Source organism: Bubalus kerabau, chromosome 7, assembly GCF_029407905.1.
Source record: "Bubalus kerabau isolate K-KA32 ecotype Philippines breed swamp buffalo chromosome 7, PCC_UOA_SB_1v2, whole genome shotgun sequence".
NCBI lineage: Eukaryota > Metazoa > Chordata > Mammalia > Artiodactyla > Bovidae > Bubalus > Bubalus kerabau.
In genome coordinates this window covers 20,686,861-20,831,039 of record NC_073630.1, presented here as the reverse complement: position 1 = coordinate 20,831,039, position 144,179 = coordinate 20,686,861, and the positions used below count along the sequence as shown (strand labels likewise).

Below are 144,179 nucleotides of genomic sequence, written 5' to 3'. Positions count from 1 at the left end.
TTGATTCCAGTTTGTGTTTCTTCCAGTCCAGTGTTTCTCATGATGTACTCTGCATATAAGTTAAATAAACAGGGTGACAATATACAGCCTTGATGAACTCCTAGTATCTCTAAAAATTTCTAACTTCTATAAGCTGTAGTAAAATATGCTAACTTTACAACATTCCTTAAATTTTTAACTTCTAACTGTTTTAATTATTTCTAAGCCCTAAATTCAGTAAACTCCTTTGCCATAAACATTCTCCTCACAAATAGGCTTCAGATAGCAATCCCTCCCATGGTCTCAAGCTACGGCCTATGTGCTCATCCTGGAACACTCTTTTATAAAAGTCCTTGAACAAATGTCAATGATTAACTTTATGAATTATTTTCTGAGCACACCTGCAGAAGGCTTTGTGCCTTCTCCTGCTCCTCTCAAGAACAATAAGCACCTTAATATTCCTTTTCAGTCAACTCAGCCGAGGAGAGGAAAAGACAAGTAAGAATTACAAGGCCTAACTCCTTAATCCCGGGTCCGTGCCTGCGGAATGAGGAGAGGGGGCTGGGGGTTGTGCCTCCATTTTGTCAGTGATGCCTAACGCAGCTCCCAACAAAATAGGAAAAGGAGTACGTCAAGGCTATACATTGACACCCTGCTCACTTAACTTATATGCAGAGTGCATCATGAGAAACGCTGGGCTGGAAGAAGCACAAGCTGGAATCAAGATTGCCAGAAGAAATATCAATAACCTCAGATATGCAGATGACACCACCCTTATGGCAGAAAGTGAAGAAGAACTAAAGAGCCTCTTGATGAAAGTGAAAGAGGAGAGTGAAAAAGTTGGCTTAAAGCTCAACATTCAGAAAACGAAGATCATGGCATCTGGTCCCATCACTTCATGGCAAATAGATGGGGAAACAGTGGAAAATTTATTTTGGGGGGCTCCAAAATCACTGCAGATGATGACTGCAGCCATGAAATTAAAAGACACTTGTTCCTTGGAAGAAAAGTTATGACCAACCTAGACAGCATATTAAAAAGCAGAGACATTACTTTGCTGACAAAGGTCCATCTAGTCAAGGCTATGGTTTTTCTAGTAGTCATGTATGGATGTGAGAGTTGGACTATGAAGAAAGGTGAGTGCCAAAGAATTGATGCTTTTTAACTGTGGTGTTGGAGAAGACTCAAGAGTCCTTTGGACTCCAAGGAGATCCAACCAGTCCATCCTAAAGGAAATCATTCCTGAATATTCATTGGAAGCGCTGATGCTGAAGCTGAAACTCCAATACTTTGGCCACCTGATGTGAAGAACTGACTCATTGGAAAAGACCCTGATGCTGGGAATGATTGAAGGCAGGAAGGGAAGGGGACAACAGAGGATGGGATGGTTGGATGGCATCACCAAGTCAATGGACATGAGTTTGAGTAAACTCTGGGAGTTGGTGATGGACAGGGATGCCTGGCATGCTGCAGTCCATGGGGTTGCAAAGAGTTGGACACGACTGAGCAACTGAACTGAACTGAATACTACATTGTCTAGATGAGCCACAATTTATCCATTCACCTGCTGAAGAACATCTTGGTTGCTTCCAAGTTTTGGCAACTATGAGTAAAGCTGTTATAAATCTTTGTGGGCATTAGTTTTCAACCTTTGGGTAAATATCAAGGAACAGGATTGCTGGATAGTATAGTAAGAAAATATTTAGTTTTATAGGAAATCAACAAACTGTCTTCCAAAGTGGCTGTACCATTACACAGTCCTACCAACAATGAATGAGAATTCCTGTTGCATTTGGTGATTTTGGATTTTGGCCATTCTAATAAGTGAGTAGTAGTATCTTACAACTGAGCGACTTCACTTTCACTTTTCACTTTCATGCATTGGAGAAGGAAATGGCAACCCACTCCAGTGTTCTTGCCTGGAGAATCCCAGGGACGGGGGAGCCTGGTGGGCTGCCATCTGTGGGGTTGCACAGAGTCGGACACGACTGAAGTGACGCAGCAGCAGCAGCAGCAGCAGCAGTATCTTATTGTTTTAATTTACAATTCCCAAATGACATATGATGTTGAATACCTTTTTATATGCTTAGTTGCAACATGGTGTGACTTTAATGACCAATTTGTTCAGATCTTTGCCCATTTTTCAGTTGAGTTTTTAGTTTTCTTATTAAGAGTTCTTTGTATATTTTGGGAAATGGTCCTTTATCAGATACGCCTTGCCAATATTATCTGTCTGTAGCTTGTCCTATTCTCTTGACAGTGTACTTCAGAGAGCAGAATTTTTTTATATTAATGATGTCCAGCTTATTAATTGTTCTTTTTATAGATCATGCCTTTGTATTTTAAAAGTAATCACAATAACCAAGGTCATCTAGATTTTCTCCTATGTTATCTTCTAGGGTTTTTATAGTTTTGCATTTTACATTCAGGTCTATGATCCATTACAGGTTTTAATTTTTGTGAAGTTTGCTTCTAGTTTCATTTTTTTTTATTTTTTGGCATGTGAATGGCCAGTTGTTCCAGTTACCATTTTTTTTTACCAAAAGACTACATTTTACCAAAAAGACTACATTTTCTCCATTGCATTTTCTTAGATATGTTGTCAAAGATCATTGACTGTATTTATGTGGGTCTGTGTCTGGGCTCTCTATTCTGTTCCACTGATCTATTTGTCTATTCTTTTGCCAATAACCACACTGTCTTGATTATTACCGCTTTATAGTAGATCTTGAGGTTGGGTAGTGTCAGTCCTCCAACTTTCCTCTTTTCCTTCAATACTGAGTTGACTATTCTGGGTCTTTTGCCTCTTCATATAAACTTTAGAGTCAGTTTGTCAAGAGCACAAAAATAACTGCTGACACTTTCTAACACCACACACACACACACAACTCAAAATGAATTAAATTTCTAAATGTAAGACCAGAAACTATACAATTCCTGGAGGAAAACATAGGCAAAACACCTCTGACATAACTCACAGCAAGATCCCTATGACCCACCTCCTAGAGTAATGGAAATAAAAGCAAAAATAAACAAATGGGACCTAATTAAACTTAAAAGACTTTGAAAAATGATGGAAACTATAAGCAAGGTGAAAAGACAGCCTTTAGAATGGGAGAAAATAATAGCAAATGAAACAACTGACAAAGAATTAATCTCCAAAATATACAAGCAGCTCATGCAGCTCAATACCAGAAAAGTAAATGACCCAATCAAAAAATGGGCCAAAGAATTAAACAGACAGTTCTCCAAAGAAGACATACAAACACATGAAAAAATGCTCAGCATCACTTATTATCAGAGAAATGCAAATCAAAACCACAATGAGGTACGCTGGTTCAGAATGGCTGCCATCAAAAAGTATACAAACAAGAAAAGCTGCAGAGGGTGTGGAGCAAAGGGAACCCTCTTACGCTGTTGGTGGGAATGCAAACTAGTACAGCCACTATGGAAAACAGTGTGGAGATTCCTTAAAAAACTGGAAATAGAACTGCCATAAGACCCAGCAATCCCACTGCTGGGCATACACACTGAGGAAACCAGACTGAGAGAGATAGGTGTACCTAAATGTTCGTTGCAGCACTGTTTACAGTAGCTACAACATGGAACCAACCTAGATGTCTATCAGCAGACAAATGGATAAGAAAGTTGTACATATATACAATGAAATATTATTCAGCTATAAAAAAGAATGCATTTGAGTCAGTTCTAATGAGATGGATGAAACTGGAGCCTATTGTACAGAGTGAAGTCAGAAAGAAAAACACCAAAACAGTATATTAACACACATATATGGAATTTAGAAAGATGGTAACAATGACCCTATATGCAAGACAGGAAAAGAGACACAGATGTAAAGAACAAACTTTTGGACTCTGATGGAGAAGGCGAGGGTAGAGTGATTTGAGAGAATAGCACTGAAACATGTACATTATCATATGTGAAAGAGATGACCAGTCCAAGTTCGATACATGAAACAGGGCACTCAAAGCTGTTGCACTGGGACAACTCAGAGGGATGGGATGGGGAGGGAAGTGTGAGGGGGGTTTGGGACAGGGGGACACATATATACCCATGGCTGATTCATGTCAATGTATGGCAAAACCCACCACAATTCTGTAAAGTAATTAGCCTCCAATTAAAATTAATTAAAAAAATAATAACTTGCTGAGATTTTTATTGGAATTGTGTTGAATCTATAAATCAAGAGAGGGAGAAATGGCTTCTTGACAGTACCAAGTCTTCCTATCTGTGATCATGGAATAAATATCTCTCCATTATTTCATTCTTGCTCCTTCAGATTTTTGCAGTTTTTCTTTACAGATCTTATACATACCCTACTAAACTTAAACCCAAGTATTTCATTTTCCCCATACTAATGTAAATTGTGTTGTTTTTAATCTCCAATTCCACTTGTTCATTGCTGGTATATAGGAAAGTCTGGTATATACGAAAGCAATGGACTCTTGTGTACCACCTATATCCTTCAACTTTGCTATAGTCATTAGTTAGTTCCACAAGTTTTTTGAGAATTCTTACAAATTAGGTCACGAAGAGTCCGATACAACCTAGTGACTGAAAAAGAACAACAGATTTTCTATACAGTCATATCATCTGTGAACAAAGACCACTTTATTTCTTCCTTGCCAATCACTGTATCTTTTATTGTCTTGGCTTACTGCATTAACTAGGATTTCCAGTGTAATATTGAGAAGGAGTGGTCAGAAAGGATATCCTTGCCTGGTGCCTGATTTTATTAGGAAAGCTTCTACTTTCTCATCATTAAGTATGTTGTTAGCTGTAGATTTGTTGTAGATATTCTTTATCAAGTTGAGAATGTTCCCCTCTACTCCTAGAGTTGTCATCATGAATAGGTGTTGGATTTTGTCAAATGCTTTTCTGCATCTATTACTATGATCACAGGAGTTTTCTTCTTTAGCCTGTTAATGACTGTGGATCACAATAAACTGTGGAAAATTCTTCAAGAGATGGGAATACCAGACCACCTGACCTGCCTCTTGAGAAACCTGTATGCAGGTCAGGAAGCAACAGTTAGAGCTGGACATGGAACAACAGACTGTTTCCAAATAGGAAAAGGAGTACATCAAGGCTGTATATTGTCACCCTGCTCATTTAACTTATATGCAGAGTGCATCATGAGAAACGCTGGACTGGAAGAAGCACAAGCTGGAATCGAGATTGCTGGGAGAAATATCAATAACCTCAGATATGCAGATAACACCACCCTTATGGCGGAAAGTGAAGAACTAAAGAGCCTCTTGATGAAAGTGAAAGAGGAGAGTGAAAAAGTTGGCTTAAAACTCAACATTCAGGAAACTAAGATCATGGCATCCGGTCCCATCACTTCATGGCAAACAGATGGGGAAACAGTGGCTGACTATTTTTGGGGGCTCCAAAATTACTGCAGATGGTGACTTGCAGCCATGAAATTAAAAAATGCTTACTCCTTGGAAGGAAAGTTATGACCACCCTAGACAGCCTATTACGGAGAAGGCAATGGCACCCCACTCCAGTACTCTTGCCTGGAAAATCCATGGACGGAGGAGCCTGGTAGGCTGCAGTCCATGGGGTCGCTAAGAGTCGGACACGACTGAGCAACTTCACTTTCACTTTTCATTTTCCTGCATTGGAGAAGGAAATGACAACCTACTCCAGTGTTCTTGCCTGGAGAATCCCAGGGATGGGGAAGCCTGGTGGGCTGCCATCTATGGGGTCGCACAGAGTCGGACATGACTGAAGTGACTTAGCAGCAGACAGCCTATTAAAAAGTGGAGACATTACTTTGTCAACAAAGGTCCATCTAGTCAAGGCTACAGTTTTTCCAGTAGGCATGTATGAATGTGCGAGTTGGACTGTGAAGAAAGCTGAGTGCCAAAGAATTGATGCTTTTGAACTGTGGTGTTGGAGAAGACTCCTGAGAGTCCCTTGGACTGCAAGGAGATCCAGCCAGTCCATCCTAAAGGAAATCAGTCCTGGGTGTTCACTGGAAGGTCTGATGTTGAAGCTGAAACTCCAATACTTTGGCCACCTGATGCAAAGAGCTGACTCATTTGAAAAGACCCTGATGCTGGGAAAGATTGAGGGCGGGAGGAGAAGGGGATGACAGAGGATGAGATGGTTGGATGGCATTACCGACTCAATGGACATGAGTTTGGGTAAACTCCGGGAGTTGGTGATGGACAGGGAGGGCTGGCGTGCTGCAGTTTATAGGGTCGCAGAGTCGGACACGACTGAGTGACTGAACTGAACTGTTAATGAAATGAATTACATTAGTTGATTTTCAAATGTTGAACAAAGCTGCGTACCTGACATAAATCCCAGTTGGTTGTGCCATTTAAGTTTTTTATTAATTACTGGATTCAATATGATAATATTTTGCTAAGGATTTTTACATGTAGGTTCATGAGAGATATTGGTCTCTAGTTTTCTTTTCTTGTAATGACTATGTTTGGTTTGGGTATTAAGGTAATGTCGGCTTCACAGAGTGAATTAGTAAGTATCTATCTTCCTTTGTGTGTGTCCCTCTCTGGAAAAGACTATAGACAATTGGTATACTTTCTTTTTTAAATAGTTGGTAGAATTCACCAGTGAACCCCTCTGATCCTGGTGCTGTTTGGGAAGGTTATTAATTATTGATTTGATTTAAGATATAGGCCTATCCAAATGTTCTATTTCTTCTTGTGCGAGTTTTGGACAGATTGCCTTTCAAGGAATTGCGCATTTAATCTAGGTTATAAAATTTGTGGGCATAGAGTTATTCATAGTATTATTTATTATCTTTTGCATGTCCATGGAGATTTATCATGATGTCCCTTTTTCGTTTCTGAAATTGGTAATTTGTGTGCCTCCCTTTCATTCTTTTTATAAATTTAATGTTTTGACTGTGCCATGCAGCTTGCAGGATCTTAGTTCTTCAACCAGGGATTGAACCTGGAATCATGGCAGTGAAAAGTACTGAGTTGTAACCACTGGACTGCCAGGGAACTCCCCTCTACTCTAAATTTTACTATTTCTTTTCTTCTGCTTACTTTGGATTTAAAGTGATCTTTTTACTTTCCTAAGATAGAAGGTTAAATGATTAATTTTAGATCTTTTTTCTTTTCCAGTACCTGCATTCAATGTCATACATTTTCCCATAAGCACTGCTTTCATTATATTCCACAAATTTTAAGTTGTGTTTTCACTTTCATTAAGTTCAAAATATTTTTTAATTCCTCTTAAGAGTTCTTTGACCCATGTGTTATTTAGAAGTGTATGGTTTAATCTCATGTATTTGTAGATTTTCTAGCTATCTTTAATTCCACTGCGGTCAGAGACAATACTTTGCAAGATTTTTACTCTTTTAAACTTATTAAGATGTGTTTTATGGCCCAGAAGGTAGTTTATCTCAGTGAATGTCCCATGTGATAGTGAAAAGAAAATGTAGTCTGCTGTTGTTGAATGAAATAGTCCACTGATGTCAATTATCTCCAGGTGATTGATGGTGCTGTTGAGTTCAACCATGTCCTTACTGATTTTCTGCCTGCTGGATCTATCCATTTCTGATAGAGAGGTGTTGAAGCCTCCAACTGTACTAGTGGATTTATGTATTTCTCCTTAAAGTTCTATCAGTTTTTGCCTCATGTACTATGAAGCTCTGTTGTTAGACACATACACATTAAGGATTGTTATGCCTTCTTGGATAACTGACCTCTTGATCATGCAAACACTTCTCTTTATACCTCATACTTACTGCTTTGAATCTGCCATCTGAAATTAATGTAGCTATTCTAACTTTATTTCGAGTAGTATTAGCTTATCTTTCCCCATTCTTTTACTTTTAATTTATATGTATCTCTCTATTTAAAGTGGGTTTTTTGGGGAATTCTCTGGCAGTCCAATGGTTAAGACTCCATGCTTTCACTGCTGAGGGCCTAGGTTCAATTCTTACTCAGGGAACTAAGATCCCACACTTTGTGCAGCATAGCCAAAACAAATTTTTTTAATTTAAAAAACTAAAGCAGATTTTTTAAAATAAAACATATATTTGATACTTGTTTTTAGATTCACACTGACAATTTCTTTTAATTGGTGCATTTAGACCATGGACATTTTAAATGATTATTAATACAGTCAGATTACTATCTATTGTATTTGTTACTGTTTTCCATTAACATTGGTTGCCCTTCTTTGTTACTATTTTTGTCTTCTCTTCCTTTTTGGTGTCAACCCAATACATGATTCCATTTTCCCTTCTTTCTTAGTATATCAATTGTACTTTTAAAAAAAATTAGTGTTTGCCCTAGAATTTTCAATATATTACAACCAATCCAAGTTCACTTTCAAATAGCACTATACTGCTTCACTGGCAGTACTAACACTTACAAAATCAATATAATCCTAATTCCTCTCTCTAATCCCTTGTGTCATTGCCGTCATCCATTTCAATTATGCATACTTCATAATCATGAAGTCGTTTTTCTATTATTTTTGAATAATACTGTTTTGAATATTTTTATTTTGAATAAAACTTTGTTATATGCTACGTTCTCTGCTAAATCAATAAAGAAAAATAAAAGTTTTTATTTTACTATCACTTATTCATTCCCTATTGCCCTTCTTTTATTTGGATGAGTTTCTGACCTGACTCACTTTCCTTCTCTCTGAAGAATTTCTTTTAACATTTCTTCCAAGGCATGTCTTCTGGCAACAAATTTCATCAATGTTTATGTAAGAAAGTCTTTATCTCTCATTCACTTCTAAAGGATAAAGTTACAGAACACAGAATTCTAGATTGGAAGGTTTTTTTCTCCTCAACACATATGTTTCATTCCACTACATTTTTGCTTAGATGATTTCTGAGGGGAAACTGGATGTAATTTTTACCTTTGCTCCTCTTTTCATAAGATGTTTTCTTTCCTTCTGGCTTCTTTCAAGATTTTTTTCCTTTGATCTTCTGTAGTTTGAATATATTATGCCTAAGTGTATTTTTGTTTGGTTGATTTTGTTTTGTGTTTTGGCATTAGGCTCCCTGGTGTTCCCTGAGCTTCTTTCATCTGTGGTTCAGTATTTAACATTGACTTGAGGAAATTCTCAAGTCTTGAGTTTACCAGAAGCCATCCTGATTCACAATCTAGAAGTTGTCTCTATATAAATAAAAGTTAAAGCCACGGTAAAGATAAGTGGGTGACGTGAAACATTTTGGATATACTTGTGAGAGCACCAACCCTTAAGGTATATACTGAGAAGGAGCCATTAAAATGCCGTTTAAAAAAAAATGAGCAGCGAGAAGAGAGTGGTCTGTCCAATAAAGCCATTTTAATAAAATCCAGCATCCCTAACAGAGTTTAAGAGTAAACTAGCAAATAATCCATCCTCTCTCTCTCTACACTCTGCTCCACTCTAAAAACACATCAACTGCATCCATGTCCCAGAGATTTTTCACTGCCCCCTTCTCCTCCTTGCATAGTTCTCTCCCCATGTTCTATGAACCACCACCATAAATCCTACTCGCCCTTCAGCAGCAGCTGGAATAGGAGCCTGGCTTAAACTGAAGAATGGTGCCCACCACCCAGTTCTACAAGGCCTGCGTTATTAGCCACAGCAATCACTGACCCGCAGTACACACTTAGAGGAATTCCGGGAAAAGATCAAGAAAGAGGCACTCTGTGCTCTGGCAAAATAGGCGAAATAGGCCGTTAGATAGAAATACTTCAAGAGAAACATTTTTAGAACCTAGATTCTCACATCCTCCTATATTTAGAAAAAAAACACAAAAATCATTTAGATATGTTCCTCAGGACTAGCAATAATCCTTCAGGAGATGAATGCTTGATTACAACCCTGCACCCCAAAATCACACGTGTACTAGCCTTCCCCCACCTTTTCAGAATAGTTCTTCAGGGATATCTGAGAGGCTGTCTCCAGGCCACAGTCCTCAGTAAGACGCAGAAGAAACTCAACTCACAGGTCTTCCTTTGTGCTTTTTTTTTTTCCCCCAAGTTGACACTGGGACTTTCCCCAATAAGCCCTTTATCCTCCTTCTCAAAGCTCAGCTGATGGAGACTCTCCCGCGGAGCTGTCTTTCACTGATCTTGAGCCCTCAAGACGTGCCCACAAGCTGTGTAGAAGGTGCAGTCCTCTTACGGTTTCTCACGTACTTCCAGTGAAAGTCCTGGTTCCTCGCCCTCCACATATCTCCTTTATAAGCTTTATCTACGCTGCCTGGGCTACAGTTACACGGGGAAACCCTCATCTATCTGACAGATACTTCACAGACTGTTACGTTGCTCACTGAGCGGCCGCCGCCGCCGCTTTCCAGCCTACTGCAAACTCCAACTTCTCGCGAGACCACCTGGTAGCAACTAGAGCTCCGGCCTTGCCAGGCCTCAAGCCCCACCCGCCACGCTCCAGCCCCCGCAACCCCCGCCTTCACGCTCGCCCCGGCGCAGGCGGACGCATGCCCCGCCCACATCCCCGACCCTGCACGGCTGTTTCCAGTTATCTGCTTCACGCTGACTGCGGTCTGAGGAAATGGCGAACCAGGTATAATCAGCTGTTACGCTGGCTGAGTCCAAGAAAGAGAGGGAGAGGGGGAAAGCATGGAGCGGAACCTGGCCGCTGGCTTGAGAGGAGTCGGGGGCGCGTGGGGCTTGGCCCGGAGCCTGACTCTGGCTGATGGAGCTGAAACGCGGCCGTGGGGAGCTAGCAGCTCAGCAGGGAGGGAGTGAGGAACTTTGATTCGGCTCCTTTCGTGGCCGGGTTCTGCTGCTTCGCGGGCAGACGAAGCGGGATGGGGCTGGGGAGAACCGTAGAGTGCGGGCGGGGTGGGATCGGTATCCTGGTATTTGGGAGGTGGTTTAAGAGTCCCCACGCTTTGCGTACATAAAGTTACATCACTTGCTGTGGATCATACTTTGAGGTAGCAAAGCTGCAGCTAGAGCCCGTGCTCCTAACCCCTAGGTTGTGTTTCACCATAGTAGTTCATAATTGAGCTATTTTTCTGCCTCCAAGGACTGTACTTTGGAAGGCTTCGTAAAGTTTTGGAGCACCTGGGCACCAGAGCTTTATACACACCCTACTTGAATCCTTTTGTAACACCTATGCAAGATAGTACCCCATTTTAGATTAAAAAAACTTGAGAGTTACAGATTAGTCGCGATTAGTGGTCACACTAAGGATGGTGAGCCGGGGTTGCACCCTGTGCAACATACTATTAAAAGTTCCTGAAATACACATTAGCCAGTAAAGGCAGAAATATGCGAGTAACAGGATTAATCTAAACGTCGCTGTTTGTTTTAATGCTTTACAAAGTTAACAAATTTTCTTGAAAGATTTGAACTTGAATAGAAATGATAAAGTCTAAACGACCTTTAAGATTTAACAAGTTGGCAGCTGTTTTTCCTGTGATAGTTCAGATGTTGAAGTAGGGCAGTTGCCTGCGGATTTAGTGAGGCTTTGTTTTGTTTAGAATTGTTATTGAAAGGAAAATGTTAAAAACTTTCAGATATGCTTTAAAAGTGGGGAGGAGGGATTTAAAGCTTAGATTGTGAATGAATTATTTATTCTCGTTGCTTTAGATCTTTAGAATATGTGATTTCATTGTTAGTATTTTGAATTTTACCTTTGGAGTTTGGGATTTATGGTACATTGAGGTGAAAAAAGTTTCTAATGCAGTGTATAAATTTTTTATCAGCACTTAATATCTACATTTTAATTTTAAAAGTGATTATTTCCAGCCTCATAAGTTTATGCAAGCCAGTCATCCCTCTGCATAGGTCAGCTCTTCTTTTCCTCCACTCTGTTCTCTTGCTACTAATGGCTACTAACTTACTTCTGCGAAGCTGCAATGGCAACCCACTCCAGTACTCTTGCCTGGAAAATCCCATGGGCGGAGGAGCCTGGTAGGCTGCAGTCCATGGGGTCGCGAAGAGTCCGACACGACTTGAGCGACTTCACTTTCACTTTTCACTTTCATGCATTGGAGAAGGAAATGGCAACCCACTCCAATGTTCTTGCCTGGAGAATCCCAGGGACAGGGGAGCCTAATGGGCTGCCGTCTATGGGGTCGCACAGAGTCGGACACGACTGAAGCGACTTAGCAGCAGCAACACCTTGTCAAGGACTGTATTAGGGGCTTCATTTTCATATCCACAGCTCACAATCATTCTATATGTAGATATTTTATCTCTATGTAACTGTTCCTCATCTTTCATCCTAGTTAAAAGTGACACTTCCCCAAACCCACCAACCAAAGTTACACTGTTTCACTCTTTCTCCACATTTTGCAATCTGTAGCACTTTGTGCCTCTCCCTTTAAATCACACATTTTGTAATTATTGGCTTTTAAGTCTACTATAATCTCAGCACGACCTTTATTCCATAAACATGTTTCATAATCATTCTGTGAGCTAATCAAAACCTTCCTCATTACACTTGATTCTCTCTGGTAAAGGAGAAGTATACCAACTGGAATCTCTAAAGTGCACTATACTATAGAAATACAATATGAGTCATGTATATAATTTTAACTTTTCTAGTAGCCACATTAAAATGGCATTGTTGGATTAAAATTTAACCCAATATATTCAAAATACCATCTCAACATGTAATCAGCATTTTTTAAATAGTGAGTCTTCAAAACCTGGGATTATTTTACAGGTACAGCTTATCTCAGTTCAAACTGGCCATTTTTCAAGTGCTCAAAAGCTACATGTGGCAGGTGGCTACTGTTTTGCATAGCACAATTGAAAGGGATAGGTGTGGTTTTTTTTTTTTAGATCCCCCATTCTGATTCTCTTCCTTATACCACTTCCCGCTGTGCAGTTTTACAGCAAACCAGTGTTACTTACACCAGCCTGAGCAAAAAAATTTCATTGGACACATCTTAAGCATTCAGAGCCCTTGGGCCCTATACCAGACTACTGAATCAGATTCTCTTGGAACCTGTATTCTTAACCTTCTCCTGCCCTTGCGTTGTAGAAGGTCATTAAATATTTGATGAATGAAGCTTTTTTTTGGTCATGCAGCTTGCAGGGATCTGAGTTTTCCCCTCCTTCGCTCCCCCAACAGGGACCCAGGCCCCAGCAGTGAAAGTGCTGAGTCCTAACCACTGACTGCCAGGGAATTCCTGAATGAAACTTCCATATGTGATCATCTCAATGAAAATTTTTTAATGAGTACTATTTATATAAACACATGCCAGGAGATTCTCAATATCACTTGGAGTTGTGTCATTGTGAATCGGTGATATACTGTCTAAGATTAGCATTCATCATCATCTAAATTAACTAAGTAGCTCTGATTAGTTCAGGAGGATAAGCATCTTGCTCTGTTTTCCCCCATTGCAGGTTATCAAGTGCAAGGCTGCAGTTGCCTGGGAGGCTGGGAAGCCTCTTTCTATAGAGGAGGTAGAGGTGGCACCCCCAAAGGCTCATGAAGTTCGAATTAAGGTAATGAAACATCTAAGGCACTGGAAGGGAAGGCCTACAATTAGGTCTCTAGATAGATGAGTCCTCTGAGGTCTACAGAGGAGAAATCCCCAAGGACAGCGTCAAGGAGAAGGGACTGAGAGTCATCCAGCCTTGGAATCCTGGCTCTCAGTCCATCCCTCTCACTTTTGCAGTGCTCCTCCTCTTTTTAGCTTTGGTGTTGCACTGAACAGCCTTCTCCATGGATCAGTGGATGAGTGCAGTTGATCTTCTGTAGCCTGGGTTTAGGGTGACTTTATAGGATGTTCCCCTTTCTGCTGATCCCATAACTTAGGATGTATTCTTAAGATTCTTTGGATTATTGGAAGAAACTTCAAATAAGATTTGGGAACAGGTTCCTAACTGACTGGATCAACAAGCAAGTGAAGCAGGCTTGCTTAGAGAGCTTTAAAATGTACTGACCTTTGCAGACAAGTCCAAGGTTCAGGGGATTCATTATTCCAGCACCTCTTAATCTCTGCTGTGGCAAAGAAAGTGAAGTTACCCCTGGAGAGAGGCATATCGCACAAGGCAGCCAGCTGGATACTCTGGCATTCTACTCTGTACTTGTGATGTAAAATCAGTGCTTTAAAGTAATGACCATTGAGTAAAATGAACCTTCTAGAAAAAAATAACCATTTTTTTGCTGTGAATTGGAGTATACTTCCCCCATCCCACTCCAGTTCTCATGCTTCCAGGGATCACATTTAACAAGTCGAGAAGCCAGGGCCAAATAATTTTTTCAGATTCTTTTAACCCAGGCTCAGGAATCTGAAATCTTTGCAGAAATCAACCTGATTGTGATTTTTCTGCTAAAGAAAAAGTTGATCCTGGATGTGCTAATATGAGCTGTACAGGGCTACCAGTCTTCCCTGGGAAACTGCTAACAAACAGCTAAGAATGTTACATTGTAATCAGGTTTAAATGTGAGAAGCAGAAAAACGGATACTCCCAAGACTTTTCCTTTCTGTGCTTTTGGCAGTGTGAAAAGAAAAGAGATACTTGAAAGCCAGAAAAATTGGGATAAAGGGCTTATTTAAGCAGAAATTCTGTGTGGCTGCTCAAGAGGGAGTTGGTTCCAATAAAAGCTCTTGAGTTTTGCCACAGACCAAGCAAGCTGGCATATGTCTTTTTAGAAATCTCATTCCCCAACAGTCAGGAGGAGGCCAGCAGTGAGATGGGCTCTACCTGCTTTTGCACACAGGTGGTGTTCCTCTCCACACCCGCAGAAAGCACCGTGCTCATAACATGCCTTGGTTTACCTTCTCCTGCTAACATGTATCAAAAAGGAAAATAGATAACACTATGTTTCATTGCCTATAAAGGTACCATTAATTTTATGTACCACTAAGAAAATGCTGCCAATTCCAGTTGTTAAGGTGCCATCAGTGATGAGCACATGCTGATTTTAGAGAGGTTAAAATATGAAAGAAGTGTATCTTCTAACCAATAAAATATGCTGTTAAGTAAAAATATCTCTCCTTTGACCTATGTGTCACTCTGAATTGCATGTGCATACACTCAGACGCTATTTAATATCCTGTTAGATTATTGCCACTGCAGTTTGCCACACTGACGCCTATACACTGAGTGGGGCTGATCCTGAAGGGAATTATCCAGTGATCTTGGGACACGAAGGTGCTGGAATTGTGGAGAGTGTTGGTGAAGGAGTTACTAAGCTGAAGGCAGGTAAGGAGGATATTTGAACCACTTATTTTACAATTTTGGCTTATTTTTATATGAAATTATATTTCTGATACACTATACATTGTTTATTTTTGAATAAGTTACCGCCTAAGTAAGTTGTCAAGATTGATTTTATTCCTCATCTGGAAAACACAAATATTTGAGAGCTTTTTCTTTTCTGATTATGAGACTGGTACTTATCTGACATGGTTTTTGCCCAATTAAGCAAGAATTTTTGAAGATGCATCAAGTCAGTATAGTGAAGCACATGACTTCCTTGTTCTCCACTTACTGTTTTGAAAGTTTCATTTAGATAAAAATTTGAAGCTTGTTTTTGTTTTTGTTTTTTTTGCATAGTCAGGCAGTGTCTGATGTTATGTAGGTAAAGTTCTAGGCCTTAAAGTTGTTAACCTGCAAAGCTGTGTGAGTTGACAAGAATGGGAATTTGTAGGGGCTGAAGTATTTGTTTAGAATCAGGTGCTACCAATTCAGGACAGTGTCCTTGCGTTTGTTTTCCAGGTGATACTGTCATCCCACTTTACATCCCCCAATGTGGAGAATGCAAATTTTGTCTGAATCCTAAAACAAACCTTTGCCAGAAGATAAGGTTAGTGTCTTTTTATTTTATTCTTAAAACAAGAGGTAATATTAATCATGATAAGTAATTATGTGGCAATTTATACAGAGCATTCTACGTGCATTATTTCATTCTGTCTTCTTGGCAACCTGTCATTATCACTGGTATCACTGTATTTTCATAGATGAGAAAATTTAGACTTGGAAATTAAGTGGTATGCTAGGCATCATCAGCTGTTGGGAGAGATAATGTAATTTTCTGAACCCATTCTCTTTCCATAATACTAGGGTAAATTTGCCAAAATAGGTAGTAAGGAGGGACATGGTTATGAAATTGAATGAAGGCATTTTTATGAGCCATTTTATTGTCCATGAAACCAAAGTAATAAAACTTAGCTCATAAGGTTTGGGGAAGCCTCCAAGAGATAACATAACCCTTTGACAAAGAAAGGGTGATTATTTATTGTAGCAAGGTAACACACTTAAAGAACTTCTTTGAGGCATTTAAGATCTTGTGTCTGTTTTCCCCCTTTTGCACCTTTTTTGTCACTGAAGTAGAACATACATATAATGAAGTAATTAAAGTGTACAAATACTAAGTGTACAGCTCAATGAATTTTTATGCTTATACACACCTAATAGTTATAACCTTCACTCAGATCAAGATAGAAAACCCTTCCAGCTGCCCACAAAGTTCTTCATGTCCCTTACAGGTCAACACCTACCTCCCTCAAAGGTAACCACTATTGTTATTTTTCACTGTAAAACTTCATATAAACAGAATTATGCAGAATGTGCTCTTTTGCCTGGTTTATTTCATTCATAATGTCTGTTGAAGTGGCCGTGCTGCTATATGCCTCTGATTCTCTTTTGTTTCATTCCAAATATCTCTGTTTACCCTTTCTCCCATGGACATTCACATTGCTCCCCACTTTGACCCTGCTATGGTTAGTGCCACTTGGAGTGTCCATGTGTGTCTCTTGATGGATATCTTGATGGACATCTATGCAACTTTCTCTTGGGTATTTCCCTAGGATTGAAGTTGCTGAGTCATGGGATATACTCCCACCCGGCAATATTTGGGAGATCTGTTAGTTTTTGCATTGTTTTCTAACGCCATTGACAAAATTAGTTTCTTTTTTTGGAAGACAAAATTGCATTTATTTTATCACATGAACACAGTTACAAAACTAGAACCAAAAAAATATAACTATAGTCATTTTGAAAGGGAATTCCAAACACTATCTGAAAGACTTCTGACATACCAAGTAGAATAATGGTTGTAGGCTTTTTTGTGGCTGGCTGTAAGCTTTTAGAAGGACAGGTTCTTTCAAGCTTAAAATATATCCCATATCACCTTTTGTTCATGAGCCTCTTCTGAAAACAGAGCAGTTTCTGACATTGAGAGCTATGCAAATTTAACTTGCTCTCATAAAGATATAAAGGTTATTGGGGTAGAGCTTTGTCATCTGTTTGTTTCTGGTCATATTTATGTTTCTCTCAAAGGAAATGTTCTTGAATCCACAGGCAGTTGACTTTTTATTCATCTGTATATATTTTATTCATATATATTCCAAAGGTTTATCCAAGAGTGTACATCAAGTTCTAGTGTTTGTTTTTATTAAAAGTAACCTTTTTATTAAGCACTGTGCCAGGCACAATGCTAATGCTTACATAACCTCTCATTTGATTTTTTAGTAATCTCTAAGAAAGATGGTTTCTCTGATTTTCTAATGACAGAATGAAGGCACAGGGGTTAATTCACTTGACAAGGGCCACGTGGGATTTGAACACAAGTGTGTGTGACCTTCTCGAACTAACACCAAAAAAAGATATCCTTTTCATTATAGGGGACTGGAATGCAAAAGTAGGGAGTCAAGAAATACCTGGATTAACAGGCAAATTTGACCTTGGAGTACAGAATGAAACAGTCAGCAAAAATAAGACTGGGAGCTGACTGTGGCACAGACCATGAACTCCTTATTGCCAAATTCAGGCTTAAATTGAAGAAAGTATGGAAAACCACTAGACCATTCAGATATGACCTAAATCAAATCCCTAACGATTATACAGGGGAAGTGAGAAATAGATTTAAGGGATTAGATCTGATAGGGTGCCTGAAGAACTATAGACGGAGGTTCCTGACGCTGTACAGGAGACAGGGATCAAGACCATCCCCAAGGAAAAGAAATGCAGAAAGGCAAAATGTTGTCTGAGGAGGCCTTACAAATAGCTGTGAATAAAAGAGAAGTGAAAGGCAAAGAGAAAAGGAAAGATATACCCATTCGAATGCAGAGTTCCAAGGAATAGCAAGGAGAGATAAGAAAGCCTTCCTTAGTGATTGGTGCAAAGAAATACAGGAAAACAATAGAATGGGAAAGACTACTGAGCGACTTCACTTTTACTTTTCACTTTCATGCATTGGAGAAGGAAATGGCAACCCACTCCAGTGTTCTTGCCTGGATAATCCCAGGGATAGGGGAGCCTGGTGGCTGCCGTCTATGGGGTCGCACAGAGTTGGACACGACTGAAGCAACTTAGCAGCAGCAGCAGAGATTTCTTCAAGAAAATAGGAGATACCAAGGAAACATTTCATGCAAAGATGGGCTCAGTAAAGGACAGAAATGGTAAGGACCTAACAGAAGCAGAAGATATTAAAAAGAGGTGGCAAGAATACACAGAAGAACTATACAAAACAGATCTTCATGACTCAGATAATCATGATGGTGTGATCACTCACCTAGAGCCAGACATCCTAGAATGCAAACTCAAGTGGGCCTTAGGAAGCATCACTATGAACAAAGCTAGTGGAGATGATGGAATTCCAGTTGAGCTGTTTCAAATCCTAAAAGATGATGGTGTGAAAGTGCTACGCTGAATATGCCAGCAAATTTGGAAAACTCAGCAGTGGCCACAGGACTAGAAAAGGTGAGTTTTCATTCCAATCCCAAAGAAAGGCAATGCCAAAGAATGCTCAAATGACCGCACAATTGCACTCATCTTACACGCTAGTAAAGTAATGCTCAAAATCCTCCAAGCCAGGCTTCAACAGTCTGTGAACCATGAACTTCCAGATGTTCAAGCTGGATTTAGAAAAGGCAGAGGAACCAGAGATCAAATTGCCAACATCCGCTAGATCATCAGGAAAGCAAGAGAGTTCCAGAAAAACATCTATTTCTGCTTTATTGACTATGCCAAAGCCTTTGAGTATGTGGACCACAACAAACTGTCGAAAATTCTTCAAGAGATGGGAATACCAGACCACCTGACCTGTCTCTTGAGAAATCTGTATGCAGGTGAGGAAGCAACAATTAGAACTGGACATGGAACAACAGACTGGTTCCAAATAGGAAAAGGAGTACGTCAAGGCTGTATGTTGTCACCCTGCTTATTTAACTTAGATGCAGAGTACATCATGAGAAACACTGGGCTGGAGGAAGCACAGCTGGAATCAAGATTGCCGGGAAAAATATCAATAGCCTCAGATATGCAGATGATACCACCCTTATGGCAGAAAATGAAGAGGAACTTAAAGAGCCTGTTGATGAAAGTGAAAGAGGAGAGTGAAAAAGTTGGCTTAAAACTCAACATTCAGAAAACTAAGATCATGGCATCTGGTCCCATCACTTCATGGCAAATAGATGGGGAAACAGAGACTATTTTGGGGGCTCCAAAATCACTGCAGATGGTGACTGCAGCCATGAGATTAAAAGACGCTTGCTCCTTGGAAGAAAAGTTATGACCAACCTAGACAGCATATTAAGAAGCAGAGACATTACTTTGCCAAAAAAGGTCCATCTAGTCAAGGCTATGGTTTTTCCAGTAATAATGTATGGACATGAGAGTTGGGCTATAAAGAAAGGTGAGCACCGAAGAATTGATGCTTTTGAACTGTGGTGTTGGAGAAGACTCTTGAAGAGTCCCTTGGACTGCAAGGAGATCCAACCAGTCCATCCTAAAGGAGATCAGTCCTGAGTGTTCATTGGAAGTACTGATGTTGAAGCGGAAACTCCAATACTTTGGCCACCTGATGCGAAGAACTGACTCATTTGAAAAGACCCTGATGCTGGGAAAGATTGAAAGCAGAAGGAGAAGGGGACGACAGAGGATGAGATGGTTGGATGGCATCACCTACTCAATGGACATGAGTTTGAGTAATCTCCGGGAGTTGTCGATGGCCAGGGAAGCCTGGCATGTTGCAGTCCATGGAGTCTCAAAGAGTTGGACATGACTGAGCGACTGAACTGATTGACTGTGTCTGTCTTTAGGGCCCATATTCCTAAGCAAGATGTTACATCAACCATTTAGAATATCAAAAGTAATTTTGAAACCGTTGCAAGAGAGAAGATAACTTGAATCCATGGGGACTATTACACTTTGAAATAGGCCTCCTAAGAAATCTGAATTAACCAATTTGGACATCTGCTTTTATGTGCTGATCTGGATCGGTTCAGTTCAGTCGGTCAGTCCTGTCTGATTCTTTGCGACCCCATGATCCGCAGCATGCCAGGCCTCCCTGTCCTTCACCAACTCCCTGAGTCCACCCAAACCCATGTCCATTGTGTTGGTGATGCAATCCAACCATCTCATCCTCCATCATTCCGTTCTCCTCCTGCCCTCAATCTTTCCCAGCATCAGGGTCTTTTCCAATGAGTCAGCTCCTCGCATCAGGTGGCCAAAGTATTGGAGCTTCAGTGTCAACATCAGTCCTTCCAATGAACACCCAAGACTGATTTCCTTTAGGATGGACTGGTTGGATCTCCTTGCAGTCCAAGGGACTCTCAAGAGTCTTCTCCAAGACCAGATTTCAAAAGCATCAATTCTTCTGTGCTCAGCTTTCTTTATAGTCCAACTCTCACATCCATACATGACCACTGGAAAAACCATAGCCTTGACTAGACGGACCTTTGTTAGCAAAGTAGCGTCTCTGCTTTTTAATATGTTGTCTAGGTTAGTCATAACTTTCCTTCCAAGGAGTAAGTGTCTTTTTAATTTCATGGCTGCAATCACCATCTGCAGTGATTTTGGAGCTCAGAAAAATAAAGTCAGCCACTGTTTCTACTGTTTCCCCATCTATTTAGTTGCTTGTAATCTCTGCTGTGTGGATGCTGTTTTGGCTTAATGCTTTTTGAAGTTATATTTGCTCACAGTTTCATGATGGAATTTTTTTTTCTTTTTTAAAAAATTAATGTATTTTAATTGGAGACTGATTACTTTACAGTATTGTAGTGGTTTTTGCCATACATCAACATGAATCAGCCTCAGGCGCACAAGTGTTCCCCATTCAGAACCTCTCTTCCACCTCCCTCCCCATCCCATCCCCCAGGGTCATCCCAGGGCACCAGCCCTGAACACAATGTCTCATGCGTAGAACCTGGACTAGCGATCCGCTTCACATGTGATAATATACACGTTTCAGCACTACCCTCTGAAATCATCCCACCCTCACCTTCTCTCACAGAGTCCAAAAGACTGTTCTTTACATCTGTGTGTCTTTTGCTGTCTCACATATAGGTCACATGATGGAATTTTAAAATCATTTTATGTGATCCATAAGTTGTACCTGTTAAAATTATTTCAGTACTCTTGACAGGTAATCTAGAGGGATATTGAATGTTGGAAAAGATTCGTAAGATTATAATTCTTTTAAAAGTTTTCCTAATCAGGAATTGGTGAAAGGTGCTAAATTGATTAATGAATACATTAGAAATTAGAGTTTTGGTCTTAGCACAGTCTTCTAACTATTTACTGGTCATCATTTTAAAACATTGATTTCTTTTTCTTTAGAGTCACTCAAGGAAAAGGATTAATGCCAGATGGCACTAGCAGATTTACTTGTAAAGGAAAGACAATTTTACATTACATGGGAACCAGCACATTTTCTGAATACACAGTTGTGGCTGACATTTCTGTTGCTAAAATCGATCCTTTAGCACCTTTGGACAAAGTTTGCCTTCTGGGTTGTGGCATTTCAACTGGCTATGGTGCTGCTTTGAATGCTGCCAAGGTAAGTGTTGGCCTGGGTTTTAGCTTCCACCTTCTAACTTCGTACAGCAAAGCTTTGCTGAAGTAGTGAACTTGGCCCAACCTGTAAGAAAACTAATGATTTTGCTGACTCTTACAGAATGAGTACCTTATAGGCTGTATTTAATGTTAGGTGGAGCCTGGCTCTACTTGTGCTGTCTTTGGCCTGGGAGGAGTTGGATTGGCAGTTATCATGGGCTGTAAGGTGGCTGGTGCAACCCGGATCATTGGTGTGGACATCAATAAGGATAAATTCGCAAGAGCCAAGGAGTTCGGGGCCTCTGAGTGTATTAACCCCCAGGACTTCAGTAAACCGATCCAGGAAGTGCTCATTGAGATGACTGACGGGGGAGTTGACTATTCCTTTGAGTGTATTGGTAATGTGAAAGTCATGGTGAGTATTCCTGGTTTCATTCCATGTGCTTGTGTGTGTGTGTAACTGCCTTTTTAAATGTAATTTCCTTTATTAAGATAAAATATTGTTTTGTTTTGCAAAGGAGAAATCTTAAATTCTCGGATAAGAATGGTTGCTGAAAGAAGGGAAAAATAACTATTGAACTATACAAGGGAAAAATGAAGGAAAATGTTATTTTGCCTTTCAGTCTCTGCTATATCTTAAAGTGCGTTTCATTAAATGAAAAGGCAAAACGATGCAGTTATAGAGAACATGGGCTATGGAATTAGATACATATCCACATAGTGACTCAGTAACCTTGAGCAACTACTTCTCTAAATCTGTTTCAAGTGTAAAATGCAGATAGTAATTAGGTATAGGTATTATAGGTATGTACTTGACAGAGTAGACACTCAGCAGAAGTATTACTGTTACTTCTCTGCTGCTGCCTTTATTAAGGTCTTTAGAATTTCATGCTAAGACTTCCTTTTTAAAGTAGACAACAAATAAAAGCTTTAAATTCTTTCAATTTGTGTTAATATTTAGCCAAATTAGCAAATTCTTTTAAAAGTACCTGTTAAAATTGTTCAATAAAATTAAACAACTTAATAAATACTTGGATCATTTTGTTGCCACTTTTCTAAAAAAGTTCTCTGTACCACTTCCCTGTCCCCTAGAAGTTTCTGGAGAAGTAGATATTCTTAGCAAAATGCACTGACTTCTGTGGTTTGTCTGCAGAGAGCAGCACTGGAGGCCTGCCACAAAGGCTGGGGCATCAGTGTGGTAGTGGGAGTAGCTGCCTCTGGTGAAGAAATCGCCACTCGTCCGTTCCAGCTAGTCACGGGCCGCACGTGGAAAGGCACTGCCTTTGGAGGTAATTTGATGGATGAGGACATTTTCTTCTGTTATTTCCTTTAGCAGAATTGTAATCCCAATGAGTACTAACCCTGGGGACTGGGGAGGTGCTCAGCTTCTTCTGAAACACAAGGCTACTTTTTATACCCTGAAAAAAAATACTAATATTCCATTAATGAAATAGCTGGGGCTAGGTCAGAAGCTGGATACAGGATAAACCAGGCCAGCCACCTTGTGTCATCTGGTAGACTTATATAGGTTACTGGCATTTTTTTACTCATTTTCCAAGAGAGTGCAGTGATCCCTGGATGTGATCATGTTTCTCTCTAAACAGTACTGATTTCAGCAGTAACCAGTCTGAGTAAAACTTTAAGTTAGACAGAGCCTTATAACAAAATGGAAAAGCTGCCAGACTGATCGTTTTTCCCTTGAGTGTTCCTAAAAGTATGTGGTTACCTGAGATTGCCAACTACCAGGAGAATGCTAAGTAATAGTTTCTCTTTCTTAGGGTCGCTCAGCTAGGGAAGAGAAAAGACATCAAAACATGTTTATATATCCCAACTATTGTGAATGAAGGAAACCTTAAGTTTTTAATAGATTTTTTTAAAATATATCCTTACAATTCTAAGGAAAAAGTATTACATAGCATGAGTTTCAAATGAAATGAACTGCGTCTAACAAAGTGTCTCATTCCCTGCCTCACATCATGCCACGTTTTTTTTTTCAAGGCCAGAAAATTGGGAAAGTATGAAAAATGAGGGGTTTGGCCTAAGTTTTCCTTCTTTATACTACATAATCTGTCAAGGAAAAGGTGAAGCCAACTAAACCCTCTTTTCCAAGGCCTGGACGCTAGTATGCCCCACTTGAGAGCATTAGAACAGGCCTGTGGAACCACAGCCGCAGCGCATTTGAGAACGTTCTAAAAACGTCTGGGAGACTGAGCCAGGGGGGTTGGAAGTCACTTCTAACTGAAGCCTCACCAAAACACATGCTTGTTGAGAAATAAGCTGGAGCCTTGGGGCCCCATGGGTGTTGCTAACACATGACTCACAATGTAAATAGAAGTTTTGGTGTAGGGAATAGCGGTAGCTGTACTTGTCTGTTACCAGGAGATTTAAATGAGGGGGGGGGGGAAAGGCACCAGTTTGGCATGAAAAGGTAATCTGTCGAGGATGTAAGGAGGGAGATTTGGAAAAGGGTCAGAAAGATCCCTTGGAGAAGGAAATGGCAACCCACTCCAGTATTCTTGCCTGGAGAACCCCATGAACAGAGGAGGCTGGTTGGGCAGCAGTCCATGGGTTCGCAGAGTTGGACACAACTGAAGCGACTTAGCACACACACAAAAGAAGCTTGAAATATAGTCCAAAGGAAACCTAGTTTGAAAAGGGGGAAGGCTTATTTGTACATTTACTGCTTCTTTTAATAATACAAGTGAAAAATGGAAGGATCTGACTTTGTTTAAAATCTTAACGTATAAGTAAAGGTCTTCTACTTTGCTTTTCAGTTGACAGTTTTTTATTCTGAGATGTTATCTTTGTTGTTGAAATTAAAAGCACAGAATTAAAGTCATGTATCACATCAATTTTGTTCTTCCTTGAATTTCATTATTATAGAAATGTTGCTGTTGTGGATTTAAATAATCTTGTTCTGAGACTTCTAGAGTTCTGTCCTTTATAGTTTTAAAATCTCCATTAAGGTTTAATGAGATTTTAGTAACTCTTAACAGAAAAAAGAAAAGTGCTCAAAAGGCATCTGTTTTTTTCTTAACTAAAGATGTATATTAAATTCTTCCTCCTCTCTAGGCTGATTTTGAAGTTTTTCAATTCTCTTTAATTCATGAAAAAATTCATTCTCTTAGATGTCTTTGTCACCTAAGTAATAAGCATACTAGAGAGATTTGTTGGAAAAAGTAATGAATAGATGTATGATTTCCTTTAGGATGGAAGAGTGTAGAAAGTGTCCCAAAGTTGGTGTCTGAATATATGTCCAAAAAGATAAAAGTTGATGAGTTTGTGACTCACAGTCTGCCTTTTGACCAAATTAATGAAGCCTTTGATCTGATGCATGCCGGAAAGAGGTAAGCTTTCTCTTTAGCTGTGTAGTATAGACTGTGGTAATGATTTGGGGCTTACAGAGGAAGAAGTATCTTTTAAAAAAAGTGTTTTAGTGGTGTTAAAGGATTCTGAACCTTTGTTGATTGTTTTCTTCTCTTACAGCATCCGAACGGTTGTAAAGCTTTAAGTTCAAAAGAGGAGAATTCGTCCATCCTTGTGACTAAGTCTTGGGGTCTGATTGGAGCAGCCACACAAGCAGAAAGGAGCTCTTTCAAGTTCACAGATTCTTAGATCTTCATTAACCTACTCTAAGCAATAATGTTTAGTGTGTAAATTCCTACAAGTCTAATTAAGGATAAGGCTAATACTGTCATAAATCTGTTTTCTGGTCTCTTCTTCACATAAATAATTGCTAGCTTATTAAATAATATTTCTAACATAATAAAAGGAATGCCTGTGTATGTGTGGGAGTTGTCACCTGTTTTATGCTGAATTCATTCTCATGATTTCTCTCCCTGTCATCTTCATTCTTTAAAGGAAAGACGGAGAAGGCAAGGCAGTGGTGAGTGTATGTCGCTGTCTTCACTGTCATTGGTAACTTTCTTGTAACTTTTAAGGATCTCAGACCCATTATTAAAGAACAGATTTCACCAGTCAACCGAAATCTGCTTCGGTGAGATTATCTTTTTTTTTTTGGCTGCACTGGGTCTTCGTTACTGCACCAGCTTTCTCTAGTTGTGGTGCATGGGCTTCTCATTGTTGCAGAGCACAGGCTCTAGGGTGCTTGGGCTCAGGAGTTGCAACACGTGGGCTCTATAGAGCGTGCGAGCTTATTTGCCCCAAGGCATGTTGAATCTTCCCGGACCAGGGATAGAACCCATGTCCCCTGCATTGACAGGTGGATTCTTAACCACTGGACCACCAGGGGCATTGAAGATTATCTTCTTGAGGGCAGGTACCATGCACTGATCAAACTTAGATTCCCAGTTCCTGGTATGGCATCTGGCCCATATGGAGCACTAGAATTTGTCACTGAAACTACCTTTTAAGTAGGTAGTTTTGTGTTGTTGATCCCTCTGTGAACTTATTTCAAGTATATGGAAAACACTTACTTACTGAATATCCAAACTGAAGCACTTATTTTGTCAAATCCTAACATTTTACTCTTCCAGACCACATTGCCTTTCCTCTCCTGTGGTATAGTCAGCACCCAGGATCGTGTTTATCACTCTCACCCAGGTTACCATACTTTTACTATACATATCTGTACACCCACCAGTCTTCATGTTGTCATACATGTTAAACCAGATGCTATCTTATTCTGCGGCTTTTCCACTCATTACTGTGTGATTAATCCCTGTTGTATATGATGCTCCCATTCACTGAGTACTGTATAGTCAGCACCCAGGATCGTGTTTATCACTCTCACCCAGGTTGCCATACTTTTACTATACATATCTGTACACCTGCCAGTCTTCATGTTGTCATACATGTTAAACCAGATGCTATCTTATTCTGCGGCTTTTCCACTCATTACTGTGTGATTAATCCCTGTTGTATATGATGCTCCCATTCACCGAGTACTGTATAGTCAGCACCCAGGATCGTGTTTATCACTCTCACCCAGGTTGCCATACTTTTACTATACATATCTGTACACCTGCCAGTCTTCATGTTGTCATACATGTTAAACCAGATGCTATCTTATTCTGCGGCTTTTCCACTCATTACTGTGTGATTAATCCTTGTTGTATATGATGCTCCCATTCACTGAGTACTGTATAGTCAGCACCCAGGATCGTGTTTATCACTCTCACCCAGGTTGCCATACTTTTACTATACATATCTGTACACCTGCCAGTCTTCATGTTGTCATACATGTTAAACCAGATGCTATCTTATTCTGCGGCTTTTCCACTCATTACTGTGTGATTAATCCCTGTTGTATATGATGCTCCCATTCACTGAGTACTGTGCAGTAGTAGTCGCCTATATGAACTACCATCATTCATCTGCCTCCAACTGTGGCATAGAGTTGTTTCCCAAATTGTTTCTCTGTTGCTGACAGCACCGGTGGAACATCCTTGTACATCATGCTCAGTGTCAGTCACGTAAGATGTATATCACAGGATAACATTTTAAACCTTACTAGAAATGGTCAAATTGTTCTTCAATTTCAGTTCAGTTCAGTCGCTCAGTCGTGTCCGACTCTTTGCGACCCCATGAATCACAGCACGCCAGGCCTCCCTGTCCATCACCAACTCCCAGAGTTCACTCAAACTCACGTCCATCAGGTCAGTGGTGCCATCCAGCCATCTCATCCTCTGTCGTCCCCTTCTCCTCCTGCCCCCAATCCCTCCCAGCATCAGAGTCTTTTCCAATGAGTCAACTCTTCGCATGAGGTGGAGTATTGGAGTTTCAGCTTTAGCATCAGTCCTTCCAAAGAACACCCAGGACTGATCTCCTTCAGAATGGACTGGTTGATCTCCTTGCAGTCCAAGGGACTCTCAAGAGTCTTCTCCAACACCACAGTTCAAAAGCATCAATTCTTCGGTGCTCAGCTTTCTTCAGAGTCCAACTCACATCCATGCATGACCACTGGAAAAACCATAGCCTTGACTAGACGGACCTTTGTTGGCAAAGTAATGTCTCTGCTTTTGAATATGCTGTCTAGCTTGGTCATAACTTTCCTTCCAAGGAGTAAGCGTCTTTTAATTTCATGGCTGCAGTCACCATCTGTAGTGATTTTGGAGCCCCCAAAATAAAGTCTGACACTGCATTGTTTCCCCATCTATTTGCCATGAAGTGATGGGACCAGATGCCATGATCTTAGTTTTCTGAATGTTGAGCTTTAAGCCAACTTTTTCACTCTCCTCTTTCATCAAGAGCTCTTTAGTTCCTCTTCACTTTCTGCCATAACGGTGGTGTCATCTGCATATCTGAGGTTATTAATATTTCTCCCAGCAATCTTGATTCCAGCTTGTGCTTCTTCCAGCCCAGTGTTTCTCATGATGTACTCTGCATCTAAGTTAAATAAGCAGAGTGACAATATACAGCCTTGACGTACTCCTTTTCCTATTTGGAACCAGTCTGTTGTTCCATGTCCAGTTCTAACTGTTACTTCCTGACCTGCATATAGGTTTCTCAAGAGGCAGGTCAGGTGGTCTGGTATTCCCATCTCTTTCAGAATTTTCCACAGTTTATTGTGATCCACACACTCAAAGGCTTTGGCATAGTCAATAAAGCAGAAATAGATGTTTTTCTGGAACTCTCTTGCTTTTTCGATGTTGGCAATTTGATCTCTGGTTCCTCTGCCTTTTCTAAAACCAGCTTGAACATCTGGAAGTTCACGGTTCACGTATTGCTGAAGCCTGGCTTGGAGAGTTTTGAGCTTTACTAGCATCTGAGATGAGTGTAATTGTGTTCTTCAAAGTGGTTGTCAGTTTTTACAAATCTCATGGGTATGAAATGACTTCAATTTGCATTTCCCTTAATTACTGAAGTCTTTCATTCTTTTGGTCATTTGTATTTTTTTTCTTCTGAGCTTCATTAGGTCCTGAAACCAGGTACCGTGGGTTTTTACTGGGTTTGAGTTCCAGCTATGTAGGTTCAAGTCCCGAGTGAGGTTTTGGTGGGGTTCGAGTCCCAAGCAGGGTTTTGGTTGGGTTCGAGTCCCAGCACATGGGTTCAAGTCCCAATCTGAGGTAAATGGTTTCAGTACCTTTATTCATCAACTCTCAGAAAAGACAAGATTATGTGGTCAAAGTGAAAAAAGAAATCTAAGTGTACTGACAACATTCTTCTCCCCTCCCCTCTAACCTGAAGATTCTCTGCTCCTTGCCTGCCAGGCTTGGGAATACAGAGTGGAGGTGCCAGACTGCAGAAACCCAGGCAGAGGATGGATCCATTTCTGTAGAAGGCACACAAAAGAAAGCCCAGGAAAGGAGGGGGCTGGAAGGAAGTAAAGGCATCAAGCATGAGAAGATAATTGCCTTTCTCTGACTTAGATTACATTCCACTAAAAGTTATTACAGACAATGGCTATATTTCCCTGTGCTGTACAAAATATCTGAAATCGTGCAACTCTGACTGGGACTTGACTCCACAGTCATTTAGGTGAGATCACACACCCACCTGGTCTCAGGACTTAACGCAGCTCACGTTCTTTTTAAGACTTCTTTATTCTAGATGCCAATCCTTTGCAAGTTTTGTATTTTTAATATATTCTATATTTTAAAATTTTTATTTTAGTATGGTCAAACCTATCAGTGTTTTCCTGGTGCTGTTGTTAAGTAGCATTTAGGCTTCTTTACCCTGAGCAGAATAAAGCAGCAAACCAAAATGGTGCATAGTCTTAACATCCCAGTAATCCATTAACACAAAAATAAATACATGAGGGCAATACATGCAAGAGTTAGAACATTCAAATAGAGAAAATTACATGGGAAAGAAAAGTTAAACTTCCCCCTCTCCCCCAAAATTGGTGACCACCGATAAGTTTATGTATCTTCCCAGAAGTTTCTATGAATGAAATAACATGTATACATATAATTTATACAAATGAATACTAATTAACACTATTCTGTGCCTTTTTATTTTTTCCACATATATCTTAAGACTGTTTTCATATCAGGACATTGATATACATATCTTTGGTTGCATTGAAAGCATGTGATTTTTGTTTTAATTATTCTTCTCATTGATGTGGCTTAATTGCTCCCAAAATGAAAATAGAAAATGGCAGTTATGGTCAGGACTTCTTTTTGGGTCTTTGGTGCATTTGAAGGACAAAGCACTATAGCTTCTCTCATTTTATCCAGAGGGCTAGAGACTCAGTAGGGACCCAAAGGGCTCTAACCTATTGTCCTGCATAAACTGGAAGAAGACGAAATTAAAACTAGCGTCTACCCCAGCTCTAAGAAATGTACTTTCATCTGGTTTGTTTTAGCTCAGCCTTCCAGGAACAAAGTATATTTTACTGCCTTAAGCAATTGCCGTAACAAAGAACATATGAGGGTAATAATGGAGAAGAGCTAATAATTCTTTTAAAAGATTCTTCCACTCATTCATGTATAACATGAGTTATACATGAATGAGAATGGCAAACATTTTACGTTCACCAATATGAGAAAGTAAAGCAATTTTAAGATAGTAAAATAATGGAACCGCAATTCTTGTAGCTGGTCAATTAGGAAGTTTACTTTTCATTTCTGTCACAGTGAAGTGTACAGTCTTGAGCCAGCTAATTCAGTTTAACAGGCATGAGCATTTCCTGGATGAAAGCACAATTGCCTCTTTGAAGAAACCAGTATCACCATGAAGACTCTTGGATCATGGGACTATAGGTTTAAAGTATTTCTTGTTAAGATCCTTTCAATACATCCTCTTGGATGGCATCTAGGCTGTTATGTATATTGTGGAACAAAATAGTTTTTGGAAGAACATAGACAACACAGGGCTAAAAAACATTCACTAAGTGCATGTAAGCAGATCTGTCCTGGCTGTTCAAAATCAGAACTCTGCCACCTTAAAAGTATTATTGGGAATTTTTTTAAGTTTAAATTGCTTTATTACCACAAATGGCTAATCTCTCCACTGTATATTTTATGAAAGCTAGTGAAAAACAATTTTTAAGGATCTAAAATTTTACAATACTACCAACTTTTAACAGCTTTTTGTTTCTCACTGAAAATGTTCATATACTTGGCATTTTTCAAATGTTACCAGCTTTTCCATTTTCAGCATGTTGGGCTATCTTGCTTTCTATTTAACTCACCTAGGGATGTTCACTGTGAAAAATAGGCTGTAAAATATATAGGCATATCTGACTTGGAACAAGTTTTTATTACGTGCACAGGGTACTAATATAAAGTAGAATGTGTGGAATGATGAGGTTTTTGAGGTGAGGGGACAAAGTTGCATTATATCCAAACTTTGTTACAGTGGAGCCAGTTAATGTGTGTACAACTTAAAAATGGCTACACATAATGCTACTTCTATTTCTTTCATTTCAAAGCAAAAGTAAATGTAGCTGGTGATTCTCAAAGGTTTTGCTGACCTGGGGAAAAGGGAGCATATTTTACATGTGCAGAATGCTTCACAACATCTTCTGCTTGGCTGCCAGTCTCCCAAGTAGGCTGATGATCAAAGCCTTCGAGTAACTAACAGTTCTTTGGCCCTAGAGATACTGTGTGACTCAGGAAAAACGACCTACTCAACCAATTTTGTTTCAATTAACGTGCAAGATCAGACTCTTTGTCAGCAAATACCCTTTAGAAAAAATACACCACAAACCATATTTGGAAAACATTTAAGTATATTTAAACAGTTACTCAGATAATAAGTGCATAGAACTATAACAAGAAAATCATATCTTTAAAGAAACAATTTATGAAGTGAACTGGCACAGTGAACCAGTACATACAAAGTCCTCCATTACACAGATTTCTTTTGGTGGAACTTTATAAGAACAAAGCAGATGGGATGGGCTTTTTACTTGGGGGTGGGCGGGGTGGGGAGATGGGCTTTTTACTGATTTTTACTGCACACAGATTTTTATCAAGCCAGACATCATAACAGAATTCACTGAGATGAGCTAATAGGCACATGCTCCCTTCAGGAAAGGAGTGCTGATTCACCACAGAACTACCCTGACTCTAGACAGGGGCTGAAATAGTCCTGATGACCAAGAATCAGATCTAGATGAAACAGTGGAAATTTGCTTTCAAATACCTGTTGCTTTTTTTTTTTGCAAATCTACATCTTAATACTAACAGTTCTTATCCTTGTCTATTTTGTTTCCTCAGAACCACCCAGGGCTCAGATGTACTGGTAAAGTTTGAAAAAAATTCTAAATTTTCTGTTGACCTCTGACCCAAGTACTGAAATAAAGTGAATTTGATTTAGTCACGTTATATATAGAATAAAACAGTTGCTAAGCTCTGTGTCATTGCACAAATAGGATACCCCCTTAAAGAGATGGAAATCTGTCCAAGCCATGCAACTAGTTTAAAAAATTAGAGAACTCAGCCCTGGTGTCCTGCTTGTTGATCTTGTGAGCTTCTGACACCACGATGCAGATGTGCCCACACGTGTGTGGGAGTAAACACTGCCACGTGTTTGTTGTTGGAAGTGGGATGAGGAGGCTGCAGTACTAGTAGAAGGGCCAAGCACCCAGGAGTCAAGAACAGTTAGAAAAGCTCTGCAACAGGAAAAAGGCTGACATGCACAAGAGAGATTATTTAAAATACTCTGAACTCTTAACATAAGTGGTAAGTGAAAATCTTTCCAGGAAGGCCTTCTTGAGTGCTCCACATAAACTGATTTTTAGCACATTGTTTTGGCAATATTGACACATATTTTAATATAATAGAATTACCATATACAGACAGCTCTGCTGTTGCTCACTTAAGTCCCCAGAATGAAAAGCAGCAGGTAACAGGTCGCCAAGGCCGCCTTACTCCCGCCTTTCCTTTGTAAGATAACCAAATGCAAGACTTTTTTTTTTTTTAACACTTGGCACCAAAAGGAAAAAGACGTAAGGAGAAGGCTGCCTACCTTCTGAGTTGAGACTAAGTGCGGCCACAGAATTTCAGTAAATGGAGCCTGTGCTGCTTTTCTTTAGATGTTCATTTTTCTAAATAAAGCAAAACATGTTAATAACTTCTAGAATATCAGCATAATGCAGCCTGTATTGTAAAACCATATCCTTAAACCATGTCCAGATGTTTTTTCCCAGTCTATTAGAAAATGGGCTATACATCCACATTACAAGCGGTACAATTTGCTCCTCTGGTAGCTAGAGAACACACACCATCAGATGTAGACAAAATCGTAGATCACACTATCTCAATCAATTCCAGTGTTTCCAACTCTGAGACCACTAAAATATCTCCACCATCTCTAGAGCATGTTTTGCCCTCAAGATTCACTGCATTTATTATTAAAAAATAGCTCATGGGTTTATGGGCTTCCCAGGTGGCTCAGTGGTAAAGAATCTGTCTGCCAAGCAGGAGATGCAGGTTCGATCCCTGGATCAGGAAGATCCCTGGATCAGGAAATGGCTACCCATTCCAATATCTTGCCTGGGAAAGCCCATGGGCAGAGGAGCCTGAGGAGCCTGGCGAGCTGCAGTCCATGGGGTTGCCAAAGAGTTAGACACAACTTAGCAACAAGCAGCACACACATGATTTATGAAATTTAGAATACAGCAGAATCAAAATGAATTACTTCAATTAACTTTTAAACCAGTACCCTCCTAGTGAGATATGTTCCAAGAATAGGAGCAACCACAAATTTTGCACTTAGGTTTATTGTTGGTAGTGATTCTGGTGTTGTAATTCTGAAATTATTTTACATGTCATGTAGAATCAAGCAAATAAGTAAATATTAGAGTTGTTCAGAACCAAAATTCTCACTATGGGAGAAGGAAAATACAAATACGAAACAGGGAAGGGTGAGGAAGACTAGTGTTAAATTTGAAATCAAAGTATCAGAATGAATTCATGATTTATTTTTTAATTAATTTTTTAATTGGAGGATAATTACTTTACAATATTGTGATGGGTTTTGCCATACATCAACATGAATTTATAAAAAATGCAGTTCCTGGCTCTGTTCCCTGAAAGGGCCAAGGAGCAATTAACACCCCAGCAGTACCCAGATCTTGATTTCCAAATGCCACTCCTCATGAAGAGAAACCAGGGCTCCTTGGAGAAGCAGCCAGTTCCCAGTCTGGGGCAGGAAAAGTATAAGACAAACTGAGAAGATATGGCGAAAAGCAAGGACATGCCCAAAGACTGATAGGCATAGAGCAAAATGACCCACAAATAAGCTTAAAGGTGCTTCCACTGGCCAAACATGGAACATTTAGAGTGAGCAACACTTTTAGAAACAATCAGTAAGCTAATGCTGATACTCAAAAAGTGGGCAGAGTTGGGGGGAGCCTACTTCTTCAAGTGTCAGTTTCATAAGAGATCAAAAAATGGTGGAAAAGGTTGTTCTACAGTTAAAAAAAAAAAAAAAAAACCTACAGATGACAACTGAATGCCATGGGTATGGACTCTGCATTTAACACTCTGGAGAAAGCTGACTCAGGTGTGTGAATGTGTACTATACAGACAACTGAATATTCAGTTCCTTGGGTGTGACAATGATCGTGTAGGAAATGTCCTTACGTTTTAAAAGAGATGCTGCGACAGCAGCAGATAAAGTACGATGCCATTCCTCTCCAAAGAAAAATGCTTCTTATATCAAGAGACGAGGCACAGAAACAACTGCTGAATGCAGGAAAGGGTATATGGGTATTTCGCTGCACTATCAACTTTCTGTAAATTCGAAAAATCTTCAAAATTAAAAGCTGGAAGTTAGAAAAACGCGGGGTCGGGGAAGGGGGCAGAAATAGCTTACAGACACAATTTGGGGGCTTCAGCAAAGTGGAACATCCGTCTCTCAAATTTAATCAAACTCCGTGAAAAGCCAGAGCGAAAACAGGACAAACTGAGAAGTCAAGCTAAGATGGCAAATTCCTAAACATCTTCTTCCTATCAATTTAGACATGAGGGTGACAAGTAATATAAAACTGTTGGTGAATGGGTTCTAATTCACCTTTACACATTTTGTCACCAAAAGCCATAAACTGAAGATAAAATACAAACATGTTTCCCTTCTAAATTATAATTAAAAGGGGGCTGAACAACTGGTAGGGGAAAAAAAATATTTTAAAAGATAATACAGAAAAGAAAAAGTTAACACACTGACATTTTGAGAAGTTGGCAGAATGATAAAACTACCCTAGATGTTTATTCATCTAAATCTAGTAAACATTTGTAATTAGACATATACAATTAGACTAGAGTCCCATGCTGTTTTTACATCTCCCAAACCGAGAAAAGCATCATCACCAGTGTGGTGTTTTAACAACAAAAACCCATCCCACCAAGATTTTTTTCCTTGAGCTTGTTTTCTCAAAGTAGACACCGACTAAGCCCACACCACGAACTCCATGATCAGTACATAAAACGCTGCACTACCGGTGTGGCAATCTTCGTCTTAAACAACTCTCAGAAACATGGTTACATCTCAAATACTACTGGTAGACTGCTGAACTAAACACAGGACTGGAATTTTTATACAGTCATTCAACATTAAAGAGTATTTTTACTCAAATCGTCATGAGTTTTTTAAATGGTGAAATCAGCCACTCCATTCCCACCACTTCTTTCTAAAATCCCAAACAAAATGCAGCAAAGTTAATGACCACGTGGCAGAATAATCAAACTTTTTAATCTCCCTTTACATATTATATTAACATTTATATTGCAAGGCATTCCATTCACAAATATTACAGTTTGATAAAAAACTTCACACACATACCCCCAAAAGTCTATACCAGATTCAGCCACATTACTAAATCATCAAAATAATAAAAAGTAATGAAAACATTATCGTGATTCCTTTAAAGCAAAAAAGGTCTGAGGCACTCTGGGAAAGATGTTCTCTTACAAGTGTGACATGTCAGTGGAATCCAATTATCTTCGCATACAGTTTCCAGATACCCGGTAATCAAGTATTCTCCAATGACAATGACTTTGATCTGTCTTCATGGATACTCTCCCATTTGGGACTGAACTACTGAAAGGAGCACAGATGCTGGGCAGCGGAGGTCATTTCTAATGAGGTTCCCGACTGTGTAAAGGAGAAGTGTGATTTCAGCACACCCAAGACAGCGCATCCCTACTCCTAGGGAACTGTCCAACCTCCAGAGACGTCCTTCCGCCCCACCACCAGCTTGACCAGACGTTAGCACTTCCAGACTCTGCTCCCTGCTGGAGAGGCTTCAGAACTGTCTCTTCCCCAACTTCCACAGGGCAGCCTCCAGCCTTCTCTGAGTATCTCTCCAAGGTTATGCCCTTGAAGTAGGACAGAGAGGGGAAGGGAGCATTTTTCCTCCCATCATGACCAAACAGAGGTCTGAAATAGCAATGTATTACAAAAACGTCATTCTCTGCAACAGCCAGCTTCCGTTTGGAGCACAGCTGTTTCTGCCATAACCTCGACTTTTAAAAACCTGATAACCTTTGTCCAAAGTGGATTTTGCCCCATACATTCACTCACACAGAGCCCACAATGGAGGGTCTCACTGACCGAGTGCTTTCTTATGCACAATTATAAGCGTCAATAATTAGCAGGGCAAGGAAGGAAGCCAATTTCCAGCTGGGAATTCAATCACTGCAAACGATGGGTCCGTTTATGACAGCACAGAACCCCATCAGGGCAGAATCAGTACAAACTCCAGGTCACAGAGTATTCAGTAATTACATACATGGAATTTAAAATGTATACGTATATACTTCCACACATACATAATAATAAAAAAAATCGGGAGCAACGTATGTCGCAGAAGTCTCAAGGATTCTCTTCTCCAGCACTCACCTGGAAAGCAGCTGGCGGTGCTGGCCCAGCGGTGGCAGTGACAGAAGCAACTAGAAGCAGGTTTAAGTAAAAGTGCTCAAAGGGCAAGGAAGAAAACCAGGGGTGCAGAGATTTGTGTGTAAGGCGGGGGGAAGAGGGGAGTTGAGAAATGCTTCCTTTATTCTTCTTGACCTTTTCAGACCCAAGACAAGTTCTTGAGGACACATGTCAGATGTTGTAGTCCTTCCTTATCGATAGTCAAAACAAAACAAGTAATAAAAAAATTTCCTCTTCCATTCTGTACTCTCAATAAAATGCGGAGTACAGCCAGAAAGTATAACTGAGATGCGCCGTCTTGGGGGAAATTAAAACTGGGACATGAAGTGAGGCTGCGCGCTATCAAGCCGCCGGGTCAGGATCTCACAGCCAGTGTCCGTGACCAGCAGGGTGTGCTCGAACTGGGCAGACCGCTTCCCGTCTCTTGTCACCGCCGTCCAGCCATCTGGCCAGGTTTCATCCTGCCATCCGCCTTAAACGAACAAACACCATCTCTTAATTCTACCACTCAGTCCTTTTTCTAAGTACACTCTAGGGAAGTGTACTTGCCCGTGCCCCTCTATCCTTGGGTAGCTCAGAAAACTAATCTTACAATTTATTATTAAGATGCCTGTGTACACGTCATCTGTTTAAGCTAAAGCCTTTCCAACTTCATTTTGGTCTTTAGTTCAATGAAGCAATAATAATGTTTAAATTTTACAACCTCACGTTTTGTATACTTCTCAACTACTGAATGAAGATGCTGTTTCCAAAATAAAGGCACTCAGCTTCCTTTTTGTAAATGTACTGATTACCACTCATCCCAGGACTGCATTAAAGAATTTAGCTCTCTCCTGATATAACTTTGGCATCTGACTAAACCATAGCCAGTGTATATTGTGAAGAAAATAAGATAACTTTTTATACTTTTATGATAACATTTAATTCCTGTGTAACTTTTAAATGGCAGGCACATAAATGGTGAGAACAGATTTTACTGTGAAATTTTTGTAGGCCACACCCCTGTAACCAGAAAGAGGGCAAAGAGAAAGAAACAGGAGTTTGGCAAGAGAATTTAAAAATTATGATGAGGCAGAATGGGTTAGAAAGGAAATAACAGTGAAAGAAGCTGGGAGACGAAGGAAAATGAGAGAAAGAGAAAATGGGCGTGAGATGTAGGGCAGGGAAGACAGCAGCGGAATTACAAGATTCTACAATTCCAGACACTACTAAAAAAGCATACAGAGATGTTCCTGTCTCCAAATTAGATGTTAAAAAATAACAGTAATATTCTTTATTTTGAATACTCTTTACCAAACATTAGATCTTACTGCCTCAGACAAATCCCAGAGTATAAAGTAGTGAGGTAACCTACTTCTACAACATTAAATCCCGGTCTAAGAAGAAAATATGAGGCAGCATAAAGAAAGTTAACTCATGCTTTGTCAACCATCTAACGATGAGTGAATAGATAGTTCTCAATGTAATGAATGATCTTTTCACAAATGGATTTAAGACATTAATACTTCTTTAATTTTACTGTTACCTACTGAAACAGATTCTTTACTAAATGTCAAGTCAAATATATTTGACTACTGTTCTGAGAAAATTCCTCTTCGAATTAGACACTTTCCACTATGGAACTGAGATTTAGCCCAGCTTAGTTACACTGAAGTGTATCTGGTATAATTTGATGATTATCTGAACCAGCTCAACACAATGTTATTTGCTTACTCCAGGAAACACGACTTGGAAGTGAAGAAGTGAAGTCACTCAGTCATGTCTGACTCTTTGCAACCCCCATGGACTATAGCCTACCAGGTTCCTCCGTCCATGGGATTTTCCAGGCAAGAATACTGGAGTGGATGCCATTTCCTTCTCCAGGAGACTTTCCTGACCCAGGAACTGAACCTGGGTCTCCCAAATTGTAGGCAGACGATTTACCGTCTGCCTACAATTTACCTATTTTCATTAACAGTAATGAAAATAGGTATATAACCAAAATACACTTTCCTCTCCTTGTCCTTGCCTTTCTCTGCCATCATACTTACTTATCTTGCAACTGCTTATGCGGGGTCATCATTCTTCTGGGGAGTGACAAAAACAGTATCTTACACTTGTACAGCCCTTTAAAGGTACTCTGTGTTCATACAAATCATCTCACTTAATTCTTACCATAGCCCCAGGCATTCAGATAAAAGATAAAGGTTGTAACTTCCATCTTATAGAAAAGGGAACTAAGGAGCAGGTTAAGAAGGCAGCCTCTAAAACAACCTCCAATGCTTCCCTTCAGTGTGGACTGGGTTTAGTGACTCACTTCTAAGGAAGAAAACCTGGTAGAAGTGATGGGGTATCTATCACTCTCAAGATTAGGTTATAAAAAAGACTGGAAGGATCCTGAGGGGACTTCATTAACACAGGGGACAGGATGCAAGAGCCCTACGACTGCTGCATCACTCTGCATCCCCTAATCCCAACAGACAACTGGTGAAGGAGGCCCCGGTTATTACTCCGACAGCCTCAGTGAGGGCTCGAATCGTGACGCAGATCACGGCTGTCATGCGCCTGTCTCAGCGACCGACAACAGCAGGGACATAAAACCGCCAGTGCAAAGCATGTCTGGGCTGGGCTTTCTCCACAGCAGTTGTCTGATGACAGCACCTGACGACCAAAGTGCAGACCCTGAAGAGGCAGGACAGCTCATGACTTTAGAGTCCCACACGTTCTGCTACATAACTAGCTAAGGGACTTTGGGCAAGTTATTGAACACTTAACCTCTTCAAAAATCAGTTTGTTCTCATGGATAATGGGGACAGCACCTCTACCTCATAGGTTGTAGAGAATTAAATAACTGTGTTTGCCTCAAAAAAAATGGCTCTAATTTCCTTTTCGCCCCTCTTTCTCACCCACACCAAGACACGCAACAGTTTCCACACGGCCTTGATTGACAGAGGCAACTAATTATTACAATACACCCTTTGACAGAAGCTTTATGAAAAGGGACCAGGACTCAAGTACTTCAGCATCTACTCACAGCAGACGAATTACCATGGAGAAAGTACCGCTTTCTTGCCAACCATTACAATTTTCGGTTCTCTACATGATACTGAATCGAGTTCGAGAGGGGACAGGGAGTGGAAATGAAGCAAAATCGAGCAGACTACTAATCTGATCATGAGTAACCAAACGTAAATAAAAATTCAATTACAGAATGTTACGGCATCCCTTTTTCCTCACCTTCACAAATCATTGGCTCAATTGTAAATACATGACCAGCCTTCATCACTCCAACTGCTTTATTTTCTGAAATTAAAAAAAAAAAAATCTCAGAACACAGCAAAAAACCTACAGCATATTGTTAAACACTTCCCTGGAAAAAGTACACAACTTACATTCCCATGAGTGATTCTTATATTAATGAATTTCTCCTCTCCTGACTCCCCTTTCTTAAAGTAGATCATTCAGCAAACAGGGGGGCTCTGAAAACCTCCTACTCTGGGGCAGATATTGTCCTAGGCATACTTCATTTTGCTTGTTTTCTCCAGGAAAATACAGAGATGCCCTAGACTGGATTTCAGATGTAGTTAGCACTCTGTGAAAGCAAAAGTACCTCCATTTATGTTATAGCAGGGTTAGAATAGCAATTATGTAACCAACGAAGTTCCATACTTATCCAAGTACCACAGTATAAAGGAGAACAAGATATTTCAGACTATGCCAGAAGTTGTGCATCTCCTGGCTGGGACAGGAGTGGGTGTGGATATGGGGGTGGAGGTAGGGGCACAGCCCACGGAAACAACTGTACCATTTTTAGAAAGTTTTCTAAACTGTCTTATCTTGGAAAGGGAAAAAAAGCCCCTGCACACTAACCTACTTTTTTTTTTTTAATGCTGGCAGGATTATTCCTTTTTTTACTGGAAACAAAATTTCCATTTCTCCCTCCTATTTTGTCCAAATTTGCCAATATATATTTTTCAGGATCATCATGAGAAACTCAACTGTTAGTGTCCAGATTTGCCATCTCCCCAAAAAGGCCAAAAATTTGAAAGAGGTATAGGTCTTTTTAGACAATCTCAAAAATGGAGAACAGGTTAACTTTCAGAATAAAAATCAAGAGCTGATAAGAGCATCAGTGAACGGGTGGCTGCACTTTCTCTGCCTGACCACCAGGTGGCGAGAGCATCCGCTTTCAGGCTTTCTTGATAAGACCGCTGTGCTTCCAGATGGCGACCCATGTATCCACTGGATCGATTCAACAGGCTGATTCTATTTAACAGCTCTGCCTAGGTTTGTTCTAACTTCACCCTCTTGTTTACATTCCTGCACATCTTTCCTCGTGAACAGCATCATGCTGCTTTCCACTATCTTAGGTATTGCCAAAATAAACAACCTACAGATTCCAAATCAGGAGTTTCTAAATTATTATAAAAATCTGAGGGGCAAAAATAATTTTGACTTTTTATCTCTAATTTCATGAACTTTCCCTCCAAATGGCATGCAACTTACTACATATATAGACTTGGTCATATGCCCTTGGGGTATCAAAAGAGTCAGTGCAGTACCACAGAAATAAAAATGGATAAAGGAATCGAGAACTGTACTGGCGGATACAGCAGCACCTGGGTGCAGGAGGCTAAACACCTGGAAAGTGGCAAGTCAGAATGTACATGTAAAACATATGCCGACTTCAAAGACAAAAAAAGCATGTACTATATCTCAATGATAGTTTTACACTGATTAAATGTTGAAATGCTAATATTTTTAATGTAACAGATTAAATAAAATATAAAATTAACTATCTGTTTCTTACTTTTGAATATGACAACTAGAAGTTTTAGTATTACATGAAAGTGAAAAAGAAAATGAAGTCGCTCAGTTGTGTCCAACTCTCCGACCCCATGGACTGTAGCCTACCAGGCTCCTCTGTCCGCACTGTAGGCAGACACTTTACCGTCTGGGCTACCACAGAAGTCCTTAGTATTACATATGTGTCTCATATAATTCCACTGGTCAGTGCTGATGAAGAGAATCCAAGTTCCACTCCTGTTCCTGCCACTGATTCACTGTTTAAGAAGTTACAATTCCCAGCTCACTTTGGCTCACGGTTTCAGTTTCTCAACACAGCTCACTCAGCAAAAACACACCCTCCGAGTATCTACACCATAGCAGATAATACGGCTGAGTACTTCTACAAAAACGTGCACCTGCTCTACTGTCTGCCTCACAGCATTACCGTGATCTAAGTTCTCAAGGTAGGGCAGTATCACCTTTACTTCCAAACCATGATGATAAGGAAGCACATAAGCACTCATCTTAACAAAGACCTCTTTTATACGGGATGTGGAGGGAAGTTACACAATTTCCTGGTTTCACACTCAGTTAGTTGTTTAGGAATACAGAGTTACAAGTTAAAGAAGGGATCATTTACATTCAAAAGCCTCTGCTGTACAAAGACTCCAATAGCTTCCTTTAATGCTTCCCTAAAGAGACCACAACATATTTTATTTTAACCCATTTAACACTTGACTTTTCATAAATACAGCAAAGTGGATAAAATGAAGTATACATGGGTCCCTGTTTCTTTTTTCAGAATTGTTTATTTCTAATCAAGCAGCTTAACATGAAACTCAAGAGGCATGTCGTGTACACCCGCGGGGCCATACTGTGCTGACACTATCATCGCCGTAGCGCCTTCTCCCATCAATTTTATTTCCTTAAAAAATCTCTCTTCATGACATATACCTACTGCTACACACAAAACAGACAACTAGTAAGAATCGACTACACAGCACAGGGAACTCTACTCAACACTCTGTAATGACCTACATGGGAAAAGAATCTTAAAAATGAGTGGATATATGCATATGTATAACTGATTCACTTTACTGTTTTTTGAGGGGCTCAACAGTAAAGAATCTGCCTGCCAAGCAGGAGATGCCAGTTTGATCCCCTGGAGAAGGAGATGGCAACCCACCCCAGTATTCTTGCCTAGGAAATCCCATGGACAGAGGAGCCTGGCAGGCTACAGTCCATGGGGTTGCAAAAGAGTCAGACACAACTTAGCAACTAAGCAACATTAACTGAGTCACTTTGCTGTACACCTGAAACTAGCACAACACTATAAATCTACTATATTCCAATAAAAATTAATATAAATAAATAAAGCCTCTCTTTATACAATCCATACCTAAATCTGAGTGCTATCTCTGCAAGTAAGGGTGCTTTTCTCATTCTCTCCCTTGCCCACACTTTTTCCACACGCAAAACACATGCATGCACACGTGTGGCACACAGCAGTGTCATCAGAAGAGCTACTTCCATTCTGTTAAAGGGAATGCAAAATAGGTGACCAAGGGCTGAGCAGGAAGGAACAAAGTCGGCTACTTATTATCTATTGCTAGCTTTTACTTTGTGCACAATCCCAGCTGAAATAAAAAGGACCCTGTGGTCTGCTAATAAATGCTTATTGATTTATGTCAAATGCTGTGCTTAAGTGACTTCCCTAGCTTCTCCTGTTGAGAGGTTTCTCACTCATTTCCCCTTCTTGTCGCAACTACTGATATCTTGGATTTTACCAGCTCACATCTGGATTTATGGAAACAACTATGCGTTAGGCTGACAAGCCCGCTGGCTCATACCTGCAATACATCCCAGACACCACTGGTAAATTTATCTTCTCAAAATAACAATTTCACCTTGCCATTCTCCTGCCAAAAAATCTTCTGCAATTCCTTAAAAATGAAGTCAGATATCTTCCATCTGGCACTGCCCATTTCTAGCTCACACGTAACTCTTAGCCTAAGCTTATCTTGTCTCTGTTCAGTCTGTCTCAACCTGAAGCATCTATTCATGTTTCCCCACCCTTGCCTGGAAAATCCCATGGACGGAGGAGCCTGGTGGGCTGCAGTCCATGGGGTTGCTAAGAGTCAGGTACGACTGAGTGACTTCCCTTTCACTTTTCACTTTCATGCATTGGAGAAGGAAATGGCAACCCACTCCAGTGTTCTTGCCTGGAGAATCCCAGGGACGGGGGAGCCTGGTGGGCTGCCATCTATGGGGTCACACAGTCGGACACGACTGAAGCGACTTAGGAGCAGCAGCACCATGTAGAATGCTCTTTCTCATCTTCTCCAGCAAACCAAAATCTCATTCTTTATTTCTCCCACAAGACTCGGCGCCAAACTGCTTACATCCTTACTAGGCAGCAAGGGAAAGGCTGACTCTAGAAAGGCAGACAGAACCCAGGTACCAATCCTACCCCTGACATTTATTCACTAGTTTGTGTGGACTTAAGTAAATCAGTTCCCTAAGCACAGACTCTGCTTGTTAAAAAGAGAGCTAAGAAATTATTCATAGAGTTGTGATGCACAAACGAGATAACATAAATCATCACCATCTTCACTCTAAGAGTTAACTTTAAGTGCTTTCCAAGCAAGATCTCATTTAATTCCAGTAACAGTTCTAGAGTAGGTACCATTCCCTGATATTGTATGTATGAGCAAACCTAAGCCCAACAAGGTAAATGAAAGTCTCTACATAACAGTGACTCCTCTATATTTATTAAATTCCTTATGTTACCTAATGTGGTTAGCTTTCATTTCCAGCACTAAATAACAAACTTACTCCCGTGTATCTTATCTCTTCAAGAGAAAAGATTCTGTAAGACTAATCATCCAACACTTCCTTGTTAATCTATCAGACAGCACTCAATTTCAGGCAAGGATACTTTGTCTATTCTCCTCTATTTATACCAACAAAAAACACAGTATCTGACATATATTAGGAACTCAAATCAAACTTAGAATCAGTTTCATCTAAGGAGTCAGAATATATGTGGCAGGGAGTGTTGGCTGTTCACCAAAATTACTATTTTCCTTTTCTTCCAGAGTACTCAGCTAGATCACATTTCCCTACCTCCCTTGCAGTTAGTGTAGCCATATGACTGAATTCCTGCCAATGAAAAGTAAATACAAGTGACTTGTGCCAAGTCCATGTTGGCCCACTAAAACCTCCCAAGCATACCCCTCCATGCTTCTCCCCTCCCCCCCAGTATCTTTAAGATCAGAAAGGGAACCCCCAAAGTGACCCTGAAAGCTATGTGTTGAAAGTGACAAGCGCCTGCATCAAAGAATAACTGTTCCACCCACCCCCCACAGTAACCAAACACTCAGGATCTGGACTACTGTGAGCAAGATATGTGCAGAGTATACACATTTTGGGGAGCTATTTATAACAGCTAATAGATTATTCTAATAGATACAAAACTGTGGGTCCTGTTAAATGTTTGGGGAAAAAATATCTGCTAAATAAACAGTTAGCCAATACAAACTCTTTGGACAGTACTTACTGGCGTAGTGGGGTACATTGGGGGCTGTATGAAAAAGCTTGTGGATTCCATGCCCACAGTAACTTCGAACAACTGAAAATCCATTTGCTTGTGCATGCTTCTGGATAATGTTTCCCAATTCTCTGTATCGAACACCAGGCTTTACTGAAAGGAAAAGAGAAGACTCGTGGCAAAGAGAAAGAGTAACTGATAATTACTAAGCAATCACTATCTATGCCAGGAACCATTCTGAAGGTTTTACACGCCTACACGTAAGACTTTCAAGATGAGGAAATCGAAGCTCAGAGAGGTTAGACTGCCAGGAAACGATGAAGCTGCGAGTCAAGCTAGCAGCACCTGGTTCTTCCTTTGCTGCAGAAGAGGAGGGGCTGTGCAGCAGTCAGGGGCTGGGAGCGGCACCACTTGCTCTCTGAACAAACAAAGAGATTGGAAAACACACTTCTCTTCCTCACCTTCTCTAAGGTCAGTGGGCTTTCCATTAAAGCGAGCGGGAGAGATAAGAGAATAAAGAGCATCAGGAGAAAAACGAACATTCATAAGGAAACTGACTTGTCTTTAGTTTCAGTCTGGTCGACTTTTCAAAGAATTGCTTCCCCTGGGCATCTTTATCCCCATATAAGTGGTTCTCAAATTGTTCATTTGCCTCTCAAGAAAATCTTGGGAGTAGGATGTAGAAAGGTACTTCTCACTATATACTTCCTGCCCTGTTTATTTTTTATGACTTTTACCATTGTTTAAACAAAAACCAGAAGAAGTGGTTCTTATTGCTGCTACGGCTCTCCTAGCACTGGGACCCCAGGATTTGGGCTCTGCCGGATTCGTGGGGGGTCCAGCCACAGTACTGGGGGTCTCCCCCTCCCTACAGTCTCTTTCTCTGCCAGCTTATTTCCAACCTGAGGTTCAGACACACCATATCCTCTCCAGCCAATCACATTTCTGGGCAAATGGCTTAAGGAATCATTTTCATAACATTTACTTGCTCTTAACCGAATGGACCAGCTTGGTTGTTTTTTTATTGGGAGGTAGGGCAGGGGAGATTAATGATTTCTGAGGAACATGCTGACTTGCATAATGATTTTCTTGCATTCCCACCCAAGCCTTCTTACCAGCACCAGTCAGCAGGGAGGAAAGCAAAATTTTAACCCATGCTGCACATACAATAAAGGAAATACCTGTTCAACAATAATGATGCAGTGTGAGAATGGAGACTTCTCCCTAATTCTCAAGCCAGAGGCAATTCTGGTCCCAGGGGTACACTTCATAGAATCTGGAGACATTTTTGTGGCTGTCACAACCTGGAGAGGTGGTGCAACCGGCCTCCAGTGAATAGGGACCAAGCATGCTACTAAGCATCCTATGGTACACAGGACAGGCCCCCACGACAGAGCATCATCAGACTCAAAATGCCACAAACGTGCAGGCTGAGGAGCCCTATTCTGGAAAGCTAATTTCACAGTTGGTCCAACTCTCCACAGCTCTGAACCAGGGTAGGCAGTCAAATTATGAGAAAACAACAGGCAGGAATGATCCATACATAGGAGTTAATAGCACTTTCCAGAGATTAGGCAACTTCTACTCTTGGTTGTCTACTGTTCTAAAGATTTTAGTTCCTTAGCAAGTTTCATTCCTATGACTTTGTAAAACAACATTCCAGCCATCTGGTTATTTTGATCAACTCACAGAGAAGCAAAAGAGATATAAATATTAAACTCTAAAAATTATTTAAACCTAAAGCTTCCAAAATAAGATACTAAATATTAAAGTTCTCATCTCACAATACCACCGTGAATATCAAAGTTTTCAAGTATAATCAACAGTGAATTAAAAGGAAAATCTCACATACTGATATATAAAAATAATCACATGCTTTCACTTTTCATTCCTCTGATTTTATTAAATTAGTAAAAATTATACCATCCCCTCTATTTGCCTAAGAACGCTGTCCTGTCCTATACAGTGTAGATGATACATCAGATCTATTTAATGGTGGGGGCAGGGCTGGATAATACACTGACCAGTAATGCTCAAACGCTGTGAATTCCACCGAAGAGTTGTTGGCCCTCAAACTGTCCTTCTAATAGTCTGTTTACATTTGCAACAAGCCTTTCTTTCTCTTTCCTCACAAGATACTGCATAAATTTTTAAAAACCATGAACTGTTTGTATGAACAAAGACAGACACAGTCTGAGAAAAGTCCCACAGAAATACACCTCACCAAAGACATTATTCACTGTAATAGCAAGACATCTGGAAAACACCAAAATCCAGGAGGGGAATAGTTGTAGACATTTTTATACTGTGGAATAAAACATAAAGCAATGAAAAGGATAGGTAGATCTATGCATGCAGGTATGTACATGTTCTAATATGGAAAGATCTCTAAGCTATTATTAGTTGAAAAAGTACTAAATTACAGAATACTACAATATTATGATTCCATTTAACCTAACTAAACACATACATACAGTTATGTGTAATAATGTACTATGGAGAAAAAAAAACCTAAATGTTAAAAACGGACACCTCTAGAAAAGAAAGATTATAAAAAAAAAAAAAAAGGGAAGGCAAGTATAAAGGAAAATCACTCATGTTTTCCTCTCATAATCTGATGTAGTCTTATAGTTTTTTATAATAAGAGAACAGAACACTTATGAAAGAATTAAAAAGTAGGAGAAAAGTTACAGTCTAGAACTATCAATACAGTCTTCCCCATTTATCAGCAAATGAAAAGGAAGATAAATCATAGAAGAGACAAAGGAATAAGCAATAATTCAGTCCATCTTCATCAAGGGATTCTCAAGTCATCTTTAAACCTACTGCTGCCAAACCCAAAGCTAACTCGGGTCGGGCAGAAGCACAGTGGGAAGGGACAAGGCATGCCTGGTGCAATGACAGGTCACTCAAGGCCCACACTACTCAGCAGCTTCAGCAGGTGCCCAGCCCTGAGCCTCACCTGCGTCAATGGCTTGCATCAGGCACTCATACGTGGTCTGAACCAGTTTCCGAGCTCCTTCATCCACGTCTCCAACAAAAAATGTCTCATTCAGGTCCCCATGATAACCATTCCGATAAAGAGTGATGTCCACTGCAAAAGAACGTGCAAACATAAAGACCACATTCTTTTTTATCTCAAAATTCAAATTTTGCTGACACGACAGAATCAAGCAGGTTAAAGAAAAAGATAACTTCTAAGCAACACCAATGAATAAATAACTTAACACCCAATAGATATTTCTTGTCTATAATGCACCTAAACTCACTGTAGAGGACAGGTCTGTGGTCACATAGCACAAGCCAGACGGTGGGCTTCAAAGCTCTTAGAGCAGCGATTAAATCGTTTATGGCAAAAGAATAATGTATCCCCCTGGATACATTCCAGCAAGATCAATAACCCAAGTTAATAACATTAAACAAAGGACTCTGCCACACTGTGACATCAAACAGAAAATACTGCTTTCTCTCATTATCTTTAACAAGTTTTTCCTCCTCCTAGTCAATCAATAAACAGAAACATTTACACTGTTCTACAGTTATCTTTCAAAAACTCATTTGCCTTTCACTTATTTGTGACTAGTCATACTTCTCTTTGTCTTCATGTTTAAAAATACAGATCACCACTACACCACTAAGCTACACTAAGCTAAATGTATACTCGAGAGCACACTCAATTAGTATTTTTAAACCATAAATCTTCAATCAAGTTATAATATCACAGCATAGATGTATTGGCTCTAGCACAACACACACATTCCTGAAAAACCTCATATAATATGCATGCAAAAAAAAATAGAGCTTATATGAAAACTAGCATTGGGCAGACCTCTCACAAGCTAGGGAGTTTTATAAACTGATACTCCAACTGCAGCAAAAACAATTCATATAAAAACAGTGTCAGTCAAGTCTCCACTACCATTCACAGCCAGCATCACAGTTTGTCCATTCTCTGCAGCCTTTAACACTTGGGCTCATGCTTCCTTGTTTAATACACAGATTCTTGAAGGTATCTGATTATTAAAGAAACCAAGTTCATCACTATTAAAAATACCATCAAGGGGAGTCTAACTCATCAATTTATTTTTTAATTACAGAGGGAACCGTCTTGGCAGCTTCTTTCTCTGCACTCGCAGTTTCCCAAAATAGCTGAACACAGTGGTCTCTATAGCCACTTTCGAAACTTAACATCAAGGACAGTACTTCTGCAGAATTTTGAGCCTTTTTTCTTAAGGTCTTCACATATTACTATTCTCTTCACATATTACATATTCTCTTTATCTGTAATAGTGGACTAAAAGGAGTAAGAAAACAATCCCACTTGAATCAATTATTAGTTCCACATTTCATTGACATCCTTCATTTACCAGTCACATATTAAAGTTCTGCATTAAAGAACTTGTAACAAACACATTATACTAGAAGTATCTTGAAAGCAGTTAACTGAAAACCAGAAAATAGGTTTCCAGAGATTTTAAATTTAAGTTTTAAATATGAAAAAAATAAGTTAAAGACAAGTGAAGAAGATGCAAGTCACTACCCAAAACCTTGTTTCTTAGCTCACAGCAACAAAAGCCACACATTTCTTACCATTAACAATATCACCTTCTTGCAAGGGCCGTCTGTCTGGAATTCCATGGCAGATCACTTCATTCACTGAAGTACAACAAGACTTCGGGAAATTATAATAATTCAGGGGTGAAGGATAGCAATTTCTTGCAATGCATGCCTATAATAAATTAAAAATAAAGTAATTTGGAATGTGCAAAAGAAAAAGCTAGTATGCATGCAATTAATCAGATTTTAAAATCTGAAAAATGTGGAAAAACTTGTTGTACAGATGTTCCTAATGAAAAACCTATTTAATATTTTACTTTAGAAATAATAGTAGATACTACCTTTAATATCAAACAGTAGGGTTTCTAACAGTCAGCAAACCAGTTTACCAATAATTGCAAAAGAAAAGCAAATTCACGCATTACAAATATTTACAAACATACAAATGTCACTATATGAAGATTTATTTTAGATTTACCAACTCCTTATGAAAAACATATTAAATATTAATGTGCACAGTTAATTTTAATGCTTATATAATGCCTCTATCCCTATGACCAAAAAAATGAATACTAGTAATACTTAAGAACCTGCCAATCTGCCTGCAACGTGGGAGACCAGGGTTCAATTCCTGATTTAGGAAGATCCCATGGAGAGGGGAATGGCTACCTACTCCAGGATTCTTGCCTGGAAAATTCCATGGATAGAGAATTCCATGTGTACTGGAATTCCTGGTGTACTACAGTCCATGGGGTTGCAAACAGTCAGACATGACAGAGCAACTAATGCTTTCACTTTCAAAGTATTTCCAGAGACATTCATATAGAACATTCATACGAACATTCATGTGGGAACAACAAAGCAATCACTAAGAAAATGATCTACTTCTCCATAAACAAGTCTTATGTTACGTGGATGTTTTTATACAGTGGTAGTCACAGCGTACATGATTTCTCTTTCCATACTGCCAGTCTTCAGACTAGTAATTTTTAAATAGCTGCCTAAAATACAGTTTGTGAAATGTACTATAATTTTATTGGTAATTCTACTATTACTGAAAATTTAGTTTTCTCAACTACAAATATTATAACCAATAACTATATGCCTATCATTTTTCCTTTAACAATCTACTTCTATAATTCTCACAGCAGTCCACATAGTAGTTAAGAACACACAGAAGCAGACTGCATTGACTAAAAATGCCAGCTCCGTTACTTTTTAGTTGAATAACCCTGGGCAACTTCACCTCTCTCTGCCTCAGTTTCCTAATCTATTAAATAGAGATGAGAGTAGTGCCTACCTCAGAGTTGTTGGGAGATGAGATAAGTTGGTAAAAGAAGCACATAAGAGTCCCTGGCCTATAGGAAGCATTCAAACTGCTACTGGTGCATAACCATATACAACCCTGGGCCATGGTGGGGGGGCGGGGGGGGGGGTGGGGGCAGTGAGTAGGCACAATGATCCCCTTCCTGCCTAGTCCAAAATCCACATAAAACTTGACTGCCCCCGCCTCCAATTTTACTAATACACTATGGCTGATCTTACCAAAATCAGAAATTAACACATACTTCGTATGTTACATGTATTATGTACTGTATTCTTACAATAAAGTAAGCTAAGGAAAATATTATTTTAAAAATCATAAGAGAAAACATATTTACAGTACATATTTACTGAAAAAAATTCACATATAAGAAGACCCATGCAGCTCAAACCCATGTTGTTCAAGGGTCAACTATATTTTATAATATATTGAATAACCCCAAATTAGGATTTATAATTTCAAATAAAAAAAATGTTATAGACATTTTTATAGCTGAAGACACATTGTCAAATATCTTTCTAAAAGGATAGTCCCAATTTAAATACCATCACCATGAAAAAGAGTACCAGTTTCACCATCTTCACAGAGGTAATGGACATAAATATCTTTAAAATACTTCCTAATTTAGAAGGTTTTATGACTTGCATTTGCTTGATTACGAGAGCAGGTTTAATTAGCCTTCCATGTGATTTAGTAACTAGTTACTGCTCTTCTGTTATGAACAACCTAACCATATCATGTGTGCACTCATCTACTACAGGGTTTTAAGGTCTCTCCTTGGTGGATAAGCACTTTCTTTATAAAGTATACCTGGACTTCCCTGGTGGTTTAGCAGTTAGGAATCTACCTGCCAATGCAGGGGACATGAGTTCGATCACTGGTCCAGGAGGATCCCACATGCCATGAGACAACTGGACCCATGTGCCACAACTACTGAGCCCACATGCCTAGAGTCTGAGCTCCACAAAAAGAGAAGCCACCACAGCGGGAAGCCCGTGCACTGCAACAGAGTAGCCTCTTGCTTGCCAGAACTAGAGAAGGCCTGTGCTCAGCACCAAAAACCCAGCACAGTCAAAAAAACTAAATAAAAAAAAATTTTTTTTAATATCCCTATACTATATTTCCAGTGGTCATGTATGGATGTGAGAGTTGGACTGTGAAGAAAGCTGAGCGCCGAAGAATTCATGCTTTTGAACTGTGGTGTTGGAGAAGACTCTTGAGAGTCCCTTGGGCTGCAAGGAGATCCAACCAGTCCATTCTAAAGGAGACCAGTCCTGGGTGTTCATTGGAAGGACTGATGCTGAAGCTGAAACTCCAATACTTTGGCCACCTCATGCAGAGTTGACTCATTGGAAAAGACCCTGATGCTGGGAGGGATTGGGGGCAGGAGGAGAAGGGGACAACAGAGGATGAGATGGCTGGATGGCATCGCCGACTCAATGGACACGAATTTGAGTAGACTCTGGGAGTTGGTGATGGACAGGGAGGCCTGGCGTGCTGCAATTCATGGGGTCGCAAAGTCTGACAGGACTGAGCAATTGAACTGAACTGATACTATATTTACTACAAACATGTATCTGGTCTCTTTGTAGCCTTGTTATTGTAAATAGATTAAAAAAGGAAACATTTTTTACCACTAGTTTCAGAAGTTATATTCTTTTTGACTTCAGAATATTTGACACACATGGTAGCATGATTTACTTAAAGCACTAATAAAATTAATCATCTTGTAAAAGCTAAACTAAAATGTTATGAAATGTGACGTTTCAGAAACGAGGTACTTCGGACTTACCTCAGACCCCAATATCAGATACTTACAGATGGGATAATGTCTGTTGAATATTTTTTATATTTGAAACAAAGTGAAAAATTTGCTTTCAAATTAGTTTTTAGCCAAGGGTAGATATTCAGAACTTAGGTTTACTTTATTTATAAGTCTAAGACATCTAACAGTACAAAAAATTTCTCAAAGCATAAAAGTACAATTCTTACTAAGTGTACAGCATGATCTATTTCTTCAGTAGTTACACCTGGTTTAATCATCCCAGCGGCAATGTCCAATACTTCTCTAGCAAGCTGTAAAAGAGAAACACTTCATACATTAGAAAAGAAATGAAGTAGCATTAGAAATCTGTATCCTCTGTACTAACTTAGATTTTATGGGACACTGACAAAATGAATCTCACCTTGAATATAATAATCCTGAATTTTTATAACTATTTACATGTATTTCTAACATATTTTTAATACCCATTAATAAATGTGTTTGTCTGTCTGTGTAAACATATAAATAAAATTGGGCTAGCTAGCAAATAGTTAAATTAGTACACTTGACTGATTTCTATGTGAAAATGTACATCTTAAGTACTCTAAACAATAATCAAGTGATGAAGTTTGAGGCTTCTCACAATTCTACAATGGAGAAGGAAAGGGAGGGAAATAAAAGAATAGATAAATGATTTTCATCAAAGAACCATAGGAAATAACTATTACATAAAGAATGGACGGAGAACAGGGTCCTACTGCAGAGTAGAGGAATATTCAATATCCTGGAATAAACATAATGGTAAAGAATATAAAAAAGAATGTATACATAACTGAATCACTTAGATGTACAGCAGAAATTAATACAACATTGTAAATCAACTATACCTTAATGAAAAATTTTTTTTCCAAAAAAAAAAAAGGCCAGTCACAGTCTTACTGTGTAACATTTGCCACCTTTGTACATGCGCAAATCATTGACTTCATTTGCTGTAACTACTTAAACAAGTCCTATCCTAGGAGGAGGGGAAAACTCTTACCCTACATACGAGCCGCATCCCTTCTATATCTTCAGATGAGAGTAACTTAATTTGAGAAGTACCTTTAAGAGCTTGCTCAGACTCAGACATTCCTGGAAAAGAAAATCACTAAGTAAAACCAAAATGAACAAAAAGATGTAGTATATAAAAGCATAATTACTCCCCAATGATAAAATAATAGTCAAGTCTAATTCACACAATGGTATTTCATTAATATGGGAGGGTCCAGGTCAGGGTTTCTGAAAAAATACTTTCAACATGAAATTTGCTAAACAAACTGAAGGAAGAATTCTAAAGAACAAATTTTCAGATTTATTAGAAATCAGTCAAGATGGCATATTTATTATTTGACAGGCAGTGTGTAATAACATCAATAAATGATTTTTTGAATAGCACCATATAATTAATTTATATCTGTTTTCATGATCATCTACTATGTAGCAAGCATATATCAACAACTGATGAATTAATTACACTCATTTTTTAAAACTGGAACCTAAGTCAGTGTTTTTCAAACTACAACTTATGATCATTTAGTGGCTATTAGAGGGCTATGACTTAACATTTATTTAAAGTAAATAAACTGAATAGAAAATAGACTATATACAGGCTGTTGTGAAATCTTTGGCTGTTAATTTATACACACACATATATACAGATTATGTTATAAAATACAGTTCTCACTCCGGTTCACAATCAAAAAAAGTTTGAAAAATATTGCCCTAAGAATTTTCAGTAATAAAATCAGCTTTATTTATTCATATACTGAGAAGTATTAAAGCTCGTATAATAATAATTTCAAAATCTGACAAAAAGACTATAACCATAAACTACTCTTTATAAATGCTGATATAAAAATCCCAAATAAAATATTATCTAGCAAAATCCAAAAAACACATAGTACACCATGAATTGAGTGAAATTCATATTGGAAAGACAAGTATAATTCAATATTAACTATCAATATAACTCATCATAGTCATAGATTAAAGAATGGAAAATAAATGATCATCTAGAAAGATAGCTCTGATAACACAGCCAGCTACCACCTTTACAGGATAAATACAAATCTCAAGCCAAGAACCAACATCGTGGAATGCCCACTATCAGCACTAGTATTGTTAGCACTGTTCTGACAATACCGCAGATGTATTTAACTAGAGAAAGAAGTAAGACATATAAACTTAGAAAAGGAACAAAATCTTTATTAATTTCAGATACGATTATATATCCCTAGAACAAGGGAATACCTGGAAAATAACTAGAAATAAGAATTCAGCAAGTTGGCAGATTATAATATATAAAAATCAATAACTCTGCCACACACAAAGTGAAAGTGAAAGTTGCTCAGTGGTGGACACTCTTTGCGACCCCATGGACTGTAGAGTCCCTGGAATTCTCCAGGCCACAATACTGGAGTGGGTAGCCGCTCCCTTCTCCAGGGGATCTTCCCAACACAGGGATCAAACCCAGGTATCCCCCACCACAGGCAGATTCTTTACCAGCTGAGCCACAGGGAAGCCCAAGCATACTGGACTGGGTGGCCTATCCCTTCTCCGGGGGATCTTCCCAACCCAGGAATCGAACCAGGGTCTCCTGCATTGCAGGTGGATTCTTTACCAACTGAGCTATGAAAACAACAAATCAAAAAATACAGAAGATACTATATTCACAAGAATAACTTAAAAAGATAAAATTTCCAGGAATAACTTAATGTTAAAAGACCTAATGAAGAAAATGTTAAAATACCACTGAAAGACATACAGGAGACTTAAATAAAATAGAAAAACATACCCTGTTCTTGGACAGGAAGACTCAATATTGTAAAGGTGTCAATTCTTCCAAAGTTAGTCTATAAATTTAATACTATCCCCATAAAAAATGGTAATGGGACATTTTTAGAAACCAGACAAGCTGATCTTAAATTTCACATGGAAAAACAAACATGCAAGAAGAGTCAGGAAAATTCTGAAAAAGAGCGCAACAAGGCCTACCAAATATTAAAACACTCCATGCTGCTGCTGCTGCTAAGTCGCCTCAGTCGTGTCCTACTCTGTGCAACCCCATAGACGGCAGCCCACCAGGCTCCCCCATCCCTGGGATTCTCCAGGCAAGAACACTGGAGCGGGTAAAACACTCAATAGCTATAATAATTAAGAGTTTGGTGATGGCATATGATTAGACAAATGGGTTAATGAAACAGAACAGAATCCAAAAATAGACCCAAAGATATATGAAAATATAATACAGTAATATAGGTTACATTTTAAATCAGTAAGAAAAAGACTGATTGTTAAAAACAGCCAGTGACGTGACAACCAGATATTCTTCTGGGAAAAAATTAAGTTGCAGCCCTACTTCACTCCTAATAATAAATAAGTTTCACATGGGCCCAAAATTTTATCACACACACAAAAAGAGTAAAATCACAGAAATAGTAGAAGAAATCATAGGAAAATATTCTTATTATCTCTGAACCAAAAAGGTCTTTCTAGGTCATAAAGCCATAAACACCTTAAAAGAAAACACTGACAAATTTTGCTACAAAATAATGTTGAAAGTTTGTCATAAATGTAAAGTTATAAACAAAGACAAAAATGTACCTATCTGCTTGGGAGAAAACATTTTATAGTACATCAAGAGATTATTTTCCTCAATATAGAAAGAACGTTTGTAAGTCAGAAGGAAAAAACTAAGTAATCTGAGAGGGGGAAAAAAGGCTAAGGATATGAATAGACAGTTCAAAAAGAAAAATACAAATGATTTTTAAAAGCAAAGAGATGGGGACTTCCCTGCTGGTCCAGTGGCTAAGACTTTGAGTTCCCAATGCAGGGGGCCCAGGTTCAATTCCTGGTCAGAGAACTAGATCCCACATACTGCAACTAAGACCTGGCACAGCCCAATAAATAAATTAAATAAATAATAATAAAAGTAAAGAGATGCTCAACCTTATTCATAACTTAAAAATGCAAATTAAAATAAATGCAAAGTATCATTTTTCATCTTTCAGATCAGCAGAGATCATAAAACCTGATAACATACTAAGCTGAGGAAGATAGAAGAAAATAGACTCTCACATGTTTTTAACTGAAGAATCGCTGAGATTTGTAATTATCTCTCAAAATTTTTTAAATGCACGTATCCTGCGATGTATCTGTTTTACTTTAGACAATTCGCTTATAGAAATACTCTCAACATGCACACACAGATGCACGTGAACAGTGTGCACAAGAACAGTTCCAGTGGTCAAACTGGAAGAAATAAAACCTGGAAATAATCTAGAAATAAAGTGGGGAAAAACCTAGAAATAAATTCATAGGAGTCTGGTTTAATAAATTATAACATGTACACACAGTGGAATACTTCACTCATTAAAAACAAATGGTTTTATGTGAACTTATATGGAATATTTAAAACATAAAATACAGTAACACAAGGTGAAAAGGTGTATATGCTTGTTCGTTTTTTGTATAACTGGATGGAGAGGGTGCTAACACGTGTATGCACAACAAAGACTGCTGAAAGGTTCTCCAAGAAATCATTAACAGTGATTACTTCTGGAGAAACGTACTCACTTTTCCCTTCATAACATTTTATGCTACCAGAATTTACCTTATCTATGTACTTTTTTCTGAATACCAGACCACCTGACCTGCCTGCCTCTTGGGAAACCTATATGCAGGTCAGGAAGCAACAGTTAGAACTGGACATGGAACAACAGACTGGTTCCAAATAGGAAAAGGAGTATGTCAAGGCTGTATATTGTCACCCTGCTTATTTAACTTATATGCAGAGTACATCATGAGAAACACTGGACTGGAAGCACAAGCTGGAATCAAGATTGCCGGGAGAAATACCAATATCCTCAGATATGCAGATGACACCACCCTTATGGCAGAAAGTGAAGAGGAACTAAAAAGCCTCTTGAAGAAAGTGAAAGTGAAGAGTGAAAAAGTTGGCTTAAAGCTCAACATTCAGAAAACGAAGATCATGGCATCCGGTCCCATCACTTCATGGGAAACAGATGGGCAAACAGTGGAAACAGTGTCAGACTTTATTTTTTTGGCCTCCAAAATCACTGCAGATGGTGACTGCAGCCATGAAATTAAAAGACGCTTACTCCTTGGAAGGAAAGTTATAACCAACCTAGATAGCATATTCAAAAGCAGAGACATTACTTTGCCAACAAAGGTCCGGCTAGTCAAGGCTATGGTTTTTCCAGTGGTCATGTATGGATGTGAGAGTTGGACTGTGAAGAAGGCTGAGCGCCGAAGAATCGATGCTTTTGAACTGTGGTGTTGGAGAAGACTCTTGAGAGTCCCTTGGACTCTGCAAGGAGATCCAACCAGTCCATTCTGAAGGAGATCAGCCCTGGAATTTCTCTGGAAGGAATGATGCCAAAGCTGAAACTCCAGTACTTTGGCCACCTCATGAGAAGAGTTGAGTCATTGGAAAAGACTCTGATGCTGGGAGGGATTGGGGGCAGGGGGAGAAGGGGACGACAGAGGATGAGATGGCTGGATGGCATCACTGACTCGATGGACATGAGTCTGGGTAAACTCTGGGAGTTGGTGATGGACAGGGAGGCCTGGTGTGCTGCGATTCATGGGGTTTCAAAGAGTCGGACACAACTGAGCGACTGAACTGAACTGAACTGATGCTGCAAATTGGGCATCCCTGGTGGCTCAGTGTTAAGAATCTGCCTACAATGCAGGAGACTGATGTTTAATCCTTGGGGAGGGAAGATCCCCTGGAGTAGGAAATGGCAACCCATTCCAGTATTCTCACCTGGGGAAGTTTCATGGACAGAGGAGCCTGGTAGGCTCCAGTCCATGGGGCTGCAAGAGATGGACACGACTTCTCGACTAAACCACCACCATGCTGCAAATTACCTATCTTCTCTGTGTCTCACTATAATTAATATAAAATGGAGAAGACAATAGAACCCACCACAGGAGTGTTAAAAAGTATAAAATGGAGTAATACATGTAAAGAAGTTGACACAATGCTTGACACACAGTTATGAAAAAATAAGTATCAATTATAGAATCATCAGCATCACTATTACTATTATTATCATCCCATTACTACTATTTCTATTACTGCTACAGTACAGAATCTTTAGTTAGGCATGCACTCAGGACCTCCACCATCTGCTTTTATGTAAACATATATTATTTAATTAATGCAGAAGAACATGTTAAAATAACTTTTTTTTAAAAGCTAGAATTTTATATAAAACACAAAATACAGTATTATGTTGGATGTAGCCTTTAACAGCTATATAAACAATGTCTTCAGAACTGATTAGATTTTTAGTGTGAGGAAAGAATTTTTAATTCAAATATTCTAGTTTATCTTGGAAAAAAAATATTAGAAATGCAGCAATGAAAATTTTCTACTAAAGAAATACTCTTTTCCTTTGCAGTAGTCATCAAGCTCATAAACTGAAAATATGAAGAAACAGCAGAGCAGAATTTACCTAAAGGGTGATCAGCATAATCTGGTCTTTGAATATAACTTGGCACTGGCCTTGTTGGCATCTGAAAACAACAAAGAGGTTAGCTGGATCCGATTCAAATGTGAAAGTAACTTTCATTATTAAAATCTACTAACAATGCAAATAAAAGTGGGGGGATAAATGCCAAATAAAAAAGTTCATTCATCTCATTTAAATGAAAAAAAAAAAAAAAGTTTTACAGGACATCTTAAATATCACAACACGCCTATTTCGTGAGGACTGAGCTTTACTTTCCTGGTGCTACTGTCATGCCCCTTCCCAGAATATGTAAGTGACAGAGTGCCAGAGCACACTAAAGATCTATGATTACACACAGACAAGGGAGGCACCTGTGTTGTTCCAAACAAATCGGTGAACCAAAGCAATAACAAAATGTTGTCTCGAGATAAATGTACACCGTTATGTTCCTGGTCATTATCTCTGGAAACTACAATTAAAGAGACTTTCTTATATTTTTCCAAATTTTAAAAATGAAAGATGTACTTCTTTAATAAAAAGACAACAGTAAAAAGAATTTAAATATTTCAGAATGACAAATTTCAACTTAAAGCAATTCCGAGGTTAAGACTCTGAAGTCAATCCGCCAAAAACACAGGAAGGAACAAGAGGGGCAGAAAAGTCTTATCTAAATTAAAGTAGAACTATATCACAGTAAAAAAAATTTTAGAAAAGTAGTAATATATACTCCCATTATCCTGACCTAAAAATATCTGTTCTACCTCATTTTTTTTTTTAATTAAGGAAGTCTTGATCCTTAATATAAAATTTCTTCTGCTTCATCCATGACTGGCAATTATCCCTCTAACTTGTAAACAACATACCATGAAAGCTAAAAAGCTAGAATGTAACCTTAATCCTAAGCACATGATTCATAATCGGAATACAAATTATAAGAACCATTTTTAGGAAACTGAAAATTATGAAGACTGGTTTAAAAAAATATTAAATTTTTATTACCTTATCTACTCACCAGTGGATAATGGGGTCTGAGTTTTCCAGTATATCGATAACCTGCCCATGGATCAGTGTTGATATCACCTTCTACAGTCCAGGAAGACACTTCTCGCTTGGCCTTTTCATCTTCTGAGAGATGGACGGATGAATTAGAGAAAGAAATGCCTCAGCACTCAAGCTACTAAGCAGCAGCATACTTTTAACAATCACATACTTGAAAGCCAAGCCAAAGAGCCCAGGCACAAAATCAAGCAAACTTCCACCTTAACCTGAATCCCCAAAATACTATGTTCTTGCTCTATCCACAGCCCTCTGCCTCCTGAAAGATCTAAGTGTCTTGGGAGAAAAAGCCCGAACTAAACATATTATCAGTTTTTACACAATGCTGAATAGGAACAGCACGTGGTCAAACTCCTTTTCTCAAATAAATGCTAAATGCATTCTCTCTACAATGTTAATTTACAGGAAGGCTGTTTTTTGAAATATAAAATGTGAGCCTAGTCAAAACTTCCCAGCTGAGGGCAGACATTATAAATGGGTTCCATGCTTTTACTAAAAGAACAGATTCTAAATAATCCCCAAGCAAATTTAAAGTTTAAAAAAAAAACAAACCAACTTCTCACTTAGCTGATGACAGACTGTCAAGTAAACATTTTTAGTTGCTTTGAAAATTTTATGAGTATCGTCTGTTTTTCAGGAAGGAGGTAACAGAAGGAAGAACTATATTAAATTAAAGTAGAACTATATCACAGTAAAAAAATTTTAGAAAAGTAGTAATATGTAAGGGAGTAATAGAAGGGAGTAGGAAAAGGCAAAGATGAGGGGAGGGAATAATCAATCAAAAGTTACTGAAAATTCATTAGAAACATAAGAACCAAAGACCCCAGGTTAGTTAATATACCCAGGTTAGTTAATAATATATAATGCTGCATTAACTGAAATGCACCTAAAATCTTTTTCACACAGAACATACCCTCAATGGTATCTGAGCACACTGCTCTATCTACAAACTAAAATAGAACTACTAACCTGAGACTTTAAACAGCAGGAATTCAAATCCCTCCCACACCAAGTAACAGCCTATATACTTCTCAATGCATACCAATCTTTTCCTGATTACTGTTATGCTCTCACAGGTTTTAAAAGTCAGGCTTCAAATAATTTTAGGGAAAAAACTCCCCTTTAAGTGATCTATCTAAAATACAAAATGGGAGAATAGATATTTTAAGCCAAAGAGGAATGGTGAAATGAGTGACGCTGGTCAAAAGGTACAAAAATCCAGTCATGTGATAAATAAGTCCTGGGGATATAATGTACAGCATGGTGACTAAAGTTATCAACAACAACAGAGAAAGATAATCTAGTCTCATCTTCTCTTTTTACAGATGGGGGAACGGGGGAATTTTGGTTCACATGGGCAGAGAAATGTGGAAATGCTGCTTACTAGTAGAGTATTCTCTCCACAAAGCACGTGGTCAACTTAGGCGTGAAAGACCCTTGACGTGTAATTGACAAGAATGCAAAAATACAACCAATCCATTCACATTATTTTGGAAGAAAACATAATTATAATAGTACACATGAAGTAAAAGAATAGAAAAGAATAAGAAGAGAAAAGAGAAAGAAAAGCTCTACTACACTACTGAATTTTAGGTATTTTTCTCCCCTATGAAGCTCAAGAAAGCCTCTGTGAATGCTAATGTCAATAGGAAAGCTGTTTTTCATTCCAGGACAAAAATGGACTCTATTCATTGCCACTAGGGTTAAACATTATAGTGACGTGAAAGTGAAGTCGTTCAGTTGTGTCCAACTCTTTGCGACCCCATGGACTGTAGCCCACTAGGCTCCTCCATCCATGGAATTTTCCAGACAAGAGTACTGCAGTGGGTTGCCATTTCTTTCTCCAGAGGATCTTCCTGACCCAGGGATCGAACCCGGGTCTCCTGCACTGCAGACAGACACTGTACCGTCGGAGCCACCAGGGAAGCCCCCAAACATTATAGAAAATAGTTTTAAATGCAGGCCTGATAACCTGCTTTGGCTGTGATAGCACCAAGTGCTTCTGTCTGAATTATGAAACTCAAGAATAATTTTCACCAGAAATACAGCACAGAATAGCAATCAAGATGCAGGCTTTTTGCTTTAACATATTCCAAGGGAGAGTGCAGGGAAAAGGAAGGATGTAAAACCTTTCAAAGCTTCCTACTGATCTGGATTCTGAACTGTCCACAATCAATTTTCAAGAGAATTCAAAGCAGACCTCAAACAAGCATTATAACCCAAAAGCTAGCTAGACAAGAATGACATATGGCAAGTTCTTTTCTAATCTCTAGGTATAATTTACTTAGGGAAAGTCATTCTTCCAAAATAAATTAAACTATTGAAGGATAAATTTGATCTAAGCCCCTAAGTCATAGACACGTAACAGAAATCCAATAAACAGGAAATGGACTGGGGGTTGGTAACAAAACTGCACACTAACTGCTCTTCTCACAAAGACTGTGAAAGCATCGGCCAGCAGAAAAAAACACCTGTAAGCTGTCTCTCAAACATCACCATGCAACAGGGCCAGGTAAGCTGCAGGTGGTGTCGGAGAGAACCCGATTCGTACAAGGTCAGATCTCAAGTACTACACATCACATTCTTCTTTCTCTAAAACACGTGGCCTCCTCCAGTCAGCTTTCACAAAAAACTGCCCGTATCTAAGCTCTGCCTGGGACAGAATTTTCTGACCACAATCCTGACTCAGTTCTCCCGATAAATGGCTGCTGAGCACTTACTAATTACTGCCCATTTAACCCTCACAACAAACCCATGATTTCGGTAGTTTGGAGGTGAGGCTTAGAGTAATCCGTGCTCACAAAGCTTGCTGCAACCAGTTCTGAAATATTACCTAACCTCTTCCCTGTACAATCCAAAACTCAAGCACACTAGCTTGGAAGGGCAGAAGAGTAGAAGAAAAAGTATTATTTAGAGGTGGTTGGTTTGTTCTGGCTGTGCCACATGGCTTGTGGGGATCTTAGTTCCCCAGCCAGGGACTGAACCCCAGCCACGCAGCAAAAGCACTGTGTCCAGCTGGACCACCAGAGAATTCCCATAGAGATGCTCTTTTTTTAAGTGAGTTTTTATACCACATTTTTTGCTATTCAAAAGACACTTGTCAAACACGTCCACCTTTTTACTTTAGGAAAATCGGCGACAAAGAAAGTGTGTTAGTGGTAAGTGATACTAATACAGTATTGAGCTGTGAAGTGCTACAACTTACACAGATCAGACCAAAGGCAAATGCTAATACTACGTAAACTCTGGCAGTAGGTATGCGTAGGAAAAATGCACTCAAGCATCAGCATTACAGGCTTTCCAAGATGTTACAGCCAAGCGGTCTTCTTCCCTAGGACACATGAAAAATAAATGTTGCTCTTTAACTCACACTTGGAACTTTCCTAAGGCCTCATTAACTTCTGCAACCAAGAAAACTCCTCCAAGTCCTAACTATTTCATTAGCAAACTCTAGCAAACATTTTCCAAAGAAATAATACCAATACTACCCAACCTTTTCCAGAAAAAAGAAGGGGAGGAGACATTTCCCATTTTATGAGTCCAGGATTACTCTAATGCCAGATCCAGTCAAAGATATTAAAGCAAATTACAGACCAATATGCCACATGAACATAAATACGAATCAGTCACCTTTAATTAGAGATCAGTACACAGGAACTATTTGCTATGTTATCTCACTATAATTTCTTGGACTAAGGAGCTATCTTTTAAGCCGCTCTGGTTGCTTCCCAGCCCAACCCTAGCTCTTATTTCTTTTTTCCCCTATTCCCTTTCTCAATACTCTCCTTAGCTCTGGAGATCATGTTTCCCCACACCATCCCCTCCTCTAAGACTGTCACCCACTATGGTTATTAGGGTGTGAAAAATATACGACTGGCCACCTGAGGGCTGACTCTACCCACCACCACCCAAAGGGACCAAGAATATTAGGCTCACCCAGTGAACCTAATCCCATCAGATCCAAGAGGGCACAATCTGAAACATGGCATCATACTAAACTCCAGAGATGTACATAAAACACAAGTAGTTTCAGTCCAATACAGTAAAAATTACTTAGGGAACACCAGCTGTTTAACTGTCTTGTAGTATAAGTCATAATAAAATAGTTCTATCTTCAGAAACCCAATACTGAAGAAACAAGCACACTTCATTGAGCTGGCAAACACTTGGAGAAGAGACTCATTTCAAGTTCTTTTAGTAGCATACTCTTTCACCTCAATCCTTCAGTTCCCTATGCTTTACGTTCCTGGGTGCCTGCGTGCACGCTAAGTTGCTCACTCATGTCCGACTCTTTGTGACCCCATGGACTGTAGCCTGCCAGGCTTCTCTGTCCATGGGATTCTTAAGGCAAGAATACTGGAGTGGGTTGCCATGCCTTCCTCCAGAAGTTTCTGGGTAATAAATGTTAATAATTGGCTCAAAGAGCTCTAAAATTACCTAACACATCTGATGCACAGAATTTAAAGTATGAGTAAATAAAATAAAGTGGCATATTTAAACCTATCTCTACCCTTTGAGGTGACAAATCCTGTCATTTATGTTTTTTTAAACTCATTTACTCACAATCACTTTTCCTCATCTCTAACCATATTTCCTCCCACAATAGCCTTAGCACTTCCACTAAATGCAGACTTCACTTTCTATAACCACAGAATGTCTTTTAAATTTTTATTTCCTTTTCCTTCAAATGGTGGTTAAATTGATCTCAATGAGATTTTGAAGGTATATAAATATAAAACAATCTACCAAACTTTACTAAATCAGCAAATTCCTTACAAATATAAAGTAGATGAACTAAAAATACCAAAATCAGTTAAGTTGAAAAAGAAACCTTATACCAAGAACCATGTACCATCTGCCAGTCCTTCATCCATGAGGATGGCAATGCTATAAGAACAAAAAGCCCTTGTCAATTTTCAAGTAATTGTGATGAGTTGTCTTGAGCTAGCCACCCTAAAGGCTTAAATTTATAGGATGAGTCGCCAAAGCAGGAAAGATGACTTTAATCAGTGATAGATCAGTGTGGCTGACAGCAATAGCTAAAAAAGTAGCCAACAGTTTCACTTTGTGGTGTTTCACAAAGGAACTTCAAAAAAGAAAATTAAACATCAGGCTACAGGTAATAACATTAAAATACCAAAAAAACAAAGTGATACAATTCTGAGTTAGACAAAGCAACTGAAATTGACACTACACAAAAACAAAAGCAATCTGATTAAAATGGAGCTCCTGTGCCCCTGCCTGCAACACGCAAATGCCTGAAGTACAGGAGAGAGTGGGCGCCAGACGCCAAGATCAGGACATTCTCTGGTACTGTCAAGCCAATCCAACTATCATAGCAACCATCTCGTGTTTTCATGGTACATACGCAATACAACATTAACAAAGGCATTACTCAGTCACATTTTACGTACAGGATTGAACACCACAAAGCACAAAATTGCCCTAATTCTAGCTTCTGGGATTATATACTGTCAGAACATTCAAATACACACTTACAGAGCTGTAAGAATTCTTGTCTACTGCAAGAAGTCACTTCTATGAAAAACAGTATAGAGATGGTTAACTTTACTTACTTGCTTTCTTATGCAGTAACTTGTGAGTTGCCCAACTTCCTTTAAAACATTCCTAAAAAGAACAAACATGAAAATCAGTGTCACCTTCCTTAACTGGAAACATTTTAGTCATAGTTATATTTCAATTTTATGTTATCAAATGATTTTGAAGTATTTGAAAAGAACCCTGAACCAATGGAACAATCACACACTGCCGCTGCTGCTGAAGTCACTTCAGTCGTGTCCGACTCTGTGAGACCCAGCCCCATAGACAGCAGCCCATCAGGCTCTCCCGTCCCTGGGATTCTCCAGGCAAGAACACTGGAGTGGGTTGCCATTTCCTTCTCCAATGCATGAAAGTGAAAAGTGAAAGTGAAGTTGCTCAGTTGTATCCGACTCTTAGCGACCCCATGGACTACAGCCTACCAGGCTCCTCTGTCCATGGGATTTTCCAAACAAGAATACTGGAGTGGGGTGCCATTGCCTTCTCCGAATCACACACTAGGAGGAAAAAAAATAAGGAAAAATTTGCAGATTCCTCCATGATTTATAGTAGTTTGATTCCCAGTTCATCATCTATCACTACTATGTTAGTATATCCCAACACAGATAACCATTTTTAAAATGAGTATTATGTTCTACAGACAATGCAGTAGTTTTAAATGCTTGTTCAGGGCTATATATAATATCTTATATGTCCAAATATTCAAATACAGTTTGAGACTGGAAACTGAACATCTTTAATGTTTAATGATACCATCTAGGCTGAGTATTCATTTCACTGTATCAATTCCTATAGTGCAATACTTCACTTTTTCAGACCACTGAATCCTTTGAGAATCTTGGGAAAGTAACCATTTTTCTCCACAGGAAAAAATATATCTATGCACATATAATGTACAGAGTGCCCTGCGGGTATAACATGCACTGTATACTGATACTGGAGAAGGAAATGGATGAATGAATGGATGTGTATGCATATGTTTATATGTACACAGGTGCTGGGCATTCAGTAGTAAACAATATAGATCCACTGGAGACAAATATTACATGGCTAATTACACGATTAAATACATAGTTTAATCCTAAGGAAGCCTACGGGCTTCCTTGATGGCGCAGATGGTAAAGAATCTGTCTGTAACACAGGAAACCCAGGTTCGATCCCTGGGTCCGGAAGATCTCCTGGAGGAGGAAATGGCAACCCACTCCAGTATTCTTGTCTGGACATTTCCGTGGACAGAGGAGCCTGGTGGGCTACAGTCCATGGGGTCACAGAGAGTCAGACACAACTGAGCGACTAACACTTTCACTTTCTTAAGTCCTAAGGGCTAAAAAGTAAAATACACAGAAGAGGTAGAACACAAGAACTAAAGACAGAGGCAGGGGTCAGATCACACTGAAGAGTCTGCTCTATTCTAATGATAACGGAAGCCATTAAAGGGTTTTAAACAAAGGAACAACCTGATAACTTGGTTATGCATCCCTGATCTCCATCAACAAAACCAAAATTAAAACTCCTGTTAGTACACAGAATGGTTCTGAAGAATTCCAAAACACTGGCTTTTAATACAGGCAATCCTTGCTATGCGTAGTAGTGTAGAACCATTAAAAACATTGTACAATCTGTAACTGTAAAAAGCAACCTTCAAAATCAACCAGAAAATCGTTTCATGATCTTTAAAACTTTTTGCCAAAACATTAAAAACTCTCTTACTCTAGGTTATAATATATAGGAAACTGAAAAATTTGTTTAGTATACTATAATTTAAAACATTAGATATGTTGAAAATTAGAGTATTTTACTTTTTATTCAAAAACTTATCAGACGTATGGCAGAAACCAACACAATACTGTAAAACATTATCTTTCAATTAAAAATAAATAAGATGTTGAAAAAAAACTGATTAGGACTAATCTAAACCTGTGTGCCTTCTCACTGAATAACTCAGCAGATGGAGTGAGCATCTTTTTCATGCTTGGTATACTTTCTAGGTTTGCAACAGCTTCCAAATTGTATTCTTTGCACTTTCAATACCTCTGAGAGTTCCTTTAATGTAAAGTTCTTATTGATGTTCCTTCCCTGAAGACATTATTGATTCCTTTCATCACAACCATTTTCCTCATTTATAACAACCAGCCTGTTTCTGAGTTCCTCTGACTGCATGTCTAGAGTCTCTAGAATGGTGGGCATTCATTCAGAGTCAACATCCCCATAACCAGCTATTTCTTCTACAATTCCATTTATATTCCACTTAGGTTTCACGTCCAGCAGTAACACCTAGCGTTTCTTTGTTGCATTTTCTTCTTAGCCAATTCCTTCTTTCAAATGATTCATTTTTGTAAAGTGTCATATAAGTTTATCACTGGAGAACAAGAAAGCTAGGCAACTACAGGCTCTGCTGTCTACAAGAGAACCAAGTGACAGATGCCCAGGGACCAATCACTGACAGGCTTTGAAAAAAGTACAGGGGCCGGTCACTCACTAATCAAGATGCAGGGCTGTGATTTCCAAGGTCATCTGAGGAATGAATAGCTAGCGGTAAAGTCTCATGTACTTCACGTCTTTACCCGTGTGGTTGGGAGACTGGTTTTAACTAATCTGTGGTAACTAAATTTATGCATATCAAAATTACAAAATAAGATCTTCCTTTATATAATTGGCAACCTGATACAACCTATTTATAAAGCTTTTCTAAATAGGTTATGTGAACAAATTACTTTTGCCTCACCCAGCATCTTTTTTTACCCTCACAGAAGCTGACGCATATTTCCTTAAATAAAATAACATCTCTATCCCAACTGATTCAATTTAGAGAACACAGAAGTTTACATACCAATTTAAATCAAGAAAGGGAGGGGGAAAGAACAACAGAGAGGAGAGGTAAAAGAAGCATTTAAAATGTTACAAAAAATCCACCGCCTACTTATTACTAAGGATAATACATACTTCATAAAGGGCTTATAAGTAGGAACAACTTAAAACTCACATGATTTTCTAAACTAAGTTTCAGGCAATGGCAAAAATCATGGACTTTGAGGTCAGACCTGTACCTTGGCCTGATCACTTATAAGCTGTACAACATAGAGGAAAAAAATCTTAATATCTCTAAGTCCCACTTTCCTCAACTGTAACGTAGGGAAAACTGTAAAAATGTGTGGTCAATAACAAGTGCTCAATTCTAATTATTATCCATTTTATTATTTTTAAAAGCAATTTAAATTTGAAATTTGAAAAGATGGTACACCTATATACCTTCAATGTGTGCATCAACCCTGCCCTGAATTCTTAGCTGATGAAAACTTACGGCCATTAGGCAGCTAGTGATGACCGTGGGCTTTGTAGCTAATGAGCATCACCGTTCCGGCTTCCCTCATGGCTCAGTCGGTAAAGAAACCGCCCACAGTGCGGGAGACCTGGGTTTGACCCTGGATTGGGAAGATTCCCTGGAGGAGGGCATGGCAACCCACTCCAGTCTTCTTGCCTGGAGAATCCCAGGAGGAGCCTGGCGGGCTACAGTCCATGGGGTCGCAGAGTCAGAAACAACTGAGCGACTAGGTACAGCCCAGCATCACTGTTCAGGGAACCTGCACATCACGGAAGGGGATCCAAGAGTGGGAACAACCTCAAGTTTGAACAGACTTTCCGGCCAAAGCAGCAAAGAACACCAAGAACAACAAACAGCCTGCCAGTTCAAGGGGTGTGAGCACAACCTGTGACTAACCTTCGGCAGAGTTTACGCTATGCAGACGCAAAAGCAAATAGGAAGGCAGGTTTGGTTTGGTTTGGTTTTGTTTTTTTAATTTAAAAAACACTGAGCTTGGGAACTCCCTGGTGGTCCAGTGGTTAGGACTCAGCGCTTTCACCGCCGTGGGTCAGGTTCCATTCCTGGCCAGTCTTAGATCCCACCAGCTAGGCGGCATGGCCACAGAATAGCACTGAGCAGAGACATCAGGAGCCACACTGCAAAGGAGACAAAAGTCAGACTCATGGACTTCGTGGAGCTCCAGAGCCCAAACAGAACGTATGGCACGGCTATCTGAGGAACCACTGAGCTGGCGATGAGTTTACCATCCTCCCCCACCAAAATCACCAGGAGCAACATGGAGGTGAGCACCAGGGCACACACAGAGTGGCCCAGAAGCCTTCCAATTCTGGCTCAAGGAACAGAAAAGGCATCCCCTAGTGCTCAGAGTACAGCCCACCTTCTCTTCTCGTCCCTGTCCTCTCACACCCCAAACCCCAAGTGAACCCATAACATGAGCATGTAGGAGCCAAAGTGCTGAGCAGGAGGTATCTCTTTCATCAGTAAAGCTGCAGTCCAGACAGGATGGGGCCAAACCCCTTTACTTTCTTCTGTCTGTGTCCTCCTGTCATTTGGCCCAGACAAAGGCCACAGTCGTGACATACAGCAAAGGTAGGTACCTACAACCCCAGCTTTCTGGCCAGAGGACCAAAAACGAGAATTCCCAAGGAAGGAGCTCCCTAAAGTGACCCCATCACGTTGTTCATAATACAAACTACTGATGTGTGTGAGAACAGAACTAGCAGAGACCATCGTTCAGGTCTCAGGGACAGATGTGAATGGCGCTGCAAAGGCTTTGAAAACTGCACTGACCCTGGAACCAAAGAAGGCAGGTCAGGACTTGCAGGCTGAACCTAACCAGATGAGTTAGTGGCCAGCTAAAACTCAAAATATCAACATTCTCCACAAGATTTAAATAAGACTCGAGATTTCATAATATGCAAAACTTTCCACAGGATACAATCTAAAATTATCCAGCATATAAAGAACCAAGACAATCTCAATTTATAAGGGAAGTGAGTCAACAGACACCAGTGCTAAGCTGACACCAATGTTGGCATTAACTGACAGAATTTAAAGCAGCTATTATTAAAACGCTCCAACAATCAACCAAAAACACTCTTGTATCAATGGGAAAAAAGAAAATATTCCCAAAGATATACAGAAAAACCAAATGAAAATTATAAAACCAAAAAATACAATAGCTAAAAGTAAAAATTAACTGTATATATTCAGTAGCATGGGCTTCCTTGGTGGCTCAGCTGATGAAGAATCTGCCTACAATGCAGGAGACCTGGGTTCCGTCCCTGGGTTGGGAAGATACCCTGGAGGAGGGAAAGGCTACCCACTCCAGTATTCTTGCCTGAAGAATTCCATGGATAGAGGAGCCTGGCAGGCTACAGCCCAAGGGGTTACCAAGAAAGAGTCAGACCCGACTGACTGACTAGGCACAGCAGCAGCATCCAGTAGCATAAGGGAGATGACAGAGGAAAAATTCGGTGAACTTAAAAGACCAAAGAAACTATCCCATTTGAACACAGAAAAGATTAAAAAAATAATAAAAATAAAAAACAGAGCCTCAGGACCAGTATGACAATAACAAAGAAAATTACTAAGGATAAAGAGGAAAATTACGTAATGATTTTTTTAAAAGATCAAATAACTAAGATGATATAACAGTTTAAATTGTATATATCCACAGAGCTTCAAAATACATAAAGCAGAAGGTAACATAAGTGCAAGATGAAACAAAAATCCACAATACAGTTGAAAACAAAAATCAACCACCACTCTCTCAGTAAAATAGAAGAGAATTTCCTCAGCTTGATAAAGATTATCTACAAAACGTCTACAGGTTACAGCAAGGCCCCTATATACAAACAAGTTCCCTTCCAAGAGCAGGTTTGTGAGTTCAATAGTCAGCGCAAGCACCAAATTAACACAATCAGCCATGCAGTACTGTACTGTAATAGGATTATAATACTTTTCACACAAATAATACATTAAAAAATGTAAAAAAATCATTTCTAATCTTATAGCACAGTGCCTTGAAAAGTACAGTAGTACAGTACAACAGCTGGCACAAGGGGCGGGCACTGAGGAAACGCGCAACAAGAGTTACTGACGAGGAGGCAGCGGCGGCCGGAGACGGCAGAGCGGAAGGGTCGCCAGCAGCAGCACGGAGGGAAGCTGCAATTTCACTCATGCTTGACACGGATGGCACAGGTTCTGGCTCCTTGATGTTTTCAGTTCTATCTACTCTCTTAAAACTTCAATCCAGCGATGTCTAGGCAGTAGCTCTTTTTTTTCCCATCACAGACAATGTGGAGCACTGGACAGCATTCTGCAACCTTCATGTACGGTTCTTCGCTTGGGTCCTATGCCTCAAAAACTAACAGCGCCTCCTCAAATAAAGAAAATCCCCTTGCCATTTCCCATGTTGTGAATCTCTTTGGTTCTTCAGTTACTTCTTCCTCTTGTCTCTCTTGGTCCTTTCTCTGGGCCTCCGATTCCATCAGGTCTTCATTAGTACTCTCCTCATGTTGCATGGCAACAGTACTTTACAGTAAAGTAAACAAAAGCACAGCCTCGTGTGGAGGAGGCGTGTGACAATGTACACCAGACACATGAATTTAAACACAACTGGACATGCAAACATATGTTCATATCTTTTAAATTTTGCAACTCTCCAAGGTCGTACGTAGGGGGACTTACTACATAGAAAGCTAAGTGAATGGAGTTGTACAAGGAAGGAAAAGTAATTATACCGTAACAATAATACATAATACTTATGTAGAGCCTACTATGTGCTAGTCACTATTCCAACTACTTTACATATGTTAAGTCCTAACAATCCTATGAAGTAGATACTATTTATACAGTACTCATTTTACTGATGAGAAAAGTTGAGCCACACTAAATAACCTACCTGCCCAAGGTCACACAACTATTAAGTGGCAAGTAGACTACATGACTCAAAACCACTTTACAAGTCAGAAGAGAGCCACATGGCAGGTGAGTAGTGTAACTGCCAAACTCTCTTCCTCCATCACAGGAAACCTAGTGACAAGGCCTAAACCAAATAATCAAGACAGAGAAATACAACCATGTCTTTCAGAGATATGGAATTGAATGCCAAAATAATCAGTTTAAAGTGGTGGAAAGGAAACCAAATTCTAGGGATATAACGTACAACATGATGAGTGTAGTTAACAATACTGTATATTTGAAAGTTGTTTAAAAAGTTCTCATCACAAGGGAAAAAAACTGAAACTGTGAGGTGATGAATAATAACTGAACTTATTGTGGTAACTGTTTCACAAAGTATACAATATCTAATTATTATGTTGTATACCTTAATGGGCTCCCCTAGTGGCTCAGTAGTAAAAAGAATCCGCCTGCCAATGCAGAGGACCTGGGTTCAATCCCTGGGTGGGGAAAATCCCCTGGAGAAGGATATGGCAACCCACTCCAGTAAGAATCCCATGGACAGAGCCTGGCGGGTTACAGTCCATGGGGTCACAAAGAATCGGACACGACTTAGTGACTGTGCAACAATACCTTAAACTTATTCAATGTTCTGTCGATTTCTCAGTAACAATTGAAAAACTAACACCAGGTTAAGAGATACCTGGTATTAGAATATTTGTTTCTAAGCCATATGCATGTGTTTTCAAGAATCAAAGCCATATTGAATACATAATAACTGGCATAATCTCTAAAATGTCCAGTGCACATATATTTAGGTTCCTTTTCTACAGCCAGTATTTTAAGTTGAATGCCGTTTTCCAGCTGCAGGAAGATTCTCTCTAAAAGACAAACTGTTTTCTGAGTTAAGGCATCTTGTCACTTAAAGTAGATTTAAACCAATTAATACAGCATTAAGGCAATGTGTTTATACTTTCTGCTCACAGTGTGACCAACTGGACAGCCTACTCTTTGCTCCACAACTGGGTATCCCCCCAGTGGCCAAAATACACAGCTCGTCTCTTTCAACCTCTTCCTGGGGGACGTCACCTTATGGTGAACAAGGCTTGTCAGGCAGGCATCAGCAAAGACAATCATGTTATTCTTTCTTTTCACATCAATCTCACATCCTTCCTAATGTTGTCGTTCTTGTGACTCACCTCTTACCGTGGGCACATCTAAACATTCACCATTATTTGCTGACTGTTCCAAGTTTCTCCACTCAGAAGGTAATGTTATTTACAACATGACAACATTCAAAAATTCAATCATCAAATCTTCTTGAATTTTAAATAAACAAAGAATTTTTTATTCTAATTGCAAATGCATACCATCTGGAGTGTATCAGAGTAGGTGCCAAGTTTTTCTTTTTACCCCTACTGATCACAGAACTCTTGTAAAAAGAAATCTAGAACTCTTTAGTATTTAAACAGAAAAAGAGGGGCTCTGACTGGGACAGGAGCAGGGAGGTGGTACCACTCTGACCTATGCCCAATTTCATACATATCTTATCTTTCAAAGCAATTCAATAATCAGATGCCTTCCTCCTCTCCATTCAAATCATACTTTCCTTCAAGAGTTCAGAAGATAACAAATGATTTTTTTTTTTTTTTTAGACTTTATATAACTGTATTAGTTTTGCCAAATATCAAAATGAATCCGCCACAGGTATACATGTGTTCCCCATCCCGAACCCCCCTCCCTCCTCCCTCCCCATTCCATCCCTCTGGGTCATCCCAGTGCACCAGCCCCAAGCATCCAGTATACTGCATCGAACCTGGACTGGCAACTCGTTTCATACATGATATTTTACATGTTTCAATGCCATTCTCCCAAATCTTCCCACCCTCTCCCTCTCTCAGAGTCCATAAGACTGTTCTATACATCAGTGTCTCTTTTGCTGTCTTGTACACAGGGTTATTGTTACCATCTTTCTAAATTCCATATATATGCGTTAGTATACTGTATTGGTGTTTTTCTTTCTGGCTTACTTCACTCTGTATAATAGGCTCCAGTTTCATTCACCTCATTAGAACTGATTCAAATGTATTCTTTTTAATGGCTGAATAATACTCCATTGTGTATATGTACCACTGCTTTCTTATCCATTCATCTGCTGATGGACATCTAGGTTGCTTCCATGTCCTGGCTATTATAAACAGTGCTGCGATGAACATTGGGGTACACGTGTCTCTTTCCCTTCTGGTTTCCTCAGTGTGTATGCCCAGCCGTGGGATTGCTGGATCATAAGGCAGGTCTATTTCCAGTTTTTTAAGGAATCTCCACACTGTTCTCCATAGTGGCTGTACTAGTTTGCATTCCCACCAACAGTGTAAGAGGGTTCCCTTTTCTCCACACCCTCTCCAGCATTTATTGCTTGTAGACTTTTGGATCGCAGCCATTCTGACTGGTGTGAAATGGTACCTCATAGTGGTTTTGATTTGCATTTCTCAGATAATGAGTGATGTTGAGCATCTTTTCATGTGTTTGTTAGCCATCTGTATGTCTTCTTTGGAGAAATGTCTGTTTAGTTCTTTGGCCCATTTTTTGATTGGGTCATTTATTTTTCTGGAGTTGAGCTGTAGGAGTTGCTTGTATATTCTCGAGATTAGTTGTTTGTCAGTTGCTTCATTTGCTATTATCTTCTCCCATTCTGAAGGCTGTCTTTTCACCTTGCTAATAGTTTCCTTTGATGTGCAGAAGCTTTTAAGGTTAATTAGGTCCCATTTGTTTATTTTTGCTTTTATTTCCAATATTCTGGGAGGTGGGTCATAGAGGATCCTGCTGTGATGTATGTCAGAGAGTGTTTTGCCTATGTTCTCCTCTAGGAGTTTTATAGTTTCTGGTCTTACGTTTAAAAATATGGAACGCTTCACGAATTTGCATGTCATCCTTGCTCAGGGGCCATGCTAATCTTCTCTGTATCGTTCCAATTCTAGTATATGTGCTGCCGAAGCGAGCACAACAAATGATTTTAAATACAACCTTTTCTGTAAAACTCCTCCTGTCCCCCAGTGAGAAATGACACATCCTCTAAACCCTTTAGCATGTACTGCCTCTACAATTCAATTAATAACCTATTTCATGGTGATCTCTCTTAATTTGATTCTCTAATAAACTGTGAACAAACTAAAAGCAATGTAAGTTTTTTAAAGGAACCATATTTCAAAATGATTCTCCTTGACTGTCACTTCATACTGTGGAAAGTAAAAAGCCCAAGATGATGTGCAAAGACCAACAGTTAAGTTTTGGTTCCCACCTTAAGTATTCATGGTAAACTATTTTCTTTTCATATCTACTCTAAAAAGTCATAGCTATGAAAAAACTGCCAAGGTTTAGAAATAACCCTCCTTGATTCTATTTCAGGGGCGGGGAAAAAAAAACTTAACAAGATTATCAACTTACTCCTAAAAAAGCAGAACATGTTTTACATTTTTCAGACTACTGGTGTTCTAAAGCTTACAGTGCACTGGATCAATGCCAAACCATGTCAATTTCTCTCCCAATTAAAATTTCAATGTAGCTATCATCAACTATTACTGAGCATGCTGAAATTCATCACATTCACTGAAAAGCAGCTATTCAAATAAATAGCCCTGTATTTTCCTCAGAGGATTTCAGAGTGTTTTGTACTTGGTTTGTGAGACCTACATCAAATCCCACCTTTTTAATAAGAGGACTAATAGGATTATTCTCATTAAATAAACTGAGGAACTGTCTCACAAAACAGCTAACCTAGCTAAAGACTTGTATTTCAAAATATATGAATATTTGATGAAATGAAGGAACCAAAGTATTCATAATAAATACCTCTCAGGACACCCGCCATCCTCTTACTTGCTGAGGCCATGAAGTAACAAGGGCACAGTCTTCAAGACCCCTGACAGCATCAAGTACATTCTGTGCCTCCTATTAACTCTTGAAGACTGAACAGTGTTCCTTCCTTATACCACAATCTCATTCTTCTCCCATTTCTTTACCTGACTAGGACCACTCAAAACCTGTGACTTATTCTCCACACCATGAAGAATCAACCTCTGACTCTTAACTGAGCAACCTTTCCTTCCTTATCTCTGAAAAATGTACCAACAACCTAACTAAACTAGGGTGAGAGTTCCCCCAGAGAATACCACACTGTCCTTTCCCTTGCACGACCTCGTCTATCTGTTCCTGACACTCACATTCACATCTTGTCCTCACAAGTTTTAACCTATCCCTTCAGTCTGTTACAAATGCTACCTTCATAAAGTGTCCACACCACACCTCATCCCACCCCATGCCTAACAACAGGGCACATGTATTTATTCAGCACTCCTTTGACAGCGCTTTGTCTCACTACCCTGCTTTCCACCTATTTCACTGCACCAAAGCACTGGCTACAGAGTACCTACTGAAACTAGAATGGTGAAGTTTTTACCCCATTTTTTCCTAACACCAAGAGATATCTACCAAGTTGTAGGAGCTGATATGGGGTAATACGGTTCTCAGTCCTGAAGAGGTCCTCGAATCACCTGGAAAATGTTTCTTTTAAAATACTCATGCTGTTCTCCACAAGTTAAGCAGAACAGTGGTTATCAGGGCTGGGTGGAGCAAGCAAAAGAGCTGTTTAATGAGCTATTTCAGTTCTGCAAGATTAAAGAAGTTCTTGAGATATGTTCTACAACAATGCAAATATAATAAACACCACTGAAAAGTACCCATAAAAATGGTTAGGATGGTAATGTCTCTCTGTGTTCTTTACCTGTAGAAAAAAGAAATTCATTTTTAAGTAAGTTAAGTTACAAAGCTGTATGTTATACAGAACAATGATTCTGGTTTTGTTTCAAAAACATAAAAACAACAAGTAACACATGAATGCTGACCATATGCCAAGCACTGATTTAGGCAGTACTATATGCACCGTTAATCCTCACAACTCTACAGGGTAGATTCTATTATTTCCTATTTAACAGATGAGAAAACTGAAGCACAGAAAAATTAACACGTTAAAAAAAGCCCACACAGCTCATTAATGGCAAAGCCAGGTTTTAAATGCAGGCTCTCTTGAGACAGGTTCCATGCTCTTAACCTCTATGTAATAAATATATAAAAGTCTGAAAAGATAATAAACCAAACTGTAACATACTCTTAGGATACGATCATGACACAGCTTTCACTTTAAACACTTCTGTTTTAAATTATGCAAAGATCATGCACTGCTTTTTATAACAAAAAAACAAATGGAGGTATTTACATTTAAAAAAAATATACTCAGTGGAATACAAAGTCTCTGGCCCTGCTAACAATCATTTTATTTCCTTGTATTTCTGTATTCAGACTCTTCACCACTGCAAGGCTGTGGTTACTTGCTATAACACACATGCCTCAGCTTGCTCCTACTTCCATAAACATCCTTCCCCTGGAGAGAATGTCCTCTCCTCCTTGCTAACAGACACCTTTTTACTTACCTTTTTATTTATTTTTTTCAGTGTACCCAAATCCATTTCTTAACCCCTCCTTCAGGAGGCCTTCTAGGACCTTATCTAGACCATTTTGCACCTTTTTACTATGCTGCTTTGAAAAACTGCCCGTTAGCAGTTTTATTTGTGCCCTTCAGAGCCATCAGCACACTTTCTTGAAGATCTCAGTACCTTTCTTCTCAAGGCAGGGACTCCAGGCAGTGGCTCAGTATGGAGCGTACTGAGCAGGCAGAACTAGATTTCTAAAGACATTCCTACCAGAAACAAGGGCTCACTGGAGACAGGCTGGATTCCAGATCTGGGACAGGGAAGCTGCAAGGTAAACCTTGTTTGTCTTGGGCCAGAGAGCTAGGGAACAATCAGAAACTACTGGAGGAAGGTCAAAAGGACACAGAATCCACTGTCCTTCAAAGGCGCTATGGTAGGTAGTTAATTACAAAGTGAAAAACAGCGTACAGTGAGCGGGCAGCACCTCCTAACCAAGCGATCACATTTAGGAGTGCCTCCTGATGTGACAGAATATGAAGCACACAGCATCACTCACGAGTCCTGTCAAGTGAATCCTGACAGAACAGACAAGGGATAAAAGAACAACTTAGAGACACTACGAGGAAATAATCAGATAACCAAGAACGTGTGCACTCTGTAAGACAACTGACTAGTCTCTTTAAAAAGCCAGCATCATGAAAATAAAGATGAAAGGACTGTTCTGTACTAAGAAATGTAACAATCACACGCTACTTGTGAGCTTTGAAAGGATCTTTGGTTCCAAAATTAACCAAGAACACAACTACTGAAGATGTTCAGGAGATAACTGATAAATTCAAATAGGATTGACTATTAGGAGATATTAGGGAATTCTTGGCAACATTCTTACAGGTAATCATGGTACTGTATTAATAAGTAAGAAAGAATATCCCTGTCATTAGAAGATACATGCTGAAAATGGTTACATATAACCATGTAATGAACGGGTAAGGTGTCATGTTGTCCTTGACTCAAAAATTTTCAACTAATACATATACAAATGTAATACACATAAGAACTCATAAATAAAGCAATTAGAGCAAAATATGTAGGTGACGGTATACTGCAATTAGTTATAAGACTCTTCTTTAAACTTTTCTATGTTTGAAAATCATCACAATAAAAAGCTAGGGAGACTCAATCAAGTTATAAAATAATTAAAAGAAAAAAAATTCCTTGTCTATAACTTTCACTTAGCACCTCCAGGTCATTTAACTTTTTTTTTTTTTTTTTGGTCCATACAAGTAACCTCTTGGCCTCTTGAGGACAGTAAATTTTAGCAGGTTTGCAGATGCAAAAATAGCCCAACAAATGTTGTTATTCATAAGTAACACAACAGGCAAAACCCAAAAATGTCTATTAATGTCAAGTCCTAGATAGGATATGGAACAATATAAAGTTTCTCCTAATGGGAGAATAAGCACAATCACACTGGAAAAAATTCTGGCTCAGTCAAAACATAGCTGAATGCATACATATTCCATGACCCAAGAACTTTTCTCCTGGTTGTATACCCAAGAGAAACTCTTGCACATAGGCATCAGGAGCTAAGTACAAGAATGTTTAGAGTAGTACTGTTTATAATAGTAAAAACCTAGAACAACCCAAATTTCCATCAACAAAGGAATGAACAAACTGATACATTAATTCACAAATACTATACAGCAATGAAAATGAAAGAACGAGAGCGACACACAACAAGGGTGAATCTCAAGAACAGAATATAAAGCAAGCAAGTTGCAGAAGAATACGTGCAGTGATTTATAAAACCTTCAAAAACATCAAAACGAAACAATGCGTTATCTAAGGAATCAAATACATGGAAAAGCAAATGAATGATAAAGGCAGCTCAGAACAGGGAGTACCTCTAAGGTGAAAGACACATAGGTGCTTTGTGGTTTTACTTGCTTCATTAATATATTCTTTTTCATAGTTCAGGTGGTTAAGTACAGACGCATTTACTGTACCATGTTTCTTTAGATACTATGGTTGACTTACTGTTAGTTTTTTATTCTATTCAACATCTAACAAAAACAAATGAGTTTTTAAAAAAAAGTACAGATCCTGACTTTAAGGTACTTAAAAACCTCAATTCAAAAGCAATACTAAATCACGTAATACCTCCATTTATATTTTCCTCTACATTTTAGTAGGGAACTATGGAAGGTTAGCAGTATTCAAATAGTTAAGCCCATCACTAGCACCCGTTAGTGAAATAATCAGTAAGAAAATAAATGCCCAGTCAGAGAAGGGGAAAAAAAGTCATGTTACATCTAAAACCTAATGGCACTTACAATCTACCTATTTTACTGAATGATTTGAGCTCGTGGCTTGATTGATAAGGCAGGGCAACCTTCAGAATCTGATGCAAAGGGCTGCCCTTTTGCACCTTTTATCAAGGCAGGACCAATTAATACAAGTTCTCAACAGAGATGGAGACATCTCTGTTGACTGCCACTTTATGATAAGAAAATTGCTAAAGTCACAAAATCTCACTTATACCCTACCCACTCTTTAGAGGCCTGAGCCTATGACCTAGACAAAGGCCGCAGTAGCAGACCCCATGACAGAGATTTTAGGAATGCCTTCCAACAGACACCACAGAGCTCTGGTATATCAGGAAGAAGTCCCCACTGAACCTGGCTATAAAACAGACAGCTTACTGGGAAAAAAACAACAACAACAACAGAACTTTTAACAAAGAATAGTCAGAACACCTTAACATGAGACCTATCCTCTTAATAATTTTAAGTGTCAATATAGGTACAATGGTAAAGAACAGATCTCTAGAGCTTATCCATCTGCAGGACTGAACTTAAATGCCTATTGATTACTAACTCCCTATTTCCCCCTTCACCCATTCCACTCTTTGAGCCTATGAATTTAACAATTTCAGGTACCTCATGTTAAGTGGAATCACTTTTGATGATTGGCTAATTTCTCTCAGCACAAAGTCCTCCAGACTCATTCACGTTGTGGCACACTGCAAAATTCCCTTCTGTGTTAAAACTGCCTAGTATTCCATTATACGTTTATGCCACATTATATTTACCCATTTATCTATCCATATTGTTTCCACAACTTAGCTACTGTGAAGAGTGCACAAAAAGAAAAATCATTTGCAATGAACAGTTGAGAGGAAGTTTCAGAGGTCCCTGTCCCACGTTCAACTATTGCAGCTAAATACACACACTGAGAAAGGCAGACCTAGCTTACAGGGTGTGTTAAACTGTTCTTTATTCAAAGTCGGACCCAAGGCTGATACCAATCAAAGGAAAAAAAAAAAAAAGGATTTATAATTGTTGAGCTGACAAAGCATGAATAAGCACATGCTTCATGTTAAAACTGAGTCCAAAAAAAAAAAAAAAAACTGAGTCAAGAAAGGTTCAGGATCAAGCAGAGAGGATGGCTATACCTATATTTTGTTTCATTAGAACTTTAACATGGAGCAAAATCTCAACGGTTGCTCTATAGCACATTCCTGCCCATGTTACATCTACTAAATGGATTTCCTATTAATACCAGAGACAACTCCTCATTTATACAGAAGGAGCCACCACGCTACTTCTCCCTCCTGTCTAGAGCTGGGTATGTGTTTAGCCACAGGCTTATGTGTCTGTCATCCCCACCAAATTAACTAAGACCAAACTAAAAATTGTGCAAGTATGCCAAACCTGAAAAAGACTCACCAAAAAAAAAAGGAAGAAAAAAATAAGTGACTAACACTTCTGTCACAAACTATATGAACAGTATAAGCTCATATCTACTTCCAATAGCCCTTCAATCTCTAAAACAGTAACTCGCAGTTAAGGATTGGTTAAACTTTTGATTATCTACCAACCAAATGATGTTTGCTTTTTACAAGTTCTACAATAAAAATATAATTCATGCCAAAACTTCAACATAAGCATTTATAATACAAGCATGTCAGTAAATCTCCACCAGGAGGTTCTCAAACTAGTAATAATCCATTAACTACACTGTGAGAACTACCAGCACCTCAAGGTGGGTTCAATCCTTGGTTTATATACCAGCCCCACCATTACTCTATACTCTCAAGTAATCAAAATGATTTAAAATTTCACAAGAACATTTACTGAAAAACAGTTAAACAGCAGCTAACAACTGTTTTTAACTAAACAATTAAAAAATTAAAAAGAAAGTAAATTCAACCATACAAGTAAATACAGAACAGAACATCACATAAAATATTATTCAGCCATTACAAAGGATAATGTAAATGGAGCCATTACACACATTCCAAATGTATTACTTAAGACATAAAAGAGAGCAAATTCCCTAAGATTATGTATATGATCGAACCATTTTGATAAAAATGCATAGAAGTATACGCATATGAGTGTGTGCAGGAATACATAAATGTTTGTAAGACTACCCATCAAAAGACTTACAGAAATTATCACCAACCTTTCACCTGTATTTTCTAATTTTTCTACAATAAAAGTTATTTTTAAGAAAAAAAAATCACAATAGGTATTGCTATCTTACAGCAATATCTAGAAATAGTGTGAGGTAATGTAAGGAATTTTAAGAAAATCCCTAGAAATGTCAGGAACTTTGTTATCAAAGGAGAAAGTGTTTTAGAGGACAGGGCTACATTTCAAAGACCTACATTTTGGAAGTGCAAATCTTTCCTCACTTTTCCACTCCAACATACGAGATGCCCACCCACTCATTTTCTTACTGAAGACCCAAGCAGTCACTTTACATGGCCACTACTTCTGTGAAAGAACCTATTCCAAGAATTTGTGCAAAACATTCATAACAAATAAGACTCCTCCTCAAACATTTTAAACCTTCCTTATGGCTAGCTACAATGGTAGTAGACATAAGGCGTGTGCAACAACACTATTGACTGAACACAGTGTCGAGGCGCTTTGCACGCTCTTATTCACCTTCACCTTAACTATAAGCAGGGTGCATCATTAGCGCTCTCTTATAAAACAGGACACAACCTACTCAAGGACATGGTCGCAAAAAACCCAGGTAAGACTCCAAACCCAGGCTTCCTCCTTTTAAGTGCTTACGCATTACTGGGGTTGCAAATCACTCAGGTGCTTCTCTGCAGATCCTTTAAACTACAGTCAAGATAGTATCTGCCCTGGGGTGTTCACTAAGGGCCTGACTGCTTCTCTTTGCCTTTCCTTCTCAGGCCTAATGACCTTTTTTCTTTCATTTCATGAACTGAGTGCTTACTGTGTACAAGGTACTTACGAGAAATACAAAAATGAGTACAGCACAGCCTCCATCCTCAAAAAACTCTTACAAACTCTTTAGGACTATGAGTAAACTACTAAGCTACTATTAAACCTAGTCAACTACTACTGAATAAGATGGATACAGCTATAAAGAAATACCATGAAACATCACAAACTCCTGTAAAGCTCGATTTCAAGTGAAATAGGTTTTACTCATTAAAATACAAAAAATTGTCTTAAAATTAAGCATCTTAAGTAAAAACATTCCTATCTTCTTAAGCATAAATACCGTATAACGATAAAAAGAGCTAACATTGATTAAACGCTAAGTGTTTTATTAATACATACAAACCCTGAGGTTGGTACTATTCAAAGCCCCATTTTAAAAGGCTGTAACAGGACCTCCCTGGTGGTACAGTGGATGAGAATCCACCTGCGAATGCACAAGAAATGGGTTCAGTCCCTGGTCCAGGAAGATTCCAAAAGCCACAGAGCAGCTAAGCCCAGTGCACAACTACTGAGTCTGTGTTCTAGGGCCCGGGAGCCGTAACTACTAAAGCCTGGGTGCCCTAAACCCAGTGCTCTGCAACTAGAGAAGCCACTACAATTGAGATGCCCACTTGCCGTAACTACAGAAAGCTGCTGTGCAGCAACAAAGACTCAGAAAGCAAAAATAATATAATTAATGTTAAAAAAATAAAAGGTTATAACAAAAAACAAAGGTTACCTGCCTAAAGCACACAGCTAGTAACAGAACTGTGATTCAGTTGTGGCAGTTTACTTCTTTATTCTGGCTTCCCTGGTGACTCAGCGGTAAAGAATCTGCCTGCCAATACATGAGATGAGGGTTCCATCCCTGGGCTGGGAAGATCCCCTGGAGGAGGAAATGGCAACCTACTCCAGTATTCTTGCCTGGAAAATCCCATGGACAGAGGAGCCTGGGGGGTTGCAGTCTCTGGGGTCCCAGAGTCGGACACAACTGAGCATGCATGAATGCACCTCTTTATTCTGCCTTTTGACTCAAGCATTTATTGACCACCTATTACATGCAGAGCATTGTGTTGAGAAATGAGGAGAGGGCAGTGAGAGTTTATTCATGATGCTCACCTTCTGACTGAAAGACAGATAAACAAAAATCAAATGATCAGACTGTATAAAATGTTATAAAGGAAATAAGGTGGTGTGACAGGATAACCAGAAAAGACTTACTTCTGTTCTCTTGTAGTTTTGTTCACAGTTGATTCCCAAAGACAAGCTGGTCAGACAATCAGCCTGGGGACCACAGAAGAAAGGAGAATAGAAAAGACTGACCACTGCTAGTGAAGATGATCAGAGAAGTGGCAAGGAGAAGCCCCAATTTCATCATAAATGTGGAAACTGGCTTAGTGATTGAACAAGGTCTCAAGCTGGGACTGAAAGAACATCTATGATTTCAGAAGACAGGTGATATCCTGTGTAAAGGAACAAGTATAAATACAGACTCTGGTTAAAGCAAGAGAATAAAGCTGGACTCAGAAGAGGTGCCCTAACTATGGGGCTAGAATCCTGCAAGCAATGGCAATTCTATTCATTATAGGTGGGGGAGAAGCACAGTCAGATCGCTATGCTAGGGGAAAAATAACTTTTGCAGGAAAGGTTTTGTTCCTTTGATTTGTGTGTGTGTGTGAGTGTTTACTTGCAAGGTGGGAAACTACAGTAGAGAAATGAACTAAGAGAAACTGGTGAGAAATTTTAAAAACTGACTAGAGGAGGAAGCAACAGGAATGAAGAGAGAGAGCTTCAAGCATCAGTCAGGATATATTCGACTACAGGCATAACAATGGAACAAGAAATATACCTGCAGAATCCAACGTGAAATACCTACTGTACTAAATATACCCTGAGTGTTTTCACAAATGTGTTGGCATGTTCCCCAAAACCCCAATGAGCCAATGTCCTTTCTACTAAATAATACATGCCTAGGATAGTATCATCTATCCTTGATGAGTACAGTTTCACAGCATCTTTTCAGAATCTCAACAAGTGTCTGTACATATTATTTCATGTAACATTACAAAACAACAACTAAATTTAAGCAAAACGTAAAACACCACATTATTCTACTCAGAGTACATGATTTTCAAAAACAAACTACTGGATTTTTTTTTTTTTTAAGTCCAGGTCCCACACAGGCCTCAACAAATCACAGAATTTGAAAATTATTTTAAAGAAACAAAAGGACTCAGACCAGGTTCAGCATGTTGAGAAGTCCCAGTGCTATTTTTAGAAAGAGCAACACTTCTCCAAGTGTAACTTTTTCCAAATGATACTAACAAGGTCAAGGATCATATCCTATCTGAAAACAAGTCCTATACAACATTGCTAGGATCTTTTACAACGGCTTATCTTACAAGTGCTGGATCTCCGGGATTTTCTTTACATCTTCATTTCACATACAGCTTTATGTTTACACATTTATATTTGAAAGTTATATTTGTGTTTACTGTTCATGTATGTTTTCCTTCTATTCATTTGCGTATATATACACATACATATGTGCTACGCTCTACTGCCAGCCTTAAAAAATACTGCCTTTGTTTTATTAAGATTTCACATTCATTGAATAATTTGGGTCTCAGAACAACCTTGTGAAATACATTAGTAAAAACTTCATCTTCCCGTCTGGACAGTGGTGGGACTGGAGCTCAGAAAGATACTCTTGACTAGTTCAAGATCTCAGTCAATAGCAAGGACAGGGCCCTGTCGGTGCCTTTAGACTCTTTGTGCATGCTCTCCTCCCCGCAGGACACTACCAATTTCGTACTTGAATATTCCCGTGCCTCTCTTCAACAAAACTGGATTGTAACGAAGAGCCGTACAAATGCCGCCAGGCCAAAACTCTGAGCGTCTAAATGCAGCCGGAACACTAGGGCTCTTCAGTAAACAAACACCAGCACACGTTTCAGTCCGGACACCGTTCAATGGTGGCTTTGCTCCACTGCACAAAACTTGTTAAAATGCGGCCTTAAAGCATAATCCTTAATGGAACTGTCTTTTTCGCTCAGTGGGAAGTTCAGTTAATCTGAGGTGACTCATATTGTTACCTTACGGTTTTGTAAATCAATAATTCTGAGTACCAAAGGAAAAGAATGAATTACACAGCTCCCTCTCCATCCGCAACTCCAAAGTTGCTTAAGTGTCAATGTGCGATAGTAAAACCTAGGGACAGAGGTGGGTGGGGCTGGAGCTAGCACTGCCCCTCTCGGCGCCCCCACCGTCCCAGGTATCCCTTCTCCAAGCCCAGCGGGTCTCTTCGACCCCTAATCCCGTGGGACCACAGTGACTACCCGGCCCCGCAGCCCCCACCGACCAAGACCAGAGCCCCGCCGGGAGCTGCAGCTGTGGCGACTCGCACAGCCAGGGCTGGCCCCTTCCCCGGCGATCCCACCTGTCCCGCGTAGCCCGCACACCTGGCAGCCCCCGCCCGGTCAGAAGATGCGCGTTGAGAACTGGCTCCTAAACGCGGCGCCCTAGGGCGGTCAGGAGACCCGGGGCAACTCCGCTTCCGCCCCCAGCCCACAAGGCAGCACGCCCGCGCCCGCGCCCCCACCCCCGCGGGCGCCCCAAGCGGCCGGGGTCCGGAGGGGCCTCAGATCCCCGGGAGGCGAGAGGGGGCGGCGGCGCGGCAGACTAGGCGGAGGAGGAAGAGCGGCCGGCGAGCCCGCCCGGGGAAGAGGAGGAGCGTGTCCCGACCGGCCGCGAGGGCAAAGAGGAGAGGGGAGGGAAGCGGCGGCGGGGCCGCGGGGGAAGCGGGAGTCTACCTGCGAGCAGAAGTACGAGCCCTGGATGCCCAGCTTGATGCAGGTGGGGCACTGGAGCTTGGCCTCGCTGCTGCAACCGTCCGTCTCGCACACACGCGTCTCCACCGCCGCCATGCTGCCTGGCTACTGGAGGAGCGCCTCACCGAGGAAGAAGGGGAGGAGGGAGGGAGGAACGGTTGGACAGAGGGAGGGCAGGGGAGGGGAGAGAGGCCGAGCCGGGGGAGGAGCTCGGACCGCCGGGCCTGGGCGCAGGAGGAGGAGGAGGAGCGCGGGGCCTGCCCAGAGTACGCTGCGCGCCCCGCCCCCGCCCCCGCCCCGCGCGCGCAGCTGGCCCCGCCCCGTGGCCTTCGCCCCGCCCCTCAGCCGAGGGCCCCAGCCTCTCGGCCGCCTGTGCGCACGTGGGCCGCAAGGGTACCTGGCCTAGCCCTCGGCCTCTCCGCGCGGTAGCGCTTCTACCTGCCGCGAGCCGGCCCCCGGAGGAGAAGGCCATGCTCGGCCGACTAGGAAAGGCCCTCTCGGTGCCTAACGAGAAATCCCCAGTTGTCGCCTACTGACTGGATCCCAGGGTCTTGAGCGTCTGCCATACTCTCAGGCCGTTGGAAAGGACGCTCCACTCTTCTGTGTTGGTCCACCCGGCAGCTCCTTGGAAAAGGAAAGTAACTCCATTTTTACGGATAGTGTCTGCTTTGAGGCCTAAGGACCGCCGCTCATTCACAAAGAAAGGAAGCCCGGGAACTCTTAATGAAGAAGTGTGCTGGGTTTTGTGTCAGCTTTTCCTCGTGCCCTCTTATTTTTCACACCATTCCCCCCTCCATTCGCAAAGTACGTGCTAGTGATAGTAACACAACTCCTGAATGTTCAATACAGTTTTTTGTATTATACCAGTTGATTGTTTAAGAGGTAAATAGGGAAAGATTGTGTTGATCATGAAATGTCACAATTGAAAGAAGCTTTAGAGGTTATCTGTTAGGACTTCCCTGGTGGCTCAGACGGTAAAGCGTCTGTCTACAATGCTGGAGACCCGGGTTCGAGCCCTGGTGCTGGGAAGATCGCCTGGAGAAGGAAATGGCAATCCAGTCCAGTACTGTTGCCGGGAAAATCCCATGGACAGAGGAACCTGGTAGGCTACAGTCTATGGGGTCGCAAAGAGTCGGACACAGCTGAGCGACTTCACTTTCACTTAGAGGTCATCTAATGCCTAAGTCTCTTCGGCTACATCCCAGGTCTGCCATTTTCTAATTGGTGCTTGAGTATGGTTCTGTCACGAGAGAGGAGAGAGGGACTAGTATTTACTGGTCATCAACTTGGTAGTGCAAGTTCATGTGCCCAACTGCACAGTGAGAGCAAAGAAACCAAAGCATTGGAGTTTGGAGCAGAGAAAGGTTTATTGTAGGACTGTGTAAGGAGATGGATGACTCCTTGCTCTAAACCGCAGCCCCCCCAAACCACCCCCATCCTCCACCTCTCCGCCCCCAACCCTGGCTCCCTGAAGGGTTTTGGCAACACATTTTTTTAAAGCCTGGTGAAGGATGGAGGGAGTTGCAAGGTGTGCAATCACCTGGTTTACAATTTTCTGATTGACTGAAAGTGAGGTATCTCAGGTAAACGGCCGCCCTAGGTGACAGAAGGCCTGGGACTCTGTGCTCAGGGTTATCAAGTAACATCTTCCATTCTGTGAAGGGTTTTCACATCTGTAAAACAATTCAGGCAGTGTGCATTAAATACTATTATCTGTATTTCAGAGAGGAGCTAAAGCAGAGGATTTATGGAAAGGCCACATGGAAGGCCCCATAGGATCCTGCTCCATTGTAAACTTAAGTGCTGAGAACTTTGTGTTACCTAATAAATATTTTTTTAAATCTTTCCAAATTTGATAGATGAGAAAAGCACATACTTATTTTTAATAGTTTTGTTATATAAGTACATATAAATAATAAAATCAATAAATTGTAAAATGTTATATATACATAAAAAGAAATCAAGCACCAAATATATGTATATACATAGATGTACATGTATATGCACATATAGGCTTTCTTGGTGGCTCAGAGGTAAAGAATCCACCTGCCAATATAGGAGATGTGGGTTCACTCCCTGGGTTGGAAAGATCCACTGGAGAAGGAAATGGCAACCGACTCCAGTATTCTTGCCTGGGAAATCCCATGGACAGAGGAGCCTGGTGGGCTATAGTCCATGGGGTTGAAAAGAGGCAGACACAACTTAGTGACTAAACAACAGTAAAAACAATATGCACATATAGCACATGTATATAGAATATTTTTAAACAAAAACTGGATCATACAATGCAGAGTATTTAGTTACCTGTTTTGTTCAAGTTGTGAACTATATTGCCATCAAATATACTTTTTCCAGGAAATTCCTTTGTGGTCCAGTGGTTAGGACTCTGCACTTCCACTGCAGGGGGCACAAGTTTGATCTCTACTTGGTGAGCTAAGATCCCATATGCTGTGTGGTGCAGTAAAAAATATATCATATATATAATGCATATTGAGCTGCCCTTGTGGCTCAGCTGGTAAAGAATCAGCCTGCAATGTGGGACACCTGGGTTGGATCCCTGGGTTGGGAAGATCCCCTGGAGAAGGGAAAGACTACCCACTCCAGTATTCTGGCCTGGAGAATTCCATGGACTGTATAGTCCGTAGGATTGCAGAGAGTCAGACATGATTGAGCAACTTTCACATAATGCATATATATGTATATTTTATAAATATGTATATGTACCTTTTCCACATAATTTTGATGTCTGTATAATATCGTTATATAATTTACTGAGCCAAATTCACTAATAATAGACATTTAGATTATTTTTAATTGTTACAGATTATAAACAAAGCTGTGAGTATCTTTTTAGTTCTAACTTCACATAAATCCTTATTTATTTAGGATATATTCTTAAGAGTAGAATTGCTGCATCAAAGGATTGTCACTGCTGTTTGTTCTTTTTTATATAGTTTGCCAGTTTTTTCCTCAGAAAGTGTATAAAATTTACACTCTGGTCAGAACTGTATTAGAGATCTTATTTCCTGAGACCTTACTAGTGCCAGATATTATCTATATTTAATGTTTTTCATTGGGATAAATAGATAAATCTTTTTGTTATCAGAATATAGTAAAGCTGAACATTTTTCTCTGATAATACCTTTTTTATTTCTATTTTTATGTGTTTGCTTTTATTTGTTAAAATTTCTTTTTTCAAGAACAATGCTAAAAAAAAGTCAAGACACAAATTGGCCATAGTACCATTACCTAAACTCACCAGTGTTTTCATCTATCCTAGTTACCTTCAATACCTTTTTCACATATGTATTAAATGTTTACATATTTGCTGTGATTGATGGAATATTTTGTTCTGCGTTTTCACATAGCACTATGCCATGGATTATTCTTAGATTTATAGAAAACTGGAAGTCCTATTCCCTTTCTATATGATAACTCTTTGTGTATTTGTACTATCGTGTTTTATGGTTTGTAAGTTCTTACCGTATTCCCTTGTGTTATTGTATGTTTATATCCCTTGTCATCTTTGTCCCTCTACTCTGGAGGAATTCCAGTTTGCTGGTTTCTGATGGGTTGTGTGCAAGATTGAGCTAATCAGATAGAGGAACAGGAATTTCTGAAAATTCTAGTTAAAAAACCCTCAGGGTTCTTCTCAGGCACAGGGAGACTGGAAACTCCTGTTGGCCATCTCCTCTGGAGACTGCTGTTTCCTTGATCTTTACTAAAGCCATACTGTAGGCCAATTATGAGCACAGATGTTGCATTAAGATAGGCACTGTTCAGTTCAGTCGCTCAGTCATGTCCAACTCTTTGCAGCCCCATGGAGTGCAGCATGCCAGGCTTTCCTGTCCGTCACCGATTCCTGGATCTTACTCAAACTCATGTCCATAGAGTCTGTGATGCCATCCAACCATCTCATCCTCTGTCGTCCCCTTCTCCTCTCACCTTCAATCTTTCCCAACATCATGGTCTTTTCAAATGAGCCAGTTCTTCGCATCAGGTGGCCAAAGTATTGGAGTTTTAGCTTCAGCAGAAGTCCTTCCAATGAATATTCAGGACTGATTTCCTTTTGCATCTCCTTGCAGTCCAAGGGACTCTCAAGAGTCTTCTTCAACACGACAGTTCAAAAGCATCAATTCTTCGGCGCTCAGCTTTCTTTATAGTCCAACTCTCACATCCATACATGATTACTGCAAAAACCATGGCTTTGAATAGATGGACCATTGTCAGCAAAGTAACATCTCTGCTTTTTAATATGCTGTCTAGGTTGGTCATAGCTTTTCATACAAGAACCAAGCGTGTTTTAACTTCATGGCTGCAGTCACCATCTGCACTGATTTTGGAGCCCCCCAAATAAAGTCTCTCCCTGTTTCCATTGTTTCCCCATCTATTTGCCATGAAGTGATGGGACCAGATACCATGATCTTAGTTTTCCAAATGTTGAGTTTTAAGCCAACTTTTTCACTCTCCTCTTTCACTTTCATCAAGAGGCTCTTTAGTTCTTCTTCACTTTGTGCCATAAGGGTGGTGTCATCTGCATATCTGAAGTTATTGATATTTTTCCCAGCAATCTTGATTCCAGCTTGTGCTTCATCCAGCCCAGCATTTCGCATGATATACTCTGCATATAAGTTAAATAAGTAGGGTGACAATATACAGCCTTGACGTGCTCCTTTCCTGATTTGGAACCAGTCTGTTGTTCCAGTCTATTTCTAGCAGTTACTTCTTACCCTCCATACAGATTTCTCTGGAGGCAGGTAAAGTGGTCTGGTATTCCATCTCTTTAAGAATTTTCCACAATTTGTTGTGATCCACACAGTCAAAGGCTTTGGCGTAATCAACAAAGCAGAAGTGGATGTTTTTCTGGAATTCTCTTGCTTTTTCAGTGATGCAACGGATATTGGCTGTTTGATCGCTGGTTCCTCTGCCTTTTCTAAATCCAACTTGAGTTGAAACCTCTGCCTGCAAACCCCTTTCCTTAGTCATATTTCCATATCAGAAAAATACAAATTAGTGTACCTACTTTATAGAGTTCTGTCATAATTAATATGGATCGACTTTTTAAAGTGCTTAAGAGACAGATAAGTTATAGTTATCATCAATATTAGTTAGCCTGCTATAAGTTTCTCTTTGGTCCCCTTAACCCCAACAAGACAAGCTATTGAGTGACATAAACTTCCTTGACCACCATTCTGGCTGTTCTTAAGACAATCAATTTTATGCTTTTGTTTAATTGTGAAAAAGTAACAAAACAGATTTTTATGAAATTATGCCAGACAGAGTCCCTACTTTATTCTTTTCTCCCTTCTGATATTTTTAACTCAAAGTCCCTATTGAACATCAATTTCTGTTTTAATTCCTGGGGGCAAAGTACTGGTAGCCCACTTATAGCCAAAAGAATGGACATCAGAGTCTCAGATAAGGATTTGGTGTTTCTGAGAGTCCTTTGGCCCTAGAGGCACTTGTTTCTCTGAACTTTTACACACAGAAGAGCATTTTTCAGGTAATGTCTAAGCACATGCCCAAAGCTATCTCCAACTAGCTACTCTGCTTTAAGTGTCCACAGTTTATATTCAATATGGTCAAAAAGAAACAATTGTCCTCTATTGGGCACTTTTGTCACCCCCTTTACATCTGCTTTTCTTCATGAATTCACTATTTTGTTTAGTGACAGCCTTTCTACTGTTATCTCCCAAGTTAAAAATTAGGCTCTCTCAGGACTTCCCTGCTGGTCCAATGGTTAGGATTCAGCAATTTGACTGCCATGGCCCAAGTTCAGTCTCTGGTCAGGAAACTGAGATGTTGCAAGCCATGCAGTGCAGCCAAAAACGAAATTGGGCTCTCTCTTCTTCCTCATGCTTCAGCATCAAATTAATTACTCAATCCTGTAGCTTTTATCTTCTAAATATTTGTTTTCTGTATTCTCTCTGTCCTTTGCATTTTTAGTTTAGGCCATTTTAAGCCTAGCCTCTTAATGACTTCTAATTCCATTGAATCTAATCCCTGCCATCAAACTGATTGTTCTAAGAGACAAATCTGATCATGCCTTTCCCATGCTTAACATCCTTTGCTAATATGGGGCCTGTGGAGCTGGAGCCAAGATCCAAGAGGTAACCAGAGCTTGCAGAATTGGGGCCAGTGAAATAGTCAGAGCTAAGGGGATCTGTGGGAACACTGCTGCTGCTGCTGCTAAGTCGCTTCAGTCATGTCCAACTCTGTGCGACCCCATAGATGTGCAGCCCACCAGGCTCTCCCATCCCTGGGATTCAACAGGCAAGAACACTGGAGTGGGTTGCCATTTCCTTCTCCAGTGCATGAAAGTGAAAAGTGAAAGTGAAGTCGCTCAGTCATGCCCGAGTCTTAGCGACCCCATGGACTGCAGCCCACCAGGCTCCTCTGTCCATGGGATTTTCCAGGCAAGAGTACTGGAGTGGGGTGCCATTGCCAACACTAGGCCAAAGCAAAGGAGATAATCAAGCATCAGGAGCTTGGTACATAAAAGGAAAATGAGAAAATAAGTAGCTAAGGATATTGAAAGCCAAATTTTCACTGTCTAAGCAGAAAGTTTAAAATATGGGAAGGCTGAAGGCTAGAATGAATCGTGTAGGATTATACTGGAAATAGAAGTATCAGTATGAACTCAAACTTTAGATAGATAATTCAGTTGTATGTGTATATGTTTGGGTAACACTTCACCCACTAAGAGAACCTAGTAGCAATGAACACATCTAGTTTCCAGATCTTGGTATCTAAAAACCATTCCCCACTGAAACGAATCAGAGCTTCTTGGAGAAGAGGCACTTTACAGGAGCAGGGGAAGTAAAAGGTAAGTCTGTAAAGTTCCATTGTACCAAAACATAAGGTAAAGCACAAAGGTGATGGAGAGTATAAAAAGGACATTGGAGCCAATTTGAAGGAGCTCCCACTGACCAAACTGGAGATAATCTGAGCATTAGAATAAATAATGATAATGTCAGGTTATAAGCCATTTTAAAAAATGGTCATCCATGAACCCATACTGATAAAAACACACAAATAAACACACAAATGAGAAACAAAAGTAAGCACTTCTTTATAACAGAATGTCAGATAATAAATGTGGAAGAAATGAAGTTATTAGAAAATTACCCAAAGTGGAGAGTGAAAAAGTTGGCTTAAAGCTCAACATTCAGAAAACGAAGATCATGGCATCTGGTCCCATCACTTCATGGGAAATAGATGGGGAAACAGTGGAAACAGTGTCAGACTTTATTTTTCTGGGCTTCAAAATCACTACAGATGGTGACTGCAGCCATGAAATTAAAAGACGCTTACTCCTTGGAAGGAAAGTTATGACCAACCTAGATAGCATATTCAAAAGCAGAGACATTGCCAACAAAGGTTCGTCTAGTCAAGGCTATGGTTTTTCCTGTGGTCATGTATGGATTTGAGAGTTGGACTGTGAAGAAGGCTGAGCGCCGAAGAGTTGATGCTTTTGAACTGTGGTGTTGGAGAAGACTCTTGAGAGTCCCTTGGACTGCAAGGAGATCCAACCAGTCCATTCTGAAAGAGATCAGCCCTGGGATTTCTTTGGAAGGAATGATGCTAAAGCTGAAACTCCAGTACTTTGGCCACCTCATGTGAAGAGTTGAGTCATTGGAAAAGACTCTGATGCTGGGAGGGTTTGGGGGCAAGAGGAGAAGGGGACGACAGAGGATGAGATGGCTGGATGGCATCACTGACTTAATGGATGTGAGTCTCAGTGACCTCCGGGAGTTGGTGATGGACAGGAAGGCCTGGCGTGCTGCGATTCATGGGGTCGCAAAGAGTCGGACATGACTGAGCGACTGAACTGATCTGATCTGATAGTAATACTTGGGCCTCCCTTGTGGCTCAGCTGGTGAAGAATCTGCCTGCAATGAGGGAGACCTGGATTTGACCCCTGGGTTGGGAAGATCCCCTGGAGAAGGAAAAGGCTCCCCACTCCGGTATTCTGGCCTGGAGAATTCCATGGACTAAATGTATAGTCTGTGGGATCCAAAGAGTCCAACACAACTGAGGGACTTTCACTTTCATAGTAATACTTGGGCTGCCGACAAGCAGGAGACACTGATTCTATCTCTGGGTCAGAAAGATCCCCTGGAGGAGAGCACGGCAACCCACTCCAGTATTCTTGCCTGGAGAATCCCATGGACAGAGGAGCCTGGTGGGCTCCAGTCCCTAGCATCACAAAGAGTTGGACATGACTAAAGTGACTTAGCACAGGTGCACGCATAGGAATACTTTACTCAAGCCATGCTAAATTGATTTGGAGAAAATTTGTTAAGGAACAGAATAGTTACATAACCTTAGTATAACTCCCTACAAAATATATACTATTTAAAAAGGCAAAATAGGAACTTCACAGCTGAGAAACCTTGCAGATATTCCGAACTATGTTATCAAAGTTAAAATCACCAGTAATATGACAAATCAACTTTGTGCATCTCCTAATATGAAACACCGAGAACACAGTATATCTTTTGTGGTGTTCCGGCCAAAAATGCATAATCAACTCTAATCGTGAGGAAACATCAGATAAATCCAAACAGAAGACAGTCTATAATATAATTGACCTGTACTCTTCAAAATGCCAGTGTCCCAACAGGGAAAGATTTGAGGAACTATTCCAGATCTGAAGAAACATAGCAATTAAATACAACACTTGAAACTGGATTGAATCTTGGACCAAAAGAAAAAAAAAATGTTTTTGCTATAATGGAAATTGGTTGTATTTGATCCCTATTTGATCTCTTGGTGAAATTACTGTTTCTTCAAGATCCAACTCAGGTATCACTTCACCCATTAAATTTGTGTTGACCCATGCAACTCTGACTTCCCTGTGGCTCAGACAGTAAAGAATCTGCCTGCAATGCAGGAGACCCAGGTTAGATCCCTGGGTTGGTAAGGTCCCCTAGAGAAGGGAATGGCTACCCACTCCAGTATTCTTGCCTGGAGAATCCCAGGGACTGAGAAGCCTGGCAGGTTACAGTCCATGGAGTCGCAAGGAGTTGGACACGACTGAGCAAGTGACACTTTGACTTTCACTTCATGCAACTCTGGGGCTTCCCAGGTGGCGCTAGTGGTAAAGAACCTGCCTGCCAATGCAGGTAGATGTAAGAGACACAGGTTCAATCCCTGGCTCTGGAAGATCCCCACGAGGAGAGCATGGCAACCCACTCCAGTATTTTCTGGGTTTTCCTGGTGGCTCAGATGGTACAGAATCTGCCTGCAATGCAGGAGACCCAGGTTTGATTCCTGGGTTGGGAAGATCCCCTGGAGAAGGGAATGGCAATCCCCTCTAGTATTCTTGCCTGGGGAATCCCATGGACAGAGGAACCTGGCGGGCTAGAGTCTATGGGGTAGCAAAGAGTAGGACAGGGCTGAGCGACTAACACATGCAGCTCTCCTCCATCAGTGCTTTCCATTGTGCTGCCTCCAAACCGGTTGCAAGGTGTTACTATCGCAATTAACAATAATTTTAAGTAACATTTATTAAGAACTTACTACATGATATGGTCATGTGCACAAGTAAGTACTGCTACGCAAGTATAAGTAAGATGCTAATGCAGTTACTTTTAATCCTCACAAGGACTCTGTGAGGTAGGTCCTCGTTGTTGTTCAGTCCCTCGGTCATGCCCCACTCTGCCACCCCATGGACTGTATAGCACACCAGGCTTCTCTGTCCTTCACTATCTCCCAGAGTTTGCTCAAACTCATGTCCATTGTGTTGGCGTGCCATCCAACCATTTTATTCTCTGTCACCCCCTTCTCCTCTTGCCCTCAATCTTTCTCAGTATCAGGGTCTTTTCCAATGAGTCGGCTCTTCACATCAGGTGGCCAGAATATTGAAGCTTTAGCTTCAGCATCAGTCCTTCCAAAAATAGTCAGGGCTGATTTCCTTTAGGATTAACTGGTTTGATCTTGCAGTCCAAGGGACTCTGAAGAGTCTTCTCCAGCACCACAGTTCAAAAGCATCAATTCTTCAGCACTCAGCCTTCTTTACGGTCCAGCTCTTACATGACTACTGGAAAAACCATAGCTTTGACTATACACACCTTTGTCAGCAAAGTGATGTCTCTGCTTTTTAATATGCTAAGTTTGTCATAGCTTTTCTTCCAAGGACCAAGTGTCTTTTAATTTCATGGCTGCAGTCACCATCTGCAGTAATTTTGGAGCCCAAGAAAATAAAGTCTGTCACAGTTTCCATTTTTTCCCCATCTATATGGCATGAAGTGATGGGACTGGGTGCCGTGATATTAGTTTTTGGAATGTTGAGTTTTAAGCCAGCTTTTTCATTCTCCTCTTTCTCCTTTATTGAGAGGCTCTTTAGTTCCTCTTTACTTTCTGCCATTGGGGTGGTGTCATCTGCATATCCAGAGAAGGCAATGGCACCCCACTCCAGTACTCTTGCCTGGAAAATCCATGGACAGAGGAGCCTGGTAGGCTGCAGTCCATGGGGTCGCTAAGAGTCAGGAACGACTGAGCGACTTCACTTTCACTTTTCACTTTCGTGCATTGGAGAAGGAAATGGCAACCCGCTCCAGTGTTCTTGCCTGGAGAATCCCAGGGACCGGGAAGCCTGGTGGGCTGCTGTCTCTGGGGTCGCACAGAGTCAGACACTACTGAAGCGACTTAGCAGCAGCAGCAGCAGCATCTGCATATCTGAAGTTATTAATGTTTCTCCCACCAATCTTGATTCTAGCTTGTGCTTCATCCAGCTCGGCATTTCGCATGATGTACTCTACATATAAGCTCAATCAGCAGGGTGACAACATACAGCCTTGACATACTCCTTTCCCAGTTTTGAACCAGTCTGTTGTTCCGTGTCCGGTTCTAACTGTTTCTTCTTGACCTGCATGCAGGTTTCTCAGGATGCAGACCTGGTATTCCCATCTCTTTAAGAATTTCCCACAGTTTGTTGTGATCCACACAGTGAAAGGCTTTAGCTTAGTCAAGGAAGCAGAAATAGATGTTTTTTTGGAATTCCCTTGCTTTTTCTATGATCCAATGAATGTTGGCAATTTGATCTCTGGTTCCTTTGCCTTTTCTAAATCCAGTTTGTACATCTGGAAATTCTTAGTTCATGTACTGTTGAAGCCTAGCTTGAAGGATTTTGAGCATTACCTTTCTAGCATGTGAAATGAACTCAATTGTGTGCTAGTTTGAACATTTTTTGGCATTGCCCTTCTTTGGGATTTGAAAGCCCAAGTCCTAGTACTAATCCCATTTTTTGCCCAAGTTCACATAAACAGTAGGTGGCTGAGCCTGGGCTTGTGTTCAGGTCTGTCTGACTACAAGTCCCATGCTCTTAACCACTGCATCCATTACCTTTAATCTTTCACCTGTCTCTCCTACTAGTCTGTAACTTCCTTGTGACAGGAGGGTTTATGTGTTATTTTTTTTCTATTCCCAACCCTTAACCTTATCACAATTCTTGATGTATAATAAGTGCTCAGTCAATGTTTTTCCTCTTTAAGTTTTATGTAATGTAACTATGAGTTATTTCAAATGTTCAAAAGAGAAAAAAGGTATGTGTGTGTGGTGATTGAAAGAGAGTCAGGGGTGGAAGGGAGAACACTGGTTTTATTAGAACCCTAAAAGAAGCAGATAATACTCTCAAGCTGGGTTTTTTGAGAAAAGTAAAGAATTTGATAAAAGGACTAGGGACTTCCTGGTGGTACAGTGGTTAGGTCTCCATGCTTCCACTGCAGGGGGCACAGGTTCTATCCCTGTTCAGGGAAGTTGTACATGTCTCACACTGTGGCAAAAAAAAAAAAAAAAAGGACTATATACTAAGGATTGGACAGGGCCTTGGAAAACCAAAAGAAATGGTACAATAACTGAGAGTTAACAATGGGAAAATATTTACATTTCTCAATCTGAAGGAGTAAGAGGACAGGGCAGTAAGTTGCAACTGTCCTAGAAAATCAGAGCCAGAAAGTTTGGTATTCAGATGCAGTGGAAAATGGATCAATTTAGTTTTCTCTTTCCAGAGTAGCATTTTTATTGATGGATGCTAAAGAATGTTTTGTGTCTGCCAAAGAAATATTTGTAGCCCAAACTGAGAAGTTTATTAACATTTACCAAAATTTAGTTTTTTGTTTCTATCTGCTCCCCTTCATGGGCCCACAGTATGGACACTGATGTTCAGGATTCAGCAGATTCATGCATGGTAACTTACTGGATATTTCCAATGCTCGACGCAATAAATGCAAATGCCAAAATCCAGAGTGAGCTGGGAGGAGAAGGCCTCCTAGCAGGAGTTATGACTTTTGGTGAAGAGATATAGCCAGCCCAAAGCCACCCCAAAGTCAGTAATCTAGGACCTCATTCTCTTCCTTCCCTTCAGTCCTCTAAAACTACAAGGATAAGGAGCCTGTCGTCTACAGTGGACCATACAAGTCCACCTCAAAGGGTAGAGGGCCAGATTGAGAAGGGATTGCAGAACGGTCAGACATGACTTAGCAACTAGACAACAGCAGCCACCAAGCCTCTTAAGAAATGAAATACTGGCCAGTACAGTTGAGGGCCTCAGGGTACCCCTCCCCAGTCATATCCCTCCACTACCTCTCCTCTAGCGCTGCCACAAAGACTCTTATACTTCTGCATAATATATCTTTTCATTGAAATTGAATAACAGAAGTTTATGACAAGGACTAACACTTGCCCTGCTCTGTCATGTTTTTATAGCTGAGAAGCATCATGGTGTAAACAATGGCTTGGAAGTCAGAAAACTGATCCATGTGTCTAGTTCCAAACCCTCTGTCTTGTGCAACACACTTCAGATCTTTCAGCTTTTGTCTCCTCATCTGTAGAATGTTAAGAAAATCAAATGAATTTGTACCTATGAAATCATTTTGTAAACCATAAAGTGCCATATGAATGTAAATGATCACTGCTTATGCTTGCCTCCCTTCTATATATGACATACCCTGTAAGAGCAGGAACTTGTCTCTCTTGTTTTTTTGCTGTTATGTCCCTAGTACCCAGAATAGGGGCTGGCACAGTATAGGCGTGGCATTAGCATTAGTCAGGGAAGGCTAACTGCTGTAATACACAATCCCAAAACACTTAGTGACTTAAAAAAATCAAGAGTTTATATCTCCGTATTTCAGAGTCAGTTATAGATCAGTCGGGGAAGCCCTGCTTTCTCAGTCAATCTGATCTCAGATCCCAGATCAGTCTTTTATGTATACCACATCCTGGGTCCTTGGAATCCTTACCTGAGAATAGGCTGCCACGAGAACTCTCCTATGCATGAGATTTCACAGGTCACCATTGGAATGGTGTAGTTCACTCTAGCACATTCCACTGTCCAGAAGTCAGTCCCCGGCCACATACAAGAGATGCTAGAAAACAGTTTATCTGTAGCCTCAACGTAAGAGAAAATGAGTTTGATCAGCATCCTACCAATCATTACTATGACTTTCACAATATCCGTAGAATAAGCACATGAAGAAATGGAAATCTGCAGATATGAATGCAGCCTAGGATACACTTTTGTTTATCAGCTTCTCAGTAATGACATTTTTTTTTACTTGAAGTATAGTTGATTTGGGGGCTTCCCTGGTGGCTCAGTGGTAAAGAATTCACCTGCTGATGCAGGAGATGAGGGTTCGATCCCTGGGTTGGGAAGATCCCCTGGAGAAGGAAATGGCAACCCACTCCAATGTTCTTGCCTGGGAAATCCCATGGACAGAGGAGGCTAGTTTATGAGTCTCAGGAGTTGTAAAAGAGTTGGATATGGCTTAGTGACTAAACAACAACAAAAACAACAATAGGTTATTTACAATGTTGTATTCAGGCATGCAGCAAAGTGATTCAAATATACATATATTCTTTTTCATTATAAGTTATTACAAGGTACTGAATATAGTTCCATGTGCTATACAGTAGGTCCTTTTCAAAAATCTATTTTACAGATAGTAGTGTATATCCGCAGAGAAGGCAATGGCACCCCACTCCAGTACTCTTGCCTGGAAAATCCCATGGACGGAGGAGCCTTGTGGGCTGCAGTCCATGGGGTCGCTAAGAGTCAGACACGACTGAGAGACTTCACTTTGACTTTTCACTTTCCTGCATTGGAGAAGGAAATGGCAACCCACTCCAGTGTTCTTGCCTGGAGAATCCCAGGGATGGGGAGCCTGGTGGGCTGCCGTCTATGGGGTCGCACAGAGTCAGACACGACTGAAGCGACTTAGCAGCAGCAGCAGCAGCAGTGGATATCTGTTCATCCCAAGCTTCTAGTTTACCTCTCTCCCCACCACTTTCATAACCATAGGTTTGGTTTCTATGTCTATGAGTCTGTTTCTGTTTGGTAAATAAGTTCATTTGTATCACTTTTTTAGATTCCACATAAAGTGATATCATTTGTTTGTCTTTCTCTGACTGACTTCACTTAGTATGACAATCTCTAGGTCCATCCATGTTGCAGCAAATGGTATTATTTCATTATTTTTATGGATGCATAGTATTCCAGTATGTGTGGGGGGGAGGCGGGTGTTTGCCATATCTTCTTTATCCATTCATCTGTAGATGGACGTTCATAGGTTGCTTTCATGTCTTGGCAATTGTAAATAGTGCCACTATTGAACACTGGGGTGCATGTATCTTTTCAAATTAGAGTTTTCATCCTTTTTGGATCTATGCCAGGAATGGGATTGCCGGTTCATATGGTAACTCTGCTTATAGTTTTTTAAAGAAACCTCCATATTGTTCTCCCTAGTGGCTGCACCAATTTACAATCCCATTAATTATATAGAAGGGTTCCCTTTTGTCCACACCCTCTCCAGCATGTTACTTGTAGATTTTTTCATGATGGATGGCCATTCTGACAGATGTGATGTGATATTGCATTGTGGGGTATTTTTAATTTTATTTATTTTCAACTGCACTGGGTCTTCATTGCTGCATGCAGGCTTTCTCTAGTTGTGGTGAATGGGGGCTACTCTTCATTATGATGCATGGGCTTCTTATTGTGGTGGATTCTCTTGTTGGGGAGCATGGGCTCTAGAGCTCAGAGCCTGTGATGCACAGGCTTAGTTGCTCTGCGGAATATGGAATCTTCCCAGGCTAGGGATCGGACCAGTGTTTCCTGCGTTGGCAGGCAAATTCTTAACCACTTAACCACCAGGGAAGCCCCTCATTGTGATTTTGACTTCCATTTCCCTAATGTTTAGAGATGTTGAACATCTTTTCGTGTGATTGTTGGCCATCTGAATTTCCTCTTTGGAAAAATGTCTATTTAGGTATTCTGCCCATTTTTTGATTGGGTTATTTGTTTGTTTGTTTGTTTGTTTGTTTTGAAACTGAGCTCTATGAGCTGTTTGTATATTTTGGAAATTACTCCCTTGTCAGTTTCATTGTTTGCAAATAATTTCTCCCAGTACATAAGTTGTCTTTTGCTTTGTTTATGGTTTCTTTTGCTGTGTAAAAGCTTTTACATTTAATTAGCTCTCATTTGTGTCTTTTTGCTTTTATTTCCATTACTCTAGGAGACAGATCAAAAGAAATATTACTATAGTTTATGTCAAAGAGTGTTCTGCCTATGTTTTTCTCTAGAAGTTTTCTAATATCCTGTTTTACATTTAGGTCTTTAATCCATTTTAACTTTATTTTTGTATATGATGTTAGAGAATGTTCTAATCTCATTCTTTTCCATGTAGCTGTCCAGTTTTCTCAGCACCACATATTGAAGAAACTGGGTTTTTTCCATTGTATATTCTTACCCCCTTTGCTGTAGGTTAAGCGTGAGTTTATGGGGTTTCTGAGTGGGCTTTCTGTCCTGTTCTGTTGCTCTGTGTGTCTGTTTTTGTCCCTGTGCCACACTGTTTTGATTACTATAGCTTTGCTAGTTAACTTTTCTAATGCACAGTATGATAAACTTTTTTTTTTTTATAGTCAGGGCCAGTGCTTGACCTACAGGTATTGGAAAAATTGCCTTACCTGTTTTGAGGAGTTAGCTTGACCTTAATTAAAATGCTTTAATTTTAACATGTACATATTTTAATTCTACTAGAAAGTGGTTTTTACAATTAATATTAACACTGTATACACTTTGTTTAGGTTTATGTGTCTGTGTACATAGTTGCTGCTGCTGCTAAGTCACTGTCAGTCGTGTCCGATTCTGTGCAACCCCATGGACGGCAGCCCACTAGGCTCCCCCATCCCTGGGATTCTCCAGGCAAGAACACTGGAGTGGGTTGCCATTTCCTTCTCCAATGCATGAAAGTGAAAAGTGAAAGTGAAGTCACTTAGTCGTGTCCAACTCTTCACGACCCCATGGACTGTAGCCTACCAGGCTCCTCCGTCCATGGGATTTTCCAGGCAAGAATACTGGAGTGGGGTGCCATCGCCTTCTCCCTGTGTACATAGAGTAGCAAACTAATAGAACAGGATTACAGAAACGCACATTTCAGCCATGAATGACATAAAACATATCCCTGTGTTCTTCTGTACAATATGTATGTGTTCATCAGACAATGGATACTGTAAATTATATCTCCAATAATGATTTTTATTCATGAAATGAAATAGAATTAGCATGTTTTGCTGAAAACCTCTCTAGAAGCCAGTATTTCCTTTACTGTGTTGCCATAGATAGCTTTTCTGCAATATTCTTTTTCAATTTTTAAATAAGCAGATTTTAACAGGCTGTTTAAGATTCTAAGCAATGACATCTTTTCCTTCTTATTAAATTATAAGGCACTCAATGCATTTTAATAAATGCTTTGATAAATTGTTAGTATGAATAACAAAAGTTCTGTTGGTCTTAATTTGCCAACATATATGTGGAATCATGATGGGGGAAAAATTCCCACACTTAGTGTGCACATAAACACAGAGGCTCTTAAAATATTTTAAATAAGACACATACTTAAAGCTATATTTTAAATAAACACAGTAAGTATTATTTGATAAATACTTGTAAATACTTCTAAGAGAATGATTTTCTCATCTGATACATAACAGCTACTAGAGATAACAAACTAGAAGATATAACAAATTTCTTTTATAAAACCTGTTTAAAAAAATACCAACAAGTAGCTTATCATGAAATGTATTAATATCAAGAAGAAGAAATTTGGAAAACCTTATTGAAAGACTTAAATAAATATAAAGACTAGTATAGTTGACTTCTTACAATGTCGTGCTAGTTCCAGGTGTACAAACATTTTTTCTGATTCAGTTTATCCCTAACTAACATATAGGTTAGTTATAATTAACAGTTAAAATCAGTGATATATGTTATTATTGTTTTGTTAATTGTTGAAATGATTTTTAATTTTATTTATTTTTAATAACAGTAAAAGATAGTCACAAATTTATGGAAGTGAAATCATAATTAAAAGAGAAGTCTAATTTTACAATATATAAAACTATATTTGGAACCAGTATAATATCAATAATATAGTCCCATAGGACAAAGTAGTCTAGAAAGCAGAATGATAGAGTCCAAAAAACAAGAATATCTGAATTCAAATTCTGAATCTCCTTTATAGTTAGTTTCTCCTTGCCTCCCTTCTGTGGTAGTGGTTTAGTCGCTAAGTTGTGTCCTACCCCATTGACTATAGCCTGCCAGGCTCCTCTGACCATGGGATTCTGTAGGCAAGAACACTAGAGTGGGTTGCCATTTCTTTCTCCAGGAAAAAGTGAAGTGAAAGTTGCTCAGTTGTGTCTGACTCTTTGCAACCCCATGGACTATACAGTCCCTCGAATTTTCCAGGCCACAATACTGGAATGGGTAGCCTTTCCCTTCTTCAGGGGACCTTCCCAACACCGGGATCAAACCTAGGTCTCCCGCATTGCAGGCAGATTCTTTCCCAGTTGAGCCACAAGGGAAGCCCAAGAATAATGGAGTGGGTAGCCTATCCCTTCTCCAGGGGATCTTACCAACCCAGGAATCTAACCAGGGTCTCCCACATTGCAGGTGGATTCTTTACCAACTGAACTATGAGGGAAGCCTCTATATAAGAGGATTTCCTCACATGTGATGTATGATGTATATGTGCTAAGTCACTTTAGTCATGTCCAACTCTTTGCAACACCAGGTACAAATCAATATAAAGGTGAGGAATGATTGAATAAATAATCTTAGGAAAATTAGGTAGAAATTTGGGAAAAAATAAATTGAAAAATGGTGAATTAAGAACAAATATAGGGCTTCCCTGTTGACTCAGTGGTACAGAATCCACTTGTCAAAGCAGAACATACAGGTTCAATCCCTGGTCTGGGAAGATCCCACATGCTGCAGAGCAACTAACCCTATCGCCACAACTACTGAGCCTGAGCGCTATAGCCCAGGAGCCACAGGTGCTGAGCCCGTGCACCATAACTACTGAAGCCTGTATGCCCTAGAGCCTGTACTCCGCAACAGCAGGAGCCACTGTACTGAGAAGCCCATGCACTGCAACAAAGAGAAGCCACTGCTCAGCGCAACTAGAGAAAAGCCCAAGCAGCAGTGAAGATCCAGCACAGCCAGAAATAAATAAAATTATATATATATAAAAAGAACAAAAGTAAAAAATTAAAAGTAATAAAATTAGCCAATGAATAATTGAAAGAAATAAAATTGGATATTTAAAAAACCTCTGAAAGATTTTCCAAAATTCTGTTTAGAATTATTTCAAACAGAAGACTAAGTCCAAATTCAACTTTATCATGAATTTATTGAGCACCTACCGTATCATGAGCATTATTATAGAATCTAGGGTTAGGTCAGTAAACAACTGACAACACAGAGTTTGTAACCCCGAAGGTTCCAGCAAGAATCAAATATCAAGGATAGATAACTGTTTTCAAGAAAAATAAAGAACTGTGTGGTAATGGTTTATAGACAGACATATAAATAAGTAAAACAGAATTGAGAGGCCAGAAATAAACCCATGCATTTATTTTCCAAAAAGTTGAAAACCACACAAATGTCCATCTACTGCTTACTGAATTTTTTAATGTATTGTATCTGTATAATGGAATACTGTTCAACCATTAAAAGAATGAAGTACATGTTACAACGTGGGTAAGCCTCAAAAGTATTATGCTAAGTAAAAGAAGTCAAACACAAAAAGCCACATATTGCATAATTTCATTTATATGAAATGTCCAAAATAGACAAAACCATAGAAATAGAAATTAAATTAGTAGTTTCTTGAGGACAAGAAGAATGAGGAATGACTGCGGGTTTCTTTTTAATTGATGAAAATGCCCTGGAACTAGTGGGGATAGTCTTATTGTTGTTCTTTGGAAAGTGATATTTTTCCCCTATAAATGCTTTTACAATTTCCCCCTTTGTCTTCGGTTTTCATTAGTTTTGCTATAATATCCCAGAGGTGATTTTCTTTTTATTTATCCTGTTAAGTCTAGAGTTTATTGGCTCAATGGCTTGATATCTTTTGTCGAATTTTGGTCATTCTTAGTCAATATCTCTCATTTCACATATGTTAAAAGTAAATTTCAGTTACATGTATATTGTGTCTTATCAGTGTCCCATATGATTCTTAATATTTTCATTAAGAATTTTTAATATTTTAAAAAATATTTTCTATTCATTCTCTTTTCCAACTTTCTGTCTGAATGTTGGGAACTCCAAATGTAATTATTTGGTGGGTTTTTCCTCCTGATCTTAAATCATTCAAGAAAATAGTTCTCCTGTCTCCTGCCAAAGAGGTGTGTTTATCTGACTGCCTCAACCCCAGGAATGAGTATGCATATTTTCACTTTATTCTTCCAGTCAGCTCCTGGACTCACAACTTCCTTTTGTCCAAATCTCATGCTTTTATTCCCATTTTCTTTGACCTTGTGGGTTTTAATATATATTTTATTCTTTTACTGCCCCTTTAAGGAAGCCTTTAGTAGAAGGAAAAATAAATGATTGTTCTGCCATGCTTAACAGGAAGTCATATGTGCAGTACTATTCAGTGTTGGTAAAATGTCATGAAACAGCATTCTCATAGATTTCTGATGGTGGTGGCCTTTTTATAAAAGATCTTTAAATCTGATTTCTCTTCTGAGAAGAAAGCCTAAATAAATAATCTAAAATTCAAAATTTAGACTATTTTCTAGGGACTTCCCTGGTAGTCCAGTGCCTAAGACTCCACCCTCCAAATGCAGGGGGCCTGGGATTCAGTCCCTGGTCAGGGAACTAGATCCCACATGCTGCAACTAAAGAGCACATATACCTGGTTCAGCCAAATAAACAATTTTTTTTTTAAAAAAAGAATGGTTTCTATTCAGAAGGATATTCACAGTAGCATACTTAATGATAAAGTTCACATTAACCTAAATACTTAATGATTTGATAATAGATAAATAAATTTTAGAGCCTACATCTAATAGAAAATTGTACAGCCCTTTAAAATTGTTTGTCAAGATAGGTATTAACATAGATAAATGCTATTACATTATGTTAACTGAAGACACAATTTTTAAAAATTTTTAAGAAACAAACACAACTCAAAACAGAAGCATATAAAAGTATGTTTCTGTATGGAAGTAACTTATCCAAATATGAACAATACTTACCTTAGGATGGTAGAACAGTGACAAATGGGTTTGTTTTTTTTTTAATATATATATACTTTTCTATATTTTCCATTATGCCTAATGAATGTGTACTTTCTTAAAATTGTGAAGATAGGGGAAACACCATTTTAAAAAGAAGAAACATTATTTCTTTAATTTACACACTAAGCTATTTATAATATTAATAATATGAAGCCCACATTATTTGTTCAAAATATCATATTTCTTTCTAATTCATTTCAAGTCCTGGTTTTAAGTTCAGTTATAAAGATGGAGAGTTTTCAACATGAATTTCTTAAAAATAGCATTTGAGAAAGAATTCTAGACTCACAAACCTAACAAACCCCTAGATCATATTCTCTGCATTTCATAGAAAACATGTTTCATTTACAATTCAGCCTCAAAATTAATTGATTCAATTTCTGTGCTACTACAACTCTAAAATGCAGTGCCTTAGATAAATATCAAGCAAGCACTACAGAGTTTAATTTGAAATACATGTTCCACATTACAGTCTGATCTCCCTCAATACTTTTTTAACCAATTAAAATGGCAAATGGCATCATCTGCTAACCCTTTGAGGCAGCAAGAGATACTGAAGAGTTGCTTGAGTTTATCTCTGCTGACATATTCTACAACATGTTGCAAGACTGTTCTAAGATTGATTTATACAAGTTGAACCAGAAGTGATTTTTTTAAGTGGATTTAGAAATGTGGTGTAAAATAAGCATTATTCTGGTTTTCTGTTTTGAGTGCTTGAGATAAATTTAAAAGAAGTGAAATCTTTGAGTAATTAGAATTAGACAACTATCACAGTGTTAATTGGCTATTCCCCAATACAAAATAAAAAGTGTTTAAGAAAATAGAATTAGACAACTATCCATAAGTTGTGGAACATTTGAAATATACATTAACACTAACGCCACGTTGCAGATTCTGAACTTAATTTCTCATATAAACTGTGAAAATAATGCGTCATCTACAGGCTAGCAGGATCTAAAAGATGGAAACTTCATTACCAAGGAACAAAACATTTATAGGCAAGAAAAGAGCCTTTTGTATTCTGTTTATGTTCACAGCAACCCTCTTAGCAAAGAGAGAAGCCCAGAAAAGAAGCAAAGTATAATTCTTAATATCTTTCCATTTGGGCTCAAATTACACAGAATGGTTTATTCTGCCTTCCAATAGATGGCTGGAAAGACAACTACTACACCAAGCCAGTTTGGAAATGAAAGACAAGCATCTATTTGTTTTACAGATTTATATCAGCTTCTTCTCTGATAGCTCACCCAAGCTTTTTGGGGGGCCCTCTACAGCTGCTATTTTGCGGTGCTCAGTGGGACACTCATTCACATATGAGTTTACAGATTTCTGTTGCTTCCATTCTTAGCAAAAAGGTCCTTTCCTATCAGTGCTTTCCAAGTTACTCTGTTTGCATAGCTTTATGACTCTCAAAGGAACACACACCACGTAGCATATAAATTAGGAAATTTATAGTATCCATTCATGGAGCTTGATTTATGGCAGGACTCCCATTTCAGCTCTGTTCTGGGCATGTCTGAAAGCAGTAAAAGAGGTGAGATTCCACAGGGGCTAGCAGAGAAACCTCAAAGGAGAGGTCAGATGGGCTACCAAGGTCAGAATGTCTTTAGGAGAAAGCTACTTCATCTAGCTGTGAGTACAGAAGCTCTTATGAGAATAACCAGTGTAACTGTGTGATACTGTAATACTCGTCTCCTGGTAATTCAAGAAGTGTCAATATGAAACCTGGATTGCATAATCTGTCTACTTTGCTTTTCCCAGTATCATCAGCATCGAAATGAATAATGCAACTGAATAATGCAGTTCACTCATTCCTTATCTTATAGTTAAGCCATATGTCTTCTCAAATACTTGGTATATTTAGGCAAGTTTTTTTTCAATAATAGTTTTTACAGCAAGAATATTAGTTCTTTAAGGTATCTCAAGTAATTTTGTAATTATAACTGTTTTATCTATGTATTCTGATATATTTTACAGAGATGAAGAGGATATGTTTTCAATGTCTCATGTCATCTCTTCTTATTTAAAGCATTGATATGATATATAAGTACTTGATTCTATAATGTATAAAAACTGAATTAAGATATGACTATAAGATGCAAAAAACTGACTCATTAGAAAAGACCCTTATGCTAAGAAAGACTGAAGGCAGGAAGAGAAGAGACTGACAGACGATGAGATGGTTGGATGGCATCACAACTCAGTGGACATGAGTTTGAGTAAACTCTAGGAGTTGGTGATGGACAGGGAAGCCTGGTGTGCTGCAGTCCATGGGGTCACAAAGAATCGGGCACGACCAAGCGGCTGAACTGAACTGAACTGAACTGAACTGTAAGATACTTTTGGAGGGTTCTCTGAAAAGTCTGATATTAGTGAACCTGCACTTTTAAGGCTTCTAAAAATAGAGATTACCTACAAAATCATGTTATATTCCTGAGAGTCTCAAATATTGAAAGAAACTATTTGCCATAAGATCTCTCTCTTCTGTTTCACTTAGGATGAAAGCCTTTGATGAACTCATGAGATTGTCGAAAGAATGTTTCTAACACTTTTAGTTATATTCAAAGATTGGAATGCAATCAACAGCTTAGTGGGGATATTCCTACTTATTTGACGAGTTGGATTGTTTGTCTCAACTCAGAAAATAAAAGATCAGCTTTTAATATACAAGGGTTTCATAGGATGCAAGAAGAGAACTCTTGCCTATGGAATTAGTAAAGTAAAAATGTTTGTTGTACAAATTTAGAGATAGGCTCATGTATAAAGAATCCTGCCCACACTGTAAAAGATTACACTTGCCATGACTTAGGAGATTTGAAGAAGCAGAATGCTGATTCTGAGGTCATAGGGCCTTTGGGGATGTATTTATTTGCTTGGACTGAGATAACAAAATACCATGAACTCGGTGGCTTAAACAACAGTTTATTTTCTCACGGTTTTGAAGACTAGAAGCCCACGATCAAGTTGTTGACATATTTGGTTTCTTCTGAGTCCACTCTCCTTGGTGTAGATGTCCAAATTCTTGCTGTATCCATACATGATCATCCCGTGGCCTGTGTTGTCTGTGTCCTAATCTCTTGTGAAGATACCGTGTCATATTGGATTATGGCCCATCTACATGGTCTCATTTTATTGCCTGCTAAGTCGCTTCATTTATGCCTGACTCTTTGCTACCCTGTAGACTGTAGCCCACCAGACTCCTCTGTCCATGGGATTCCCCAGGCAAGGATACTGGAGTGGTTTGCCAGGCCCTTGCCCAGGGGATCTTCCAGACCCAGAAATTGATCCTGGGTCTCTTATGGCTCCTGCATTGGCAAGCAGGTTCTTTACCACTAGCACTACCTGGGAAGCCCATTTTATCTTAATTACCTCTTTAAAGGCCCTGTCTCCAAATACAGTCACATTCTGAGGTGCTGGGGGTTTGAATTTCAATAAATGAATTTGAGGGGGACACAGTTCAGTCCATAATATTGGGACATATGCTATCCTGGATCTCTCAGAATATAGATCCAGGAAATGTGGAAGTAGTTCACAGTATTTCCCAATGTAGGGTCTTGATTATTCACATGGTAAAGCTAGAAGATCCAAGAGAAGATGCCTGAGCTTACAACAATATTTTCACATATTGTCACACATTCAGAATAGAAGTCAGTTACTGCTGTTATTGGTGTATATATGTGTGTTTTTATTGATTTATTTAGTTTTGGCTATGCTGGGTCTTCACTGCTGCATGGGCTTCTCTCCGTTTGTGGCAAGTGGGGGCTACTGCGTAGCTGGGCTACAGTTACATCTCTTGTGGAGCATGGGCTCTAGGGCACTCGGGCTTCAGTAGTTGCAGTGTATGGGCTCAGTAGGTTGCACTTCCTGGGCTCTAGAGCACAGGCTCAATAACCGTGGCGCAGGGGCTTATTTGCTCCGATGCACGTGGGATCCTCTGGGACCAGGGATAGGACCCACAGCTCCCGTGGTGGCAGGTGGATTCTCCACCACTGAGCCACCAGGGAAGTCCTTGTTATGGGTTTTTTAATTAATTTTTTAGAAACTTTTTGTTTTGTATTAGAGTATAGCTGATTAGGGCTTCCCACGTGACTCAATGGTAAAGAATCCACCTGCTAGTGAAGGAGATGTGGGTCAATCCCTGGGTCAGGAAGATTCCCTGGAGAAGGAGATGGCAACCCACTCCAGTATTCTTGCCTGGGAAATCTCACAGACAGAGGAGCCTGGCAGGCTACAGTTCACGGAGTTGCAAAAAAGTCAGACACAACTAAAAGACTAAATAACAATAGCTGATTGATGATGTTTTGCTAGTTTCCAGTTGCAAGTAAGGGGATTCAGCCATACATATACATGTATCCATTCTCCCCCAAACTACTCTCCCATCAAGGCTACCATATAACATTGAGCAGAGTTCCTTGTGCTCCTGTTAGAGTTTTTTTAAGTTAACCTTTATTGGAGTATAGTTTTTAAAATATTTATTTATTTATTTGACTGTGCCAGGTCTTAGCTGCAGCATGTGAACTAACTGAAGTAAGTGAAGCAAAATGAATCAGTTATACCTATACATATATCCACTCTTTTTTAGATTCTATTCCCATATAGTTCATTACAGAATATTGAGTAGAATTCCCTGTGCTATATAGTAAGTCCTTATTAGTTACCTATTTTATATATAGTAGTATGTATTTATCAATCCCAATCTCCCAATTTATCCCTACCCCTTTCCCCTTGGGACTCTTTGTGACCCCATGGACTATACAGTCCATGGAATTCTCTAGGCCAGAATACTGGAGTGGGTAGCCTTTTCCTTTTCCAGGGGATCTTCCCAACCCACCGATCGAACCCAGATCTCCCGCATTGCAGGTGAAGTCTTTACCAGCTGAGCTGCAAGGGAAGCCCAAAAATACTGGAGTAGGTAGCCTATCCCTTCTCCAGGGGATCATCCTGACCCAGGAATCGAACTGGGGTCTCCTGCATTGCAGGTGGATTCTTTACCAACTGAGCTATCAGGGAAGCTCTTTCTTCCCAGAGCCTTTGTCAAAATTGTTTACATCATCTCACTTAATATCAGTTTCTAAGACATTTGTTTGGTTAGAACATCTCAACCACATATGTATCAACAAATTTGCAAGTTTTATTCAAGAAGTGGGTGTTTACATGATGCATTTGTCAGAGCAGGCTCACTGCTGTAATAAATAAACCCCAAATCTCAGCACTTTAAAGTTTATTTTCTATAAAGTCTAGTCAATATTCCCAATCATGTAGCTCTCCTAGGCAATTTTTTTCCAAGTGGTTGCTGAGAGAACTAGGCTCTTTCCATCTTATAGCACTACCATCTTACATAGGTAGGTTCCAAGGTTTTCTGGATGGGAAATAAAACATGTAGAAGGCACTCCAGATGTTTACTTCCTTGACCCAAATGCGAAAGAGCATCACTTCTGTTCATGTTGGCTAGAATCAGTCCTTAGATTCAGAGAGACTAGAAAACATAGTCCTTGGCTGGACAGCTGCTTTCCAGTAATAGCTCTCCACTGTGAACACAGAACTTGAATCTTTGGTGATCAGCTGGCCCCCTCTCCTATGTACAGCAACTCCAGCATCAGTTCAGTTCAGTTGCTCAGTCGTGTTCGACTCTTTGCGACCCCATGAATCGCAGCACGCCAGGCCTCCCTGTCCATCACCAACTCCCGGAGTTCACTCAGACTCATATCCATCAAGTCGGTGATGCCATCCAGCCATCTCATCCTCTGTCATCCGCTTCTCCTCCTGCCCCCAATCCCTCCCAGCATCAGAGTCTTTTCCAATGACTCAACACTTTGCATGAGGTGGACAAAGTACTGGAGTTTCAGCTTTAGCATCATTCCTTCCAAAGAAATCCCAGGGCTGATCTCCTTCAGAAAGGACTGGTTGGATGTCTTTGCAGTCCAAAGGACTCTCAATAGTCTTCTCCAACACCACAGTTCAAAAGCATCAATTCTTCGGCACTCAGCTTTCTTCACAGTCCAACTCTCACATCCATACATGACCACTGGAAAAACCATAGCCTTGACTAGACAGACCTTTGTTGGCAAAGTATGGTTTCTTTAAATACAGTTGCATTGGAAATTTAGTGACTAAAAGCCAAACTGCCCAGGTAGAACCTTGACTCTGCTTTTTATTGGCTGTGTGACCTTGGAAATACTGCTCACCTCTAACCACCTCAGCTTTCTCATCTATAAAATAGGAATTTTATTCAGAGGTTTGAACAGACTACTGTAAAGCACTTGAAATATTGCTTAGCCCACAAACAACACTCAGTAAATGTTAGCTATTATCATTATTCTCATGAGTATGTCCCCACCACACTCCTTGTGAAGTAGGCTGTAAAAGTTTCAAGAACCCATAGCCCTCAGTGCAGTAGAGATGACCCAAGTGGGAGAACTTTGCCCAACAAAAGTAGCCATGACTGAATGAATGGACCAGTATTCTATCTTGTAACAGCTGAGTGTTTAACACACAGAGTAAGCCAGCAGTTTATTACAGGGGTAGAATTCAAAAAATGAAAAGAACAAAACCAAACACCCAGAGAAAAGGCAATGATCAGAAGCCATGAGACAATAAATGCCAAGAGTTGTCAGACGCCATGAAAGGGAAAAGCTAAGAAAGACAATGGAGAGAATGGAATAGCAGGAATAGGGGGCTGCAAAAAGTAGCTGAGTCGCCAGAATGGTACAGGACTGCAATAGGGACCCATGGCACCATGAGAACACAATGAAACAAACGGCTAACATCCCAAATGACCTTCCTGCTTCATTCCAGTGGGAGGAGAGTCTGACTGTAAAACAGATACTTGTCTTCCTTACTTTAAAGCCCCATCACTTAAGATTCCCTACCTTGTCATTTTGGCTCGTGATTTGAAAGAGCCTGTCATCATAGCCACTGTGATTAACTTGAAACTTATAAGTGATCTTGGTACTTTTTTCTGATAATATGAATATAGTGGCTGTGAATTTCAGTTCACAGATACAGGTGGAGAAGAAATGTTCTACAACAAGGGACTTCCTGATTCTGAGCACCACCAGCACCCTTCTTCTGATGTGTTGAAATTTAACCTTGTTCATTCTTGGGGCTTGACCCCAACATACCCAGGATGGTTCACAGTTCTGGAATCTTATGTAGTGGCACAGCATCCAGCAGGTGGAATTCAGCCCATGGGCTGTTGGTCATCTCTTCACAGCCCTGATCATGCTCTGTCCACATCATCCCCTGAAGTCCAGCAGCTCTGAGCTGCTTCTGCACCAGGTTCGCTGCATGATTACCAAGGCCGTGAACTTCGTGCACCCTGGGGTCTCAAGAACCCTGCAATTGTGCCATTCTAGGGTCTCCCTTGCTCCCTCCCTTGCAATACTACCAAAAGTATGGTCCAGGTACCCATGTCCAAACCCATGCCTCTGGCCCTCATTGAACCTAGAGTCTTTTTAACATTATTATTAACAGAGAGACGCTCTTTTACTTCAACTTTCTCCAAGTCATTTTGTCCCTACCTGTACTTTCTCTCTTCTGCTGAGGTTTAAACTTTTGAAATACACACCAGAGTTTTCCAGCTGACTTCCATGCCCATCCTTACTACACACACTTCATCTTGATGAAAAAAGCAAAGACCTTCCCACCTACATATATGAGAGAAAAGGAAAGGGAAAAATAAAGAGAAAAAAAGTTAGATATTTTGGGGAATTCACTGGCAATCAAGTGGTTAGGACTCTGTGCTAACTCCGTGCTTCCACTTTAGGGAACTAAGTGGGAGCTGAGATCCTTCAAGCCACTCAGCACAGCCCAAAAAAAAAAAGTTAAACATTCCAAAATACTTTTTGTTCTTTTTTTTTCTTTTTGCTGTAGACACCTGGAAGCTCAGGTTCAAATTTTATGCCCAGTACAATTACAGACCCTTGGAATGAGTATATTTACTAGTTTTTCTTTTTTTTTTCTTAAATTCTGATTTCAAGTTGTCATTCTCATTTTATTAACTTTATTTGGTATACCTTGTAAACAAATACATTTTCCTACCTATTCAAATCCATATTGATGTTTTTATTTTTTTTTTATTTTTTAAATTTTATTTTATTTTTAGACTTCATATTGATGTTTTTAAACAAATTATTATAGGAGTGTGGAGGGTAGCTGGGGTTTACCAATAGAGACATACTCTCAGGACTCAGAACTGGAAGGTCTGTCCTGAAGTCCAGCAGTTCTAGTGACTCTAAGCTTCCACTGGTCTCTGTCGTATGCTCGACCATAGCAGAGACTCAGTTACTGTCTGTTTCTGATTGTCCTGCTCTAGATCCCACCAGTAAACTGACCATCTTCTTTCTTTCAACATAATGGCATCTGTTTATTTTAGCTTCTCCTTATTCTTGACTTCTCCTACTTATAGGCTTGTACTAGTTACCTTTTGTCAATCTTTGTCTTTCAGTTTTTGCTTTTGCTACCATTTGAACACCTCCCAAAGAAAGATAATATTCATCAGACTAATTAATTGCAATTATTCCCAATTGAGTTTTCCTGATAGATCAACTTATAGGTTCATTTTTTTCTCACTAGACTACTGATTTGTTTTAAAATTATATTAAAGGATATAAATCAATAGTCAGATGAAGAGATATATAGGGCAAGGTCCCGAACAAAAGAGCATCTGTCCTCGAGGAGCTTGGGGTCCAGCATGGTGGCCTGAGGAACCCATGTAGAAACCAGTTCTCCCACATGGAAACTCCAAAAAAGGGCCTCAACTCATAGGTTATTGACTAAATGGGTTATTGACTTTTCTTGGATCTGATAACTGCCTTTGTTTGTGACAATGAATAAGATGTCAGGGTCCTTTCATACAAGAGAATTGTATGCAGAAGTAAAACTCTAGAAAAGGATAACAGGGAAGAACTTCTTAGAAGGTGCTGTGGGCAAACAGGTATCCTAAAGCTTAGCCTGTTCAATATTACCATTAATTAAAGTCATGGGAAATAGATGGGGAAACAGTGGAAACAGTGTCAGACTTTATTTTTCTGGGCTCCAAAATCACTGCAGATGGTGACTGCAGCCATGAAATTAAAAGACGCTTACTCCTTGGAAGGAAAGTTATGACCAACCTAGACAGCATATTCAAAAGCAGAGACATTACTTTGCCAACAAAGGTCCGTCTAGTCAAGGCTATGGTTTTTCCTGTGGTCATGTATGGATGTGAGAGTTGGACTGTGAAGAAGGCTGAGCGCCGAAGAATTGATGCTTTTGAACTGTGGTGTTGGAGAAGACTCTTGAGAGTCCCTTGGACTCTGCAAGGAGATCCAACCAGTCCATTCTGAAGGAGATCAGCCCTGGGATTTCTTTGGAAGGAATGATGCTAAAGCTGAAACTCCAGTACTTTGGCCACCTCATGCAAAGAGTTGACTCATTGGAAAAGACTCTGATGCTGGGAGGGATTGGGGGCAGGAGGAGAAGCGGATGACAGAGGATGAGATGGCTGGATGGCATCACTGACTCGATGGACATGAGTCTGGGTGAACTCCAGGAGTTGGTGATGGACAGGGAGGCCAGGCGTGCTGTGATTCATGGGGTCACAAAGAGTCGGACACAACTGAGCGACTGAACTGAACTGAACTGAACTGAAAGATAGGGTAAATAAAGCAAATATTGCTCTCAGAATATAAATATATCCTTTCCCTTTGAGGCTTCCTTGGTGGCTCAGATGGTAAAGTGTCTGCCTGCAATGTGGGACACCCAGGTTCGATCTCTGGGTCGGGAAGATCCCCTGGAGAAGGAAATGGCAACCCACTCCAGTACCCTCCTGGAAAATCCCATGGACAGAGGAGCCTAGTAGGCTACAGTCCATGGGGTCACAAAGAGTCGGACACAGCTGAGCGACTTCACTTTCCTTTCACTTTTGAGGATAAAACCCCACCCTAACCCATTCAGACATTGTTTGGTTCCATGACCTTTTTGATACAATGACCAAAGTCCAGATTTGTACGTTTGCCATAGTCTGGGTTATCAGGTCTTAAGTAAAACCTTAAGCAACATGGTAGCCTGTGACTACAAAATGAGATTATACTTTCTAGTGAAAGTGAAAATCACTCAATTGTGTCCGACTCTTTGCGACCCCATGGACTATACAGTCCATGAAATTCTCCAGAATACTGGAGTGGGTAGCTGTTCCCTTCTCTAGGGGATCTTCCCAACCCAGGGATCAAACCCAGGTCTCCCGCATTGAAGGTGGATTCTTTACCAGCTGAGCCATCAGGGAAGCCCTTACACTTTCTCTTTGTCTCTGAATATTATTATGACACAAACTTCCAAGTGGCCCTCCGAAAAGATCCCCAACAGTTCTGATGATGACTTGTTATCTCAACACTATTTTATATATATTCATTTGTCCAGATTGCACTAGCTTGTAGATGCAAATAAAGTCATGTTAAGAGAAATAACCAACTAGTGATCAACTGACGTCATCACCTACATGATGCAGGACTTCAGTCTCCTTTTCAAGAAACCTCACTTTCTTGAAGTGTTTTAGGCATCTTCACTAGGTGTCTCACATATGCTCACAAACCCACCCCACCAGGTACCACATTCACTTGCTGGAACCTGGAGCTCTTCGACCAAAAACATGTTTCCCTGGCAGGATTTGGCCCTGCTCTGCTGGCATAGTAATTCCTGCCGGGTTTCACTGGTGTTCAGGAATGCCTCTGAATCACATGATGAGCACTATAGGTACCAAGTTCCCTGAAGACACTGCGATGGTTCCACAGGCATCTCAGCTTCTGCTTTACCCCAGCATGCATGGCAGTTCTTGCTCTGCCTGGCAGTGTCTCTGACCAAGCACCACCCAAAGGCACTAAAGAAAAATGCTTCTCCCCTGTCTCTTCTCACTGGGGGAATCCAAACCAGCAGTATCTGGGTCTTAACAGATTTCGGTGAAACAGCACTTGCAATTTTTACTTGGGATCTCTTCTCCCGAGGTCCCAGACGCCCACTCAGGAGACTTGTAAATGAGAATGTGCTTAATGATAGCCACCAAGCTGCCAAGATCACTATTCTCTTAAAACTCAAGTCCATTGTTTCTGACTTGACTTTCTTCAAGATGATTTCTCCCAAGAGGCAACTTTGTCCTCATCCAAATGGTTCCATGTGGGCCCACCTTACCAGTTTGCCAAACACTCCTTCTCTTGCCTGAAATTCACCTAATTACAACATTCTCCCCCAATTCTATCTGCCAGATTAAAATGAAATCTTCAAGTAACTGTGCACAAATAAGTATGCTCTTCCCACCTCTAAAAGAAAACCAAAGCAGCTCTATAGACATTAGCAAGTGCTAACACAGTGACAGAAAATACTGTAGAGATGAGAAAAACAAACCCACTTCATGTCAGAGCCAACTGCTTAGGCTAATATATGTAATTAATTATAGACTTGCCAGCTTTCAGCAACTTTGCAGAAATTACTGCCTAAATAATAAATCATTGAAATCCAGAATCTCAGAATCATTAAGAAAGCTGTCGGTAATTCATGGGACTGAAGAACAAAGAAAATAAAGACTTGAATCTATCTTGCTAACCTATTTTAGCTTTGCTTAGAGCAAATTTTTATGTAAATTAAACAGAATTAAATACAGAAAATAAAATGTAATTTTGGGCTAGTTTTGTTGAGAAATGTCAAAAGCATTCATTACAGATTCAAGAACAATTTACCATAAACTCAAAAGTTAATTACAAATCTGATTATAATAAATCACTAATACAATTGATTAAACTATTTCATCCTGAGTTTAAACATTTTTCTATTTCAATAGCACTTGTTGGGTTTGTTTATTTGGGGTTTCTTTTGGCTGTGCTGGGTTTTAGTTGCAGCATGAAGGATCTAGTTCCTTGATCAGGAATTAAACCTGGGCCCCCTGCATTGGGAATGTGGAGTCTTAACCTCTAAACCACCAGGGAAGTCCCATTGGTTGATTATTTGTTTGGTTTTTAATGTCTATACCATTCCCAGAAGACCATTTTCCTTTTTTCCGTAGTATGCACTCCAAACAGTATGATAAATGAAGGAGCAAATGAATGACTGTCATGTAGAAAAGAAGGACTATTTCCCTCAAATATTCTGGGTTGCCTTCTTGCAGCATCATGTCAAAGCGACTAGGACCCACACCAGAGCCAAATAGTCTGGATTCTGGTTCTGACTACATCTGTTACCAGGGTGAACCTGGAAATGCGCTTAACATCTCTATGCCTCAGTTTCCTCATTTGAAAATGGGAATAATAATAGTGGCCATCTCTCCAGTACTCTTGCCTGGAAAATCCCATGGATGGAGGACCCTGGTGGGCGCAGTCCATGGGGTCACTAAGAGTCGGACATGACTGAGCGACTTCAATTTCACTTTTCACTTTCATGCATTGGAGAGGGAAATGGCAACCCACTCCAGTGTTCTTGCCTGGAGAATCCCAGGGACAGGGGAGCCTGGTGGGCTGCCGTCTATGGGGTCACACAGAGTTGGACACGACTGAAGCGACGCAGCAGCAGCAGCAGCAGCATAGAATGTGAGGAGAAGGCAATGGCAACCCACTCGAGTACTCTTGCCTGGAAAATCCCATGGACAGAGGAGCCTGGTAGGCTGCAGTCCATGGGGTTTCCAAGAGTCGGACATGACTTCGCTTTTACTTTCACTTTCACTTTTCATTTTCATGCATTGGAGAAGGAAATTGCAACCCACTCCAGTATTCTTGCCTGGAGAATCCCAGGGACGGCGGACCCTGGTGGGCTGCTGTCTCTGGGGTCGCACAGAGTTGGACACGACTGAAGCGACTTAGCAGCAGCAGCATAAAATGTGATGAGGATTAGATGCAATTTCATGTGTAAAGTCCTTGGAACAATGTGTGACACATGATAAAGCGTAATTGATTTCCATCATTATTCCTCTAACTTACATATCAATACTCCATTTTAAGTAAAAAAGAAACTAAAGAATTTTGAAATTTCAAAACTATAACTAATTTTAGATAAAGTGACGACTAAACCCTAAGAACTTTGTGGGGACTTCCACTGTGGTCCAGTGGTTAAGACTCCATGCTTCAGTGTAACGGGCACAGGTTCAATCCCTGGTCAGGAAACTAAGATTCCCACATGCCACATTGCATGGCCAAAAAAAAGAAAATAATTTTGCAGGTTATAAAATGTCATGCTTGCCAAAGAGGAAAAAGATACCCAGGAGATGTGTCCATGAAATAAGAGAATTCAGAGGTTTAGGGGGAAATCCTGGTGCAAGAGATAATACTTATGGCAAACCAAAAGCAGAGGTGAGAGGTCCCAAATCACAAGGGGCCTAAAGAAAACCAAAACAAATATTGCCAGTAGACATACCACAGGTCTGGTCACCATGTGAATGTGACCTTAAAAGATTTCAGCTCAATCTTTGAGGAATTTCTTACCTAAGGAATGATTTCTTCTATTTCATATATGACCAGTGTTTACAGATACCTATAAGAACTCACATCCTTGAGACCCACCTCTAATTTGTTCCACAGATGGGGTTCACCATGATATGCAAATTAAAACTCAGACTAACACAGTCCCATCTCCAGCTCATCTTATGTATGTGTTTTTCTGCTCCTCCCTGAGCATCTTGCCTGAAAAAGCAGGCACTTGCTCAGCTGGCAACTGCCCACATAGTTGGGTCAATGCAGGAGACACGGATTCAATCGATGGGTCAGGAAAATCCCCTGGAGTAAGAAATGGCAACCCACTCCGATATTCTTGCCTGGAAAATCACATCAATAGAGGAACCTAGCAGGCCGCAGTCCATGGGGTCACAAAGAGACATGACTGAGCACACACTCATGCACACAGTACTTTGCCCATCTTCTTAAGTTCTTCTGTTGTTGCTATTGTGTTTAGCTATGGCTCTTCTTAGCTAAATTCTTTGATTTTTTTGGCAATAAATTGTATATAACATGTTCATGTAATTTTTTAAAAATCTCTTCCAGATTTTTGGTTACATTCCCTTTCTCATTTCTAATATAGGTATTTGTTTTTTCTCTCTTTTGTTATAATTTAAGGTCATCGGCTGAGAGTGCTTGAGATACCCATCTACCCAACAGGAATGGTCTTGTCAATAAAGCCTCTCCACTGGCCATGATTCTCCCTCTCTTGGACAGAGCTTGCATGGGTACTGCCTGAATTTGTGTCTCTGATTCTTCTCATTCAGCACTTCAATAACTGATCAGACCCCTGCTCTCTGACACATTTTTTCTTTAGATATGTTAAAGACTTCCCTAGTGGCTCAGTGGTAAAGAATCTGCCTGCAATGCAAGAGACCTGGGTTCAATTCCTGAGTTGGGAAGATCCCCTGGAGAAGGGAATGGCAACCCATTCCAATATTCTTGCCTGGATCATCCCATGGACAGAGGAGCCTGGTGAGCTACAGTCTGTGTGGTCGCAAAGAGTTGGACACAACTGAGTAACTAACACACACATTGTCCACTTGGGTTGATCTGGAAGCCACTCTATTTAAGGTGACTTTACCTATTATTGGTTTTTGCTTTTGGTATGAAAAATAACGTTTATTTTCTGATTTTAAAAATAATACAAGCAGGTTACAAAGCAATTAAATACTCCAGAACAGCTTAAAGAATGTAAAATTGACCAGAGGAACCAGTAACCAGTTAAAGCCATTGTTGACATTTGGTAAACATCCTTCCAGATCACCCTCAATTAAAATGAAAAAAGTATATTATACATGTCTTTTTATAACCTACTTTTTTACTCTACAATATACTGCTGCTGCTGCTGCTGCTAAGTCACTTCAGTCGTGTCTGACTCTGTGCGACCCCATAGACGGCAGCCCATCAGGCTCCACCGTCCCTGGGATTCTCCAGGCAAGAACACTGGAGCGGGTTGCCATTTCCTTCTCCAATGCATGAAAGTGAAAAGTCAAAGTGAAGTCGCTTAGTCGTTCCCGACTTTTAGCAACCCCGTGGACTGGAGCCTACCAGGCTCCTCCGTCCATGGGATTTTCCAGGCAAGAGTACTGGAGTGGGGTGCCATTGCCTTCTCCTACAATATACTATAGACATTTTTCCTTGTCAGTAATTATAAATGTTTGTCATCATCTTCAGTTCAGTTCCATCACTCAGTTGTGTCTGACTCTTTGTGACCCCATGGACTGCAACACACCAGGCTTCTCTGTCTATCACCAACTCCCAGAGCCGGTGGTCATCATTTTAGCAGATATATATTGTTACCTTGTATGAATGTCCCACAATTTATTGTGTTTAATTTTACCCCCTTTGGTCACGCTGCACATCTTGCAGGATCTTAGTTCCTCTTCTAGGGATCGAATCTGGGCCATGTCAAAGAAAGTACCAAGTCCTACCACTGGTTTGCCAGGGAATTCCCTACTTGTTTAAAATTTTAAGGTTAAAATATCAGAGGAACATCTTACTTTTAAATTTCTTGAAAGTTACTTCACCACCATTTCCCTAGAGCAAATGCCCACTTTCCTTTGTTTACCATGGGCTGGTTCTCTGCTAAGACCTATATGCATGAACTTAATTCATTCTTCTTAGAAAAGCAGAGACTTGAGGGAAAACCCAGTTCATCAACTGTTTTCCAGCTGACAAGGTACCATAGACTTTCCACAAAAAGGTAGTTTTTTTCCCACTTGTTTTTTTGTTTGTTTGTTTTTGTATCCAAAATGTGTTTATTGGGATGGTTTCCCATTCATCCTGATACAGGGTACTTTTAGTGCTGCTTCCATCTGAAGGAGCATCCATCTGTAAGCCTTGCTTTTCCTCCTGTAGGCTGACAGAGGACGGTAGAGCAGCCAACACACAAAACTACTGTTTGTGCGTGGCTAAAGACAGTGGTGATTTTATAGCATCCTGGGCATTTTACATCCATGAAATCGGAATTGGGGCTCTGCACCAGGTGCTTCTTCTTGTGTTTCCTCTTTCCCTCTTCTGGAGAGGGATGAAGAAGATCCTTTGCGAGAAGCATGTTCTCATGAGGAGGTCATCACCGCCGGAAAGGCACTTGTTTTGAAAGTGCTCTTGAAGGCATCATTGCTTTTTTGGCTGAATCTTCACTTTCACTTCAACTAGCTTTTATTGTGCTCTTTCCAGCACTGATTTGAGATCCAGTTTCTTCACTGATAAAATAAAGTAGATGGATGAGTTGTTTCTAGGACTTTTTTTTTCTAGCTCTGACATATTTGATTCTGGGTAGAAGACAGTGTGATGGGTGGGCTTGTGCATTTTCAGTGGAAGGCATAAGACAAAATGATTGAAAACTTTCCCTTACCATCAAAATGTTTATATCAGAGAGGATAAATATATAGACCATGCTTAAGGTATAAAAATTAAATCTTGTAAAGGGAATTTTATGAGCACATATAGGAAAACAAATTGACTAAAGAAGGCAAAGAAGGCTTCATGGAAAAGAAAATTAATCTGGACTTGAAGACTAGATGACAGCTAAATGTGCAAATATACAGATGTGTGGAGATATAATCTGTGATTTAAGAGTTAAAGTAGATGGGATGGAAGGTGTATCAGATAACTTGTATTTGCTCCTTTGGCTCCCCTCTTCACTGTGCTCCATTTTAAATATTCACGCTGTTGAGAAGAGTCCTTATTCCTGGGGAAGTTTACCTGCACTGGTAGACTTGCTTTTCCTCTGGCTTCCAGATGGGTTCAGCTAATTTGAAAATAAGAGAGTGAGGGAAGACTGAAGTAGGAATATCTGTTCCCTGACCCCCTCCCTGCTATGTCTCCATCGCTTGCTTCCTCTACTGAAGGCACAGCTCTTATTTAGAATCCAGCTCAATACTGGGCCCTCTGTCCTATTCCACTGATTTGTTTATCTGTTTTTGTGCGTATCATACTGCTTTGATTACCATAGCTTTGTAGTATAGTCTGACATCAAGGTGCATGATTCTTCAAGCTCTGTTCTTCTTAAGATTGTTTTGGCCATCTGAGATCTTTTGTGTTTCCATCCAAATTTTAAAATTATTTTTTATAGTTCTGTGAAAAATATCATTGGTATTTTGATAGGGATTAAATTGAATCTGTAGATTGACTTGGGTAGTATGCTTATTTTAGCACTATTGATTCTTCCAATCCAGAAATGTGGCATATCTTTCCATCTGTTTGTGTCTTCAGTTGCTTTCATCAGTATCTTATAGTTTTCTGAGTACAGGTCTTTTCCCTACTTAGGTAGATTTATTTCTAGGTATTTTATTCTTTTTGATGTGACGGTAAAGGGAACTATTTCATTAATTTCTTTTTCTGGTAGTTTATTATTAGTATATAGAAATGCAACAAATTTCTGTATATTAATTTTGTGTCCTACCACTTTACTGAATTCATTGATGAACTCTAGTAGTTCTCTGTTAACATCTTTAGAATTTTCTATTGTGTAGTATCATGTCATCTGTAACAGCAACAGTTTTAATTTTTCTTTTCCAATTTAGATTCATTTCAGTTCTTTTTCTTCTGTGAGTAATATGTCTGGGACTTTCAAAACTATGTTGAATAAAAGTGTATGCCATCCAATTTTTGCTGTTGCCCTGATATGGTATCTGTGATAATTGTGAAATCATTATATCTTATCAGTGATGTGTAGGGGCCACCTTGCCACTTGGACTCATACCCCAAAGCTGTATTACATCAATGATGTGTCATAATCAGTGGTATCTTAGGGTGGAAGAACTATAGTATATTGTTCTGTAGTATAGTGTATTGCCTGACATATTCTTCAGTTCAGTTCAGTTCAGTCGTTCAGTCGTATCCGACTCTTTGCGACCCCATGAATCGCAGCACGCCAGGCCTCCCTGTCCATCACCGTCTCCCGGAGTTCACTCAAACTCATGTCCATCGAGTCGGTGATGCCATCCAGCCATCTCATTCTCTGTTGTCCCCTTCTCCTCCTGCCCCCAATCCCTCCCAGCATCAGAGTCTTTTCCAATGAGTCAACTCTTCGCATGGGGTGGCCAAAGTACTGGAGTTTCAGCTTTAGCATCATTCTTTCCAAAGAACACCCAGGGCTGATCTCCTTCAGAATGGACTGGTTGGATCTCCTTGCAGTCCAAGGGACTCTCAAGAGTCTTCTCCAACACCACAGTTCAAAAGCATCAATTCTTCAGCACTCAGCTTTCTTCAGAGTCCAACTCTCGCATCCATACATGACCACAGGAAAAACCATAGCCTTGACTAGACGGACCTTTGTTGGCAAAGTAATGTCTCTGCTTTTGAATATGCTGTCTAGGTTGGTCATAACTTTCCTTCCAAGGAGTAAGCATCTTTTAATTTAATGGCTGCAATCACCATCTGCAGTGATTTTGGAACCCCAAAAAATAAAGTCTGACACCGTTTCCACTGTTTCCCCATCTATTTCCCATGAAGTGATGGGACCAGATGCCATGATGTTCGTTTTCTGAATGTTGAGCTTTAAGCCAACTTTTTCACTCTCCTCTTTCACTTTCATCAAGAGGCTTTTTAGTTCCTCTTCACTTTCTGCCATAAGGGCTGTGTCACCTGCATATCTGAGGTTGTTGATATTTCTCCCAGCAATCTTGATTCCAGCTTGTGCTTCTTCCAGCCCAGTGTTTCTCATGATGTACTTTGCATATAAGTTAAATAAGCAGGGTGACAATATACAGCCTTGATGTACTCCTTTTCCTGTTTGGAACCAGTCTGTTGTTCCATGTCCAGTTCTAACTGTTGCTTCCTGACCTGCATATAGGTTTCTCAAGAGGCAGGTCAGGTGGTCTGGTATTCCCATCTCTTTCACAATTTTCCACAGTTGATTGTGATCCACACAGTCAAAGGCTTTGGCATAGTCAGTAAAGCAGAAATAGATGTGTTTCTGGAACTCTTTTGCTCTTTCCATGATCCAGTGGATGTTGGCAATTTGATCTCTGGTTCCTCTGCCTTTTCTAAAACCAGCTTGAACATCTGGAAGTTCACAGTTCACGTATTGCTGAAGCCTGACTTGGAGAACTTTGAGCATTACTTTACTAGCATGTGAGACGAGTGCAATTGTGCAGTAGTTTGAGCATTCTTTGGCATTGCCTTTCTTTGGGATTGGAATGAAAACTGACATTTTCCAGTCCTGTGGCCACTGCTGAGTTTTCCAAATTTAGGAAAGGCTAAAAAGGTCCACTCCAGATTCTTGCGGGAAAAAAGACAGTTTGAATTTTATTCTGTAGGCAAATGAGGGCAATTCTTGGGCTTCTAAATCGACTGTCATAATTAGGCTTATGATATAAAAATGATCTTTGAACAATATGAAGGGTGGACTGAAAATAGATGTTTGAATATGGGAAGACCAATTGGGCTGCCATTGCAATGATTTAGGGGAAAAAAGTTATGATGGGCCAAAGTAGGGTAATTAGAGTGAAAACAAAAAAAATGGGACAGATGTGACAGCCTGATAAGGCTGTTATTGTTGTGGAAAAAGCAGTTAAATCAGAATAGCACAAGTTTTGGGTTTAAGACTTTCAGAAAATCTAAAAAGATAGGTACCGACCCATGGATCCTCCCTTTCCTAGTAGTTTTCTCCCTTGCTAGAACAATATTCTCATTTGTGTGGAAACCAGGGAAAGGTTCATACCAAGAATTTTGAAAGCCATAAATTGATAACAGTTGAAGTTGCGTTATAGGCAAATGAGACTTGTTATTCTTATTAGTTTTGTGTATGTTTGGAATTTTCCACATTAAAAAATTAAAACACACACACAAAAATTAAAGTAGTCATCCCTCAATATCCACAGGGAGTTGGTTCCAGGACCCCTCACAGATACCAAAATCTAAGTATGTTCAAATTCTTTATATATAAGGTATAGAATTTGCATATTCTATATCTGTGCCTATCCTCTTTTATATAATTTTATTTATTTTTTGCTGTGTCAGGTCTTCATTGCTCCTAAGGCTTTTTCTCTAGTTTCCATGAGTGGGGGCTACTCTCTAGCCTCACTGAGCAGGCTTCTCATTGAAGTGGCTTCTCTTGTTGCAGAGCACAGGCTCGAGGCACTCAGTCTTTGGCAGTTGCAGCACATGGGCTCAGTATCTGGCGCTCACAGGCTCTAGAGCACAGGCTCAGTTGTTCCACAGCATGTGGGATCTTCCCCAGCCAGGGATGAAACCCATGTCTCCTGCATGGGCAGATGGATTCTCTACCACTGAGCCACCAGGGGAGCCCTCCTCTTGTATACTTTAAAGCATCTCTAGATTGCTTGAAGTATTTTATAATACAATGTAAACGCTATGTAAATAGTTACAGGCATTCAGGCATGGGGCAAACTCAAGTTTTGTCTTCTGGAACTTTCTGTAATCTATCCCATATGCATACTCACATGTGAAATGACTTATGTATAAGGAAGTTTATTGAACCATTCTTTACATTAGAAAAATGTTTTTCAAAAAAACAAGCAAAAGCCTCTAGGATACTGATTAAATAAGTTTTATTTTATATATAAGATGAAATAATTTTCAGTCAATGAAAACAATGAAACTGTTCTATATACAGTATATTTATATGGAGGCATCTCCTACAAATAGTATGTGAACAAATACACAAACCCAAGTGAGAGTAAATTGGTGTATTATATATATACTGCTGTTTACTAGATATATTCAAAATATATACATATACCTAAATATACTCAAAAATAACTGGCAGCCCAGAGATAAAATTGCAGTAGGTGGAATTGAAAGAGACACATGTACCCCAGTGTTCATTGCAGCACTGTTTACAATAGCTAGCATATGGATGCAGAGTAGGTGTCCATCAGCAAATGAATGGATAAGGAAGTTATGGTACATATACACAATGGAATATTACTCAGCTCTAAAAAGGGATACATTTGAGTCAATTCTAATGCGGTGGGTGAAACTGGACCCTATTATACAGACTGAAGTAAGTTAGAAAGAGAAACATAAATACTGTATATTAATGCATATATATGGAATTCTGAAACACAGTAGTGACAATCCTACATGCAGGGCAGCAGAAGAGACACAGATGTAAAGAACATACTTTAGGACTCTGGAAGAAGGCGAGGGTGAGATGATTTGAGAGAATAACGTTTAAACATATATATTACCATATGTAAAATAGATGACCAGAGCAAATTCAATGCATGAAGCAGGGTACCCAAAGCCAGTTCTCTGGGACAACTTGGAGGGATATGGTGAGGAGGGAAGTGCAAGAGGGGTTCGGGAAAGGGGGGACACATGTATACCCATGGCTGATTCATGTTGATGTGTGGCAAAAACCATCACAATATTGTAATTATCCTCCAATTAAAATAAATAAAATATTTTTTTTAAAGATGGCTGTAGGTGCATGCAGGGAAATCATCCACTCAGTACTAAAGGGTGCACATTTCTTGCAGTTCTCTACATTCCTACATTTCTCCCTCCAAATTGGCTTTATCCTAAAACTTGTTCCTTGTGGTCACAAGATGGTTGCAACCATTTAAGTATTTACATGAAGACACAACTTCCAGCAAGAATGTCTCTTTTTGGGTTCACTTTCCTGTGCTGTGTTGTGCTTAGTTGCTCAGTTGTGTCCAACTCTTTGCAACCCCATGAACTGTAGCCCACCAGGCTCCTTTGTCCATGGGATTCTCCAGGCAAGAATAGTGGAGTAGGTTGCTATGCCCTCCTCCAGGGGATCTTTCCAACCCAGGGATCAAACCCAGGTCTCCTGCATTGCAGGCGGAGCCTTTACCATCTGAGCCACCACTGTTCTGCTGCTGCTGAGTCGCTTCAGTCATGTCTGACTCTGTGCGACCCCATCCCTGGCAGCCCACCAGGCTCCCCCATCCCTGGGATCCTCCAGGCAAGAACACTGGAGTGGGTTGCCATTTCCTTCTCCAATGCTTGAAAGTGAAAAGTGAAAGGGAAGTCGCTCAGTAGTGTCCGACTCTTAGCGACTCCATGGACTGCAGCCCACCAGGCTCCTCCTTCCATGAGATTTTCCAGGCAAGAGTACTGGAGTGGGGTGCCATTGCTGTCTCCACTTTCCTAGGAGTAAGGAAATCTTCCTAGAAGCCCTCTAGTGGACAAGCCTTAATGTTACATTGACCAGGTTTGGAAAACCTTCCCAAGTCTGAAACCTAACACTGGAAAATGAATATCTTAGACCAGTGGTTCTCAGGCTTCCCAGGTGGCTCAGCGGTGAAGAATCCACCTGCCAGTGCAGGAGACGCAGGAGACAAGGGTTTGATCTCTGGGTTGGAAAGATCCCCAGGGGTTGGAAATGGCAACCCATTCCAGTATTCTTGCTTGAAACGTTCTGTGGACACAGAGGAGCCTGGCGAGCTACAGTCCATGGGGTCACACAGAGTCAGCCATGACTGAGCGCACATGTACCACCTCTGTTTCTCAACCCAGGATAATTTTGCCTTCCAGGGGGCATTCAGCAATATCTGGAGACATTCTAGTCACACCTGGAGAAAGGGTGCTACTCACATTTTTAGGGTAGAAGCAAACGACACTGCCAAACATCCTACAACACACTTGAACAGTCCACCACGACCAAAAATGACCTGACCCCAATCCTTGTGCACTGTTGGTGGGAATGTAGATTGATGCAGTCACTGTGGAAAACAGTATGAAGTCACCTCAAAAAATTAAAACTAGGTCCAGCAATTCCAGTTTTGAATATATGTCCAAAGGAAAAGAAACCACCATGTCTTTTGGAAGATATCTGTACCCCCTTATGTCTGTATATATCTTCCGACAGAGATAGACCCATATATGTGGTCTTAAATGGCAGGATTTCCTTCTTTTTCTTCTTTTGTGACTAAATAGTATTCCACTATATATAGAAGAGGGCAGAAGAGCCTGGTGCACTTCAGTCCGTGGGGTCACAAAGAGTTGGACACAACTTTGTGACTGAAAAACAACATACATATATATGTATATATGGAGGATATACTGTCAGAAGATATCTGCACCCCCGCACCTCTATTTGTGTGTGTGTATGTGTATGTGTATCCTTATGTGTGTGCATATGTGTATATTTCTCGCATCTAACTTTATATACACACACAGAAGTGCAGATATCTTCCGACAGTATATCTTCTATGTATATACACACATATATGGGTGTATGTCTGTGTCTGCTCCACAGCAAGAGAAGCCCTTGCAATGAGAAGCCCACGCTCTGCAACTAGAGAGTAGCTCCTGCTCACCACAATTGAAGAAAAGTCAGAGCAGCAATGAAGACCCAATGTAGCCAAAAATAAATAAAGAAATAAATTTGTTTAAAAGGAATTGGGAATACCTGATGGTTTTCTAGATATAGAAAATGGGAGAAAGACTGTCATTGGAGGGATGTTAAGATTTATAGAAAAGACTAACTGGAAAGTGATTTTACTGTTAACCAGAATAGAAAATTCAGGAATGGAAACATGTGTGGTGAGGTACAAGGGAGATTAAGTGCTGTTTTAGGCTCCGCTTGCCTTTGTCAGCATTCCTCTGGAAGCAATTATCAGGATTAATTTTATAGGGCTGTTTTTGAGTGTTATATACTATTCAATACTATGTGTCAACAGTTTTGTAAGCCTGATGCAGGGTGGTTCTTGGCTGGCAAGTCAGCTACCCTATTGTGTTCCTGGGCCCTGAATTTGCAAACAATACGCAGTCAAATTTATCTTTCTGGACTTTGCTTTTAACGATGACTGAGAGGCCAATACCAACTCCCACTCCTTTGTTGAATCACACATTTGTTGTTCTGGCAGGATCTATTGCAACTACTTGGTTCTAAGTTTCTTGGTCAAAATCACAATCCAGTTGTGCCTCTCTAATTATACCTAAGCCATCTTGATTGATTTTGGTAATTTCTACTCATTATTGGGGAAATAGGCTTTGTTTTGGGCATTTTTCTCTGACTTATTGAAAAAATACTTTGAAACTTACTGAGTCCAAGGAGATCTGTTCTTTTATTTTTTTCAGAATTTTTCTATTTATTTTTCTACTGATGTATAGTTGATTTACAATGTTGTCTTGGTTTCATGTATACATCACAGTGATTCAGTTTCATATATGTATTGTTTTTCAGATTCTTTTTCCTTGTAGTTTATTACAAGGCATTGAGTATAGTTCCCTGTGCTATACAGTAGGTCCTTGCTGGTTATCTGTTCTATATTTCAGTCGTGTCCAAATCTTTGTGACCCCATACACTGTAGCCCACCAGGTTTCTCTGTCCATGGGATTTTTCAGGCAAGAAAAACTGGAATGGGTTGTATTTCCTTCACCAAAGGATCTTCCCAACCCAGGAATCAAACCCATGTCTCCTGTGTCTCCTGCATTGCAGTCAGATCCCTTACCCACTGAACCCTCTAGTGTGTAGGTTAATCCCAAACTCGCCAAGGGGGTGTGTCCTAATTCCAAACTGTTTAGCTACTGAAGAAGAATTAGAGAAGTGGCCCAGTTCACTAACAGTTGTAGTTCAGGGGTATTATTTTGTCTACTAACATAGCAATGATAATCTTGCTGGTTCAAATGGAGACCAAATACATTCGGTGTAGGCCCCAGCATTTTAACTTATATTTGGGAACACATCCTCCAAACCAAGTGAAAGATAAAGCAGTGAGGGGGAGAGATTCCTGGGTAGCCACATGCTATGCCAGGTACGGCTCAGTTCCTATCCCCAGATGCCCCTTTTCTTCATGACTGATTTCTGGTATCCTTCACTGCCAGGGCATGAGTTGAGACAGGCTCAGTCCATTAAATAGATGGTAATAAATTGGAATAGCAAAACAGGAGAGGTCAAGGTCTTGGTTCCTTTGTACCCAGGAGACTTCTTTTGCTTTCTATGAAAATTTGCATATGAAGAGGCATTAGGAAGGGCAGGCTTTATCAAGCCACAAAATAAAGGGTAAAGAGTGCCTATATTCTTACATTTACATAACTGAGAGCAGTCACTCCAGCAGTTCCTCTCAGAAAAGATATGCTCTAAAGGGAAATTCTGTGTTCGCACAGAGTAGCAGCTGGCCAATTTTTAAATTTGTTTTTTTATAATAAAAAAAAAAAAAAATCAAGTTCTACCGAATCAGGCAACATGCTATTCTTCCTCATTCCGTTCTCTCTGGGGTCCTCATTCCATTCTCTCTGGGGAAGCAAACTCATCATTTTGTAACATTCCTTGCTTTTAGATCGTTGAACCACCTACAGGTACCCCCTACCCCATTTTGTTATGTTTTAAATTATTGGTTACAGTTCTATCTCAACAATCTAGGTCTTAGAAATATTTGAACTAGTCCTTACCAACTTTCTCTTGCCTCAGATTCCTCTAATTATTTATTTTTCTTTCTTACCTATCTAGAATCCAGATCACTTAGTGACTTTCTATCAGTATCTTGCTCTTCCCAGGTGGTGAAGAACCCACCTGCCAATGCAGGACATAAGAGAGGTGTGTTTGATCCCTGAGTCAGGAAGATCCCCTGGAGGAGGGCATGGCAACCCACTCCAGTATCCTTGCCTGGAGGATCTCATGGACAGAGGTGCCTGGCGGGCTACAGTCCATAAGGTAGCAGAGAGTTGGACACGACCGAACAACTTAGGACATCAGTATCTTATCAATTGCGTCAGTTTGGATTTCATTTCTCTTGCAGATGTTCTTCTCCTAGAGAGTAAACAGCTATTATTTCTTCATTTCAAATCTACGGAATCAGTTTCTCTTACAGTCTATAGATTCTGTTGTTTGAGGTTTTTTTTTTTTTTTTTATCACACATGGCACCTCTTTTAGTTTCTGAGTATTTATCATTCCCCTATTTCTGTTGCTTAAAGGACTTTTAAGGAATCTTAGATCTTCTCTCTTTTCTCTATATTCAAAAGTTTTGGTACACTACAAATGTAGTCACATTTATAGAAAATTTCAAACACCGTAGAAGTTAGAAAGTCCCCCCGCAACCTCGATCCCTTCCCCTTGCACATTCTCCAGAAATAACCACTGTTAATATAGCAATATATATCCCTCTAGATATTTTCAAATTATCTTTCTTTCAAAATATGCTTTAGTTTTTACTCTTTTATTAGAGATTATACATTTTATAATGCCTATGTTGGTCAACCTGGATAATTATTCATCTTTGTATGATATTAAGCTCTTGTCTTGATTTCTTCTATATTAAACACTGTCTTCTTGGTAGCACATCACTCCTTCCCCTTTTCTGTAACGTACTCTTCCCACTCCTCCCACTCTCTGGCTCACACAGTCATCACATTGTTATACATGCTACCCCTTCCTCTAGGCAGAGTTGACTGGCCCAAGAGTGACTTTATAACCCAAGTTAGAATACCCCAGCACTGCTGAACTTTGTTGATTGGTCAGGTGTGGGCACCTGACTTAAAACTTACAAGCTTTCACACAGCAAAGGATACCATTTTAAAAACTGAAAGACAACCTATGGAATAGGAGAATATGTTCGCAAATTATATGACTGACAAGGGCTTAGTCTCCAAAATATAAAAACAGCTCATATAATTCAACAAAAATACAACCAACCCAAGCAAAAAAATGAACTGAAGACCTTAAAGACATTTCTCCAAAGAACACCTGCAGATGGCCAGTAGACACATGAAGAGATGCTCAACATCACTAATTATTAGAGAAATGCAAATTAAAACTATACTGAGGTACCGCCTCATACCAGTCAGAATGGCCATCATCAAAAAGTATATAAATAAAAAATGCTGCAGAGGGTGTGGAGAAATGGGAACTCTCCTATACTGTTGGTGGGGATGTAAATTTGTGCAACCACTATAGAAAACAGTATGGAGGTTCCTTAGAAAACGAAAAATAGACAATTCCTGGTGGTCCAAGAGTTAAGATTCCAGGCTTTTACTGCCAAGAGCATGGGTTAGATCCTGATTGGGGAACTAAGATCCTGCAAGCCAAAGACTGTGGCAAGAAGGAAAGGAAGGAAGGAAGAAAGAAAACTAAAATAGAATTACGGTATGATCCAGCAATCCCACTCTGAGGCATATACTTGAACAAAACTTTAATTCAAAGAGACACATGCACCCATATGTTCATAGCAGCACTGTTCACAACAGCCAAAACATGAAGACAACCTAAACGTCCATTGATAGATTAATGGATAAAGAAGATGTGGTACATATATACAATGGAATACTACTCAGCCATAAAAAAGAATGAAATAATACCATTTGCAGCAACATGGATGCGACTAGAGGTTATCATACTCTGTGAAGTCGTAAGTGTTAGTTGCTCCGTTGTGTCCTACTCTTTTCAACTCCATGTAGCCCATCAGGCTCCACTGTCTATGGGATTCTCCAGACAAGAATACTGGAGTCAGATGCCATGCCCTTCTCTAAGGGATCTTCCTGACTCAGGGATCAAACCTGGGTCTCCTGCATTGCAGGCAGATTCTTTACTGTCTGAGCCACCAGGGAAGTCATAAAGAGAAAGGCAAATACCATGTGGTATCACTTATATAGAGAATCTAAAGTATGGCACAAATGAACCCATTTAGTAGATAGACATATACTCACAGACATAGAGATCAGACTTGTGATTGCCAGAATGATGGGGGGTAGGGAGAAGGATGGACTGGGAGTTTGGATTTGGTATAGATGCAAACTGTTACATTTAGAATGGATAAATGTAACAACAAAGTTCTACTGTACTGTAAATAGAGGGGAACTATATTCAATCTCCTGGGATAAGCCATAATGGAAAAGAATATTTTTTAAAATGTATATATGTGTATAACTGAGTCACTTTGCTGTACAACAGAGATTGGCACAACATTATAAATCAACTATACTTCAAATAAAAAAAAAAAATTCATGTGCCCCGTGACTAGGCTAAAGAATTCCTAGATAGCTGGTAAAACATTATTTCTGGAAATGTCTGTGAGGGTGTTTCTGGAAAAGATTAGTGTTTGAATGGTATACCCATCTATGTGGGTGGGCATCATCCAATCTGCTCAGGGGCTGAATAGAACAAAAAAGTGGAGGAAGGGTGAATTTACTTTTTACTTGGTTTGAGACATCCATCTTCTTCAGCCTTTGCACTAGGACCCAGACTTCACATCAACTTCTCAATTCTTGGACCTTTGGACGTGGACTGGAATACACAACATTTGCTGCTCTGGTTCTTAGGCCTTCAGAGTAAGAGTGAATTACACCAGTGGCTTTCCTAATTTTTAGCTTGCAGACCACAGATTGTGGATCTTCTTGGCCTACATAATTGTGTGAGCTGATTCCTATTATATATATATATATAAATCCCACTCCAATATTCTTGCCCAGAGAATTCCCATGGACAGAGGAGCCTGGCCGGCCATAGTCCATAGAATTGCAGAGTCAGACATGACTGAAGCGACTGAATATGTATATATATTCCCGTTCGTATCTCCTATTGATTCTATTTCTCTGGAGAACCCTGACTAATACTCACATAATGTCACTTAGTGGGAAGGTCTTGCCTTCCAGGGTCTAGAATTTGGTGTTGGGGATTGGAGACTATAAGATCAGTTTGTTTAAATGCTGAATTTTTACCAAGCAAAAATAGCAGGGACATTAGAAATAACATTTCAGGATTTTAGCATTTCTAAATATAGATGTGAGTAAGGTATCTATCTAAGTATAATAACATACAACCACATTCTCAAACTGTATTATCCTAAATGGCAATAGTAATCCTTCAGGTCATGACATGGATTATCTACAAGCAATTTCTAAAAAATATGTAAATCACAACTTAAGTTGCCAGATGTGTCATTTTGCAAGTTAATACTTTTCATCTTTGATTTACATATTCAGCTTAATATATGTACTCAGAGTTTTATGACAAATTATGCCATTATATCTTTTCTAATCCGTTCATAAATTATAACTTAAATTGTAAACTTCTCCAAGTCAATTCAAATGCTAGTACATGTTCTTTTAAGTTTTTTAAAAATATGCTAAATATAGGTGTTCTTCTACTGTGTTTCAAACTATAATTATTCAAAATTTTAAACTGTCATCTATGTATATTGATTGCTACTGGTTGGGTTCCCCGGGAAGCAGACTCTGACACAGAGCTTGCAGCAACAAGCCGTTCATTAAGTTGAACCTTGGTGGCTCAACACTATGTTGACAGCAGTTTAACCCTTGTGCTGCTTAGATCCACTTCTTCACATACATTCTGGAACACCTCCTCCCAGATCCAGCAGACCTATTTTTTAGGGGAAATTTAGAAGTAGAAGTTGAGTGGAAAGAATTACAGCCCTGATGTCAGGGCTGTGGCTGAGTTCATCTTGCCTCTCCTCCACTATCCACTGAAGATTCTTATCATTCTCTGAGAATACCTTTGCTGGTCTTGGCAGTTTGCCTCATGGTTTGGCTCAGGCCCTTATCCTACAGGTCTGGTTCCCAGGGAACCACATCATCTTTGGTACATAATAATTTGTATACTTGGCCATTTGCTATCACAATTGGGCAGGAAGTATCAAGAGGTACCCAAGTGGATTTTCTGGGCATCAAGCATATCCTCCCTTCCTGGTTGGTCATCAGGGTCAGTTATTTCTGACGGAATGATGATTCCTTTCTTTATCTACTAAGTTGGATTTTGCCGATAATAGTAGATGGATCAGCCTTGGTAAGTGAAATTCATCTTTTTGGGTCCATGTGCAGTCACCATGGATATTCTATTCAAGCATCCACTGGTCAAGCACTGAAGTGGCTGATGACAGAGGCTGACTACCATCAAGTGGCCAAGTCATTTTGTTTCTTAGTTGCTTACGTTTCTTCCATGATGGATGCTGTCTGGTGGAGATTAACATAGGATACAAAGATCCTCATATTTTGTGTACACTCTCATCTGTTTATCCATTCTACCCTAGACCTACTCTATTCTAATTTTGTAATCTTCCTTCAGATTCCTGCCCAGTTGGCCAAGCCATTCACCATTGACATGAGTTTATATATATTCTAACCGTGGGCCACTTATCTTTCCACACAAAGTAAAGGAGCCAGGACACAATGTACCCTTTGGGAGGAAATTCACTTGCCACCTTTTTTTTTATTGAGGCCACATTTATGTGGGGCTGTAGTCACTCTTCTCTTTTCAGCTTGCATCCACATATTGAGTTAACCCAGCCTTGGTTCAAGCTTGAATCTTTCTCCTCCATAAGCTCTTCCTGAGAAATTTCCCATATAGCCATAGTAATGGAAGGAAAGATGCTGGTGCAACCTGCTTGTGCCCATTAGTCCTATTTATCCTGAATCCTAGATGTACCACTTTCATCTTAATGAATCATTGCTAGTCTGCCTAAGCTTTGACTTGGTGAAATAGGTCTCACAGAACCCACCTCACCAGGGTAGTTATAACCATATGGTAACTTGGTGTCCATAACCATGAGTAAGCCCCTTTTGGAACTTCCCTGGTTGTCCACTGCACTCTGCATTCTCAATGCAGGGGCACAGGTTTGATCCCTGGTCAAGAAACTAAGATCCCTCATACCAGACAGTGCAGCCTGAAAAAACAAAAACAAACAAAATAGACCCCTTTCTTCTACCAGGGTCTAATAACAGGCCAGAATTTTTTTTTTTCAAGAGTAAAATTTTCTGCTGCAAATGTTGTAGCCTTGCTCTAGAACCCTGCATTGTGATTATCCCACTGGGGTTTGAAAAAAGTCCACATACTTTCACCACCATTGACACATCTAACATCATATGTCTTCCAGGCAGTATAGCCCAAGGCCTGTCTGATACTATTTCAAAGTCCTTTCTCCTCTGGGCCCTACTCAAAGCTAGCAGCCTTTCTTATCACTTGAACCCACATGTAGAATATGCTGCCTTTAAAGCCTGAAGAGACATATTTGATGTTGGGCTTCCTTTTTCACTGTGGGGGAATGTGAGATACCATAATCGATCCTTTAGTTTGGAAGGCATATCCTGACATGCCCTTGACTAATGGAGTCTTAAAAACTTTATTTTCATGTTTGATAGAAAACAACAAAATTCTGTAAAGCAATTATCCTTCAATTAAAAAATAAATAAGTTTTTTAAAAGTTGTATTTTCAGGGACTTCCCTGGTGGTCCAGTGGCTGAGACTCTGTGCTCCTAATGTGGGGAGAGGGTGGGGGTGGAGCCTGGATTTGACCCCTGGTCAGGGAACTAGATCCATGTGCCACAAACTAAGACCCAGCACAACCTAAATAAATATATATATTTTTAAAAAACTGTATTTTCATGGCAGGCTCCTGAATCTTAGTACATTTTATTCCCCACTCTTTGATTGCACATATGTCCTGCCAAGGTCTCCAATGTTGTAGCCCTTTTGTGCTTAACCAGTTTGATTAGAATGATGTCATTGATATACTGGGTCAATATGATGTTTGCAGGATTTTCAGACATTCAAAACCTCATTGGGGGAATTCCCTGGTTGTCTAGTGGTTAGGACTCTGTGCTTTCACTGCGGGGCCCAGGTCCGTTCCCTGGTCCGGGAAGATCCCACAAGCTGTACAGTGTGACCAAAGAACAAACAAAACACCTCATGGGATTATACTAGTGCTGTTTGTTGTTATTGTGGGACACTAAATTGTGTCCCACTCTTTGCAACTTCATGGACTGCAGGAGGCCAAGTTTTCCTGTCCTTCACTATCTCCTGGAGTTTGCTGAAACTCATGTCCATTGAGTCAGTGGTACCATCCACTCGTCTCATCCTCTGTCACCCCATTGTCCTCCTGCCCTCAGTCTTACCCAGCATCAGGGTCTTTTCCAATGAGTGGGCTCTTTCCATCAGGTGGCCAAAGTATTGGAGCTTTACCTTCAGCATCAGTCCTTCCAGTGAATACTCAGGGTTGATTTCCTTTAGAATTGACTGGTTTGATCTCCTTGCCATCCAAGGGACTCTCAAGAGTCTTTTCCAGCACCACAATTCAAGAGCACCAATTCTATGATGTTTGCTATATTGTATTTAAAATGAAACCATTATAAGATTAAATGCATTTAAAAAAGTTACCAAGGGGTAAAAAAGAAAAAAATAATCACCAAGCTAAAGAACAATATAAAATAAAACAATAAAAATAATTGTTTAAAGAGTTTTTTTAGTGTGGACCATTTTTAAAGTCCTTATTGAATTTGTTATAATATTGCTTCTGTTTTATGTTTTGGCCCAGAGACAACTGGGGTCTTAGCTACCCTGCCCAGGGATGTAACCCACATGCTCCTGCATTGGAAGGGGAAGGCTTAACCACTGGACTGCCAGGGAACTAATAAAATAACTTTTTAAATTCCAGTTTTACTCCAAGATTCCTTAATTTTTTTTTCCCCCTTGGCTGTGTGTCTTCAGGGCCCTTAGTTCCTCGACCAGGAATCAAACCTGGGCCTTTGGCAGTGGAAGCAGGAGTCCTAACCACTGGAAAGCCAGGGAATTCCTTCCTTAAACATTCTGAGGGGCAAAAGTTTAATATATAGATTCAAGCCAATTTAAGCTGTTGTCCCATCCCAGCTTCAAATTAAAAAGCAAATAGACACATTCCCCTCTGGAAGTAGGTGTGATTTTTTTTTTTTTTTTCATGGAGCTAAGCACCAGATGTAGACCTACAAGACCTTCTAGAACTAACACCAAAAAAAAGATGTCATGTTCATTATAGGGACTGAAATGCGAAAGTAGAAAGTCAAGAGATATCTCGAGTAACAGGCAAGCTTGGCCTTGGAGTACAAAATGAAGCAGGGCAAAGGCTAACAGAGTTTTGCCAAGAGAAGGCACTGGTCATAGCAAACACCCTCATCCAATAACACAAGAGATGACTCTACACATGGACAACACCAGATGGTCAATACCGAAATCATATCAATTATATTCTTTGCAGCCAAAAATGGAGACACTATATACAGTCAGCAAAAACAAGACAAGGAGCTGACTGTGGCTCAGATCATGAACTCCTTATACAAAATTCAGACTTAAATTGAAGAAAGTAGGAAAATCCCCTAGGCCATTCAGATATGACCTAAATCAAATCCCTTATGATTATGCGGTGGAGGTGCCAAATAGATTCAAGGGATTCAATCTGATAGAGTGCCTGAAGAACTATGAACGGAGGTTCATAACATTGTACAGGAGGTGGTGATCAAAAGCATTCCCAAGAAAAAGAAATGCAAAAAGGCAAAATGGTTGTCTGAGGAGGCCTTACAAATAGTCGAGAAAAGAAGAGATGCTAAAGGCAAAGGAGAAAAGGAAAGATATACCCATTTGAATGCAGAGTTCCAAAGAATAGCAAGGAAAGATAAGAAAGACTTCCTAAGCGAACAATGCAAAGAAATAGAAGAAAACAATTGAATGGGAAAGACTAGAGAACTTTTCATGGAGAAGAAAATTGCAACCCACTCCAGTGTTCTTGCCTGGAGAATCCCAGGGACGGGGGGAGCCTGGTGGGCTGACATCTATGGGGTTGCACAGAGTTGGACACAACTGATGTGACTTAGCAGCAGCAGCAGAGAACTTTTCAAGAAAATTAGAGATACCAACAGAATATTTCATGCAAAGATGGGGACAATAAAAGACAGAAATGGTATGAACCTAACAGAAGCAGAAAATACTAAGAAAAGGGGGCAAGAATACATGGAAGAACTATTTAGAAAGAAGTCTTAATGACCCGGATAACCATGATGGTGTGATCACTCACCTAGAGCAGACATCCTAGAATGCAAGGTCAAGTGGGCCTTAGGAAGCATCACTAGGAACAAAGCTAGTGGAGGTGATGGAATTCCAGCTGAGCTATTTCAGATCCTAAAAGATGGTGCTTTTGAAGTGTCGAGCTCAAAATGCCAGCAATTTGAAAAACTCAGCCGTGACCACAGGACTGAAAAAGGTCAGTTTTCATTCCAATCCCAAAGAAGGGCAGTGCCAAAGAATGTTCAAACTACTGCACAATTGCACTCATTTCACACGCTAGCAAGGTAATGCTCAAAATCCTTCAAGCTAGACTTCAACAATACATGAACAAAGAACTTCCAGATGCGCAATTTGGATTTAGAAAAGGCAGAGGAGCCAGAGATCAAATTGCCATCATCTGTTAGATCATAGAAAAAGCAAGGGAATTTCAGAAAAATATCTACTTCTGTTTCATTGACTATGCTAAAGTCTTTGACTGTGTGGATCACAACAAACTATGGGAAATTCTTAAAGAGATGGGAATACCAGACCACCTGACCTGCCTCCTGAGAAATCTGTATGGAGGTCAAGAAGCAGCAGTTAGAACTGAACATGGAACAATGGACTGGTTCCAAACTGGGAAAGGAGTACATCAAGGCTATATATTGCCACCCTGCTTATTTAACTTATATGCAGAGTACCTCATGCAAAATGCTGGGCTGGATGAAGCTCAAACTGGAATCAAGATTGCTGTGAGAAATATCAATAACCTCAGATATGCAGATGACACCACCCTAATGGCCAAAAGTGAAGAAGAACTAAAGGGCCTCTTGATGAAGGTGAAAGAGGAGAGTGAAAAAGCTGACTTTAAATTCACCATTCAAAAAACTAAGATCATGGCATCAAGTCCTATCACTTCATGACAAATTGATGGGGAAATGATGGAAACAGTGATAGACTTTATTTTATTGGGCTCCACAATCACTGCAGATGGAGACTGCAGCCCTGACATTAAAAGACGCTTGCTCCTTGAAGGAAAAGCTATGAAAAACCTACACAGCATATTAAAAAGCAGAGACATCCCTTTGCCCACAAAGATCTACATAAGTCAAAGCTGTGGTTTTTCCAGGAGTCATGTGTGAATGTGAGAATTGGATTGTAAAGAAGGTGGAGCACCGAAAAATTAATGCTTTTGAACTGTGGTGTTGGAGAAAACTCTTGAGAGTCCTTTGGATGGCAAGGAGATCAAATCAGTCAATATTACAGGAAATCAACCCTGAATATTCACTGGAAGGACTGAAGCTGAAGCTCCAATACTTTGCCCACCTGATGTAAAGAGCCAACTCATTTGAAAAGACCCTGATGCTGGGAAAAATAGAAGGCAGGAGGAGAAAGGGAGGCATAGGATGAGATGGTTGGATGGCATCACCGACTCAATGGACATGAGTTTGAGCAAACTCTAGGAGACAGTGAAGGACAGGGAAGCCTAGCAGTCCATGGGCTCATTGCAAAGAGTCGGACATGATTTAGCAACTGAGCAACAAAACAATGTCTTCTATCAGATAGGTGATTTAATCTCCCAAAATAATGGTATAGTTAAGTTGTAGTGTGGTACAGTTGACATATAATGTAACATTTCAAGACAAAAAAATGTTATTGAGTTACAGTAAAATGTTTTCACTCAAATATTTTCAGTCAAGTTCTACTGATTGATTTGCTCTTCAAGTATTAATTACATTTAGCTAATCTTTTATTTTGTTCCCTGGAGAAGGAAATGGCACCCCACTCCAGTACTCTTGCCTGGAGAATCCCATGGAGGGAGGAGCCTGGTAGGCTACAGCCCATGGGGTCACAACAAGTCGGACAGGACTGAGCAACTTCCTTTCTTTCACTTTCTTTTTTTTGTTACGTAACAAAACAGTAATTCCCCTTTAGTTTTTCAGTTTCAACAATGACTGCTGACATTTTCCTATATATTTCCAAAATATCTTTCAGAATGTAAAAATTAAGCTCTAAGAAAGGAATAAGATCATGTTTACTTGCCATCTTATTTTATTGCAAAATGAAATAGATATCCCATTTGACTATTAATATCATATGAACCTATTTTCTTACCTTTCAGGAGGGAAAAACATATAGACATACATGGAAAAATTTTTAAGCAAGGTCAGATTTTTTTTAAGCTTGCATCTCCATAAATTGCCTCACAATTAAACTAACAGGTTTCATAAATCTGCCTAGCATGGTATTTTTTTTTTTTTTTCCATTTCCCAGAAGTCACTTTTTATAAAGTGACTTCTAAGTACATCCAGTGGAAAAGACCCTGATCCTGGGAAAGACTGAAGGGGAAAGGAGAAGACAGCGGCAGAGGATGATTGGATAGCATTACCAACGCAATGGACATGAACTTGGGCAAACTCCAGGAGATAGGGACAGGGAGTCCTGGTATGCCGCAGTCCATGGAGTCAAAAAGAGTCGCACACGTCTTAGTGACTGAACAGCAACAACAGCAACATCCAGTCTGCTAATATGTATATCAGGGTCAAATCCTTTTCCCTTTCTTAAAACCTGATAATCTCAGGCATTGATGTGAGGAAGTATGGGCCTTTGTTTCCCAACTTTGCATTTCAGAGCTGTGAATGCTGTCACATTTGTACTAAATGCATCCACAGACCTGACAAATGCTCTCCCCAAACACCAAGTCTTTAATAGTGATTTCTCATTTTTTTAAAAAAGATGTAAATGGCTTTCTGGGACTATAATTATGATTATTTTATTTTTACAAAACAGTAATCACGGTTTTCTATTAGCTACTTGAAACATATAGGGTAATATCTGAGAATTCTTAGTACATCCCCTGTTTTTAAGAATTTAGAGGCAGATGAATTAAAAAATTTATAATTCACAAGTCTCCAAAGATGCTGTTGGAGAAGAACACTTGACAGGCCCTAGGGAGGGTAGCCATCCAGACAGTTCCTGTAGATTGGCACTTCAACAGAGAATCATTCCAGTCTGAGGACACATAGAAAATCCAGTCCACAGGGGCAGTTTTGTTTTAGCCAAGCTACTAG

General features: G+C 39.9%; 3 protein-coding genes and 1 non-coding gene across 4 annotated transcripts; 1 reads left to right on the top strand and 3 right to left on the bottom strand.

The window, feature by feature from the left end:
- Nucleotides 1-10,376: 10,376 nt before the first annotated feature.
- On the top strand, nt 10,377-25,498 carry ADH5 (alcohol dehydrogenase 5 (class III), chi polypeptide). Its single transcript, XM_055587768.1, has 9 exons — nt 10,377-10,524; nt 13,329-13,430; nt 14,996-15,137; nt 15,654-15,741; nt 21,498-21,717; nt 21,868-22,128; nt 22,867-23,002; nt 24,922-25,060; nt 25,200-25,498. Exons 1-9 carry the CDS (start codon nt 10,513-10,515, stop codon nt 25,222-25,224), a joined length of 1,125 nt encoding a protein of 374 aa, XP_055443743.1. The 5' UTR covers nt 10,377-10,512; the 3' UTR covers nt 25,225-25,498.
- Nucleotides 25,499-34,738: 9,240 nt separating this feature from the next.
- METAP1 (methionyl aminopeptidase 1) lies at nt 34,739-87,079 on the bottom strand. The gene is made up of 11 exons (XM_055587767.1): nt 86,874-87,079; nt 65,620-65,671; nt 60,000-60,112; nt 58,991-59,051; nt 53,509-53,600; nt 52,697-52,780; nt 49,414-49,552; nt 47,786-47,917; nt 44,833-44,976; nt 39,723-39,788; nt 34,739-36,978 (listed from the first exon to the last, which is right to left on the bottom strand). The coding sequence occupies exons 1-11, from the start codon at nt 86,985-86,987 to the stop codon at nt 36,815-36,817; spliced, it is 1,161 nt and encodes a 386-aa protein (XP_055443742.1). The 5' UTR covers nt 86,988-87,079; the 3' UTR covers nt 34,739-36,814.
- LOC129658238 (U6 spliceosomal RNA) lies at nt 75,225-75,331 on the bottom strand. Its single transcript, XR_008717332.1, has one exon. It is a non-coding gene; the product is annotated as a U6 spliceosomal RNA (small nuclear RNA).
- Nucleotides 87,080-123,224: 36,145 nt separating the features above from the next.
- LOC129657158 (40S ribosomal protein S27-like) lies at nt 123,225-123,507 on the bottom strand. Its single transcript, XM_055587441.1, has one exon. It carries the CDS (start codon nt 123,477-123,479, stop codon nt 123,225-123,227), a length of 255 nt encoding a protein of 84 aa, XP_055443416.1. The 5' UTR covers nt 123,480-123,507.
- Between the last annotated feature and the right edge of the window lie 20,672 nt (nt 123,508-144,179).

Excerpts from the sequence above, each read along its gene's own strand:
- ADH5 (XM_055587768.1), top strand. Across the intron at positions 15,138-15,653 it reads AGTTACTAAGCTGAAGGCAG|GTGATACTGTCATCCCACTT; the intron begins GTAAGGAGGATA and ends TTTGTTTTCCAG. Across the intron at positions 21,718-21,867 it reads CTGCTTTGAATGCTGCCAAG|GTGGAGCCTGGCTCTACTTG; the intron begins GTAAGTGTTGGC and ends ATTTAATGTTAG.
- LOC129657158 (XM_055587441.1), bottom strand. The coding sequence starts at position 123,479 with ATGCTTCTCGCAAAGGATCTTCTTCATCCCTCTCCAGAAGAGGGAAAG.
- METAP1 (XM_055587767.1), bottom strand. The coding sequence starts at position 86,987 with ATGGCGGCGGTGGAGACGCGTGTGTGCGAGACGGACGGTTGCAGCAGC. Across the intron at positions 47,918-49,413 it reads AGAAGGTGATATTGTTAATG|TGGACATCACTCTTTATCGG; the intron begins GTAAGAAATGTG and ends GTTCTTTTGCAG. Across the intron at positions 39,789-44,832 it reads CAATGTACCCCACTACGCCA|AAAATAAAGCAGTTGGAGTG; the intron begins GTAAGTACTGTC and ends TTTTAATTTCAG.